This window comes from Apodemus sylvaticus, unplaced genomic scaffold (assembly GCF_947179515.1).
Source record: "Apodemus sylvaticus unplaced genomic scaffold, mApoSyl1.1 scaffold_354, whole genome shotgun sequence".
Taxonomy (NCBI): Eukaryota; Metazoa; Chordata; class Mammalia; order Rodentia; family Muridae; genus Apodemus; species Apodemus sylvaticus.
Window position 1 is genome coordinate 1 of NW_026263065.1, and position 123,084 is coordinate 123,084.

General features: G+C 41.2%; 2 protein-coding genes and 1 pseudogene across 2 annotated transcripts; 2 read left to right on the plus strand and 1 right to left on the minus strand.

The window, feature by feature from the left end:
- Positions 1-16,432: 16,432 nt before the first annotated feature.
- On the plus strand, positions 16,433-72,998 carry LOC127676101 (zinc finger protein 431-like). The gene is made up of 5 exons (XM_052172024.1): positions 16,433-16,529; positions 69,161-69,287; positions 69,547-69,610; positions 70,948-71,165; positions 71,334-72,998. The coding sequence occupies exons 1-5, from the start codon at positions 16,488-16,490 to the stop codon at positions 72,638-72,640; spliced, it is 1,758 nt and encodes a 585-aa protein (XP_052027984.1). The 5' UTR covers positions 16,433-16,487; the 3' UTR covers positions 72,641-72,998.
- Positions 72,999-93,740: 20,742 nt separating this feature from the next.
- Positions 93,741-114,133, plus strand: LOC127676099 (zinc finger protein 431-like). The gene is made up of 4 exons (XM_052172023.1): positions 93,741-93,958; positions 107,638-107,764; positions 108,024-108,087; positions 109,409-114,133. Exons 1-4 carry the CDS (start codon positions 93,779-93,781, stop codon positions 111,015-111,017), a joined length of 1,980 nt encoding a protein of 659 aa, XP_052027983.1. The 5' UTR covers positions 93,741-93,778; the 3' UTR covers positions 111,018-114,133.
- LOC127676100 (dystrophia myotonica WD repeat-containing protein-like) lies at positions 100,230-101,357 on the minus strand (annotated as a pseudogene).
- Positions 114,134-123,084: the final 8,951 nt, after the last annotated feature.

Below are 123,084 nucleotides of genomic sequence, written 5' to 3' on the forward strand. Positions count from 1 at the left end.
CTGAGCCCAACTTTGTTAATCTAGTTGAATCAGTTAAGAAATTTGAATCAGTGGTTATTGGCTATAACTATGTGTTTCAGGCTACAGAATTCAGCAGCTAATATTGCACATAGTGACAAAATCATACATGATCTTATTGATGCCATTTTCCCTACCAGGGAATGTTCTGCTCTTTTTAAAAGTCACAATGGCTATGCATTGTTTCAACTATATCTATCATTCTCACAAGTCAAGGGTGGTAACCTCCCCCACACCTTTTTTTCCCATTTTTTAGTGCATCACTGCTCTGATCACCTGTTTTGTCTATTCTCCAATTACTCTAGAGAGTTAAGAATTTTATTTTTCTTAAGTGGTATTGTTATTTGATTGTCTTTAGAAGAATTTCTTTTGTAACTTAGACTTGCCATTTACTGTATAATTTCTTTGTATACCTAATCCTGCCTCTGGTAGCCATTGCCTGAAGAGAGTCATGCAGACCCTTCTAGCTGAGACAATTGAATGACTGTCCTCAATTGAATGAATGTCCTCCTTTGTCTTAGACTTTCTCAGGGAAAATATATATGCAGAGGAACTTCAGAAAGTATGAGTCCACTTATTAACTTTGAAGCTGGTATAATCAAAGCAAAGAAAAGGAGTGGGATGAAAGAGAGAGGTTTCTTACTTTGATAATAGTTTCTAAGGAAATTAACTTATAAAAACTTATTATCTGTAATTTCATGATTTACTAGCTAGTTTGTATGTCAGGTTGGGCACAAACTGGAGTTATCACACAGAAAGGACCCTCCCTAGTGGAAATGGCTCTGAGATCCAGCTGTAAGTCATTTTCTCCATTAGTGGTCAAGGGTGGGATGGCACATTTTGGGTGGTGCCATCCCTGGGCTGGTAGTCCTGGGTTCTATCAGAACACAAGCTGATCATGGTAAGGGAAGCAATCAAGTAAGCAACATTCCTTCATGGTTCCTGCATTAGCTCCTGCATCCAGGTTGCTACTCTGAGTGAGTTCTAGTCCTGAATTCCTTTGCTGATGAACAGCAATGTTTAAGTGTAAGGTGAAGAAATCCTTTCCTTCCCATCTTGCTTTTTGGTCAGGATGTTTTTTTGAAAGAATACAAACCCTGACAAGACTCCTGAGTTCAACCAACACAGAAGATCTTGACAATTGTTGTGGCGATGCTTAATAGTACTATTCCAATGTTAAGATCCACATCCAGAGATGAAAGGTGTGAGTCATACTTAGCTTGCTTTAGAACATATGTCTGAAACATGGGTATATTTTCAACCATAAAGCCTAGTTAATCTTTTTAAAATAATTTTTGAGATAATAATTAAATCATTTAAACTTTTACTTTCTCCCTATTGTTAAATCTCAAACATTGGCACAAATGGTTGAGGTCTGTATTTAATAAATCAGAGATGGCCACACTGTCAAGTTCTCCCAGAATCCCTTGGCCTCTACCTGTTACAATTGATAATTATGAGATAAAGGTTTTATTTATGAGTTTTGGTCTTATTCCCAACATTGAATCCCTTATCTTGTTAGAAAAGACAGTTGTGCCTCTGGAAGCTGACATAAATTCAAAACCAATTATATGATCAGTTTTAGAGAAGGTACCATGAGGTGCTGAGAAGAAGGTATATTCTTTTGATTTAGGATGAAATGTAATATTGATATCTATTAAATCCATTTGGTCCAAAACTTCTCTTGGTTTTACTGTGTCTCTGTTTAGTTTGTGTTTCCCTGATTTTTCCATTTTTGACAGCAGAGTGTGGAAGTCACTCACAATTATTGTTTGAGGTGCAATGTGTACTTTGAACTTTAGTAAAGTTTCTTTTACAAATGTGGGTGCCTTTGCATTTGGATCATAAATGTTCAGAATTGAGAGTTCCCCTCAGTGTGTTGGTGAGGGAAATCCAGTCCTACAAAGGGAAATCTATTTTTCAGAACTCAGAAATCCATCTGTGTCTGCCTCCCAGAATGCTGGGATTACAGGTACCACCGCATGGCTAATGGGAATTTAGTGTTACCTCTTTAAGTGCATCTACCTGTTGACCCATGTTATCCTGTATTTCTTTAAGGGATTTTTGTGTTTCCTCTTTACGGACTTCTACCTGTTGACCTATGTTCTCTTGTATTTCTTTCAGGGAGTTATTTATGTTCTTCTTGAAGTCCTCTATCAGCATCATGAGATGTGATTTTAAATCCAGATCTTGCTTTTCCAGTGTATTGGGATATCCAGGCTTGCTGTTCTGGGAGGACTTGTTTCAGATGTTGCTTTGATTTCTCTTGTTAATGTTCTTGCATTTGCCTTTTGCTATCTGGTTATCTCTGGTGTTAGCTAGTGGTGCTGTCTTTGATTGTGGCTTTTCTGTCCTGCAAGCCTCTGTACCTGTTCTCCTGGGAGACTGGTACTCTCTGTGTACACAGGTATGTAGGTACTCCTGTGAGAGCAGCTCTCTTGTGATTGCATTTGGGTATGTAGCTCTGTGGTCCAGGATCAGCTCTGGGTGTTCTGCAGTCAGAAATTGGAAGACTCCTTTCCAAGGCTGCTCCTAGGCTCTTGTCAGGGTTTTTGGCTGTTTCCTCTGAGCAGCAGGGATGGACCTACGTGTGCTGTCTGACCTCTCTGTACTCCTTAGTATTTAGCTTCCTCCCTGCACCACTTGGATATATCATGATTTGGTCACAAGCCAGAGACAGATGCTGGAAGGCTCCAGCCTTAGGGTTCCACATGTGATCCTCTGAGCAGCAGGGGAGGTCTTACCTGTGCTGACTCACTTCTCTGCACTCCTGGGTGGTCAGCTTCCTCCCTTTGCTACTTGGATATGGTGTTGTAGCAGAGGAAGGTCCCAAGGCAGAGCCTGAAGCCAGAAGGAAGAATTATAATTTAAAAACTAAAAATTATTTTCAACCCTTAATAAAAAAATATGATACAATTCTTAAATAAATAAAAAAAAGGTTATCTTGGCCATGATGTCTTAGCACAGAAAGAAAAAAAAAAACACAAAACACAACCCGAGATGTGATTAGATCCTGTTCGATGACCAATACAGCACTGAATGTAATGTCTGTTCCAAGTCTGTAATCATTTTGCCTTTAGCATTGCCTTCACTCATTTATAAGTATCTTCCACGTCAACTAACTTGTCCTCAACAAATGATCATTGAGTGTATTTTAGGATTCAAGCCACCATAAGTATAAATGCAACAACATGGTAGCTCACAATCATCCCTCATGAGATCTTATGACCCCTTCTGATATGTCTGAAGATAGGTATGTTGTACTTACATATAATAAGTAAACCTTTGGGCAGGAGCGAGCAGGGCCATAGCAAGTGGACCAGTGCTAGTGGGACCAGAACCAGAGAAACAGCATCTTCAACACTCAGAGAAAACAGCATCTTCAACAAGTGGTGCCAAGGACAAACCTAGAGTCACTTCATGGGTTCTGGAAAGGAGCGTCTGGGAGCTGGAAAGGTTGACCATCTGTGTTCTGCTTGATACAGCGGTTCCTGTATCAAGAGGCAATCCAATTTCCCCATGGTAATCTGGATCTATCACCCCTCCTAACACTGTTATTCCCTTCTTAGTCTGTTGGTTTAAGGGCATTAGAAGCCCAAAATGGCCAGGGGGAAGTCTGAGCTTCCAATTCAGTGGAATGTTTCTTGTGGCTCCTGGTAGGAGCACTCCCCCCTCTGGAACCAAAACTTCTAGGCCAACAGAACCTAAATTTGTGGGGACAGGAAGCAAAAATTTTCCTAGAGGGTCACTAGGAGTGATAGTGAGTGGAACTATTCCCTTTTCCACCCCTTGATTCCTGGACCCATGGATCCTGGCTATGGGAGAAACTGTACCATATATTGAACGCTGATTCAAAGCATATACTGCCTTCTGACGAACTCTGCCCCAGCCCTCCATGCTGCTGCCACCTAATTGGCGCCATAACTGTGTCTTCAAAAGTCCATTCCATCTTTCTATCAGACCAGCTGCTTCAGGATGATGGGGAACATGGTAAGACCAGTGAATTCCATAATCGTGGGCGACTGTCGCACTTCTCTGGCTGTGAAATGAGTTCCTTGGTCAGAAGCAATACTGTGTGGAATACCATGGTGATAGATAAGGCATTCTGTGAGTCCACGGGTGGTGGTTTTGGCAGAAGCATTATGTGCAGGGCAGGCAAATCCATAACCAGAATAAGTATCTACTCCAGTAAGAACAAAACACTGTCCTTTCCATGGGGGAAGTGGTCCAATATAGTCAACCTGCCACCAGGTTGCTGGCTGGTCACCTCGAGGAATGGTGCCATATCTGGGGCTCAGTGTTGGTTTCTGCTGTTGGCAGAAGCAGCTGTAGCCAGGTCAGCCTTGGTGAGTGCAAGTCCGTGTTGCTGAGCCCAAGCATAACCTTCGTCTCGGCCACCATGGCCACTTTGTTCATGTGCCCACTGGGCAGTAACTGGGATGGCTGGGGAAAGAGGCTGACTGTCCACAGAGCAGGTCATCTTATCCACTTGATTACTGAACTCCTCCTCAGCTGAAATCACCTTTTGGTGAGCATTTACATAGGACACAAATATTTTCACATCCTTTGCCCATTTGGAGAGATCTATCCACATACTTCTTCCCCAGATGTCTTGCTCACCAATTTTCCCATTGTGATCTTTCCATGTTCCTGACCATCTAGCCAATCCATTGGCTACAGCCCATGAGTCAGTGAACAGTCGTACATCTGGCCATTTCTTCTTCCAAACAAACTGTAATACCATGTGTACTGCCCGGAAGTTCTGCCCACTGTGAAGATTTTCCTTCACCTGTATCTTTCAGGCTTGTCCCAGAAAGGGGTTGTAATGCTGCAGCTGTCCACTTCTGGGTGGTGCCTGCATAATGTGCAGAGCCATCAGTAAACCAGGTCCTAGTCTTCTCTTCTTCAGTCAGCTGGTCATAGGGAACACCCCATGAGGTTATAGGCGCATGCTTGGCAGCAGATGGCATTGTAACAGGAGTAGAAACCATAGACATCTGAGCAACTTTTTCATGTAACTTGCTTGTGCCTTCAGGACCTGCTCTGGCCTGATCATGTATATACCACTTCCATTTGATAATAGACTGCTGTTGTTCACACCCTACTTTATGACTTGGAGGGTCTGATAACACCCAGCTCATGATGGGCAGTTCAGGTCACATAGTAACTTGGTGTCCTATTGTCAAACGTTCAGTTTCCACTAAGGCCCACGAGCAGGCCAAGAGCTGTTTTTCAAAGGGAGAGTAGTTGTCTGCAGATGTCGGTAGAGCTTTGCTCCAAAATCCCAAAGGTCTCTTCTGTGATTCACCTACAGGGGCCTGCCAGAGACTCCAAATAGCATCTCTATCTGCCACTGACACCTCAAGTATCATTGGGTCTGCTGGATTATATGGTCCAAGTGGTAATGCAGCCTGCACAGCAGCCTGGACCTGTTGAAGAGCCTTCTCCTGCTCTGGGCCCCACACAAAGCTAGCAGCTTTCCGAGTCACTCGGTAAATAGGCCTGAGTAACACACCTAAGTGAGGAATGTGCTGTCTCCAGAATCCAAATAGACCCACTAAACGCTGTGCTTCTTTCTTGGTGGTGGGAGGGGGCAGGTGCAATAACTTATCTTTCACCTTAGAAGGAATATCTCTGCATGGCCCACATCACTGTACTCCTAAGAATTTCACTGAAGTAGATGGACCTTGAATCTTGGTCAGATTTATTTCCCATCCTGATACGCATATGTGTTACCAATGAATCCAAAGTGGTTGCTACTTCCTGCTCACTTGGTTTAATCAGCATAATATCATCAATATAATGCACCAATGTGATATTTTTGTGGAAGAGACAAACGATCAAGGTCCCTTCTAACTGTTATGACACAGGGCAGGAGAGTTAATATATCCTTGAGGCAAAACTGTAAAGGTATACTGCTAGGCTTGCCAACTGAAAGCAAATTGCTTCTGGTGGTCCTTATGTACAGGTACTGAGAAGAAGGCATTTGCCAGGTCAATAGCTGCATCCCAGGTTCCAGGAGATGTGTTAATTTGCTCAAGTAATGAAACTACATCTGGTACAGCAGCTGCAATTGGAGTTACTACCTGATTTAATTTTTGATAGTCAACTGTCATCCTCCATGATCCATCTGTCTTCTGCACTGGCCAGATGGGAGAGTTCAAGGGAGATGTGGTGGGAACCACCACCCCTGCATCTTTCAAGTCCTTGATTGTGGCAGTAATTTCTGCAATTCCTCCAGGAATACGATATTGTTTTTGATTCACTATTTTCTTTGGCAGAGGCAACTCTAAAGGCTTCCATTTTGCCTTTCCAAACATAACAACCCTCACTCCACAGGTCAGAGAACCAATATGAGAATTCTGCCAATTTCTGAGTATATCTATTCCAATTATACATTCTAGAACTGGGGAAATGACCACAAGATGTGTTCCGGGACACACTGGACCTACTGTGAGTCACACATCAGTCAAAACTCCTTTAATCACCTGTCCTCCATAAGCCCCTATTCTAACTAAAGGGCCACAAGGTTTTTTGGGATCTCCTGGAATCAGTGTCAATTCAGAAGCAGTATCCAATAGGCCCCGGAAAGTCTGATTATTTCCTTTCCCCCAGTGTACAGTTACCCTTGTAAAAGGCCGTAGGTCCCTCTGGGGAAGAATTGGAGAAAGACTAACAGCAAAACTTTTAGGTGTCTTATCAAGATCCTTCCTCAGGGGAACCCAGCCACCCCTTCAGTCAAGGGGTTCTGGATCTGTAAACTGGCTCAAGTCTGGAAACTGATTCACTGGCCGAGATTGCCTTTTGTCACGATCCAATGCAGCCTTTCTATCATTTGTTTGAGGATTTTTCTGCTTATACAGATCAAACAGATATGCAGTAGGTTTCCTATGTATTTCATCCCTGGAAACACCATGATCGATTAGCCAGCACCAAAGGTCCAAATGAGTCATACCATTATAAATTCCACCTCTCTGCCCATTACGGGGTATGTTATTATAAACATTGTTTTATCTACGCTGTCCATTATAATAACTACAATCACCTTGTCTCTGGCGATTCAATGCTGCCACCTGGTCCTTATTACCTCCGGGCCCAATTAAACCCACTGAATTTAATTCATCTAATTGAACAGCAGCATCTCCAACCCTAAGGTCTGGCACAATGAAAAGGGCAAGAACAAAACTCTTTAAATATGCTGGTGCCCCTCTCACCAGTTTTCGTCTTATAGGACTGGTGAAGGGCATATCTTCTGGACCTTCCCACTGTGGAGGATTAGGTTTTACACAATGTCTCCACTCTAGCATTGCAATTTCCCTAAGCCGTAAAATCCCTTCATCAACAGTAAGCCAAGGGATATCAGGCATCTCCAACTCCTTTCAGTAGGCCATCTTTTGATAAGTACTTCAGGTCATCCAATCAAACAAAGTTTTGACATCTTTTTGAACTGTGCGAGCTTCCATATTAAACCTAGAATCTCCACTCAGAGGGCCCATGCCAATAAACTCAGCCTGCTCTAGTTTTATGTTCCTTCCACCATTATCCCACACCTTTAAAATCTATTCCCACACATATTCCCCGGCTTCTGCTTGAATGAATTAGCAAACTCATTAAGCTCCTTATTAGTACAGTGTATTTCCTCATGGACTACACTTTCTACCTACCCCTTAGGGGGCCTGCTTTGCCTTGAGTCTGGTTATAGGTCTAGAAGAAACTATTGGTGGGCCCTGAGAAACATCAGTATTGTCAGCAAAAGTCCCTGCTGGATTATCAGGCTTTGAGGGATTAATTTCCTCAGGTGGAGAAGGAATTATTTCAAGGGGTGGGGCTGAGGGTACTACTTCTTCAGGTGGAGCAAATTCTTGAAAATCTGAAGATTCAAAATTCTCAATTTCAGCAGGGTCTTCCCACACATCCCCATCCCAAGTTACAGGATCCCATTCTTTGCCAATTAATGCCCTTACTTTAACAGTTGACACCTTCTGAGGTTGAGACTTAAATTTTTGCTGTAATTCAGCCAACCTTATGAGGGCTTCAGTTTGATTTTCTGCTACTTGAGCTCTATGGCTGCTGGAGAGTAGATTCTCTTCAAGGGCACACTTAGGAACTTTTAGATTGTTTACTTGAGTCTGGAGCTTTTCGATTTTATCACACAACTCTTTCCTTTCCTTCATTTTCCCCCCCCCCCGAGATGCTAAGAGCAACCAGCCAGCAAAATCATTTTCTGATTTTTTCCCCCAACTTGGAGAAAGTATTGTATACCACCGAATCACCTAATTCATCAAGATAATCAAAGGCATTAGCTTCTTTAAGCTTGAGATATAGTTTCATCCAGGGTCTTCAATATTCTCCGAGCTCCCAGGAGGGAGAGAATCTGGAGAAGTTTCAGTAGTTGAAGGTGCTATTGGATCAGCCAACCAACTCCAAAATTTTGAAACATTCATCCTTATACTTCTGCTCCTCTAGAACCACACCTGGTACCAACTTCTGCATTAGTTTGGGTTCTCTAGAGTCCCAGAACGTATGGATAGTCTTTATATAGTTAGGGAATTTGTCAATGACTTACAGTCTATAGTCCAACTCCCCAACAATGATCAGCAGCAGCTGTGGATGGAAGTCCAAGGATCTAGAAGTTTCTCAGTCCCATGAAGCAAGCACAGAAGGAAGAGTGAGAGAGAATCTTCCTTCTTCCAATGTCCTTCTATGTCTCCAGTAGAGGGTGTACCCCAGATTAAAGACTGTAAATCTCCAGCAGAGGGTGTGGCCCAGATTAAAGGTGTGTGCATCCATGCCTTCAATCCCAAATGATCTTGTACTTGGAGATCTCCTTGTCTTAGCCACTATGCTTCAATATCTCCATACCAAGATCCAGGTCAGAAACTTATATCTCTGAGCCTCCAAATTAGGATCATAGGTGAGCCTTCCAATACTAGACTGTACTTCATTCCAGATATAGTCAAGTTGACAACCAGGAATAGCCACTTCATCAATTTTAAGTACATTCTCAGCCCTCCACCCTAGGATAAAAATTCCTGCTGTAACCTACTTCCCTGTTATGCCCTAATGTCAGATTCCTGCCTGAAGCCCTGGTCCTTGGCCAATGTCAAGTTCCTACCATGTTGCAAGATACCCCAATATGGCTCTGTACAGAGTTATTTGGTTATCTGGAGTCTAACTTCTTGAGTTCTTTGTATATATTGAATATTAGCCTTCTATCTATAGGTAAAGATCTTTTTTTCCAATCTCTTGGTTGCCAATTTGTCAAAGAGGTGCATTTCCTGTATGCAGCAAAATGCTGGGTCCTGTTTACATATCTAGGCTGTTAGTCTATGTCTTTTTATTGGGCAATTGAGTCCGTTGATATAAAAAATATTAAGAAATCATGATTGTTGCTGCCTGTTATTTTTGTTGTTAGAGGTGGAATAATGTTTGTGTGCCTATCTTTTGTGTTTTTGGAAAGATTACTTTCTTGGTTTTTCTAGAGTGTAGTTTCCCTCCTTGTGTTGGACTTTTCCATCTATTGGGCTTTGTAGAGCAGGATTTGTGGAAAGATATTGTGTAAGTTTGGTTTTCTCTTGGAATATCTCAATTTCTCCATCTATACTAATTGAGGGCTATTCTGGGTATAGTAGGTTGGGTTGGCATTTGTGTTCTCTTTGGGTCTGTATGACATCTACCCAGGATCTTCTAGCTTTCATAGTCTCTGTTGAGAAGTCTGGTGTAATTCTGATAGGTCTGCATTTATCTGTTACTTGACCTTTTCCCCTTACTGCTTTTAATATTCTTTGTTTTGTGCATTCTGTGTTTTGACTGTTTTGTGATTGTAGGAATTTCCTTTCTGGTCCAGTCTATTTGGAATTCTGTAGACTTCCAATATATCATAGGCATCTCTTTCTTTAAGTTAGGGAAGTTTTCTTGTATAATTATCTTTAGGTTTGGCCTTTTCATTGTGTCCTGCATTTCCTGGATGTTTTGGCCCATGAGTCTCCCCCCCATTCCTTGACTATAGTGCCAATGTTTTTTATGGTATCTTCTGCACCTGAGATTCTCTCTTCTCTATCTTGTATTGTGTTGGTGATACTTGCATCTATAACTCCTGATCTCTTTCCTAGATTTTCTTTTTCTTTTTTTTTTTTTTTTTTTTGGATTTGGTTTTATTGAGATATGGATTCTCTTTCTAGCCCTGGCTGTCCTCGAACTCACTCTGGAGACCAGGCTGGCCTCGAACTCAGAAATCCACCTGCCTCTGCCTCCCTGAGTGCTGGGATTACAGGCGAGTGCCACCACACCCGGCTCCTAGGTTTTCTATTTCCAGGGTTGTCTCTCTTTGTGGTCTTTGTATTGTTTCTGTTTCCATTTTTAGATCCTGGATGGTTTTGTTCAGTTCCTTCACCTGTTTGCATTCAAAATAGACATTTCATTATTTTATTTTATTTTTTTACTTGTGTTGTAAGAACCCAAAAACCAAGGGTACCCCAGCACCCCACACCCCGGAAGGCGACACCCAAATCACTTGGGAGAAACGGTCTCGATGCAATAGCATGAGGATTTCTTTATTCCAGATTTCTGGGTTCCATAGCCGTGCACCACGCAGGGTTAGAGGACTGTGGACCCCGAGTGCCGAATTGCGACAGCTTTTATAAGTTTACAACAGAGCCCGCAAATCACAAACCAAACATTCCTTAGCATGGAGAGCCCGTGAAATGTGAGCTAATTGATTTGTACCATTCCATAGTTTTTAGGCCAATCAGTTTAAATTATTATAGCCCGCGCTCAGTGGACCAATTAGTCTCTTATAATGTCTACAGCTGTGTCAACTCCTGCTTAGGGGTAATGGCGTAAGTTTACAGAAGCAAGATAAGCTTAGCCCATTTCCTTTGGGGCCAGGATCACCTATTTAAGGCCTTTCTGCTAGGTCTAAACAAATGGCAGGCTCTGGAATGTGACCTTTTACCTAGTTTCTAACAAAGGGAGATAGCATTTTAAACTCTTGATTTCTTGGGGTCATTAGAGTTAGGCTGTATTATTTTCTATCCTTTCAGTGTGTCATGCACATTGGTTTGTGGTATGTTTTTTGTTTTTGTTTTTGTTTTGTCCTGTTTTCGTTTTTGTATATTTTATTTATTTATATGGCAAATGTTAAATCCTTTCCTAGTTTCCTCTCAGGAAATCCCCTATCCCATCCTCGCTTCTCCTGCTTTACTCATGGTAGGAGATACAGAGACAAAGTGTGGAGCAAAGACTAAATGACAGGTCATCCAGAGCCTGCCCCACCTGGGAATCCATCCCACATACAGACAACAAGCCCAGACTCTAAGCTTGCTGACAGGAGACTGATAAGCTGTTTCCTGAGAGGCTGTGCCAGAGCCTGGCAAATACAGAGGCGACTGCTCAGCCTACCATAGGACTGAGCTTGGTGTCCCCAGTAGTTAGAGGAGTAGTTAGAGGAGGGAATGAGGTAGCTGACAGAGTTTGCAACTCATAGGAAGACATGAATACTGTTATGGGAACGAAGGAGAAGCTACTCTATACATAGGTCAGACTTATCCACAGCCTTCTAATCTACCTCTACTGAAACTGTGTACTATTTTCCCTGCAGTTTACTCCAAATTAGATCAGACAGTAGTTAAACTTGTCTTTATAATCAGCATCCAGGTCTCTCCTTAAAGAATACCAGTTGACATTATCAAATTGTCACTTAACAAGAACCAACAAAGATAACTTAAAGTAGACCAATGGGGAGAGTGCGCGCGAACACACACACACACACACACACACACACACACACACACACACACAAAACAAAGAAACAAAAAAACCGAGTCTTCTCGCTGTCATTTGTACCAGTTGCTGTACAACTCCACAGCCTTCTGTGCACAGCCCTCCAGGAGAGAGTGATCTCCCAGCAGTGCTTTCACTTCTGAGCACAGAGATGTGATCCATCTTCTCTCTGGAGGGAAAAGCTGGGAGCACACCAGGGGATATGATCAGTGGAGCAGCTGGGACAGAAGTCTTCATGCTGCCACTTATACCAGGGAGCCAGGCAGCTCCACAGATTTCTGTGCACAGACCCTGCCAGAAGAGAATTGCTCTCCCAGGAGTACAGCCAAAGGCTTACAGGCCCACAGGGACAAGCTCCAGCCAGAGACAGCAAGACCAACTAGTACCAGAGATAACCAGTTGGCGAAAGGCAAGCACAAGAACCCTACCAACAGAAACCAAGGCTACTTGGCAGCATCAGAACTCAGTTCTCCCAACACAGCAAGTTCTGGATAGCAACTTCCAAAGCCTGGTTTTGTTGGTTTTTTGTTTGTTTGTTTGTTTTAAATAACATGTCTGTTTACTAATATATTTCCTACAAACATGCGTTGTATGCATATATGGAGGCCAGCAGTCAGTATTGGTATCTCATGTATTGTTCTCTATCTTATCTTTTGAGACAAAGTTTCTTTGAATCAGGACCTTACTGAGTTTGCTATTCTGACTGGTCAACTAGAATTAAGGTTCTGCCTAGTTCTGCCTCACAGCACTGAGATCACTTCTCATCTGATATGGATTGAACTGAAGTCCTCATGCTTGTATAACAAGCACTTTTCTCACTAAACCATCTCTCAGCCCCATTTTTCTTTTTGTGCTAGGGGCTTTAGTAAGAGAGCTGTAGAAGCAGCACATTAGCAGATCATGTAAATTCCACTCTTGGAAGTGCATGCATTCCCTGCAATTACTTAAACAAAATGGCAGGTGATCTTTTTTTTTTAAATATATATTTATTTATTTTCTCTAAGTACACTGTAGCTGTCTTCAGACACCAGAAGAGGGTGTCAGATCTCTTTACCGATGGTTGTGAGCCACCATGTGGTTGTTGGGATTTGAACTCAGGACCTTTGGAAGAGCAGTCAGTGCTCTTACCCACTGAGCCATCTCACCAGCCCCCATGGCAGGTGATCTTAATGTCTATGCAGTGGACTTTGGGTGCTTCACAGTATCCAATCCATAACAGCAGTTACCACAACATATTGTAACAGGACAGGTTAAAGCTGGAGATAGCAACACAAGGGCTCTATTACACCAGAGCACTCCATGTTTTATTTCCACCTGTTTTAAGTTTATCACCGATTTTAGATTTAGCACTGAAGATACAGAGTAGACATACATGTTTTCTTAGCAGAAACTTCCCAGGTATTTAACCCACCATGAAAATACAGTGGAAATCAATCTTGTTTAGGCTTTTTCTTTTTATTGCTAAAGAAAGTGTGAAGAATAAGCCTCCCTCCATTTTAGACTTAAAAGCCATCTATCTTATAGTAAAGACAAACTAGCTTCATTCTTATTTATGATCGGATTATTCTATACCTGAACGACCAATCTTTTGGGTTCATCCTCTGTTGTAGAGAACCTGATCTCAGGTTATATTCAAATTAACTAACAGGCCAGTATCTAGTACCAGTTTCCAGGCTATTTCCCAACATATCTATTCCTCCAGGTTACAATCCTGCTCCAGACCTTACACTTCCTAACAGCCACCAATGAGGAAGAAAAACCATAAGTTTCTGGTTTGGCTCCCAGCACCAACCAATGTTGGTTATGTTAAAGGCCATATTGCCTCCTGCCAATCAAATGTGTACCAGGCTAGATGCTCCCTTCCTGTCTCTATAAACACTTGCCAGAAAGTAAGCTTAGGAACGCCCCTCCTGTTTTGCTGCCTCAGAGACAGTGGTATGGCCCAGGCTCAAGTCTAAATAAAGAGACCCTAATACAATTCCATCTGAACCAATTCCTTGGTGATCTTTTAGGATTCATGAAGGCTTCCTGGCACAACATTTTGGTGCTTTGGTCAGGAATTCCAAGGCCTCCAAAACCTGACCTGGAGGGTCTCAACAGGTGGTGGTGGTGCATGCCTTTAATTCCAGCACTTGGGAGGCAGAGGCAGGTGGATTTCTGAGTTCGAGGCCAGCCTGGTCTACAGAGTGAGTTCCAGGACAGCCAGGGCTATACAGAGAAACCCTGTCGAACCCCTCCTCCCCCCAAAAAAGTGGTAATGTCTGTCTGAGCCTGAGTCTGCCCATGTGAACAGTAATTCCTGTCTGTTGCTATCTATGTGCCTGTGTGGTGCCACAATAATTCTAGTCCAAGTAATTCTGAAATACTGTGCTAGAAAGAGTTCTAAAAAGAATGTTGTTTACAGATGGGCCTGGACGGTCATGCAACCACACAGGGGCCAGAACATCTTCCTGGCCCTATAGCAGGGCTGGCCTGTACTCAGAGAGCCACAGATATCCATCTACCTATTTGGTTATTTTAGTTTCTCTCCTGACAGAGAATAGGTAAATGTCTTTTCTTGTGTGTGATCGCCACCTTCTGGATGTTTCCTGTTCCTGCCTGATAGAGGAGAACTGAAGTTTTCTTGTGTTTTGTGTTTGTTGTTGTCTCTTAAAGGCACCTCTCTGACTTGCATTTAACATGGGACAGGCACCTTCAACCCTACTAGAGTTGCTGCTCAGTCATTTTAAGGATGTTAAAAAAAAAGGGGAGGAAATTTCTCTGTCATTATTTACGAACAAGTTTCTGCATGTCAGAATGGCCTACTTTCAACCCAGGCTGCTGCCCAGAGGGTTCCTGACTGTGGGATTGGTCTAAGGGATTGAGAAAGTCATTTTCTAACTCACATTTGTCCACCCTGTCCAAGTAACTTATGTGGTGGTCGGGCAAGATCTCCTAGAGGACCCACCCTCTTGGCTTAAACTTTTTCTCCCCAGACAACAGGAATTTTTTGCCTTTGATTTTCCTACCCCCACCTTATTCAGTTCCACAGGTGGAGCTGCCAGACAGCCCTCCAACAGGCTGACCCACTATGGGGCAGAGGTGGGTGGGGTGGGGGACCTGCTGCAGGGACACTTGGATTGTAGCCTGAGCCTGAGTCTGGTGTCCTGCTGCTTGGTGATCAAGGAAACCAACCTCATCACAATTGGCCCTTTGCCCCTGTTGACCTTTATGCCTGAAGAACTCAGACCTCACCCTTTTCAGAAATTAATCTGTTAGAATCAGTCCTGTTCACCCACAAATTCACTTGGGATGCCTGCTAGCAGCTTTTTCAGGTTCTGTTCACCACAAAAGAGGGAGAAAATCCAGACAGTGGCCAGGAAGCTATTTCTTGGCTTTGTAGAGGAACCCACCAATGACCAGAAGCTGTTGAGGCTGCTTTCCCTTTCCCACCCAAATGGCTTTCTAACACTGTTGTGCTAATGTGTATGTGATTTCTTTTTCATAATCCTTTTGAGAATTCCGAGTTTTCTCACACAACAAATAGCTTTGGAATGAACTTTTCTGTTATAAGTTGTTAGGGATTTTTGTATCAGTCATATTGAATTTATGTTGCAAATTGAAGAAATCCAACATCTTTAAAAAAAAAAAAGAAAGACACCATTTTAATGGTGTTGCTTGCAGTTGTATAAATGGGTAAAGGGTGTTCTCCATAATCATTCAGTTAGCAAACTATGGAAAGTGTGTAAAACTGAAACTCATGTGAACTACTGTACAGGGCCATAGAAAGGGCACATTTATGTAGACTTTAGTGACACAGTATACATTGTTAGGGTCACATGAACGATAGCATAGCACTAACTATAGTTCATAGCACTAAGTGCCTTCTTAAAGAACTTGGAAAGTTCTCATATTAACAATTAAAAATAATTCCACTTACTGTCTCCATAAACATAAGATCAGATCTGTTCATCTACAGAACCTTCACTAATACTTCTGTGGAGTTTTTTATTTTTTCTGCCTTCCCACTGAGGAAGATGTGCCAGCTAACAGCATTAGTGCTCTATATTGTTTGTCATGTTTGCTGCTTTTCCTCCAGGGTTGTCTCCTGTCTACCAGGTGAGAAGTAGCTGTAATTTACCTGAACCTGGCCATCATGAAGCCACAAAAATAAAACTCCTGTTTCCTAAAATCTCTCTTTAATTGGTAATATTCTGGCACCGTACCTCTTGTGGGTCAGACAGATTACACTGCGAGCTATCTACCCAGATTCCAGGAGGAAAGAGGGGAAGTACCTGGTGAGCGCTGTGATGGGAGCTCAGGAAATCACTGCAATCAGGACCAGGTGAGCACGCGGGCGGGGCTGACAATGGCCAGAACAAGAGTCTGAACACTGAATAGTAGAGTGAATGGGTCCTCTCGGGGCTAGCTGTGAATATGGATGCGTAGGATTCCAGTGGTACTGAAATCCATTTCTCTGAACTTCCAGTAAGGATCTAGCCTGCTACCAGAAGGCTGGGCGGGAACCTCTCTGTTGTGTTCCTAATGGAGTTACTCATGTCACTCAAGGCTCATGGCCATTCAGGAGCTCCAGGCGAACCTGCCAGTCAGAAGAGGAGGCGGGTTCTTCCGGGTTTGGAGAGGTGGTTCCACCTGGCAGCTGAGCAAGTTTCAGTGGTTCACTGTGGTTTTTGGAGTCCTGCTGCTGGATGCTGGGAGACTCGTTCAAGCAAGCCCGAAGTTGCAAGATGGTGAGCACAGGATCACTGCCTACCACGGGAAGGAGGGAAAGGAGCAGGGGGCTGAGCAGTGGGAGTTGTTGTGGTGGGTTTTTCACTGACTGGTGCAAACTAGTGGCCAGATGTTGCCTCTTGTGAAGTCCCCTGTCAGGTAGTTGTTGAAAAACTTTACTCTGGAGGCTGCATCTGTGTAGAGCACTTGGAACAGTGTCTTGTGTGCAGAAACATCTTGGGAAGATGCCTAACTTGGAGAGTCCTAGTTTTCACAAGTTCTCCCGAATTTTTGTCAGCTTCTCTTTCTCTTCTGTTTTCTCTGCAGAGATTTGTATGTAATTCTGCTTGTTTGCTATTTAAGAAATCTCTCTGTCCATGTTCCTCTTTTTTGCTTCTCTCTTTCTCTCTCTCTCTCTGTCTCTCTCTCTTTCTCTCTCTCTCTCTCCCCCTCCCTGTGTGTGCGTGTTTATTCTCCAAGGATTTCTCTTTTTGTTCTAAATATTTATCTAGGAAGTTAATCACCAGCCGAATACTGGTACAATTTTTTTATTTTGCCTATCAATCTAGTGATGTACTCCAGGTTTTCCTTCTGTTTATCTCATGAATCAGCATCGCCTGACTCCAAGCCTTTGGTTCTTGGGAGTCTGGAGGCATGCATTCTTTCTTAACTTGGGAAAATCACTCTAAGATCTATCTGGCTTTCTTAAGCACAGATGATAGGCTAGCTGGACCCTGCCCTGAAGTTACTGTTTCTAAGAGGCCTGGGGGTAACCTTGCTCTTTCCTTGGTTGACCCTGAAGTCAGAAATCTCTCTGTGATCCTCTACCTAAACAGACAAACAAATAGGTGGGTGGTATCCCCTTAGATCTCCACTTCCTAAGTCTCTTTATCTCCTTCTTTAGTAATTTCCTAACAACTTCCTCACAGTGCAGCTGCTTTTATTCCTTCTGGTTTGTGGAGATACTCATATAATTCATATTGAGCCCTGTGGTGGTGGTGGTGGTGGTGGTGCGCGCATTTAATCCCAGCACTTGGGAGGCAGAGTCAGGCAGATTTCTGAGTTTGAGGCCAGCCTGGTCTGCAGAGTGCGTTCCAGGACAACCAGGGCTACATGGAGAAACCCTGTCCGGAAAAAAAACAAAAAACAAAGGAAATAATTCATATTGAATTATTATTTTTGCATAGTTGAGAAATTATGTATTTTTACACTCGTGTATTCAGAGCTATTTCCCTTAAGTGCTGTCCTGATGGTCCCAGTGTTTACCATTTTGCAGAGACAGCCACACCTTTAATTCCTGGACTCCCACTGTGTTTAATTATCTTGGAGTGAAGGACATTCCTTGAAGGAGTGTGAAATATGTAAATTATTATGCAAGCAAGCAGTTTGCCCAGCCCAGCCCTCAATGCTCTAGAAAGCTCAAACCAGGGCTTTGTCCCAGGTGCAGAAACTGTGTCACTCCATGTCATCAGGGCCAAGCCAGGCTTGATGCTCCATTACAGAAGTTACTTCCAGATGTTTGCTTCCTTTTGTTGCAGATTTCCATACTTCTCATGGCCATGCAGCTCTCTGTCCTCTCCCTCTAGACACCTGATCCTGAACCTTTGTGTTGTTCTCCTGTGGTCTGCTCTCCCACCAAGTTCCTTCCCTCCTTCTGCCAGTTATGACTACTTTATTCTGCATAGTAAGTGAGATCTAAGCATCCTGGCTTGTGTATTAAGTCTTCTTTAGCTTCTTTGTGTCTGGTGTATAACATGTATCCTCTATTATGAGACTAAAATTCACTTATAAGTGAATACATATCATGCATATCCTTTTGGGACTGGGTCACCACACTAAGGATGATAATTTCAAGATGCATCCATTTGCCTGCAAAACTAATGATGTCTTTTTCTTTTTTTTGGATTTGTGTTTTTCTTTGTGTAGCCCTGGCTGTCCTTGAACTCACTCTGTAGACCAGGCTGGCCTTGAATTCAGAAATCCACCTGCCTCTGCCTCCCAAAGGGCTGCGACTAAAGGTGTGTACCACCAACACCAGGTGATGTCTTTGTTTTTAATAGCTGAATAGTATTCCATTGGTTAGGTGTACCCCATTTTCAGCATCTACACTTTATTTGAGGAACATCTAGGTTGTTCCAGTTTCTGACTGTTGGGAATAAATCTTCTATGAACATAGCTCAGCTAATGTCTTTGGGGAACCAGACAGGCCTTGTTTCTCTAGTATATTCTACAAGTTCTTCTCTTGGCATTTAGCATTTAGGTTGTGATTCATTAGGGGTTATTTTTATCTAAGGTGTAATAGGTATCTCATGTGTTGGGTGAATGAAAGCAAAATTCTTTCAATATTTCTCCATTTTATTTTTAAAGAAACAAACAAAAAGGTGGATTGGCTTTAGAACAGCTTCATCTTTAACCTTTTAGAAAACTGTTCCTGAGACAAGTGATCTTGTTAGCTGGATCCCAGTCTCATGCTTGCCCTTGCTGAACTTTGTAAATGTATAGATAAATGTTCAATTATCTGAAGAATCACCACTCATTTCCACAGTGGTTGTGCCAGCTTGCAATCCCACCAGCAGTGGAGGAGCGTTCCTCTTTCTCCACAACCTCTTTAGCATTTGCTGTCCCCTGAGTATTTGTTCTTGGAGATGCTGACTGGTATGAGGTGGAATCTCAGGGTTGTTTTGATTTGCATTTCCCTGGTGATTAAGGATGTTGAAGATTTCCTTAGATGTTTCTGAGCTGTCCAGTACTCCTCAGTTGAGAATTCTTTGTTTAGCTCTGTGCTGCATTTTTTAATAGGGTTATTTGGTTCTCTGGAGTCTAACTTTTTGAGTTCTTTGTATATATTGGATATTAGTCCTCTATCAGATGTAGGATTTGTAAAGGTCTTTTCCCAATCTGTTGGTTTTCGTTTTGTCCTATTGATAGTGTCCTTTGCCTTACAAACCCTTTGCAATTTTGTGAGGTCCCACTTGTTAATACTTGATCAATAAGCTATTGGTATTCTATTTAGGAAATTTCCCCTGTACCCCTATGCTCTAGGTTCTTTCCCAGTTTCTCTGCTATTAGATTTAGTGTATCTGTTTTTATATGGAGGTCCTTGATCCACACAGGGAGATAAGAATAGATCAATTTACTTCCTTCTACACGTTGACTGCCAGTTGACCAAGCCCCATTTGTTGAAAAGGCTGTCTTTTTTCCACTGGATGGTTTTAGCACTTTTGTCAAAGATCAAGTATTATTTTGTCAAAGAAATTGATCTAACTCTATGAGGAATTGATTTGGAATTTTGATGGGGATTGCATTGAATCTGTAGATTGCTTTAGGCAAGATGGCCAGTTTTTCGATATTAGCCCTGCCAAAGCATGAGCATTGGAGATCTTTCCTTCTTCTGAGAGCTTCTTCAATTTCTTTCTTCAGAGACTTGAAGTTCTTGTCATACAGATCTTTCACTCGCATGGGTAGAGTCACAGCTAGGTATTTTATATTATTTGTGGCTATTGTGAAGGGCGTCATTTCTTTCTCAGCCTCTTTATCCTTTGAGTTTAGGATGGCTACTGATTTGTTTGAATTAATTTTATGTCTGGCCACTTTGCTGAAGTTGCTTATCAGATTTAGGTGTTCTGTGGTGGAATTTTGGGGGTCACTTAAGTATGCTATCATATCCTCTGTATATAGTGATACTTTGGCTTCTTCCTTTGCAATTTGAATCCCTTTGACCTCCTTTTGTTGTCTAATTGCTCTGGCTAGGACTTAAGTACTCTATTGAACAGGTAGGGAGAGAGTGGACAGTCTTGTCCTAGTACCTAATTTCAGTGGGATTGCTTCAAGTTTCTCTCCATTTTGTTTGATATTAGCTACTGGTTTTCTGTAGATTGCTTTTACTATGTTTATGTATGGGTCTTGATTTCCTGATCTTCCCAAGACTTTTATCATCAAGAGATATTGAACTTTATCAAATGCTTTCTCAGCATCTAATGTAATGATCATGTGTTTTTCTTTTTGTTTGAGTTTGTTTATATAGTGGATTACATTTATGGATTTCCATATATTTAGTCTTCCTTGCGTCCCTGGGATGAAGCCTACTTGATCATGGTGGATGATCTTTTTGATGTGTTTTTGGATTTGGTTGGCAAAAATTTTATTGAGTATTTTTGCCTTGATATTCATAAGGGAAATTGGTCTAAAGTTCTCTTTCTTTGTTGGGTCTTTGTGTGATTTTTCTGTCAGAGTTATTGTGGCTTCATAAAACAAACTGGGTAGCGTTCCATCTGTTTCTATTTTGTGGAATAGTTTGAAGAGTATTGGTATTAAGTCTTCTTTCAAGTTGTGATAGAACTCTGCATTGAGGCGGGGCGGTGGTGGCACACTCCTGTAATCCCAACACTCTTGGAGGCAGAGGCAGGCGGATTTCTGAGTTCGAGGCCAGCCTGGTCTACAGAGTGAGTTCCAGGACAGCCAGGGCTACACAGAGAAACCCTGTCTTGAGAAAAACCAAATCAAAAAAAAAAAAAAAAAAAAAAAAAAAAAAGCTCTGCATTGAACCCATCTGTTCCTGGGTTTCCCAGGAACCCATCTGTTCCTAGTTGGTAGGTTATTAATGAGTGCTTCTGTTTATTTAGGGGCAATGGGATTGTTTGGATCATTTATCTGATCCCGATTTAACTTTGGTACCTGGTATCTGTCTAGAAACGTGTCCATTTCCTCTAGATTTTCTGCTTTTGTTGAATATAGGCTCTTGTAGTAGGATTTGATGATTTTTTTTTGATTTCCTCAGTATCTGTTATGTCTCTTTTCATTTCTGAATTTGCTGATTTGGGTACTGTCTTTGTACCCTCTGATTAGTTTGGCTAAGGGTTTATCTATCTTGTTGGGTTTTTTCAAAGAACCAGCTTCTGGTTTGGTTGATCCTTTGTATAGTTCCTTTTGTTTCTACTTGGTTGATTTCAGCCCTGAGTGTGATTATTTCCTGCCATCTACTCCTCTCAGATGTATTTGCTCCTTTTTGTTCTAGAGCCTTCAGCTGTGCTGTTAAGCTGTTAGTGTATACTCTTTCCAGTTTCTATTTGGATGCACCCAGAGCTATGAGCTTTCCGTTAGCACTGCTCGCATTATGTCCCATAAGTTTCGGTGTGTTTTGCCTTTGTTTTCATTAAATTCTAAAAAGTCTGTAATTGCTTTCTTTCTTCCTTGACCAAGTTATCCTTAAGTAGAGTGTTGTTTACTTTCCATGTGTATGTGGGCTTCCTGTTGTTGTTGCTGCTGCCCCTGTTGTTTTTGTTGTAATTGAAGACCAGCCTCAGGCCTTGGTGATCCTATAGGGGGCAAGGAATTATTTCAGTCTTTGTATATCCACTGAGGTCTGTTTTGTGACTGAGTATATTGTCAGTTTTGGAAAAGGTACTGTGAGTTGCTAAGAAGAAGCTATGTTCTCTTCTTTTATGTTACAATGTTGTATAGATATCTGTTAAATCTATTTGGTTCATACCTTCTGTTAGTTTCACTGTTTCTCTCTTTAGTTTGTGTTTCCCTGCTCTATCCATTGATGAGAGTGGGGTGTTGAAATCTCCCACTATAGCTGGGCAGTGGTGGCACATGCCTTTAATCGTAGCACTTGGGAGGCAGAGGCAGGTGGAATTCTGAGTTCGAGGCCAGACTGGTCTACAGAGTGATTTCCAGGACAGCCAGGACTATGCAGAGAAACCCTGTCTCAAAAAAAAAAAAAAAAAAGAACAACAAAACGAACAAACAACCAAAAAAAGAAATCTCCCACTATTATTGTGTGGGGTGCAATGTGCTCTTTGACCTTTATTAAAGCTTCTTTTATAAATGTTGGTTCGCTTGTATTTGGAGAATATATCTCCAGAATTGAGAGTTTATCTTGGTAAATTTTTTTTTCCTTTGATGAGTATGAAGTGTGCTTTGTCATCTTTTTTGATTACTTTAGGTTGAAAAATCAATTTTATTTGATATTAGAATGGCTATACCAGCTTGTTTCTTGGATCCATTTGCTTGGAAAATTGTTTTCCATCCTTTTACTCTGAGGCATTGCCCTGTCCCTGTCCTTCCATGAAAAATTTTGCTCTGTACCCCCACCTCTTCATGTCTGAGAGGGTGACGTCCCCTCCTTGTGACATCCACCTTCATGGTACATTAAATCTCCACAGGACTAGGTGCATCCTCTCACACCTAGGCCAGGCCAGGCAAGGCAGTCCACTGGTACACATGTGCCAGGGGCCTTGCAGCAGCCTGAGTACACTCTGATTTGTGACTTCTCTGGGAGCTCGCAGGGTTCAAGAGCGGTTGACATTGTTGGTCTGTTTTCTCATGGGGTTGCCATTCTCTTCAGTTCTTTCATGTCTTCTCATAAGTCTCCCATAGGTGTCCCTGACGTTAACCCAATACTTGGCTATACCTTCATCTGTCTCACTCAGCTACTGGTAGAGCCTCTCAGACAACAGCCATGCTAGGCTCCTGTCTGAAAGCACAGCACAGAATTAGTAATAGTGTGAGGGTTAGTGCTCATCCATGGAATAGGGCCCACATTGGTCAGGTCTCTGTTCAGCCATTTCTCATGATATGCTCTATATTTTTCCCTTCATTATTCTTTAGAAAGGATCAATGATGAATGGAAAAATTTGAAGGTATGTTGGTATTCCAATATACCAACTGTCTATGTACTTCAGGTTCCATATTCCCACTATTGCACATTTCACCTAAAGTTACCCACATTGAGTACTGAGAGTATCCCCTATGCCAAGTCTCCAGGACTTTCTAAATATACCTTTGTCCCCCACTGTCTTAGTCAGGGTTTCTATTCCTGCACAAACATGACCAAGAAGCAAGTTGGGGAGGAAAGAATTTTTTGAGCTTACAGTTCTGTATTGCTGTTCATCACAAAAGGAAGTCAGGACTGGAACTCAAGCAGGTCAGGAAGCAGGAACTGATGCAGAAGCCATGGAGGCATGTTTCTTACTGGCTTGCTTCCCCTGGCTTGCTCAGCCTGCTCTCTTATAGAACCCAAGATTACCAGCCCAGGGATGGTATCACCCACAAGGGGCTTTCCCCCCTTGATCACTAATTGAGAAAATGCCCCATAGCCGGATCTCATGGAGGCACTTCCCCAACTGAAGCTCCTTTCTCTGTGATAACTCCAACTTGTGTCAAGTAGACACACAAAACCAGCCAGTACACCCACCCAGTAGCTCCTAATTTCCATTCATACCAGTGGCCCTCTGGGCTTCTCTCCAGTCTCCCATACCTCATTCTGCCCCCTTTTCCCCTTCCACTATGCTGTCCTACACAGGTCCTACCTTCTGATTCCCATGTATATTTTTTACCCCTTCTAAGTGGGATTGAAGCATTCCCTACTTGGACCTTCCTTCTTGTTTAACTTTTTGTGGTCTGTAGGGTGCATCATGGGTTTTCTGCACTTTTTGGATAATATCTCTTATCAGTGAGTATATACCATGTGTAACTTTTGTATCTGGGTTGCCTTATTCAGAATAAAATTTTCTACTTCCATCCATTTGCCTGAAAAACTCATGATGTCTTTGTTTTTAATAGATGAATAGTATTCTGTTGTGTAAACCTGCTCCACATACTGGAGCACATGTCCTTGTGGTATTGTGGATCACCTTTTGTGTATATGCCCAAGAGCAATATAGTTGGGTCTTCAGGCAGAACTAATTCCAATTTTATAACTTCCAGAGTGTTTTAAGCAGTTTGCAAACCCATCAGCTCTGGAGGAGTGTATTCCCTGATCAATATCCTTGTGAGCATGTGCTGTCCCTTGATTTTTTTGATTTTAGCCATTTTGATTGGAGTAAGATGGACTCTCAGGGTTATTTTGATTTGCATTTCTTTGAGTATTATTGATAGTGAGCATTTCTTTAAATGTTTCTCGGCCATTCAAGTTTCCTCTGTTGAGAATTTTCTATTATCTCTGGACGCCTGTTTCTGGGCTACTCAGTTTTTTGAAGTTTAAGATATTGAGTTCTTTATATATCTTGGAGATTAACTCTGTCCCATGTAGGTTTAGTGAAGATCTTTCCCCCTGTTTCCATGTTGTGGTTTTGTCTTGTTGACAGTTTAAGGAGGTTTCATCTGTCACTTGCTAATCCTCGAGCCACAACTAGAGAGTTCTCTACTACAGTGTTTGAGGTAGCTTATGTACTCTCATTTATCTACAACTATATTGGGAAGACTTCTACTTTTCCAATTTGCATTCCCTTGATCTTCTTTAGCTGTGTTATTGCTCTGGCTAGAACTTCATTTAGTACTTTGAATAGAAAGAGGGAGTGGACAGTCTTGTCACTGATTTTAGTGAAATTCCTTTCAGTATCTCTGCATTTAGTTTAATGTTGTCATGTGACTTTGTTGAATATTCACATTTTTGTTTGTAATAGTTCTTGTTTTCCTTTCTTTCTTTCTTTTTTTTTTTTTTTTTTTTTTTTTTTTCCTGAGACAGGGTTTCTCTGTGTAGCCCCGGCTGTCCTGGAACTCACTTTGTAGACAAGGCTGGCCTCGAACTCAAAAATCCACCTGCCTCTGCCTCTAAAATGATGGGATCAAAGGCGTGCGTCACCACAGCCCAGCTGTTTCTAATAGTTCTAATAAGAATCTTCATACACTATTGGCATTTGGGCATTGATGAGTTAATGAGTAATATCACACACATTAAAATTTTAGAACACCAGAAATGTTCTTTGATTTATTGCAATCTTGCAGGTGTAACATAACTATATTCTTCACGTCAATGTTGATATGTAAATATTAAATTTTCATGAGTATTTGATGGGAAATGCAACTTTATCCTCTGGTTTATTCTCATGATCCAGTACAACAAATATGAAATGTATGGTTCAAATATTAAAAGAGCAGTAGAAATGCAGTGAAGGTAAAATCCTTGATAAATAAAACATTCTAGGTCTATTGGGATCCAACTTTAGTTGTTCCTGTGTATTTAGGATCAGTTAGGGATGTGAACCCTGCTAAGAATTAAGAATGAAAATCTGCATATTGACTTTCTCAACCTGGAGCAGACATGGGGACTCTAATTCAAGATAAATCATTACTAGCATATTTAATATACAGTACAATTTGCAGAAAGATTTCCAGGCAACAATCAGTCAAATTAGTGCAATCTAGGTGCATAATATACTTTAAGTTTTGACTATATAGAAAGTGTTTGGCAAAGTACATGTGTCCACAAGTGTGGGTTCTATATATGAACGACCTAGAATTTAAAGTGATCTATTACCAATAACATGGAGGGAAGCCTGCCACAAAGAACATTGAACACTTGCCCTAAGCATGTTTGGTAGGCAAGTGAAGAAAGAGTCTGGGATAATCGATCTGCAGAATTTAGATAAGGTCTCCCTCTATAGCAACAGTAGGTAAGTTCTACCTTCAAACTGCAGAGAGGTCCCCTTGTCACTAACAAAATCCACTGTGAGACTTTTGGATTGCTTGCAGGTATTTTTTTTTTTTCCTTATTCATTGGGAAGAATACCCCGTATGATTAATACTCCTACATTCCATGGTGACCTGTTGGTGCAAGGAACTTTGCCCCCAATATTCTCTTGTGAATTAAAGAGTGAAGATCTCCAGCAACTGTACAAATTAGCCTCAGGAAAAGATGAACTCCTTCTTTTATTATTCAGGGCTAAATGGCCTGTCCTGAAGCCATTTTACATGCATACAGCAGAATGTACTCAGAAAATTTTATTCGTATATTTGTACATACTAAATTTCATATACTTAACAAGGAGCAAACCAGCTGTGAACAGTATTGGAAAGGATTTAGAGAGGATTAAGGAAAAACTGAACTAATATGTTTTAATTAAAATGTATAGTTGTCAATATTATATAAAAATCGACTAACATTTTGACTGGGTCTTAAGAGCAATGGATGTTGTTACAGAAGACACTAGTTTCATCCCCAGAACCCACACAGTATCCAAGTATTTGCTCTAGGTGCATTCCCAAGTATTGCCTTCTGGATTTTGTTGGTAATTCACAGAGACACTTGAATGTGAACATTCATATATATATAAAATTAAGGTAAACTTTAAAAGAAATTGATTTGTATTCAGTGATATCAAAGCCTGAGACATACAGCGTCAATTTTAGTTAAACTATAATGTTTCTTGTCATGAATCAAAGCAGCTGTAGACTTTCTTTGAGGCAGTTTGCTCAGAGACAAATCCCTTATTCTGAAGTTAGAATAGCACAGCAAAGCCTTTTGTCTAAGAAGAAGAGTATGCACTGTGTTGATCAATGACTTTTCCTCATTGTTTTCTGAATTTTGTTCTCTGTCCTTTACATAAGAATTGTGGCAATGATACATCTCTGTGTCATGTCCTACGCATAATTTAGGTACTATTGGCTCCTGAGCAATTTACATTCTTGGTGTCATTTACTTTATTTTTAGGTATCAAATTGTGGTACAATATGCACATTCAGAGTCATGTTTGCCCATCATTTTAATAATTTATGATGTTGTTTGGATGACTTGGATGTGGAAAAGCCCTTAAATATCTGTGCTTTTAAAGTGTGACCATGTTCAGAGTAGGCTTTAAATAAGCATGATTAGGAGGAGGCAAACCCATATGTGAACAAACCCAGAATTCCTAGGTAAAATCTCAATGCTCCTTTTCTTCTTCTTCGTCTTCTTCTTCTTCTTCTTCTTCTTCTTCTTCTTCTTCTTCTTCTTCTTCTTCTTCTTCTTCTTCTTCTTCTTCTTCTTCTTCTTCTTCTTCTTCTTCTTCTCCTTCTCCTTCTCCTTCTCCTTCTCCTTCTCCTCCTCCTCCTCCTCCTCCTCCTCCTCCTCCTCCTCCTCCTCCTCCTCCTCCTCCTCCTCCTCCTCCTCTTCTTCTTTTTTTATGAAATCCTTGATTTGGAAATGCTTCCCAGGCTCTTCTTGCCTGCAAAGGTTAAATAAATGTATAAATAAATAATAAATAAACAAGTAAATAAATCAAAAAATTTTTAAGTAAAATTTACCTACCAAGGACATGCCAAGATGATAGATATATAGACTATTAGAAGATAGGCAAAAGTGCTATTGAAATACTGTACGATCCCCAAAACCCGAGGGCGCCACAGCATCCAGTGCCTCGGAAGGCGACATCCATATCACTCACGAGAAACGGTCTTGATGCTATAGCAAGAGGATTTTTATTCCAGAGGCTCTGGGCTCCACAGTTGTACACCACGCAGGGGGACAGGACTGTGGACCATGAACAACTCAAGTCAGGAGTATTTAAAGGGAAAAATCACAAGGCAAGGGGTGGAAGACAATCATGCACGGGATTGGAAGCACAGAATGAACAAGTCAGGCCATAGTTTATGCTTTAAGGAAGGTTAATGATTATTTGGAGCAAACATCCTTAGGGCATTGTAGAGTTAAACATTGGGCCAATCATCAGCTGAGCTAGCTCCTGGGACAGGGTGAGCTATCTCTTGAGGCCAAAGGTCTCAAGCTGAGGGCAGAAAGGCAATATACTCAGTGACTCAGTGCTAAGCTTATTGCTGGGGTCTAAAAATATTGAGTTGGGGGGTAATGGCATTAGCAGTTTACAGAAGCAAGATAAACAGATAATTAGCTCATTTCTAATTACCTTACAGGGCCAGGATCACTTATTCAAGGCCCTTTTGCCTAGCTCTTAACAAAGGGCAGGTTCTGGAATGTAAAGTGTTTGGGACTCCTTAGAAAGCTGGCCTTACTCTGAAGCTAATAGAAAAGAAACTGGGAAGACCCTTGAGGACATCGGTACAGGGGGAAAGTTTCTGAACAGATCATCAATAGCATATGTTCTAAGATCAAGAATTTACATATGGGACCTCATAAAATTACAAAGTTTCTGTAAGGCAAAGGACACCAACAAAAGGACAAATCGGAAACCAACAAATTGGGAAAAGATCTTCACCAACCCTACATCAGATAGAGGGCTAATATACAATATATACAAAGAAGTCAAGAAGTTAGACCCCAGAAAACTAAATAACCCTGTTAAAAAATGGGTTACAGAGTTAAACAAAGGATTTTCACCTGAAGAACTTCAGATGGCAGAGAAGCATCTTAAAAAATGCTCAACTTCATTAGTCATTAGGGAAATGCAAATCAAAACAACCCTGAGATTTCACCTAACACCAATCAGAATAGGTAAGATTAAAAATTTAGGAGACAGCAGGTGTTGGCAAGGATGTGGAGAAAGAGGAACACTCCTCCACTGCTGGTGGGGTTGCAAATTGGTACAACCACTCTAGAAATCAGTCAGGCAGTTCCTCAGAAAACTGGGCACCTCACTTCCAGAAGATCCTGCTATACCACTCCTGGGCATATACCCGGAGGATTCCCCAGCGTGTAATAAGGATACATGCTCCACTATGTTCATAGCAGCCCTTTTTTTAATAGCCAGAAGCTGGAACGAACCCAGATATCCCTCAACAGAAGAATGGATGCAAAAAATGTGGTATATATACACAATGGAGTACTATTCAGCCATTTAGAAACAATGAATTCTTGAAATTCTTAGGCAAATGGATGGAGCTGGAGACCATCATACTAAGTGAGGTAACCCAGTCTCAAAAGATCAATTATGGTATGCACTCACTAATAAGTGGATATTAACCTAGAAAACTGGAATACCCAAAACATAATCCACACATCAAATGAGGTACAAGAAGAATGGAGGAGTGGCCCCTTGTTCTGGAAAGACTCAGTGTAGCAGTATATGGCAAAACCAGAACAGGGAAGTGGGAAGGGGTGGGTGGGCAAACAGGGGGAAGGAAGGGAGCTTATATGGACTTTCGGGGAGTGGGGGGCCAGAAAGGGGGAAATCATTTGAAATATAAATAAAAAATATATTTCGAATAAAAAAAAAAAAGAAGGCTGGCATCAGAGTTTTTTTGGAGCAAGATAGCATTTTAAACTTTTGATTTCTTGGGGGTCATTAGAGACTTAGGCTGTATTTTCTATCCTTTCAATACAAATCTCTTAAGATGTGGAAAAGGTCTGGCCCTAGTCTGGAAACCTTACCCAAGAACTAGTACACTGTGTTGCTTTAACACACTAGTTGCTTTAAGACACTCCAACCCTGAGGGAGGAACTCATGTCATTAAAGAGTCACTTGCCAATCTGTGCCTCCAGGCAAACCTGCTGATCAGAATTGGAGGGTTCTTCCAGCTGCCCTTGTAGCTGAGCAGTCTTAAATACTTCATTTGTTGTGTGCTGTATGCTACTGCTGGGTTGTGTCAGAGGAGCTCAAGCAAGCTCTGAAACTGCAAAATAGTGAGCATATGTTTAGTGTCCTCAATGAGGAGGAGTGGGGTTGGGGGAGGGAGCAAAAATTGTCCTCCATTTCAAGGAGTGGGTGCAAACCATCCTCTAGTTACAGCCAACTCTGATGTCCCTTGTGGTAATAGTCATTCCCAGGACACACTGTGGCATGTGAGTATCTTATCTGTAGGAATGCAACTGCACAAAGCATTTGTAGCAGAAGCTTCTGTACTGAAACATGCCTGTCAAGATGGCAAATCATAGAGGCCAGATTTCTTTGCTGTCTTCAACAGGGATGCTTTAGCATTTAGGTGTGTGACATCCATCTGAAGTTAATTTTTTTGCAGTTTTTAAATTTCATGTCCTGTGGGTAGAAATATGATAATAAGCTGTTATGTAAAAGACTAAAATTGATGATGTAAAGGGTTTACCAGTTCTTATTAGATGGTAAGCCACACCAAGTAGACTTCAGACGACTGAAGACTGACTCTATAACATTCACAAATCAGCAGTAGTCCAACCAGCCTTGTTAGCAGTTAGAATCCTAGGATACTCGACTTTGTTCTCGGCCTATAGTAATTGAGAGTTGTGCCTGGTATAGTAGTAGCTCGGGCTGGCATTTGTGCTTCCATCCGCCCAGTATCTTCTGGCTTTTATAGTCTCTGCTGAGAAGTCTGGTGTAATTCTGATAGGTCTGCCTTTATGTGTTACTTGATCTTTTTCCTTACTGCTTTTAATATTCTTTCTTTTGTGCATTTTGTTTTGATCATTATATGATCATTATATATCATTATATAATGATTTGATCATTATATTCTTTTCTGATCCAATCTATTTGGAGTTCTGTTGGCTTCTTGTATGTTCATGGCAAAATGGCTAAGAACCAAAACTCAGGTGATAGCAGATACTTGAGGACTCAGCTATACCACTCATGGCCATATAGCAAATGATTCTCCAACATGTAACTAGGACACATGCTCCACCATGTTTATAGCAGTTCTATTTATAAATCTGTAACTGCCAGTGGCTACTTTTGAACTGTTTACTGGGCCACCTGGAAGAAAGATGGGGATGGGAACAGGATGAAGGGAGAAAAACATGGAGTCAAGACAAGATTTCCAGCTTAAGACTAAGTTTAATGGTGGTCTCCATATTATATAGGCGGGGCAAGTCCCTTCCCCAAAACCAGGGAAAGGGTGTGTTCCCAGGAACTTGTCAGGCTGTTCTCTGGGTGTTGGCTCCACTGCTCAGGTGCTGGGCGGGTCACCTGCTTAATTCAGGAATTTGTACACCTGGAGAAACAATGGACTTCACCTTAGTCAAAGTCAAGTTGTGCCAGGTGGCTTAGCACAGCAATACTGCTCTGTATACCTGTACCACTATAGGTATACCACTCCTGGCATAGAGCCAAAAGATTCTCCAACATGTAACAAGGACACATGCTCCACTATGATCATAGCAGCTTTATTTATAATAGTGAGAAGCTGGAAAAAACGGAGATGTCCTTCATCAGAGGTATGGATATAAAAAATGGGTTTCATTTACATAGTGGAGTAATGCGCAGGCTGTTGATTCCCTAAAATCTTTCCAGTCGATTATTCCTTTTTACATAAGAGGTATATAGGGGGTTCCTGATTTTGTTTCAATTGCTTTAGGATTCAGCCACTATCCTGGAAGTGCCTAAGAGCTATAAGAGTTTTCTTGTGGTAGTTTATGTATTTTACAGTTCACTTACATACACTATGACATCAGTAGCCCATTTGTATACTTTGAAATCTTCCATTTTGTGAAATAGTAAAATAGCTACACCAACTTCCATTTTAGGTCTACTTCATTGGAATATTTTTCCCATGTCTTTAGCTTGAGGTAAAATCCAGTGATGTTTCAAAAATCCTGAACGCTGGCCCTCTCTGGGAAGTTATTGGTATCACAGGTGTTTGCTCTCCTGGCCAGTGTGAGTCAGAAGCCTAAGCCCCTTTTCAAAGGAATAAAGCCTCATAATTAGCTATAATAGTGTTTCCCATTCTGGGACACTTGCCTGCTTTGAAGAGTCAGCTTTTAGTTACTCAGAAGGAGATTTTTGAATAAACTGCCCCTCCAATTCCTTTCTCTTTCTCTCTGCTTTCTCCAACTGTTTGTTGACCTGGAAGATGTCCGTCTTGGAAGATGAATATACAACTGGGATGAATGTGTAATTAATTTTAAGAACCGAAGTAATATTCTGATTGGTTTCCTTCCTTGTGGTTTGATTTTTGCAAGGCATACTGGGTCATACTATACAACTCTGGATGTCCTCCAACTCACTGCATACACCAGGCTGGTATCAAACACAATGAGATATATTTTGCATTAACCAGTCCAACCATCTTGCTCATTGCTTTTGTAGTAAATAATTATTCATACAGTGTCTCTCATGTGTGCTTGCTATGCTTGATCTGTTTGCTTGTCTCTTTATGTCTTTAGTCTTCCAAGGGTGTATCCAATCATAAGAGTGAAGAAAGGACAGATGAGAACCTCATTATTCAGTTTCCTTGAGAAATGACTTGGCAGTCATGGTTACATTATAACTTCTGTGTCAGGAAACAAGTCAGCGCAGGACCAAAATTGCTTCAAAATATTTTCAATGAAATATACCTGTCTAATAGTTCATTATCATGCTTTCCTTTGTCCATATATATGGGATATTTTAGAATGCAGTGACATATGATGATGTACTGGTGAAGTTTACATGGGAAGAATGGGCTTTGTTGGATGCTTCGCAGAAGAGTCTCTACAAAGATGTGATGCTGGACACCTATAGGAACCTCACTGCAATAGGTAAGACTGTGAATGTAGTTTTTAAAATGAGGGGCAACTGTTTTTTTGTCATTGTGCTTGTTCATGTTTGTTTGTTTTTGTGGTTTTTATTGTTTTTGTTGTTTTTATTGATGTACTTCTATAATTTCATTTGAGAAGGAGGACAAATAAGGTGAATAAATCAGGCCTGTTTCTAAGGATCACTAAAGAATTTAAAGTTTTTTAAATTTTGCCTAAACCCCAGTACTATATCATACATTTTCTTGTCCTATATTCTAGGTTATAACTGGGAAGATCACAATGATATTGAAGAATATTGTGAAGATTCTGTAAGACAGAGAAGGTAATTTTCTTGTGCATGCTGATACATACCTCTGAATATGCCTCTGATGAAATCTTAATGTGTTCTTGAAACTTTCGTTAAAAATCAAGCACGTAAATGAGCACATCTTTAAGGATACTGATTATTAAATTCATACAAATGTGATACCTCAGTGTCAGGTATTGGATTTGTGTTTGCAAGCCATTCTTTAAGAAAGAAAACATGTAAACAATGCCTTAACAGATAGTACCATTTCAATTTCAGGCCCATTCAAACTACACTGCAGAACTGCCAGTCTGTTTGTTCTCATACCATTCAGATAGGGAAAGTGTACACAGTGCATGTGTAATCAGTTTATATGCAAAACTTTCTGATATGCACGTCTGTAGTATACTGATATTACTTATATACTTGTAGGAATGTTGCTAAGATTATTGAGAATGGAAGTTTATGAATGTTTAAAATGTTGTTGGAGTGAAAACTTAATCCAAATACCACATGTCTATGAGGAACAAAAATTAAAAATGTGTGAATACAATGTATATATCCTTTCTTTGTTATTGTTCCGTTCGTAGGTGTTATATAGGACATGTATATCTCTGTCTGTCTGTCTATCTATCTGTCTGTCTGTCTGTCTGTCTGTCTGTCTATCTATCTATCTATCTATCTATCTATCTATCTATGTTTCTATGTCTCTATCTTTTGAACATAAAGTATATAATTTTCTACACCTAAGTGATATTGACCTAACCTCTGTTGCTCTCTCATAGGATAATTATAAGATCTGTAAAGTTTTCCACTTATAGTAAATTTGTTGAAAGTTTAACATTTTCAATTAATTGATTTCACACTTTCCTTGCAAATACATCAACAAACTTAGATTGCACAATATCCCTATGAGTATTAGTAATGTAGAAAATTTATGATTGTCCTGTTTAATTTCACCAGTGTTGTATGGCTCACATTATTCAAAATTTATGTATGCAATTATTGAGGTAATGCTGTGAATGCCTGTACATTTTCTCACATATGTGAAAAACCTCATACAGGAAAAGGATGGTATAATTTTGAGGTATGTAGTAAATGCTCTTACTGTCAGTGGTATCTTTATAGTTATATAAATAATACTAACAATGAAGCAAACTACCACGGATTTAAACATAATGATAGAACACAATTATATGTGCTTCCTCTTTAGAATGAAAAAAAGTTGGTCAATAAATTCATACAGATAAATGATTCATTAGTAGTATGAATTCGGTAAACCTTTCATATATGCCAGTAACATACACAGGCTTGAAAGTAGTCATACTATAGAGAAACACTCTCACTATATCCAATGCATTGTATCCTATTTGTATTACAGGCATCTTCAAAGGGATAAACCAATTCATACTAGAGAGAAACTTTATGAATGTATGCAATATGACGGAGCCTTTGCAAGAAACAATTACCTTCCATTACATAAAAGGATATATACTGTATCCATTGTGTATTATACTAGTTTTCAAACACATAGAAGAACACACACTGCAGAAAAACTCTGTGATTGTAACCAAAGAGGTAAAGCCCATTATTGTCAAAGTCATCTTCAAAGGGATAAATGGAAAGATACTGGAGAGAAACCCTATGAATGTAACCATTGTGGCAAAGCATTTGCACAACACAGTCATCTTCAAATACATAAAAGAACACATTCTGGAGAGAAACCCTTTGAATGTAACCAGTGTGTCAAACCCTTTGCACACAAAGGCGATCTTCAAAGGCATAAAAGAACATATACTGGAGAGAAACCCTATGAATGTACCCAGTGTGGCAAAGCCTTTGCACGTCCCAGCCATCTTAAAATTCATAAAAGAACACATTCTGGAGAGAAACCCTATGAATGTAACCAATGTAGCAAAGCCTTTGCACGACAAGGCGATCTTCAGAAGCATAAAAGAACACATTCTGGAGAGAAACCATTTGAGTGTAAGCAATGTGGCAAAGCCTTTGCACAAAACAGCCATCTTCGAAGTCATGAGAGAATACATACCGGAGTGAAACCCTATGAATGTAACCAGTGTGGCAAATCCTTTGCAGAACACTACCTTCTTCACAGACATACAAGAGCACGTACCGTAGAGCGGTGCTATAAATGTAACCACTGTAGGAAAGCATTTTCATCACAATGCAGTCTTCAAGTGCATAGAAGAACACATATGCAAGAGAGACCCTTTAAATGTACCCAGTGTGGCAAAGTCTTTGCACGTCACAGCCATCTTAAAATTCATAAAAGAACACATTCTGGAGAGAAACCCTATGAATGTAACCAATGTCCCAAAGCCTTTGCACAAAAAGGTGATCTTCAAAAGCATAAAACAACACATACTGGAGAGAAACCCTTTGAATGTAACCAATGTGGCAAAGCCTTTGCACGACACACCAATCTTCAAAGGCATAAAAGAACACATATGGGAGAGAAAGCCTGTGAATGTAACCAATGTGGCAAAGCATTTTCAGAACGAGGCCGTCTTCAAGTGCATATAAGAAGACATACTGGAGAGAAACCCTACAAATGTAACCAATGTAGCAAAGCATTTTCACAACGAGGCGGTCTTCACATGCATATGAGAAGACATACTGGAGAGAAACCCTATGAATGTAACCAAGGTAGTAAAGGATTTTTATCACAATGCAGTCTTCAAGTGCATAAAAGAACACATACTGGAGAGAAACCCTTTGAATGTAACCAATGTGGCAAAGCCTTTGCACAACACAGCTATCTTCAAAGGCATAAAATAACACATACTGGAGAGAAACCCTTTGAATGTAACCAATGTGGCAAAGCCTTTGCACAACACACCCATCTTCAAAGGCATAAAATAACACATACTGGAGAGAAACCCTATGAATGTAACCAATGTGGCAAAGCATTTTCAGAACGACGCAATCTTCAAGTGCATATAAGAAGACATACTGGAGAGAAACCCTACGAATATAACCAGTGTAGCAAAGCATTTCCATCACAAGGCAATCTTCAACTGCATAAAATAAGACATATGGGAGAGAGTCCCTAAAAATGTTACCAATGTGGCAAAGCCTTAGCATTCTATGGCAGTCTTCAAATTCATAAAAGAACACCTACTGGAGAGAAACCCTATGGATGCAACCAATGTGGCAAAGCCTTTGCACACTATGGCAGTGTTCAAATGCATGAATGAACACATACTGGAGAGAAAGCCTGTTAATGTATCCAGTGTGGCAAATCTATTGCAGAACATGGCCTACTTCAGAGGCATAAAAGATCACAATCTGGAGAGAAACCCTATGACTGTAAACAATGGGGCAAAGCATTTTCAGGACAAGGCAAACTTCACGTGCAAAATCTGTACTAGGCTGGCTCTTCTTTTAAGTTTAACAAGTGTATCTGGCCATTGCTCCTTTGTGTTTTGTTTGTTTGTTTTTTGTTGTTGTTTTTTTTCTTTTTCCATCCTTTATCCTCATCTCCTACCCGTAGATTCATTGCCTACAACAAGATAGGATAGAAACCACGATAGAGGAGAAGGACATCCTGAAACCCAATTTCTTGCTTTGACCACAGCTACTAACAAACCACAAAGAATGTTCGTCCATACAGGACCATCAAGTCCCAACCTGACCTCTCAGAGCCTATGTATATAAGTACCATCTGAAAAGTTCTCCAAATTCAAAACATCACAGAATTGCAGTAATTATCAGTGGCTAGCAAAACCGTGCTTCTGGTAGAGTACGTGGCAAATCATGGTGAGCCACTGAGGACACTCAAAAAGCAGACCTGCATCCCCACAACTGGTATAAAATGAAAGCACATCCTTACCATATTCCGCTGACTTTTAAAGATGCCAAAAATTTATATTAATTTTAGAAAAGTTGCATCATCAGTCTTTTTGAAAAATGTTTTTGAAACAAGGAATTTTGTCACCTTGATCCCAGTCTCTTGCATCCTAAGGCAATAACCTTGCTTCCCATGTCATTGCACTTCCTACATCTGGAGTTGAAAGGCTGTATCACAAGGAAGTTTCAAAATTATTCATTTCAGTCATGTAATGATCTGCCTGTTGTTGAAATCAGAAACAAATATACTTGTTGTTCATGGCTTCTGCCTTCAGGCTAGAACAGGAAGAAGAGTTTCCTGTGTGCACTGGAAGTTGAAAGAATGCAGACCATAGGTACCTCACAGATTAAGTTTAAGGGAGTCACCAGCAGAGGTCTCCATCCTGAAGAAGGTCACAATGTGTCAAAAAGAGTGATTTTATGATCGCCAGCATTTATTTACTCATGCATTGATAGGTATACACCTTGGGGAGAATATGCTGAGCCCAACTTTGTTAATCTAGTTGAATCAGTTAAGAAATTTGAATCAGTGGTTATTGGCTATAACTATGTGTTTCAGGCTACAGAATTCAGCAGCTAATATTGCACATAGTGACAAAATCATACATGATCTTATTGATGCCATTTTCCCTACCAGGGAATGTTCTGCTCTTTTTAAAAGTCACAATGGCTATGCATTGTTTCAACTATATCTATCATTCTCACAAGTCAAGGGTGGTAACCTCCCCCACACCTTTTTTTCCCATTTTTTAGTGCATCACTGCTCTGATCACCTGTTTTGTCTATTCTCCAATTACTCTAGAGAGTTAAGAATTTTATTTTTCTTAAGTGGTATTGTTATTTGATTGTCTTTAGAAGAATTTCTTTTGTAACTTAGACTTGCCATTTACTGTATAATTTCTTTGTATACCTAATCCTGCCTCTGGTAGCCATTGCCTGAAGAGAGTCATGCAGACCCTTCTAGCTGAGACAATTGAATGACTGTCCTCAATTGAATGAATGTCCTCCTTTGTCTTAGACTTTCTCAGGGAAAATATATATGCAGAGGAACTTCAGAAAGTATGAGTCCACTTATTAACTTTGAAGCTGGTATAATCAAAGCAAAGAAAAGGAGTGGGATGAAAGAGAGAGGTTTCTTACTTTGATAATAGTTTCTAAGGAAATTAACTTATAAAAACTTATTATCTGTAATTTCATGATTTACTAGCTAGTTTGTATGTCAGGTTGGGCACAAACTGGAGTTATCACACAGAAAGGACCCTCCCTAGTGGAAATGGCTCTGAGATCCAGCTGTAAGTCATTTTCTCCATTAGTGGTCAAGGGTGGGATGGCACATTTTGGGTGGTGCCATCCCTGGGCTGGTAGTCCTGGGTTCTATCAGAACACAAGCTGATCAAGGTAAGGGAAGCAATCAAGTAAGCAACATTCCTTCATGGTTCCTGCATTAGCTCCTGCATCCAGGTTGCTACTCTGAGTGAGTTCTAGTCCTGAATTCCTTTGCTGATGAACAGCAATGTTTAAGTGTAAGGTGAAGAAATCCTTTCCTTCCCATCTTGCTTTTTGGTCAGGATGTTTTTTTGAAAGAATACAAACCCTGACAAGACTCCTGAGTTCAACCAACACAGAAGATCTTGACAATTGTTGTGGCGATGCTTAATAGTAATATTCCAATGTTAAGATCCACATCCAGAGATGAAAGGTGTGAGTCATACTTAGCTTGCTTTAGAACATATGTCTGAAACATGGGTATATTTTCAACCATAAAGCCTAGTTAATCTTTTTAAAATAATTTTTGAGATAATAATTAAATCATTTAAACTTTTACTTTCTCCCTATTGTTAAATCTCAAACATTGGCACAAATGGTTGAGGTCTGTATTTAATAAATCAGAGATGGCCACACTGTCAAGTTCTCCCAGAATCCCTTGGCCTCTACCTGTTACAATTGATAATTATGAGATAAAGGTTTTATTTATGAGTTTTGGTCTTATTCCCAACATTGAATCCCTTATCTTGTTAGAAAAGACAGTTGTGCCTCTGGAAGCTGACATAAATTCAAAACCAATTATATGATCAGTTTTAGAGAAGGTACCATGAGGTGCTGAGAAGAAGGTATATTCTTTTGATTTAGGATGAAATGTAATATTGATATCTATTAAATCCATTTGGTCCAAAACTTCTCTTGGTTTTACTGTGTCTCTGTTTAGTTTGTGTTTCCCTGATTTTTCCATTTTTGACAGCAGAGTGTGGAAGTCACTCACAATTATTGTTTGAGGTGCAATGTGTACTTTGAACTTTAGTAAAGTTTCTTTTACAAATGTGGGTGCCTTTGCATTTGGATCATAAATGTTCAGAATTGAGAGTTCCCCTCAGTGTGTTGGCGAGGGAAATCCAGCCCTACAAAGGGAAATCTATTTTTCAGAACTCAGAAATCCATCTGTGTCTGCCTCCCAGAATGCTGGGATTACAGGTACCACCGCATGGCTAATGGGAATTTAGTGTTACCTCTTTAAGTGCATCTACCTGTTGACCCATGTTATCCTGTATTTCTTTAAGGGATTTTTGTGTTTCCTCTTTACGGACTTCTACCTGTTGACCTATGTTCTCTTGTATTTCTTTAAGGGAGTTATTTATGTTCTTCTTGAAGTCCTCTATCAGCATCATGAGATGTGATTTTAAATCCAGATCTTGCTTTTCCAGTGTATTGGGATATCCAGGCTTGCTGTTCTGGGAGGACTTGTTTCAGATGTTGCTTTGATTTCTCTTGTTAATGTTCTTGCATTTGCCTTTTGCTATCTGGTTATCTCTGGTGTTAGCTAGTGGTGCTGTCTTTGATTGTGGCTTTTCTGTCCTGCAAGCCTCTGTACCTGTTCTCCTGGGAGACTGGTACTCTCTGTGTACACAGGTATGTAGGTACTCCTGTGAGAGCAGCTCTCTTGTGATTGCATTTGGGTATGTAGCTCTGTGGTCCAGGATCAGCTCTGGGTGTTCTGCAGTCAGAAATTGGAAGACTCCTTTCCAAGGCTGCTCCTAGGCTCTTGTCAGGGTTTTTGACTGTTTCCTCTGAGCAGCAGGGATGGACCTACGTGTGCTGTCTGACCTCTCTGTACTCCTGAGTATTTAGCTTCCTCCCTGCACCACTTGGATATATCATGATTTGGTCGCAAGCCAGAGACAGATGCTGGAAGGCTCCAGCCTTAGGGTTCCACATGTGATCCTCTGAGCAGCAGGGGAGGTCTTACCTGTGCTGACTCACTTCTCTGCACTCCTGGGTGGTCAGCTTCCTCCCTTTGCTACTTGGATATGGTGTTGTAGCAGAGGAAGGTCCCAAGGCAGAGCCTGAAGCCAGAAGGAAGAATTATAATTTAAAAACTAAAAATTATTTTCAACCCTTAATAAAAAAATATGATACAATTCTTAAATAAATAAAAAAAAGGTTATCTTGGCCATGATGTCTTAGCACAGAAAGAAAAAAAAAAAAAACACAAAACACAACCCGAGATGTGATTAGATCCTGTTCGATGACCAATACAGCACTGAATGTAATGTCTGTTCCAAGTCTGTAATCATTTTGCCTTTAGCATTGCCTTCACTCATTTATAAGTATCTTCCACGTCAACTAACTTGTCCTCAACAAATGATCATTGAGTGTATTTTAGGATTCAAGCCACCATAAGTATAAATGCAACAACATGGTAGCTCACAATCATCCTTCATGAGATCTTATGACCCCTTCTGATATGTCTGAAGATAGGTATGTTGTACTTACATATAATAAGTAAACCTTTGGGCAGGAGCGAGCAGGGCCATAGCAAGTGGACCAGTGCTAGTGGGACCAGAACCAGAGAAACAGCATCTTCAACACTCAGAGAAAACAGCATCTTCAACAAGTGGTGCCATGGACAAACCTAGAGTCACTTCATGGGTTCTGGAAAGGAGCATCTGGGAGCTGGAAAGGTTGACCATCTGTGTTCTGCTTGATACAGCGGTTCCTGTATCAAGAGGCAATCCAATTTCCCCATGGTAATCTGGATCTATCACCCCTCCTAACACTGTTATTCCTTTCTTAGTCTGTTGGTTTAAGGGCATTAGAAGCCCAAAATGGCCAGGGGGAAGTCTGAGCTTCCAATTCAGTGGAATGTTTCTTGTGGCTCCTGGTAGGAGCACTCCCCCCTCTGGAACCAAAACTTCTAGGCCAACAGAACCTAAATTTGTGGGGACAGGAAGCAAAAATTTTCCTAGAGGGTCACTAGGAGTGATAGTGAGTGGAACTATTCCCTTTTCCACCCCTTGATTCCTGGACCCATGGATCCTGGCTATGGGAGAAACTGTACCATATATTGAACGCTGATTCAAAGCATATACTGCCTTCTGACGAACTCTGCCCCAGCCCTCCATGCTGCTGCCACCTAATTGGCGCCATAACTGTGTCTTCAAAAGTCCATTCCATCTTTCTATCAGACCAGCTGCTTCAGGATGATGGGGAACATGGTAAGACCAGTGAATTCCATAATCGTGGGCGACTGTCGCACTTCTCTGGCTGTGAAATGAGTTCCTTGGTCAGAAGCAATACTGTGTGGAATACCATGATGATAGATAAGGCATTCTGTGAGTCCACGGGTGGTGGTTTTGGCAGAAGCATTATGTGCAGGGCAGGCAAATCCATAACCAGAATAAGTATCTACTCCAGTAAGAACAAAACACTGTCCTTTCCATGGGGGAAGTGGTCCAATATAGTCAACCTGCCACCAGATTGCTGGCTGGTCACCTCGAGGAACAGTGGCATATCTGGGGCTCAGTGTTGGTTTCTGCTGTTGGCAGAAGCAGCTGTAGCCAGGTCAGCCTTGGTGAGTGGAAGTCTGTGTTGCTGAGCCCAAGCATAACCTTCGTCTCGGCCACCATGGCCACTTTGTTCATGTGCCCACTGGGCAGTAACTGGGATGGCTGGGGAAAGAGGCTGACTGTCCACAGAGCAGGTCATCTTATCCACTTGATTACTGAACTCCTCCTCAGCTGAAATCACCTTTTGGTGAGCATTTACATAGGACACAAATATTTTCACATCCTTTGCCCATTTGGAGAGATCTAGCCACATACTTCTTCCCCAGATGTCTTGCTCACCAATTTTCCAATTGTGATCTTTCCATGTTCCTGACCATCTAGCCAATCCATTGGCTACAGCCCATGAGTCAGTGAACAGTCGTACATCTGGCCATTTCTTCTTCCAAACAAACTGTAATACCATGTGTACTGCCCGGAAGTTCTGCCCACTGTGAAGATTTTCCTTCACCTGTATCTTTCAGGCTTGTCCCAGAAAGGGGTTGTAATGCTGCAGCTGTCCACTTCTGGGTGGTGCCTGCATAATGTGCAGAGCCATCAGTAAACCAGGTCCTAGTCTTCTCTTCTTCAGTCAGCTGGTCATAGGGAACACCCCATGAGGTTATAGGCGCATGCTTGGCAGCAGATGGCATTGTAACAGGAGTAGAAACCATAGACATCTGAGCAACTTTTTCATGTAACTTGCTTGTGCCTTCAGGACCTGCTCTGGCCTGATCATGTATATACCACTTCCATTTGATAATAGACTGCTGTTGTTCACACCCTACTTTATGACTTGGAGGGTCTGATAACACCCAGCTCATGATGGGCAGTTCAGGTCACATAGTAACTTGGTGTCCTATTGTCAAACGTTCAGTTTCCACTAAGGCCCAAGAGTAGGCCAAGAGCTGTTTTTCAAAGGGAGAGTAGTTGTCTGCAGATGTCGGTAGAGCTTTGCTCCAAAATCCCAAAGGTCTCTTCTGTGATTCACCTACAGGGGCCTGCCAGAGACTCCAAACAGCATCTCTATCTGCCACTGACACCTCAAGTACCATTGGGTCTGCTGGATTATATGGTCCAAGTGGTAGTGCAGCCTGCACAGCAGCCTGGACCTATTGAAGAGCCTTCTCTTGCTCTGGGCCCCACACAAAGCTAGCAGCTTTCCGAGTCACTTGGTAAATAGGCCTGAGTAACACACCTAAGTGAGGAATGTGCTGTCTCCAGAATCCAAATAGACCCACTAAAGGGTGTGCTTCTTTCTTGGTGGTGGGAGGGGGCAGGTGCAATAACTTATCTTTCACCTTAGAAGGACTATCTCTGCATGCCCCACATCACTGTACTCCTAAGAATTTCACTGAAGTAGATGGACCTTGAATCTTGGTCATATTTATTTCCCATCCTGATACGCATATGTGTTACCAATGAATCCAAAGTGGTTGCTACTTCCTGCTCACTTGGTCCAATCAGCATAATATCATCAATATAATGCACCAATGTGATATTTTTGTGGAAGAGACAGATGATCAAGGTCCCTTCTAACTATGTTATGACACAGGTCAGGAGAGTTAATATATCCTTGAGGCAAAACTGTAAAGGTATACTGCTGGGTTTGCCAACTGAAAGCAAATTGCTTCTGGTGGTCCTTATGTACAGGTACTGAGAAGAAGGCATTTGCCAGGTCAATAGCTGCATCCCAGGTTCCAGGAGATGTGTTAATTTGCTCAAGTAACGAAACTACATCTGGTACAGCAGCTGCAATTGGAGTTACTACCTGATTTAATTTTCGATAGTCAACTGTCATCCTCCATGATCCATCTGTCTTCTGCACTGGCCAGATGGGAGAGTTAAAGGGAGATGTGGTGGGAACCACCACCCCTGCATCTTTCAAGTCCTTGACTGTGGCAGTAATTTCTGCAATTCCTCCAGGAATACGATATTGTTTTTGATTCACTATTTTCTTTGGCAGAGGCAACTCTAAAGGCTTCCATTTTGCCTTTCCAAACATAATAACCCTCACTCCACAGGTCAGAGAACCAATATGAGAATTCTGCCAATTTCTGAGTATATCTATTCCAATTATACATTCTGGAACTGGGGAAATGACCACAAGATGTGTTCCGGGACCCACTGGACCTACTGTGAGTCACACATCAGTCAGCCACAAGGTTTTTTGGGATCTCCTGGAATCAGTGTCAATTCAGAACCAGTATCCAATAGTCCCCGGAAAGTCTGATTAGTTCCTTTCCCCCAGTGTACAGTTACCCTTGTAAAAGGCTGTAGGTCCCTCTGGGGGAAGAATTGGAGAAAGACTAACAGCAAAACTTTTAGGTGTCTTATCAAGATCCTTCCTCAGGGGAACCTGGCCACCCCTTCATTCAAGGGGTTCTGGATCTGTAAACTGGCTCAAGTCGGAAATGGATTCACTGGACAAGATTGCCTTTTGCCACGATCCAATGCAGCCTTCCTATAATTTGTTTGAGGATTTTTCTGCTTATACAGATCAAACAGATATGCAGTAGGTTTCCTATGTATTTCATCCCTGGAAACACCATGATCAATTAGCCAGCACCAAAAGTCCAAATGAGTCATACCATTATAAATTCCACCTCTCTGCCCATTACGGGGTATGTTATTATAAACATTGTTTTATCTACGCTGTCCATTATAATAAGTACAATCACCTTGTCTCTGGCGATTCAATGCTGCCACCTGGTCCTTATTACCTCCGGGCCCAATTAAACCCACTGAATTTAATTCATCTAATTGAGCAGCAGCATCTCCAACCCTAAGGTCTGGCACAATGAAAAGGGCAAGAACAAAACTCTTTAAATATGCTGGTGCCCCTCTCACCAGTTTTCGTCTTATAGGACTGGTGAAGGGCATATCTTCTGGACCTTCCCACTGTGGAGGATTAGGTTTTACACAATGTCTCCACTCTAGCATTGCAATTTCCCTAAGCTGTAAAATCCCTTCATCAACAGTAAGCCAAGGGATATCAGGCATCTCCAACTCCTTTCAGTAGGCCATCTTTTGATAAGTACTTCAGGTCATCCAATCAAACAAACTTTTGACATCTTTTTGAACTGTGCGAGCTTCCATATTAAACCTAGAATCTCCACTCAGAGGGCCCATGCCAATAAACTCAGCCTGCTCTAGTTTTATGTTCCTTCCACCATTATCCCACACCTTTAAAATCTATTCCCACACATATTCCCCGGCTTCTGCTTGAATGAATTAGCAAACTCATTAAGCTCCTTATTAGTACAGTGTATTTCCTCATGGACTACACTTTCTACCTACCCCTTAGGGGGCCCGCTGCCTTGAGTCTGGTTATAGGTCTAGAAGAAACTATTGGTGGGCCCTGAGAAACATCAGTATTGTCAGCAAAAGTCCCTGCTGGATTATCAGGCTTTGAGGGATTAATTTCCTCAGGTGGAGAAGGAATTATTTCAAGGGGTGGGGCTGAGGGTACTACTTCTTCAGGTGGAGCAAATTCTTGAAAATCTGAAGATTCAAAATTCTCAATTTCAGCAGGGTCTTCCCACACATCCCCATCCCAAGTTACAGGATCCCATTCTTTGCCAATTAATGCCCTTACTTTAACAGTTGACACCTTCTGAGGTTGAGACTTAAATTTTTGCTGTAATTCAGCCAACCTTATGAGGGCTTCAGTTTGATTTTCTGCTACTTGAGCTCTATGGCTGCTGGAGAGTAGATTCTCTTCAAGGGCACACTTAGCAACTTTTAGATTGTTTACTTGAGTCTGGAGCTTTTCGATTTTATCACACAACTCTTTCCTTTCCTTCATTTTTCCCCCCCGAGATGCTAAGAGCAACCAGCCAGCAAAATCATTTTCTGATTTTTTTCCCCAACTTGGAGAAAGTATTGTATACCACCGAATCACCTAATTCATCAAGATAATCAAAGGCATTAGCTTCTTTAAGCTTGAGATATAGTTTCATCCAGGGTCTTCAATATTCTCCGAGCTCCCAGGAGGGAGAGAATCTGGAGAAGTTTCAGTAGTTGAAGGTGCTATTGGATCAGCCAACCAACTCCAAAATTTTGAAACATTCATCCTTATACTTCTGCTCCTCTAGAACCACACCTGGTACCAACTTCTGCATTAGTTTGGGTTCTCTAGAGTCCCAGAACGTATGGATAGTCTTTATATAGTTAGGGAATTTGTCAATGACTTACAGTCTATAGTCCAACTCCCCAACAATGATCAGCAGCAGCTGTGGATGGAAGTCCAAGGATCTAGAAGTTTCTCAGTCCCATGAAGCAAGCACAGAAGGAAGAGTGAGAGAGAATCTTCCTTCTTCCAATGTCCTTCTATATCTCCAGTAGAGGGTGTACCCCAGATTAAAGACTGTAAACCTCCAGCAGAGGGTGTGGCCCAGATTAAAGGTGTGTGCATCCATGCCTTCAATCCCAAATGATCTTGAACTTGGAGATCTCCTTGTCTTAGCCACTATGCTTCAATATCTCCATACCAAGATCCAGGTCAGAAACTTATATCTCTGAGCCTCCAAATTAGGATCATAGGTGAGCCTTCCAATACTAGACTGTACTTCATTCCAGATATAGTCAAGTTGACAACCAGGAATAGCCACTTCACCAATTTTAAGTACATTCTCAGCCCTCCACCCTAGGATAAAAATTCCTGCTGTAACCTACTTCCCTGTTATGCCCTAATGTCAGATTCCTGCCTGAAGCCCTGGTCCTTGGCCAATGTCAAGTTCCTACCATGTGGCAAGATACCCCAATATGGCTCTGTACAGAGTTATTTGGTTATCTGGAGTCTAACTTCTTGAGTTCTTTGTATATATTGAATATTAGCCTTCTATCTATAGGTAAAGATCTTTTTTTCCAATCTCTTGGTTGCCAATTTGTCAAAGAGGTGCATTTCCTGTATGCAGCAAAATGCTGGGTCCTGTTTACATATCTAGGCTGTTAGTCTATGTCTTTTTATTGGGGAATTGAGTCCGTTGATATAAAAAATATTAAGAAATCATGATTGTTGCTGCCTGTTATTTTTGTTGTTAGAGGTGGAATAATGTTTGTGTGCCTATCTTTTGTGTTTTTGGAAAGATTACTTTCTTGGTTTTTTCTAGAGTGTAGTTTCCCTCCTTGTGTTGGACTTTTCCATCTATTGGGCTTTGTAGAGCAGGATTTGTGGAAAGATATTGTGTAAGTTTGGTTTTCTCTTGGAATATCTCAATTTCTCCATCTATACTAATTGAGGGCTATTCTGGGTATAGTAGGTTGTGTTGGCATTTGTGTTCTCTTTGGGTCTGTATGACATCTACCCAGGATCTTCTAGCTTTCATAGTCTCTGTTGAGAAGTCTGGTGTAATTCTGATAGGTCTGCATTTATATGTTACTTGACCTTTTCCCCTTACTGCTTTTAATATTCTTTGTTTTGTGCATTCTGTGTTTTGACTGTTTTGTGATTGTAGGAATTTCCTTTCTGGTCCAGTCTATTTGGAATTCTGTAGACTTCCAATATATCATAGGCATCTCTTTCTTTAAGTTAGGGAAGTTTTCTTGTATAATTATCTTTAGGTTTGGCCTTTTCATTGTGTCCTGCATTTCCTGGATGTTTTGGCCCATGAGTCTCCCCCCAACCCCATTCCTTGACTATAGTGCCAATGTTTTTTATGGTATCTTCTGCACCTGAGATTCTCTCTTCTCTATCTTGTATTGTGTTGGTGATACTTGCATCTATAACTCCTGATCTCTTTCCTAGATTTTCTTTTTCTTTTTTTTTTTTTTTTTTTTGGATTTGGTTTTATTGAGATATGGATTCTCTTTCTAGCCCTGGCTGTCCTCGAACTCACTCTGGAGACCAGGCTGGCCTCGAACTCAGAAATCCACCTGCCTCTGCCTCCCTGAGTGCTGGGATTACAGGCGAGTGCCACCACACCCGGCTCCTAGGTTTTCTATTTCCAGGGTTGTCTCTCTTTGTGGTCTTTGTATTGTTTCTGTTTCCATTTTTAGATCCTGGATGGTTTTGTTCAGTTCCTTCACCTGTTTGCATTCAAAATAGACATTTCATTATTTTATTTTATTTTTTTACTTGTGTTGTAAGAACCCAAAAACCAAGGGTACCCCAGCACCCCACACCCCGGAAGGCGACACCCAAATCACTTGGGAGAAACGGTCTCGATGCAATAGCATGAGGATTTCTTTATTCCAGATTTCTGGGTTCCATAGCCGTGCACCACGCAGGGTTAGAGGACTGTGGACCCCGAGTGCCGAATTGCGACAGCTTTTATAAGTTTACAACAGAGCCCGCAAATCACAAACCAAACATTTCTTAGCATGGAGAGCCCGTGAAATGTGAGCTAATTGATTTGTACCATGCCATAGTTTTTAGGCCAATCAGTTTAAATTATTATAGCCCGTGCTCAGTGGACCAATTAGTCTCTTATAATGTCTACAGCTGTGTCAACTCCTGCTTAGGGGTAATGGCGTAAGTTTACAGAAGCAAGATAAGCTTAGCCCATTTCCTATGGGGCCAGGATCACCTATTTAAGGCCTTTCTGCTAGGTCTAAACAAATGGCAGGCTCTGGAATGTGACCTTTTACCTAGCTTCTAACAAAGCGAGATAGCATTTTAAACTCTTGATTTCTTGGGGTCATTAGAGTTAGGCTGTATTATTTTCTATCCTTTCAGTGTGTCATGCACATTGGTTTGTGGTATGTTTTTTGTTTTTGTTTTGTCCTGTTTTCGTTTTTGTATATTTTATTTATTTATATGGCAAATGTTAAATCCTTTCTTAGTTTCCTCTCAGGAAATCCCCTATCCCATCCTCGCTTCTCCTGCTTTACTCATGGTAGGAGATACAGAGACAAAGTGTGGAGCAAAGACTAAATGACAGGTCATCCAGAGCCTGCCCCACCTGGGAATCCATCCCACATACAGACAACAAGCCCAGACTCTAAGCTTGCTGACAGGAGACTGATAAGCTGTTTCCTGAGAGGCTGTGCCAGAGCCTGGCAAATACAGAGGCGACTGCTCAGCCTACCATAGGACTGAGCTTGGTGTCCCCAGTAGTTAGAGGAGTAGTTAGAGGAGGGAATGAGGTAACTGACAGAGTTTGCAACTCATAGGAAGACATGAATACTGTTATGGGAACGAAGGAGAAGCTACTCTATACATAGGTCAGACTTATCCACAGCCTTCTAATCTACCTCTACTGAAATTGTGTACTATTTTCCCTGCACTTTACTCCAAATTAGATCAGACAGTAGTTAAACTTGTCTTTATAATCAGCATCCAGGTCTCTCCTTAAAGAATACCAGTTGACATTATCAAATTGTCACTTAACAAGAACCAACAAAGATAACTTAAAGTAGACCAATGGGGAGAGTGCGCGCGAACACACACACACACACACACACACACACACACACAAAACAAACAAAAAAAAAACCCGAGTCTTCTCGCTGTCATTTGTACCAGTTGCTGTACAACTCCACAGCCTTCTGTGCACAGCCCTCCAGGAGAGAGTGATCTCCCAGCAGTGCTTTCACTTCTGAGCACAGAGATGTGATCCATCTTCTCTCTGGAGGGAAAAGCTGGGAGCACACCAGAGGATATGATCAGTGGAGCAGCTGGGACAGAAGTCTTCATGCTGCCACTTATACCAGGGAGCCAGGCAGCTCCACAGATTTCTGTGCACAGACCCTGCCAGAAGAGAATTGCTCTCCCAGGAGTACAGCCAAAGGCTTACCGGCCCACAGGGACAAGCTTCAGCCAGAGACAGCAAGACCAACTAGTACCAGAGATAACCAGTTGGCGAAAGGCAAGCACAAGAACCCTACCAACAGAAACCAAGGCTACTTGGCAGCATCAGAACTCAGTTCTCCCAACACAGCAAGTTCTGGATAGCAACTTCCAAAGCCTGGTTTTGTTGTTTTTTGTTTGTTTTAAATAACATGTCAGTTTACTAATATAATGTTTCCTACACACATGCACTGTATGCATATATGGAGGCCAGAGGTCAGTATTGGTATCTCATGTATTGTTCTCTATCTTATCTTTTGAGACAAAGTGTCTTTGAATCAGGACCTTACTGAGTTTGCTATTCTGACTGGTCAACTAGAATTAAGGTTCTGCCTAGTTCTGCCTCACAGCACTGAGATCACTTCTCATCTGATATGGATTGAACTGAAGTCCTCATGCTTGTATAACAAGCACTTTTCTCACTAAACCATCTCTCAGCCCCATTTTTCTTTTTGTGCTAGGGGCTTTAGTAAGAGAGCTGTAGAAGCAGCACATTAGCAGATCATGTAAATTCCACTCTTGGAAGTGCATGCATTCCCTGCAATTACTTAAACAAAATGGCAGGTGATCTTTTTTTTTTTTTTAAATATATATTTATTTATTTTCTCTAGGTACACTGTAGCTGTCTTCAGACACCAGAAGAGGGTGTCAGATCTCTTTACCGATGGTTGTGAGCCACCATGTGGTTGTTGGGATTTGAACTCAGGACCTTTGGACGAGCAGTCAGTGCTCTTACCCACTGAGCCATCTCACCAGCCCCCATGGCAGGTGATCTTAATGTCTATGCAGTGGACTGTGGGTGCTTCACAGTATCCAATCCATAACAGCAGTTACCACAACATATTGTAACAGGACGGGTTAAAGCTGGAGATAGCAACACAAGGGCTCCATTACACCAGAGCACTCCATGTTTTATTTCCACCTGTTTTAAGTTTATCACCGATTTTAGATTTAGATTTATAGATTTCAGCACTGAATATACAGAGTAGACATACACGTTTTCTTAGCAGAAACTTCCAAGGTATTTAACCCACCATGAAAATACAGTGGAAATCAATCTTGTTTAGGCTTTTTCTTTTTATTGCTAAAGAAAGTGTGAAGAATAAGCCTCCCTCCATTTTAGACTTAAAAGCCATCTATCTTATAGTAAAGACAAACTAGCTTCATTCTTATTTATGATCAGATTATTCTATACCTGAACGACCAATCTTTTGGGTTCATCCTCTGTTGTAGAGAACCTGATCTCAGGTTATATTCAAATTAACTAACAGGCCAGTATCTAGTACCAGTTTCCAGGCTATTTCCCAACATATCTATCCCTCTAGGTTACAAGCCTGCTCCAGACCTTACACTTCCTAACAGCCACCAATGAGGAAGAAGAACCACAAGTTTCTGGTTTGGCTCCCAGCACCAACCAATGTTGGTTATGCTAAAGGCCATATTGCCTCCTGCCAATCGAATGTGTAGCAGGCTAGATGCTCCCTTCCTGTCTCTATAAACACTTGTCAGTAACTCAGCTTAGGAACGCCCCTCCTGTTTTGCTGCCTCAGAGACAGTGGTGTGGCCCAGGCTCAAGTCTAAATAAAGAGACCCTAATACAATTCCATCTGAACCAATTCCTTGGTGATCTTTTAGGATTCATGAAGGCTTCCTGGCACAACATTTTGATGCTTTGGTCAGGAACTCCAAGGCCTCCAAAACCTGACCTGGAGGGTCTCAACAGGTGGTGGTTTTGCATGCCTTTAATTCCAGCACTTGGGAGGCAGAGGCAGTTGGATTTCTGAGTTCGAGGCCAGCCTGGTCTACAGAGTGAGTTCCAGGACAGCCAGGGCTATACAGAGAAACCCTGTCGAACCCCTCCTCCCCCCCCAAAAGTAGTAATGTCTGTCTGAGCCTGAGTCTGCCCATGTGTTTATGAACAGTAATTCCGGTCTGTTGCTATCTATGTGCCTGTGTGGTGCCACAATAATTCTAGTCCAAGTAATTCTGTAATACCGTGCTAGAAAGAGTTCTAAAAAGAATGTTGTTTACAGATGGGCCTGGACGGTCATGCAACCACACAGGGGCCAGAACATCTTCCTGGCCCTATAGCAGGGCTGGCCTGTACTCAGAGAGCCACAGATATCCATCTACCTATTTGGTTATTTTAGTTTCCTGACAGAGAAGAATAGGTAAATGTCTTTTCTTGTGTGTGATCGCCACCTTCTGGATGTTTCCTGTTCCTGCCTGATAGAGAAGAACTGAAGTTTTCTTGTGTTTTGTGTTTGTTGTTGTCTCTTAAGGGCACCTTTCTGACTTGCATTTAACATGGGACAGGCATCTTCAACCCTACTAGAGTTGCTGCTCAGTCATTTTAAGGATGTTAAAAAAAAAAAGGGGAGGAAATTTCTCTGTCATTATTTACGAACAAGTTTCTGCATGTCAGAATGGCCTGCTTTCAACCCAGGCTGCTGCCCAGAGGGATCCTGACTGTGGGATTGGTCTAAGGGATTGAGAAAGTCATTTTCTAACTCACATTTGTCCACTCTGTCCAATTAACTTATGTGGCGGTCGGGCAAGATCTCCTTGAGGACCCACCCTCTAGGCTTAAACTTTTTCTCCCCAGACAACAGGAATTTTTTGCCTTAGATTTTCCCACCCCCACCTTATTCAGTTCCACAGGTGGAGCTGCCAGACAGCCCTCCAACAGGCTGACCCACTGTGGGGCAGAGGTGGGTGGGGGTGGGGGACCTGCTGGAGGGACACTTGGATTGTAGCCTGAGCCTGAGTCTGGTGTCCTGCTGGTTGGTGATCAAGGAAACCAACCTCATCACAATTGGCCCTTTGCTCCTGCTGACCTTTATGCCTGAAGAACTCAGACCTCACCCTTTTCAGAAATTAATCTGTTAGAATCAGTCCTGTTCACCCACAAGCTCACTTGGGATGCCTGCTAGCAGCTTTTTCAGGTTCTGTTCACCACAAAAGAGGGAGGAAATCCAGACAGTGGCCAGGAAGCTATTTCTTGGCTTTGTAGAGGAACCCACCAATGACCAGAAGCTGTTGAGGCTGCTTTCCCTTTCCCACCCAAATGACTCTCTAACACTGTTGTGCTAATGTGTATGTGATTTTTTTTCATAATCCTTTTGAGGATTCCGAGTTTTCTCACACGACAAATAGCTTTGGAATGAACTTTTCTGTTATAAGTTGTTAGGGATTTTTGTATCAGTCATATTGAATTTATGTTGCAAATTGAAGAAATCCAACATCATTAAAAAAAAAAGAAAGACATTATTTTAATGGTGTTGCTTGCTGTTGTATAAATGGGTAAAGGGTGTTCTCCATAATCATTCAGTTAGCAAACTATGGAAAGTGTGTAAAACTGAAACTCATGTAAACTATTGTACAGGGCCATAGAAAGGGCAAATTCATGTAGACTTTAGTGACACAGTATACATTGTTAGGGTCACATGAACGATAGCATAGCAATAACTATAGTTCATAGCACTAAGTGTCTTCATAAAGAACTTGGAAAGTTCTCATATTAACGATTAAAAATAATTCCACTTACTGTCTCCATAAACATAAGATCAGATCTGTACATCTAGAGAACCTTCACTAATAGTTCTGTGGAGTTTTTTATTTTTTCTGCCTTCCCAACGAGGAAGATGTGCCAGCCAACAGCATTAGTGTTCTACATTGTTTGTCCTGTTTGCTGCTTTTCTTCCAGGGTTGTCTCGTGTCTACCAGGTGAAAAGTAGCTGTAATTTACCTGAACCTGGCCAGCATTGAAGCCACAAAAATAAAACTCCTGTTTCCTAAAATCTCTCTTTAATTGGTAATATTCTGGCACCCTTCCTCTTGTGGGACAGACAGATTACACTGCAAGCTATCTACCCAGATTCCAGGTGGAAAGAGGGGAAGTACCTGGTGAGGGCTGTGATGGAGCTCAGGAAATCACTGCAATCAGGACCAGGTGAGCACGCGGGCGGGGCTGACAATGGCCAGAACAAGAGTCTGAACACTGAATAGTAGAGTGAATGGGTCCTCATGGGGCTAGTTGTGAATATGGATGCGTAGGATTCCAGTGGTACTGAAATCCATTTCTCTGAACTTCCAGTAAGGATCTAGCCAGCTACCTGAAGGCTGAGCGGGAACCTCTCTGTTGTGTTGCTAATGGAGTTACTCATGTCACTCAAGGCTCATGGCCATTCATGATCTCCAGGCGAACCTGCCAGTCAGAAGAGGAGGCGGGTTCTTCCGGGTTTGGAGAGGTGGTTCCACCTGGCAGCTGAGCAAGTTTCAGTGGTTCACTGTGTGGTGTTTGGAGTCCTGCTGCTGGATGCTGTGAGACTGGTTCAAGCAAGCCCGAAATTGCAAGATGGTGAGCACAGGATCACTGCCTACCACGGGAAGGAGCAGGGGGCTGGGCAGTGGGAGTTGGTGTGGTGGGTTTTTCACTGGCTGGTGCGAACCAGAGGCCAGATGTTGCCTCTTGTGAAGTCCCCTGTCAGGTAGCTGTTGAAAAACTTTATTCTGGAGGCTGCATCTGTGTAGAGCACTTGGAACAGTGTCTTGTGTGCAGAAACATCTTGGGAAGATGCCTAACGGGGAGAGTCCTACTTTTCACAAGTTCTGCCGGTTTTTTGTCAGCTTCTCTTTCTCTTCTGTTTTCTCTGCAGAGATTTGTCTGTAATCTGCTTGTTTGCTATTTAAGAAATCTCTCTGTCCATGTTCTTCTTTTTTGCTTCTCTCTCTCTCTCTCTCTCTCTCTCTCTCTCTCTCTCGCTCTCTCTCTCTCCCTGTGTGTGTGTTTATTCTCCAAGGATTTCTCTTTTTGTTCTAAATATTTATCTAGGAAGTTCATCACCAGCAGAATACTGGTACAGTTTTTTACCAGGATAACCAGGGCTACATGGAGAAACCCTGTACGGAAAAAAACAAAAAACAAAGGAAATAATTCATATTGAATTGTTATTTTTGCATAGTTGAGAAATTATGTATTTTTACAATCGTGTATTCAGAGTTATTTCCCTTAAGTGCTGTCCTGATGGTCCCAGTGTTTACCATTTTGCAGAGACAGCCACACCTTTAATTCCTGGACTCCCGCTGTGTTTAATTAACTTGGAGTGAAGGACATTCCTTGAAGGAGTGTGAAATATGTAAATTATTATGCAAGCAAGAGTTTTTCCTGGCCCAGCCCTCAACACTCTGGAAAGCTCAAGCCAGGGCTTTGTCCCAGGTGCAGAAACTGTGTCACTCCATGTCATCAGGGCCAAGCCAGGCTTGATGCTCCATTACAGAAGTTACTTCCAGATGTTTGCTTCCTTTTGTTGCAGATTTTCATACTTCTCATGGCCATGTGGCTCTCTGTCCTCTCCCTCTAGACACCTGATCCTGAACCTTTCTGTTGTTCTCCTGTTGTCTGCTCTCCCACCTAGTTCCTTCCCTCCATCTGCCAATTATGACTACTTTATTCTGCATAGTGAGATCTAAGCATCCGGGCTTGTGTATTAAGTCTTCTTTAGCTTCTTTGTGTCTGGCGTATAACATGTATCCTCTATTATGTGACTAAAATTCACTTATAAATGAATACATATCATGCATATCCTTTTGGGACTGGGTCACCACACTAAGGATGATAATTTCAAGATGCATCCATTTGCCGCAAAATTAATGATGTCTTTTTCTTTTTTTTGGACTTGGGTTTTTCCGAGACACGTTTCTTTGTGTAGCCCTGGCTGTCCTTGAACTCACTCTGTACACCAGGCTGGCGTTGAACTCAGAAATCCGCCTGCCTCTGCCTCCCAAAGGGCTGCGACTAAAGGTGTGTACCACCAACACCAGGCGATGTCTTTGTTTTTAATAGCTGAATAGTATTCCATTGGTTAGTTGTACCCCATTTTCAGCATCTACACTTTATTTGAGGAACATCTAGGTTGTTCCGGTTTCTGACTGTTGGGAATAAATCTTCTATGAACATAGCTCAGCTAATGTCTTTGGGGAACCAGACAGGCCTTGTTTCTCTAATATATTCTACAAGTTCTTCTCTTGGCATTTAGCATTTAGGTTGTGATTCATTTGGGGTTATTTTTATCTAAGGTGTAATAGGTATCTCATGTGTTGGGTGAATGAAAGCAAAATTCTTTCAATATTTCTCCATTTTATTTTTAAAAAACAAACAAAAAGGTGGATTGGCTTTAGAACAGCTTCATCTTTAACCTTTTAGAAAACTGTTCCTGAGACAAGTGATCTTGTCAGCTGGATCCCAGTCTCATGCTTGCCCTTGCTGAACTTTGTAAATGTATAGATAAATGTTCAATTATCTGAAGAATCACCACTCATTTCTACAGTGGTTGTGCCAGCTTGCAATCCCACCAGGAGTGGAGGAGTGTTCCTCTTTCTCCACAATCTCTTTAGCATTTGCTGTCCCCTGAGTTTTTGATCTTGGAGATGCTGACTGGTATGAGGTAGAATCTCAGGGTTGTTTAGATTTGCATTTTTTTTAATTTGGTGATTAAGGATGTTGAACATTTCCTTAGGTGTTTCTGAGCTGTCCAGTACTCCTCAGTTGAGAATTCTTTGTTTAGCTCTGTACCGTATTTTTTAATAGGGTTATTTGGTTCTCTGGAGTCTAACTTTTTGAGTTCTTTGTATATATTGGATATTAGTCCTCTATCAGATGTAGGATTTGTAAAGGTCTTTTCCCAATCTGTTGGTTTTCGTTTTGTCCTATTGATAGTGTCCTTTGCCTTACAAACCCTTTGCAATTTTGTGAGGTCCCACTTGTTAATACTTGATCAATAAGCTATTGGTGTTGTATTTAGGAAATTTCCCCTGTACCCCTATGCTCTAGGTTCTTTCCCAGTTTCTCTGCTATTAGATTCAGTGTACCTGTTTTTATATGGAGGTCCTTGATCCACACAGGGAGATAAGAATAGATCAATTTACTTCCTTCTACATGCTGACTGCCAGTTGACCAAGCCCCATTTGTTGAAAAGGCTGTCTTTTTTCCACTGGATGGTTTTAGCACTTTTGTCAAAGATCAAGTATTATTTTGTCAAAGAAATTGATCTAACTCTATGAGGAATTGATTTGGAATTTTGATGGGGATTGCATTGAATCTGTAGATTGCTTTAGGCAAGATGGCCAATTTTACTATATTAGCCCTGCCAAAGCATGAACATTGGAGATCTTTCCTTCTTCTGAGAGCTTCTTCAATTTCTTTCTTCAGAGACTTGAAGTTCTTGTCATACAGATCTTTCACTCGCATGGGTAGAGTCACAGCTAGGTATTTTATATTATTTGTGGCTATTGTGAAGGGCGTCATTTCTTTCTCAGCCTCTTTATCCTTTGAGTTTAGGATGGCTACTGATTTGTTTGAATTAATTTTATGTCTGGCCACTTTGCTGAAGTTGCTTATCAGATTTAGGTGTTCTGTGGTGGAATTTTGGGGGTCACTTAAGTATGCTATCATATCGTCTGTATATAGTGATACTTTGGCTTCTTCCTTTTCAATTTGAATCCCTTTGACCTCCTTTTGTTGTCTAATTGCTCTGGCTAGGACTTAAGTACTCTATTGAACAGGTAGGGAGAGAGTGGACAGTCTTGTCCTAGTACCTAATTTCAGTGGGATTGCTTCAAGTTTCTCTCCATTTTGTTTGATATTAGCTACTGGTTTTCTGTAGATTGCTTTTACTATGTTTATGTATGGGTCTTGATTTCCTGATCTTCCCAAGACTTTTATCATCAAGAGATATTGAACTTTATCAAATGCTTTCTCAGCATCTAATGTAATGATCATGTGTTTTTCTTTTTGTTTGAGTTTGTTTATATCGTGGATTACATTGATGGATTTCCATATATTTAGTCTTCCTTGTGTCCCTGGGATGAAGCCTACTTGATCATGGTGGATGATCTTTTTGATGTGTTTTTGGATTTGGTTGGCAAAAATTTTATTGAGTATTTTTGCCTTGATATTCATAAGGGAAATTGGTCTAAAGTTCTCTTTCTTTGTTGGGTCTTTGTGTGGTTTTTCTATCAGAGTTATTGTGGCTTCATAAAACAAACTGGGTAGCGTTCCATCTGTTTCTATTTTGTGGAATAGTTTGAAGAGTATTGGTATTAAGTCTTCTTTCAAGTTGTGATAGAACTCTGCATTGAGGCGGGGCGGTGGTGGCACACTCCTGTAATCCCAGCACTCTTGGAGGCAGAGGCAGGCGGATTTCTGAGTTCGAGGCCAGCCTGGTCTACAGAGTGAGTTCCAGGACAGCCAGGGCTACACAGAGAAACCCTGTCTTGAGAAAAACCAAATCAAAAAAAAAAAAAAAAAAGCTCTGCATTGAACCCATCTGTTCCTGGGTTTCCTAGGAACCCCTCTGTTCCTAGTTGGTAGGTTATTAATGAGTGCTTCTGTTTATTTAGGGGCAATGGGATTGTTTGGATCATTTATCTGATCCCGATTTAACTTTGGTACCTGGTATCTGTCTAGAAACGTGTCCATTTCCTCTAGATTTTCTGCTTTTGTTGAGTATAGGCTCTTGTAGTAGGATCTAATGATTTTTTTTGGATTTCCTCAGTATCTGTTATGTCTTCTTTTCATTTCTGAATTTGCTGATTTGGGTACTGTCTTTGTACCCTCTGATTAGTTTGGCTAAGGGTTTATCTATCTTGTTGGGTTTTTTCAAAGAACCAGCTTCTGGTTTGGTTGATCCTTTGTATAGTTCCTTTTGTTTCTACTTGGTTGATTTCAGCCCTGAGTGTGATTATTTCCTGCCATCTACTCCTCTCGGATGTATTTGCTCCTTTTTGTTCTAGAGCCTTCAGCTGTGCTGTTAAGCTGTTAGTGTATACTCTTTCCAGTTTCTATTTGGATGCACCCAGAGCTATGAGCTTTCCGTTAGCACTGCTCGCATTATGTCCCATAAGTTTCGGTGTGTTTTGCCTTTGTTTTCATTAAATTCTAAAAAGTCTGTAATTGCTTTCTTTCTTCCTTGACCAAGTTATCCTTAAGTAGAGTGTTGTTTACTTTCCATGTGTATGTGGGCTTCCTGTTGTTGTTGCTGCTGCCCCTGTTGTTGTTTTTGTTGTAATTGAAGACCAGCCTCAGGCCTTGGTGATCCTATAGGGGGCAAGGAATTATTTCAGTCTTTGCATATCCACTGAGGTCTGTTTTGTGACTGAGTATATTGTCAGTTTTGGAAAAGGTACTGTGAGTTGCTAAGAAGAAGCTATGTTCTCTTCTTTTATGTTACAATGTTGTATAGATATCTGTTAAATCTATTTGGTTCATACCTTCTGTTAGTTTCACTGTTTCTCTCTTTAGTTTGTGTTTCCTTGCTCTATCCATTGATGAGAGTGGGGTGTTGAAATCTCCCACTATAGCTGGGCAGTGGTGGCACATGCCTTTAATCGTAGCACTTGGGAGGCAGAGGCAGGTGGAATTCTGAGTTCGAGGCCAGACTGGTCTACAGAGTGAGTTCCAGGACAGCCAGGACTATGCAGAGAAACCCTGTCTCAAAAAAAAAAAAAAAAGAACAACAAAACGAACAAACAACCAAAAAAAGAAATCTCCCACTATTATTGTGTGGGGTGCAATGTGCTCTTTGACCTTTATTAAAGCTTCTTTTATAAATGTTGGTTCGCTTGTATTTGGAGAATATATCTCCAGAATTGAGAGTTTATCTTGGTAAATTTTTTTTTCCTTTGATGAGTATGAAGTGTCCTTTGTCATCTTTTTTGATTACTTTAGGTTGAAAAATCAATTTTATTTGATATTAGAATGGCTATACCAGCTTGTTTCTTGGATCCATTTGCTTGGAAAATTGTTTTCCATCCTTTTACTCTGAGGCATTGCCCTGTCCCTGTCCTTCCATGAAAAATTTTGCTCTGTACCCCCACCTCTTCATGTCTGAGAGGGTGACGTCCCCTCCTTGTGACATCCACCTTCATGGTACATTAAATCTCCACAGGACTAGGTGCATCCTCTCACACCTAGGCCAGGCCAGGCAAGGCAATCCACTGGTACACATGTGCCAGGGGCCTTGCAGCAGCCTGAGTACACTCTGATTTGTGACTTCTCTGGGAGCTCGCAGGGTTCAAGAGCGGTTGACATTGTTGGTCTGTTTTCTCATGGGGTTGCCATTCTCTTCAGTTCTTTCATGTCTTCTCATAAGTCTCCCATAGGTGTCCCTGACGTTAACCCAATACTTGGCTATACCTTCATCTGTCTCACTCAGCTACTGGTAGAGCCTCTCAGACAACAGTCATGCTAGGCTCCTGTCTGAAAGCACAGCACAGAATTAGTAATAGTGTGAGGGTTAGTGCTCATCCATGGAATAGGGCCTACATTGGTCAGGTCTCTGTTCAGCCATTTCTCATGATCTGCTCTATATTTTTCCCTTCATTATTTTTTAGAAAGGATCAATGATGAATGGAAAATTTTGAAGGTATGTTGGTATTCCAATATACCAACTGTCTATGTACTTCAGGTTCCATATTCCCACTATTGCACATTTCACCTAAAGTTACCCACATTGAGTACTGAGAGTATCCCCTATGCCAAGTCTCCAGGACTTTCTAAATATACCTTTGTCCCCCACTGTCTTAGTCAGGGTTTCTATTCCTGCACAAACATGACCAAGAAGCAAGTTGGGGAGGAAAGAATTTTTTGAGCTTACAGTTCTGTATTGCTGTTCATCACAAAAGGAAGTCAGGACTGGAACTCAAGCAGGTCAGGAAGCAGGAACTGATGCAGAAGCCATGGAGGCATGTTTCTTACTGGCTTGCTTCCCCTGGCTTGCTCAGCCTGCTCTCTTATAGAACCCAAGATTACCAGCCCAGGGATGGTATCACCCACAAGGGGCTTTCCCCCCTTGATCACTAATTGAGAAAATGCCCCATAGCCGGATCTCATGGAGGCACTTCCCCAACTGAAGCTCCTTTCTCTGTGATAACTCCAACTTGTGTCAAGTTGACACACAAAACCAGCCAGTACACCCACCCAGCAGCTCCTAATTTCCATTCATACCAGTGGCCCTCTGGGCTTCTCTCCAGTCTCCCATACCTCATTCTGCCCCCTTTTCCCTTTCCACTATGCTGTCCTACACAGGTCCTACCTTCTGATTCCCATGTATATTTTTTACCCCTTCTAAGTGGGATTGAAGCATTCCCTACTTGGACCTTCCTTCTTGTTTAACTTTTTGTGGTCTGTAGGGTGCATCATGGGTTTTCTGCACTTTTTGGATAATATCCCTTATCAGTGAGTATATACCATGTGTAACTTTTGTATCTGGGTTGCCTTATTCAGAATAAAATTTTCTACTTCCATCCATTTGCCTGAAAAACTCATGATGTCTTTGTTTTTAATAGATGAATAGTATTCTGTTGTGTAAACCTGCTCCACATACTGGAGCACATGTCCTTGTGGTATTGTGGATCACCTTTTGTGTATATGCCCAAGAGCAATATAGTTGGGTCTTCAGGCAGAACTAATTCCAATTTTATAACTTCCAGAGTGTTTTAAGCAGTTTGCAAACCCATCAGCTCTGGAGGAGTGTATTCCCTGATCAATATCCTTGTGAACATGTGCTGTCCCTTGATTTTTTTGATTTTAGCCATTTTGATTGGAGTAAGATGGACTCTCAGGGTTATTTTGATTTGCATTTCTTTGAGTATTATTGATAGTGAGCATTTCTTTAAATGTTTCTCGGCCATTCAAGTTTCCTCTGTTGAGAATTTTCTATTATCTCTGGACGCCTGTTTCTGGGCTACTCAGTTTTTTGAAGTTTAAGATATTGAGTTCTTTATATATCTTGGAGATTAACTCTGTCCCATGTAGGTTTAGTGAAGATCTTTCCCCCTGTTTCCATGTTGTGGTTTTGTCTTGTTGACAGTTTAATGAGGTTTCATCTGTCACTTCCTAATCCTCGAGCCACAACTAGAGAGTTCTCTACTACAGTGTTTGAGGTAGCTTATGTACTCTCATTTATCTACAACTATATTGGGAAGACTTCTACTTTTCCAATTTGCATTCCCTTGATCTTCTTTAGCTGTGTTATTGCTCTGGCTAGAACTTCATTTAGTACTTTGAATAGAAAGAGGGAGTGGACAGTCTTGTCACTGATTTTAGTGAAATTCCTTTCAGTATCTCTGCATTTAGTTTAATGTTGTCATGTGACTTTGTTGCATATTCACATTTTTGTTTGTAATAGTTCTTGTTTTTCTTTCTTTCTTTCTTTCTTTTTTTTTTTCCTGAGACAGGGTTTCTCTGTGTAGCCCCGGCTGTCCTGGAACTCACTTTGTAGACAAGGCTGGCCTCGAACTCAAAAATCCACCTGCCTCTGCCTCTAAAATGATGGGATCAAAGGCGTATGTCACCACAGCCCACCTGTTTCTAATAGTTCTAATAAGTATCTTCATACACTATTGGCATTTGGGCATTGATGAGTTAATGAGTAATATCACACACATTAAAATTTTAGAACACCAGAAATGTTCTTTGATTTATTGCAATCTTGCAGGTGTTACATAACTATATTCTTCACGTTAATGTTGATATGTAAATATTAAATTTTCATGAGTATTTGATGGGAAATGCAACTTTATCCTCTGGTTTATTCTCATGATCCAGTACAGCAAATATGAAATGTATGGTTCAAATATTAAAAGAGCAGTCGAAATGCAGTGGAGGTAAAATCCTTGATAAATAAAACATTCTAGGTCCATTGGGATCCAACTTTAGTTGTTCCTGTGTATTTAGGATCAGTTAGGGATGTGAACCCTGCTAAGAATTAAGAATGAAAATCTGCATATTGACTTTCTCAACCTGGAGCAGACATGGGGACTCTAATTCAAGATAAATCATTACTAGCATATTTAATATACAGTACAATTTGCAGAAAGATTTCCAGGCAACAATCAGTCAAATTAGTGCAATCTAGGTGCATGATATACTTTAAGTTTTGACTATATAGAAAGTGTTTGGCAAAGTACATGTGTCCACAAGTGTGGGTTCTATATATGAACGACCTAGAATTTAAAGTGATCTATTACCAATAACATGGAGGGAAGCCTGCCACAAAGAACATTGAACACTTGCCCTAAGCATGTTTGGTAGGCAAGTGAAGAAAGAGTCTGGGATAATCGATCTGCAGAATTTAGATAAGGTCTGCCTCTATAGCTAGCAGTAGGTAAGTTCTACCTTCAAACTGCAGAGAGGTCCCCTTGTCACTAACAAAATCCACTGTGAGACTTTTGGATTGCTTGCAGGTATTTTTTTTTTTCCTTATTCATTGGGAAGAATACCCCGTATGATTAATACTCCTATATTCCATGGTGACCTGTTGGTGCAAGGAACTTTGCCCCCAATATTCTCTTGTGAATTAAAGAGTGAAGATCTCCAGCAACTGTACAAATTAGCCTCAGGAAAAGATGAACTCCTTCTTTTATTATTCAGGGCTAAATGGCCTGTCCTGAAGCCATTTTACATGCATACAGCAGAATGTACTCAGAAAATTTTATTCATATATTTGTACATACTAAATTTCATATACTTAACAAGGAGCAAACCAGCTGTGAACAGTATTGGAAAGGATTTAGAGAGGATTAAGGAAAAACTGAACTAATATGTTTTAATTAAAATGTATAGTTGTCAATATTATATAAAAATCGACTAACATTTTGACTGGGTCTTAAGAGCAATGGATGTTGTTACAGAAGACACTAGTTTCATCCCCCAGAACCCACACAGTATCCAAGTATTTGCTCTAGGTGCATTCCCAAGCATTGCCTTCTGGATTTTGTTGGTAATTCACAGAGACACTTGAATGTGAACATTCATATATATATATATATATATATATATATATATATATATATATATATATATATATATATATAATTAAGGTAAACTTTAAAAGAAATTGATTTGTATTCAGTGATATCAAAGCCTGAGACATACAGCGTCAATTTTAGTTAAACTATAATGTTTCTTGTCATGAATCAAAGCAGCTGTAGACTTTCTTTGAGGCAGTTTGCTCAGAGACAAATCCCTTATTCTGAAGTTAGAATAGCACAGCAAAGCCTTTTGTCTAAGAAGAGTATACACTGTGTTGATCAATGACTTTCCCTCAGTGTTTTCTGAACTTTGTTCTCTGTCCTTTACATAAGAATCGTGGCAATGATACATCTCTGTGTCATGTCCTACATCATAATTTAGGTACTATTGGCTCCTGAGCAATTTACATTCTTGGTGTCATTTACTTTATTTTTAGGTATCAAATTGTGGTACAATATGCACATTCAGAGTCATGTTTGCCCATCATTTTAATAATTTATGATGTTGTTTGGATGACTTGGATGTGGAAAAGCCCTTAAATATCTGTGCTTTTAAAGTGTGACCATGTTCAGAGTAGGCTTTAAATAAGCATGATTAGGAGGAGGCAAACCCATATGTGAACAAACCCAGAATTCCTAGGTAAAATCTCAATGCTCCTTTTCTTCTTCATAGTCGTCTTCTTCTTCTTCTTCTTCTTCTTCTTCTTCTTCTTCTTCTTCTTCTTCTTCTTCTTCTTCTTCTTCTTCTTCTCCTTCTCTCCTCCTCCTCCTCCTCCTCCTCCTCCTCCTCCTCCTCCTCCTCCTCCTCCTCCTCCTTCTCCTCCTCCTCTTCTTCTTTTTTTATGAAATCCTTGATTTGGAAATGCTTTCCAGGCTCTTCTTGCCTGCAAAGTTAAATAAATGTATAAATAAATAATAAATAAACAAGTAAATAAATCAAAATTTTTTTGAGTAAAATTTACCTACCAAGGACATGCCAAGATGATAGATATATAGACTATTAGAAGATAGGCAAAAGTGCTATTGAAATACTGTACGATCCCCAAAACCCGAGGGCGCCACAGCATCCAGTGCCTCGGAAGGCGACATCCATATCACTCACGAGAAACGGTCTTGATGCTATAGCAAGAGGATTTTTATTCCAGAGGCTCTGGGCTCCACAGCCGTACACCACGCAGGGGGACAGGACTGTGGACCCTGAGCAACTCAAGTCAGGAGTATTTAAAGGGAAAAATCACAAGGCAAGGGTTGGAAGACAATCATGCACGGGATTGGAAGCACAGAATGAACAAGTCAGGCAATAGTTTATGCTTTAAGGAAGGTTAATGATTATTTGGAGCAAACATCCTTAGGGCATTGTAGAGTTAAACATTGGGCCAATCATCAGATGAGCTAGCTCCTGGGACAGGGTGAGCTATCTCTTGAGGCCAAAGGTCTCAAGCTGAGGGCAGAAAGGCAATATCCTCAGTGACTCAGTGCTAAGCTTATTGCTGGGGTCTAAAAATATTGAGTTGGGGGGTAATGGCATTAGCAGTTTACAGAAGCAAGATAAACAGATAATTAGCTCATTTCTAGTTACCTTACAGGGCCAGGATCACTTATTCAAGGCCCTTTTGCCTAGCTCTTAACAAAGGGCAGGTTCTGGAATGTAAAGTGTTTGGGACTCCTTAGAAAGCTGGCCTTACTCTGAAGCTAATAGAAAAGAAACTGGGAAGACCCTTGAGGACATCGGTACAGGGGGAAAGTTTCTGAACAGATCATCAATAGCATATGTTCTAAGATCAAGAATTTACATATGGGACCTCATAAAATTACAAAGTTTCTGTAAGGCAAAGGACACCAACAAAAGGACAAATCGGAAACCAACAAATTGGGAAAAGATCTTCACCAACCCTACATCAGATAGAGGGCTAATATACAATATATACAAAGAAGTCAAGAAGTTAGACCCCAGAAAACCAAATAACCCTGTTAAAAAATGGGTTACAGAGTTAAACAAAGGATTTTCACCTGAAGAACTTCAGATGGCAGAGAAGCATCTTAAAAAGTGCTCAACTTGATTAGTCATTAGGGAAATGCAAATCAAAACAACCCTGAGATTTCACCTAACACCAATCAGAATGGGTAAGATTAAAAATTCAGGAGACAGCAGGTGTTGGCAAGGATGTGGAGAAAGAGGAACACTCCTCCACTGCTGGTGGGGTTGCAAATTGGTACAACCACTCTAGAAATCAGTCTGGCAGTTCCTCAGAAAACTGGGCACCTCACTTCCAGAAGATCCTGCTATATCACTCCTGGGCATATACCCGGAGGATTCCCCAGCGTGTAATAAGGATACATGCTCCACTATGTCCATAGCAGCCCTATTTATAATAGCCAGAAGCTGGAAAGAACCCAGGTATCCCTCAACAGAAGAATGGATGCAAAAAAAAATGTGGTATATATACACAATGGAGTACTATTCAACCATTTAGAAACAATGAATTCTTGAAATTCTTAGGCAAATGGATGGAGCTGGAGACCATCATACTAAGTGAGGTAATGCAGTCTCAAAAGATCAATTATGGTATGCACTCACTAATAAGTGGATATTAACCTAGAAAACTGGAATACCCAAAACATAATCCACACATCAAATGAGGTACAAGAAGAATGGAGGAGCGGCTCCTTGTTCTGGAAAGACTTAGTGTAGCAGTATATGGCAAAACCAGAACAGGGAAGTGGGAAGGGGTGGGTGGGCGAACAGGGGGAAGGAAGTGAGCTTATATGGACTTTCGGGGAGTGGGGGGCCAGAAAAGGGGAAATCATTTGAAATGTAAATAAAAAATATAATTCGAATAAAAAAAAAAAAGAAGGCTGGCATCAGAGCTTTTTTGGAGCAAGATAGCATTTTAAACTTTTGATTTCTTGGGGGTCATTAGAGACTTAGGCTGTATTTTCTATCCTTTCAATACAAATCTCTTAAGATGTGGAAAAGGTCTGGCCCTAGTCTGGAAACCTTACCCAAGAACTAGTACACTGTGTTGCTTTAACACACTAGTTGCTTTAACACACTCTAACCCTGAGGGAGGAATTCATGTCATTAAAGAGTCACTTGCCAATCTGTGCCTCCAGGCAAACCTGCTGATCAGAATTGGAGGGTTCTTCCAGCTGCCTTGCCCTTGGTTCCCTGTAGCTGAGCAGTCTTAAATACTTCATTTGTTGTGTGCTGTATGCTACTGCTGGGTTGTGTCAGAGGAGCTCAAGCAAGCTCTGAAACTGCAAAATAGTGAGCATATGTTTAGTGTCCTCAATGAGGAGGAGAGGGGTTGGGGGAGGGAGCAAAAATTGTCCTCCATTTCAAGGAGTGGGTGCAAACCATCCTCTAGTTACAGCCAACTCTGATGTCCCTTGTGGTAATAGTCATTCCCAGGACACACTGTGGCATGTGAGTATCTTATCTGTAGGAATGCAACTGCACAAAGCATTTGTAGCAGAAGCTTCTGTACTGAAACATGCCTGTCAAGATGGCAAATCATATAGGCCAGATTTCTTTGCTGTTGTCAACAGGGATGCTTTAGCATTTAGGTGTGTGACATCCATCTGAAGTTAATTTTTTTGCAGTTTTTATTTTTCATGTCGTGTGGGTAGAAATATGATAGATAATAAGCTGTTATGTAAAAGACTAAAATTGATGATGTAAAGGGTTTACCAGTTCTTATTAGATGGTAAGCCACACCAAGTAGACTTCAGACGACTGAAGACTGACTCTATAACATTCACAAATCAGCAGTAGTCCAACCAGCCTTGTTAGCAGTTAGAATCCTAGGATACTCGACTTTGTTCTCGGCCTATAGTAATTGAGAGTTGTGCTTGGTATAGTAGTAGCCCGGGCTGGCATTTGTGCTTCCATCTGCCCAGTATCTTCTGGCTTTTATAGTCTCTGCTGAGAAGTCTGGTGTAATTTTGATAGGTCTGCCTTTATGTGTTACTTGATCTCTTTCCTTACTGCTTTTAATATTCTTTCTTTTGTGCATTTTGTTTTTATCATTATATGATCATTATATATCATTATATAATGATTTGATCATTATATTCTTTTCTGATCCAATCTATTTGGAGTTCTGTTGGCTTCTTGTATGTTCATGGCAAAATGGCTAAGAACCAAAACTCAGGTGATAGCAGATACTTGAGGACTCAGCTATACCACTCATGGCCATATAGCCAAATGATTCTCCAACATGTAACTAGGACACATGCTCCACCATGTTTATAGCAGTTTTATTTATAAATTTGTAACTGCCAGTGGCTACTTTTGAACTGTTTACTTGGCCACCTGGAAGAAAGATGGGGATAGGAACAGGATGAAGGGAGAAAAACATGGAGTCAAGACAAGATTTCCAGCTCAAGAAGAAGATTAATGGTGGTCTCCATATTATATAGGCGGGGCAAGTCCCTTCCCCAAAACCAGGGAAAGGGTGTGTTCCCAGGAACTTGTCAGGCTGTTCTCTGGGTGTTGGCTCCACTGCTCAGGCTGCTGGGCGGGTCACCTGCTTAATTCAGGAATTTGTACACTTGCAGAAACAATGAACTTCACCTTAGTCAAAGTCAAGTTGTGCCAGGTGGCTTAGCACAGCAATACAGCTCTGTATACCTGTACCACTATAGGTATACCACTCCTGGCATATAGCCAAAAGATTCTCCAACATGTAACAAGGACACATGCTCCACTATGATCATAGCAGCTGTATTTATAATAGTGAGAAGCTGGAAAGAACGGAGATGTCCTTCATCAGAGGTATGGATACAAAAAATGGGTTTCATTTACATAGTGGAGTAATGTGCAGGCTGTTGATTCCCTAAAATCTTTCCAGTTGATCATTCCTTTTTACATAAGAGGTATATAGGGGGTTCCTGATTTTGTTTCAATTGCTTTAGGATTCAGCCACTATCCTGGAAGTGCCTAAGAGCTATAAGAGTTTTCTTGTGGTAGTTTATGTATTTTACAGTTCACTTACATACACTATGATATTAGTAGCCCATTTGTATACTTTGATTGCGTCCATTTTGTGAAATAGTAAAATAGCTACACCAGCTTCCATTTTAGGTCCACTTCATTGGAATATTTTTCCCATCTCTTTAGCTTGAGTTAAAATCCAGTGATGCTTCAAAAATCCTGAACTCTGGCCCTCTCTGGGAAGTTATTGGTATCACAGGTGTTTGCTCTCCTGGCCAGTGTGAGTCAGAAGCCTAAGCACCTTTTCAAAGGAATAAAGCCTCATAATTAGCTATAATAGTGTTTCCCATTCTGGGACACTTGCCTGCTTTGAAGAGCCAGCTTTTAGTTACTCAGAAGGAGATTTTTGAATAAAGTATCCCTCCAATTCCTTTCTTTCTCTCTGCTTTCTCCAACTGTTTGTTGACCTGGAAGATGTCTGTCTTGGAAGATGAATATACAACTGGGATGAATGTGTAATTAATTTTAAGAACCGAAGTAATATTCTGATTGGTTTCCTTCCTTGTGGTTTGAGTTTTGCAAGGGATACTGGGTCATACTATACAACTCTGGATGTCCTCCAACTCACTGCATAGACCAGGCTGGTATCAAACACAATGAGATATTTTTGCCTCCGTCCTCAGTGATTAAATGCATTAACCAGTCCAACCATCTTGCTCATTGCTTTTGTAGTAAATAATTATTCATACAGTGTCTCTCATGTGTGCTTGCTATGCTTGATCTGTTTGCTTGTCTCTTTATGTCTTTAGTCTTCCAAGGGTGTATCCAATCATAAGAGTGAAGAAAGGACAGATGAGAACCTCATTATTCAGTTTCCTTGAGAAATGACTTGGTAGTCATGGTTACATTATAACTTGTGTGTCAGGAAACAAGTCAGCGCAGGACCAAAATTGCTTGAAACTATTTTCAATGAAATATACCTGTCTAATAGTTCATTATCATGCTTTCCTTTGTCCATATATATGGGATATTTTAGAATGCAGTGACATATGATGATGTACTGGTGAAGTTTACACGGGAAGAATGGGCTTTGTTGGATGCTTCGCAGAAGAGTCTCTACAAGGATGTGATGCTGGAGACCTATAGGAACCTCACTGCAATAGGTAAGACTGTGAATGTAGTTTTTAAAATGAGGGGCAACTGTTTTTTTGTCATTGTGCTTGTTCATGTTTGTTTGTTTTTGTGGTTTTTATTGTTTTTGTTGTTTTTATTGATGTACTTCTATAATTTCATTTGAGAAGGAGGACAAATAAGGTGAAATAAATCAGGCCTGTTTCTAAGGATCACTAAAGAATTTAAAGTTTTTTAAATTTTGCCTAAATCCCAGTACTATATCATACATTTTCTTGTCCTATATTCTAGGTTATAACTGGGAAGATCACAATGATATTGAAGAATATTGTGAAGATTCTGTAAGACAGAAAAGGTAATTTTCTTGTGCATGCTGATGCATACCCCTGAATATGCCTCTGATGAAATCTTAATGTGTTCTTGAAACTTTCGTTAAAAATCAAGCACGTAAATGAGCACATCTTTAAGGATACTGATTATTAAATTTATACAAATGTGATACCTCAGTGTCAGGTATTGGATTTGTGATTGCAAGCCATTCTTTAAGAAAGAAAACATGTAAACAATGCCTTAACAGATAGTACCATTTCAATTTCAGCCCCATTCAAACTACACTGCAGAACTGCCAGTCTGTTTGTTCTCATACCATTCAGATAGGGAAAGTGTACACAGTGCATGTGTAATCAGTTTATATCCAAAACTTTCTGATATGTACGTCTGTAGTATACTGATGTTACTTATATACTTGTAGGAATGTTGCTAAGATTATTGAGAATGGAAGTTCATGAATGTTTAAAATGTTGTTGGAGTGAAAACTTAATCCAAATACCACATGTCTATGAGGAACAAAAATTAAAAATGTGTGAATACAATGTATATATCCTTTCTTTGTTATTGTTCCATTCATAGGTGTTATATAGGACATGTATATCTCTGTCTGTCTATCTATCTATCTATCTATCTATCTCTCTATCTATCTGTCTGTCTATCTATCTATCTATCTATCTATGTTTCTATGTCTCTATCTTTTGAACATAAAGTATATGATTTTCTACACCTAAGTGATATTGACCTAACCTCTGTTGCTCTCTCATAGGATAATTATAAGATCTGTAAAGTTTTCCACTTACAGTAAATTTGTTGAAAGTTTAACATTTTCAATTAATTGATTTCACACTTTCCTTGCAAATACATCAACAAACTTAGATTGCACAATATCCCTATGAGTATTAGTAATGTAGAAAATTTATGATTGTCCTGTTTAATTTCACCAGTGTTGTATGGCTCACATTATTCAAAATTTATGTATGCAATTATTGAGGTAATGCTGTGAATGCCTGTACATTTTCTCACATATGTGAAAAACCTCATACAGGAAAAGGATGGTATAATTTTGAGGTATGTAGTAAATGCTCTTACTGTCTGTGGTATCTTTATAATTATGTAAATAATACTAACAATGAAGCAAACTACCACGGATTTAAACATAATGATAGAACACAATTATATGTGCTTCCTCTTTAGAATGAAAAAAAGTTGTTCAATAAATTCATACAGATAAATGATTCATTAGTAGTATGAATTCGGTAAACCTTTCATATATGCCAGTAACATACACAGGCTTGAAAGTAGTCATACTATAGAGAAACACTCTCACTATATCCAATGCATTGTATTCTATTTGAATTACAGGCATCTTCAAAGGGATAAACCAATTCATACTAGAGAGAAACTTTATGAATGTATGCAATATGACGGAGCCTTTGCAAGAAACAATTACCTTCCATTACATAAAAGGATATATACTGTATCCATTGTGTATTATACTAGTCTTCAAACACATAGAAGAACACACACTGCAGAAAAACTCTGTGATTGTAACCAAAGAGGTAAAGCCTATTATTGTCAAAGTCATCTTCAAAGGGATAACTGGAAAGATACTGGAGAGAAACCCTATGAATGTACCCAGTGTGGCAAAGCCTTTGCACGTCCCAGCCATCTTAAAATTCATAAAAGAACACATTCTGGAGAGAAACCCTATGAATGTAACCAATGTGGCAAAGCCTTTGCACAACAAGGCGATCTTCAGAAGCATAAAAGAACACATTCTGGAGAGAAACCATTTGAGTGTAAGCAATGTGGCAAAGCCTTTGCACAAAACAGCCATCTTCAAAGTCATGAGAGAATACATACCGGAGAGAAACCCTATGAATGTAACCAGTGTGGCAAGTCCTTTGCAGAACACTACCTTCTTCACAGACATACAAGAGCACATACCGGAGAGAGGCGCTATGAATGTAACCGATGTAGCAAAGCATTTTCATCAAAAAGCAGTCTTCAAGTGCATAAAAGAACACATATGCAAGAGAGACCCTATGAATGTACCCAGTGTGGCAAAGCCTTTGCACGAAAGAGCCATCTCCAAAGCCATATAAGAACACATTCTGGAGAGAAACCCTATGAATGTACCCAGTGTGGCAAAGTCTTTGCACGTCACAGCCATCTTAAAATTCATAATAGAACACATTCTGGAGAGAAACCCTATGAATGCAACCAATGTTCCAAAGCCTTTGCACAAAAAGGTGATCTTCAAAAGCATAAAACAACACATACTGGAGAGAAACCCTTTGAATGTAACCAATGTGGCAAAGCCTTTGCACGACACACCAATCTTCAAAGGCATAAAAGAACATATATGGGAGAGAAAGCCTATGAATGTAACCAATGTGGCAAAGCATTTTCAGAACGAGGCAGTCTTCAAGTGCATATAAGAAGACATACTGGAGAGAAACCCTACAAATGTAACCAATGTAGCAAAGCATTTTCACAACGAGGCGGTCTTCACATGCATATGAGAAGACATACTGGAGAGAAACCCTATGAATGTAACCAATGTAGTAAAGGATTTTTATCACAATGCAGTCTTCAAGTGCATAAAAGAACACATACTGGAGAGAAACCCTTTGAATGTAACCAATGTGGCAAAGCCTTTGCACAAAAGAGCCATCTTAAAATTCATAAAACAACACATACTGGAGAGAAACCCTTTGAATGTAACCAATGTGGCAAAGCCTTTGCACAACACAGCTATCTTCAAAGGCATAAAATAACACATACTGGAGAGAAACCCTTTGAATGTAACCAATGTGGCAAAGCCTTTGCACAACACACCCATCTTCAAAGGCATAAAATAACACATACTGGAGAGAAACCCTATGAATGTAACCAATGTGGCAAAGCATTTTCAGAACGACGCAATCTTCAAGTGCATATAAGAAGACATACTGGAGAGAAACCCTACGAATATAACCAGTGTAGCAAAGCATTTCCATCACAAGGCAATCTTCAACTGCATAAAATAAGACATATGGGAGAGAGTCCCTAAAAATGTTACCAATGTGGCAAAGCCTTAGCATTCTATGGCAGTCTTCAAATTCATAAAAGAACACCTACTGGAGAGAAACCCTATGGATGCAACCAATGTGGCAAAGCCTTTGCACACTATGGCAGTGTTCAAATGCATAAATGAACACATACTGGAGAGAAAGCCTGTTAATGTATCCAGTGTGGCAAATCTATTGCAGAACATGGCCTACTTCAGAGGCATAAAAGATCACAATCTGGAGAGAAACCCTATGACTGTAAACAATGGGGCAAAGGATTTTCAGGACAAGGCAAACTTCACGTGCAAAATCTGTACTAGGCTGGCTCTTCTTTTAAGTTTAACAAGTGTATCTGGCCATTGCTCCTTTGTGGTTTGTTTGTTTGTTTTTTTTTGTTGTTTTTTTTCTTTTTCCATCCTTTATCCTCATCTCCTACCCGTAGATTCATTGCCTACAACAAGATAGGATAGAAACCACGATAGAGGAGAAGGACATCCTGAAACCCAATTTCTTGCTTTGACCACAGCTACTAACAAACCACAAAGAATGTTCGTCCATACAGGACCATCAAGTCCCAACCTGACCTCTCAGAGCCTGTGTATATAAGTACCATCTGAAAAGTTCTCCAAATTCAAAACATCACAGAATTGCAGTAATTATCAGTGGCTAGCAAAACCATGCTTCTGGTAGAGTATGTGGCAAATCATGGTGAGCCACTGAGGACACTCAAAAAGCAGACCTGCATCCCCACAACTGGTATAAAATGAAAGCACATCCTTACCATATTCCGCTGACTTTTAAAGATGCCAAAAATTTATATTAATTTTAGAAAAGTTGCATCATCAGTCTTTTTGAAAAATGTTTTTGAAACAAGGAATTTTGTCACCTTGATCCCAGTCTCTTGCATCCTAAGGCAATAACCTTGCTTCCCATGTCATTGCACTTCCTACATCTGGAGTTGAAAGGCTGTATCACAAGCAAGTTTCAAAATTATTCATTTCAGTCATGTAATGATCTGCCTGTTGTTGAAATCAGAAACAAATATACTTGTTGTTCATGGCTTCTGCCTTCAGGCTAGAACAGGAAGAAGAGTTTCCTGTGTGCACTGGAAGTTGAAAGAATGCAGACCATAGGTACCTCACAGATTAAGGGAGTCACCAGCAGAGGTCTCCATCCTGAAGAAGGTCACAATGTGTCAAAAAGAGTGATTTTATGATCGCCAGCATTTATTTACTCATGCATTGATAGGTATACACCTTGGGGAGAATATGTTGAGCCCAACTTTGTTAATCTAGTTGAATCAGTTAAGAAATTTGAATCAGTGGTTATTGGCTATAACTATGTGTTTCAGGCTACAGAATTCAGCAGCTAATATTGCACATAGTGACAAAATCATACATGATCTTATTGATGCCATTTTCCCTACCAGGGAATGTTCTGCTCTTTTTAAAAGTCACAATGGCTATGCATTGTTTCAACTATATCTATCATTCTCACAAGTCAAGGGTGGTAACCTCCCCCACACCTTTTTTTCCCATTTTTTTAGTGCATCACTGCTCTGATCACCTGTTTTGTCTATTCTCCAATTACTCTAGAGAGTTAAGAATTTTATTTTTCTTAAGTGGTATTGTTATTTGATTGTCTTTAGAAGAATTTCTTTTGTAACTTAGACTTGCCATTTACTGTATAATTTCTTTGTATACCTAATCCTGCCTCTGGTAGCCATTGCCTGAAGAGAGTCATGCAGACCCTTCTAGCTGAGACAATTGAATGACTGTCCTCAATTGAATGAATGTCCTCCTTTGTCTTAGACTTTCTCAGGGAAAATATATATGCAGAGGAACTTCAGAAAGTATGAGTCCACCTATTAACTTTGAAGCTGGTATAATCAAAGCAAAGAAAAGGAGTGGGATGAAAGAGAGAGGTTTCTTACTTTGATAATAGTTTCTAAGGAAATTAACTTATAAAAACTTATTATCTGTAATTTCATGATTTACTAGCTAGTTTGTATGTCAGGTTGGGCACAAACTGGAGTTATCACACAGAAAGGACCCTCCCTAGTGGAAATGGCTCTATGAGATCCAGCTGTAAGTCATTTTCTCCATTAGTGGTCAAGGGTGGGATGGCACATTTTGTGTGGTGCCATCCCTGCGCTGGTAGTCCCGGGTTCTATCAGAACACAAGCTGATCAAGGTAAGGGAAGCAATCAAGTAAGCAACATTCCTTCATGGTTCCTGCATTAGCTCCTGCATCCAGGTTGCTACTCTGAGTGAGTTCTAGTCCTGAATTTCTTTGCTGATGAACAGCAATGTTTAAGTGTAAGGTGAAGAAATCCTTTCCTTCCCATCTTGCTTTTTGGTCAGGATGTTTTTTTGAAAGAATACAAACCCTGACAAGACTCCTGAGTTCAACCAACACAGAAGATCTTGACAATTGTTGTGGCGATGCTTAATAGTACTATTCCAATGTTAAGATCCACATCCAGAGATGAAAGGTGTGAGTCATACTTAGCTTGCTTTAGAACATATATCTGAAACATGGGTATATTTTCAACCATAAAGCCTAGTTAATCTTTTTAAAATAATTTTTGAGATAATAATTAAATCATTTAAACTTTTACTTTCTCCCTATTGTTAAATCTCAAACATTGGCACAAATGGTTGAGGTCTGTATTTAATAAATCAGAGATGGCCACACTGTCAAGTTCTCCCAGAATCCCTTGGCCTCTACCTGTTACAATTGATAATTATGAGATAAAGGTTTTATTTATGAGTTTTGGTCTTATTCCCAACATTGAATCCCTTATCTTGTTAGAAAAGACAGTTGTGCCCCTGGAAGCTGACATAAATTCAAAACCAATTATATGATCAGTTTTAGAGAAGGTACCATGAGGTGCTGAGAAGAAGGTATATTCTTTTGATTTAGGATGAAATGTAATATTGATATCTATTAAATCCATTTGGTCCAAAACTTCTCTTGGTTTTACTGTGTCTCTGTTTAGTTTGTGTTTCCCTGATTTTTCCATTTTTGACAGCAGAGTGTGGAAGTCACTCACAATTATTGTTTGAGGTGCAATGTGTACTTTGAACTTTAGTAAAGTTTCTTTTACAAATGTGGGTGCCTTTGCATTTGGATCATAAATGTTCAGAATTGAGAGTTCCCCTCAGTGTGTTGGCGAGGGAAATCCAGCCCTACAAAGGGAAATCTATTTTTCAGAACTCAGAAATCCATCTGTGTCTGCCTCCCAGAATGCTGGGATTACAGGTACCACCGCATGGCTAATGGGAATTTAGTGTTACCTCTTTAAGTGCATCTACCTGTTGACCCATGTTATCCTGTATTTCTTTAAGGGATTTTTGTGTTTCCTCTTTACGGACTTCTACCTGTTGACCTATGTTCTCTTGTATTTCTTTCAGGGAGTTATTTATGTTCTTCTTGAAGTCCTCTATCAGCATCATGAGATGTGATTTTAAATCCAGATCTTGCTTTTCCAGTGTATTGGGATATCCAGGCTTGCTGTTCTGGGAGGACTTGTTTCAGATGTTGCTTTGATTTCTCTTGTTAATGTTCTTGCATTTGCCTTTTGCTATCTGGTTATCTCTGGTGTTAGCTAGTGGTGCTGTCTTTGATTGTGGCTTTTCTGTCCTGCAAGCCTCTGTACCTGTTCTCCTGGGAGACTGGTACTCTCTGTGTACACAGGTATGTAGGTACTCCTGTGAGAGCAGCTCTCTTGTGATTGCATTTGGGTATGTAGCTCTGTAGTCCAGGATCAGCTCTGGGTGTTCTGCAGTCAGAAATTGGAAGACTCCTTTCCAAGGCTGCTCCTAGGCTCTTGTCAGGGTTTTTGGCTGTTTCCTCTGAGCAGCAGGGATGGACCTACGTGTGCTGTCTGACCTCTCTGTACTCCTGAGTATTTAGCTTCCTCCCTGCACCACTTGGATATATCATGATTTGGTCGCAAGCCAGAGACAGATGCTGGAAGGCTCCAGCCTTAGGGTTCCACATGTGATCCTCTGAGCAGCAGGGGAGGTCTTACCTGTGCTGACTCACTTCTCTGCACTCCTGGGTGGTCAGCTTCCTCCCTTTGCTACTTGGATATGGTGTTGTAGCAGAGGAAGGTCCCAAGGCAGAGCCTGAAGCCAGAAGGAAGAATTATAATTTAAAAACTAAAAATTATTTTCAACCCTTAATAAAAAAATATGATACAATTCTTAAATAAATAAAAAAAAGGTTATCTTGGCCATGATGTCTTAGCACAGAAAGAAAAAAAAAAACACAAAACACAACCCGAGATGTGATTAGATCCTGTTTGATGACCAATACAGCACTGAATGTAATGTCTGTTCCAAGTCTGTAATCATTTTGCCTTTAGCATTGCCTTCACTCATTTATAAGTATCTTCCACGTCAACTAACTTGTCCTCAACAAATGATCATTGAGTGTATTTTAGGATTCAAGCCACCATAAGTATAAATGCAACAACATGGTAGCTCACAATCATCCCTCATGAGATCTTATGACCCCCTCTGATATGTCTGAAGATAGGTATGTTGTACTTACATATAATAAGTAAACCTTTGGGCAGGAGCGAGCAGGGCCATAGCAAGTGGACCAGTGCTAGTGGGACCAGAACCAGTAATGCAACAGTGATCAGAGGGCCTGAATGTAATTCCTAGCAACCACATGATGGCTTACAACTATCTGTACAGCTACAGTGTACTCATATCCATAAGAGCACAAAACAACAATGTCTTTCCATTTCAAATGGTGTCACCTTTTACATGTCATTGAACTAGGCTTTTATTGAGAAGAAAATTCAAGTATTATTGAACACCCAATATTAATGTTGATTGTGTCATTGTAATGACCTGTTCAGCAGCTGTTTAGAGGCCTACTCTCTGATGTAGGAAGGTTACAATGGCTGGTTATAAACCAGAGTTGTCTCTTTTTTGTGGTTTAGAGCCGTATTTCTAACAAATTCCTGGAAAATTAACTTGTGTATCCTAGGATTCTAATTAGCAGTAAGTCTGGTTGGAATACTCTTTATTTGGGAATGGTATAGCTGATGCATTTATAAAAAGATAAAAAGGAGGATATGTTCTGTGGATGTATGTTAAGGTATGGGAGAAGGGATGTCTCAGTGGGCCCATGCAGAGGCATTCCTTGCCCCTGAGTGACCAGTCACATGATGGTATAGTATAGAACAGAGTTTACAGGCAATGAGGAGGGGAGTTAAGAGGGTAGTAGAGACAGAGAAATGCAGATAGACAAAGTAGAGAAGCAGAGGTGGGCCATGACCAAGTAGAGAGAAGGGGAAGTGAATGAGGAAGGGAGGAGGAAGTGACATGCTCAGGAGGGCAAGAGAGAAGCAGGATAAAACAACAAGAGAGGGGGGAGGGGCAAGCAGCCCCATGGACCAGGTCAGGCCCAGCTGGCAGTTGCCAGGTAACTGTACAGAGGAGCATAACTTGCTGATGCCAGGAAACTGGAGATGGAGTTTAGACAGAATCCTAACACTAGCGCCAGCCTTCAGTTATCCAAAGTCTACTTGATATGACTTACTAATACCTAAGAACTGTTAAACCCTTTACATTATCAAGTTTGGTTCTTTACATCACAGTATAATGCTGTATTGCTCCCCACAAATGAAATGCCATTTAAAAGCTTCAGAAATTTTAGCTTCAAATGTATCTCACACCAAAGTGCAGATCAAGTTGAAGATGCTAATGAAACTTGTCCTCTCTGATTTGCCTTTCTGACAGGCATGTTTCAAGGTACAAGCTTCTGCTACAATTGTTTTGTGCAGATGCATACCCACACTTTAGATATTCAGATGCCAACACTGCATCCTGACAATGGCTAATACCACAAGGGATCTCATAGTTGGCTGCACCTTGCTCCTGGTTCCCACCTAGGCCTTGAAAGGACCCACCATTCTAGTTCCCTCCTGTCCCTTCTCCTTCAGGTGACTGAACAATGACTCATCATGTTTCAACATCACAGCTTGCCTGAGGTCCCTTGATATAACCCAGCAGTAGCACAGGGCACAGGAAACACTGAAGCATTCAAGTCTGTTCAGATCCAGGGAAAATGGAGCCTGGCAACCTGAAGAAACCTCCACCTCTTCTTACTAGCAGGTTTCCCTAGAAGCCCTGATTGGCCAGTGAGCCTTCAATGGCATAAGAGGAGCACCTCCTTCATGGTTAGAGTGTGTTAAAGCAACACAGCATAGTATTCCATGCTCTTTGAGTAATATCCTCTTATCAGTGAGTCCATACCATGTGTGTTGTTTTGTGACTAAATTACCTCACTGTGGATATTTTTTAGATCCATCCATTTTTGTGCGAATTTCAAGAATTCATTGTTTTTAATAGCTGAGTAGTATTCCATTGTGTAAATATACCACATTTTCTGTATCGATTCCTCTGTTGAAGGTTTATCTTGGTGGTTTCCTGCTTCTGGGTATTGTAAATATGGCTGCTATGAACATAATGGAACTTGTGTCTTTATTACATGGCAGAGCATCTTCTGGATATATGCCCAGGAGTGGTACAGCTGGGTCCTCACATAGTACTACGTCCAGTTATTTGAGGAACTGTCAGACTGATTTCCAGAGCTTGCAATCCCACCAGCAATGGAGGAGCATTCCTCTTTTGCCACATCCTCACCAGCTTCTGGCGTCACTATGTTTTTGATCTTAAGCCTTCTGACTGCTGTGAGGTGGAATCTCAGGTGCATTTCCCTCATGACTAAGGATCTTGAACATTTCTTGTGGTGCTTCAATTTTCCTCAGTTGAGATTTCTGTTTAGCTCTGTTCCCCATTTATTAATAGAGTTATGTTGTATTCTGTAGCTGCCTGCAGCTACTGCAAACTGTTCTGGAAGAGAAACTTAGGAATGGATGGGGAAACGGTGAAAAGAACAAGGCTAGGACTATAGTTTACCTATGGAGGCCCCAACTTTAATGGTGGTCAGACCATTTAAGTTTGGGCAAGCCCCTCCCCCTAGACTCCAGGTTGTCTGGAGGTCCTTGGCTCCACTGCTCAGGCAGCTGGGTGGGTCAGCTGCTTTATTCAGAATTCGTAGACCTGGAGGAACAATGAACTTCACCTTCACTCTGAGCACTCTACCCTAGGTGGAGCAGGATCCTGACCAGCATGGGAATCCATGCTCAACAAAGGCTGGGAGAAGTTCACCTTGACCAATTGTATTAGTTTGGGTTCTCTAGAGTCACAGAACGTATGGATAGTCTTTATATAGTTAGGGAATTTGTCAATGACCTATAGTCTATAGTCCAACTCCCCAACAATGATCAGCAACAGCTGTGGATGGAAGTTCAAGGATCTAGCAGTTTCTCAGTCCCAGGAAGCAAGCAGGGAAGGAAGAGTAAGAGAGAATCTTCTTCCTTCTTCCAATGTACTTCTATATCTCCAGTAGAGGGTGTAGCCCAGATTAAAGGCTTTAAGTCTCCAACAGAGGGTGTGGCCAGATTATTGGCTTGTGGGTCTCCAGCAGAGGGTGTGGCCCAGATTAAAGGTGTGTGCATCCATGCCTTTAATCCCAAATGATCTTGAACTCGGAGATCTCCTTGTCTTAGCCACTATGCTTCAATATCTCCATACCAAGATCCAGGTCAGAAACTTATATCTCTGAGCCTCCAAATTAGGATCATAGGTGAGCCTTCCAATTCTAGACTGTACTTCATTTCAGATATAGTCAAGTTGACAGCCAGGAATAGCCACTTCAATCCACCCCTTGTCAACTTGACACAAATAATATCTCATGTCGACATGAAACAATAACAAGATTGTGAATACGCCTGACATGGTATAACTATTCCTCGTACAATCGCAAAGGCATTTGTAAATTTACAATGGGGAAATGTCCCTTGGGAACATTCTTTTAGTGTTTCAATACCAATTGATGTTAAAGGGATTGGAAGAAAGACAAATGTATCTTTACCAAAATAAGATAGAAGCATTCATATTACTTATAATCCTCATTTCTGCAATTGCTTACGTGCTCTTAGCTGGTATCTATAACTACCTTCCTCTGCTACCCATTCTGTATTTCCTTCTCCTTCGGCAAGCACCTCAGCAGGTCTTGGCTCTTTTCCTGGAGGATTGACCCATACCTTCATTCCTGATGGGTCTGTGTCCTTTGTCATCCTGCTTGGATTAGGCTGATGTAGTTTCCCATTGACTTTAATCACAGGACATGGTAGTACTAAGAGATGACCTAGGGAATCTCCTGCACTCCAGACATAATCTTGCTTACCTCCATTGTGGAGAGGCAATCCAATTTCCCCATGGTAATCTGGATCTATCACCCCTCCTAACACTGTTATTCCTTTCTTAGTCTGTTGGTTTAAGGGCATTATAAGCCCAAAATGGCCAGGGGGAAGTCTGAGCTTCCAATTCAATGGAATGTTTCTTGTGGCTCCTGGTAGGAGCACTCCCCCCTCTGGAACCAAAACTTCTAGGCCAACAGAACCTAAATTTGTGGGGACAGGAAGCAAAAATTTTCCTAGAGGGTCACTAGGAGTGATAGTGAGTGGAACTATTCCATTTTCCACCCCTTGATTCCTGGACCCATGGATCCTGGCTATGGGAGAAACTGTACCATATATTGAACGCTGATTCAAAGCATATACTGCCTTCTGACGAACTCTGCCCCAGCCCTCCATGCTGCTGCCACCTAATTGGCGCCATAACTGTGTCTTCAAAAGTCCATTCCATCTTTCTATCAGACCAGCTGCTTCAGGATGATGGGGAACATGGTAAGACCAGTGAATTCCATAATCGTGGGCGACTGTCGCACTTCTCTGGCTGTGAAATGAGTTCCTTGGTCAGAAGCAATACTGTGTGGAATACCATGATGATAGATAAGGCATTCTGTGAGTCCACGGGTGGTGGTTTTGGCAGAAGCATTATGTGCAGGGCAGGCAAATCCATAACCAGAATAAGTATCTACTCCAGTAAGAACAAAACACTGTCCTTTCCATGGGGGAAGTGGTCCAATATAGTCAACCTGCCACCAGGTTGCTGGCTGGTCACCTCGAGGAACGGTGCCATATCTGGGGCTCAGTGTTGGTTTCTGCTGTTGGCAGAAGCAGCTGTAGCCAGGTCAGCCTTGGTGAGTGGAAGTCCGTGTTGCTGAGCCCAAGCATAACCTTCGTCTCGGCCACCATGGCCACTTTGTTCATGTGCCCACTGGGCAGTAACTGGGATGGCTGGGGAAAGAGGCTGACTGTCCACAGAGCAGGTCATCTTATCCACTTGATTACTGAACTCCTCCTCAGCTGAAATCACCTTTTGGTGAGCATTTACATAGGACACAAATATTTTCACATCCTTTGCCCATTTGGAGAGATCTATCCACATACTTCTTCCCCAGATGTCTTGCTCACCAATTTTCCAATTGTGATCTTTCCATGTTCCTGACCATCTAGCCAATCCATTGGCTACAGCCCATGAGTCAGTGAACAGTCGTACATCTGGCCATTTCTTCTTCCAAACAAACTGTAATACCATGTGTACTGCCCGGAAGTTCTGCCCACTGTGAAGATTTTCCTTCACCTGTATCTTTCAGGCTTGTCCCAGAAAGGGGTTGTAATGCTGCAGCTGTCCACTTCTGGGTGGTGCCTGCATAATGTGCAGAGCCATCAGTAAACCAGGTCCTAGTCTTCTCTTCTTCAGTCAGCTGGTCATAGGGAACACCCCATGAGGTTATAGGCGCATGCTTGGCAGCAGATGGCATTGTAACAGGAGTAGAAACCATAGGCATCTGAGCAACTTCTTCATGTAACTTGCTTGTGCCTTCAGGACCTGCTCTGGCCTGATCATGTATATACCACTTCCATTTGATAATAGACTGCTGTTGTTCACACCCTACTTTATGAATTGGAGGGTCTGATAACACCCAGCTCATGATGGGCAGTTCAGGTCACATAGTAACTTGGTGTCCTATTGTCAAACGTTCAGTTTCCACTAAGGCCCAATAGCAGGCCAAGAGCTGTTTTTCAAAGGGAGAGTAGTTGTCTGCAGATGATGGTAGAGCTTTGCTCCAAAATCCCAAAGATCTCTTCTGTGATTCACCTACAGGAGCCTGCCAGAGACTCCAAACAGCATCTCTATCTGCCACTGACACCTCAAGTACCATTGGGTCTGCTGGATTATATGGTCCAAGTGGTAGTGCAGCCTGCACAGCAGCCTGGACCTATTGAAGAGCCTTCTCTTGCTCTGGGCCCCACACAAAGCTAGCAGCTTTCCGAGTCACTTGGTAAATAGGCCTGAGTAACACACCTAAGTGAGGAATGTGCTGTCTCCAGAATCCAAATAGACCCACTAAACGGTGTGCTTCTTTCTTGGTGGTGGGAGGGGGCAGGTGCAATAACTTATCTTTCACCTTAGAAGGACTATGCATGCCCCACATCACTGTACTCCTAAGAATTTCACTGAAGTAGATGGACCTTGAATCTTAGTCAGATTTATTTCCCATCCTGATACGCATATGTGTTACCAATGAATCCAAAGTGGTTGCTACTTCCTGCTCACTTGGTCCAATCAGCATAATATCATCAATATAATGCACCAATGTGATATTTTTGTGGAAGAGACAAATGATCAAGGTCCCTTCTAACTATGTTATGACACAGGGCAGGAGAGTTAATATATCCTTGAGGCAAAACTGTAAAGGTATACTGCTGGGTTTGCCAACTGAAAGCAAATTGCTTCTGGTGGTCCTTATGTACAGGTACTGAGAAGAAGGCATTTGCCAGGTCAATAGCTGCATCCCAGGTTCCAGGAGATGTGTTAATTTGCTCAAGTAACGAAACTACATCTGGTACAGCAGCTGCAATTGGAGTTACTACCTGATTTAATTTTCGATAGTCAACTGTCATCCTCCATGATCCATCTGTCTTCTGCACTGGCCAGATGGGAGAGTTAAAGGGAGATGTGGTGGGAACCACCGCCCCTACATCTTTCAAGTCCTTGACTGTGGCAGTAATTTCTGCAATTCCTCCAGGAATACGATATTGTTTTTGATTCACTATTTTCTTTGGCAGAGGCAACTCTAAAGGCTTCCATTTTGCCTTTCCAAACATAATAACCCTCACTCCACAGGTCAGAGAACCAATATGAGAATTCTGCCAATTTCTGAGTATATCTATTCCAATTATACATTCTGGAACTGGGGAAATGACCACAAGATGTGTTCCGGGACACACTGGACCTACTGTGAGTCACACATCAGTCAAAACTCCTTTAATCACCTGTCCTCCATGAGCCCCTATTCTAACTAGAGGGCCACAAGGTTTTTTGGGATCTCCTGGAATCAGTGTCAATTCAGAACCAGTATCCAATAGCCCCCGGAAAGTCTGATTATTTCCTTTCCCCCAGTGTACAGTTACCCTTGTAAAAGGCTGTAGGTCCCTCTGGGGAAGAATTGGAGAAAGACTAACAGCAAAACTTTTAGGTGTCTTATCAAGATCCTTCCTCAGGGGAACCTGGCCACCCCTTCATTCAAGGGGTTCTGGATATGTAAACTGTCTCAAGTCTGGAAATTGATTCACTGGACAAGATTGCCTTTAGCCATGATCCAATGCAGCCTTCCTATCATTTGTTTGAGGATTTTTCTGCTTATACAGATAAACAGATATGCAGTAGGTTTCCTATGTATTTCATCCCTGGAAACACCATGATCAATTAGCCAGCACCAAAGGTCCAAATGAGCCATACCATTATAAATTCCACCTCTCTGCCCATTATGGGGTATGTCATTATAAACACTGTTTTATCTACGATGTGCATTATAATAACTACAATCACCTTGTCTCTGGCGATTCAATGCTGCCACCTGGTCCTTATTACCTCCGGGCCCAATTCAACCCACTGAATTTAATTCATCTAATTGAGCAGCAGCATCTCCAACCCTAAGGTCTGGCACAATGAAAAGGGCAAGAACAAAACTCTTTAAATATGCTGGTGCCCCTCTCACCAGTTTTCGTCTTATAGGACTGGTGAAGGGCATATCTTCTGGACCTTCCCACTGTGGAGGATTAGGTTTTACACAATATCTCCACTCTAGCATTGCAATTTCCCTAAGCCGTAAAATCCCTTCATCAACAGTAAGCCAAGGGATATCAGGCATCTCCAACTCCTTTCAGTAGGCCATCTTTTGATAAGTACTTCAGGTCATCCAATCAAACAAACTTTTGACATCTTTTTGAACTGTGCGAGCTTCCATATTAAACCTAGAATCTCCACTCAGAGGGCCCATGCCAATAAACTCAGCCTGCTCTAGTTTTATGTTCCTTCCACCATTATCCCACACCTTTAAAATCTATTCCCACACATGTTCCCCGGCTTCTGCTTGAATGAATTAGCAAACTCATTAAGCTCCTTATTAGTACAGTGTATTTCCTCATGGACTACACTTTCTACCTACCCCTTAGGGGGCCTGCTTTGCCTTGAGTCTGGTTATAGGTCTAGAAGAAACTATTGGTGGGCCCTGAGAAACATCAGTATTGTCAGTAAAAGTCCCTGCTGGATTATCAGGCTTTGAGGGATTAATTTCCTCAGGTGGAGAAGGAATTATTTCAAGGGGTGGGGCTGAGGGTACTACTTCTTCAGGTGGAGCAAATTCTTGAAAATCTGAAGATTCAAAATTCTCAATTTCAGCAGGGTCTTCCCACACATCCCCATCCCAAGTTACAGGATCCCATTCTTTGCCAATTAATGCCCTTACTTTAACAGTTGACACCTTCTGAGGTTGAGACTTAAATTTTTGCTGTAATTCAGCCAACCTTATGAGGGCTTCAGTTTGATTTTCTGCTACTTGAGCTCTATGGCTGCTGGAGAGTAGATTCTCTTCAAGGGCACACTTAGCAACTTTTAGATTGTTTACTTGAGTCTGGAGATTTTCGATTTTATCACACAACTCTTTCCTTTCCTTCATTTTTTCCCCCCGAGATGCTAAGAGCAACCAGCCAGCAAAATCATTTTCTGATTTTTTTCCCCAACTTGGAGAAAGTATTGTATACCACCGAATCACCTAATTCATCAAGATAATCAAAGGCATTAGCTTCTTTAAGCTTGAGATATAGTTTCATCCAGGGTCTTCAATATTCTCCGAGCTCCCAGGAGGGAGAGAATCTGGAGAAGTTTCAGTAGTTGAAGGTGCTATTGGATCAGCCAACCAACTCCAAAATTTTGAAACATTCATCCTTATACTTCTGCTCCTCTAGAACCACACCTGGTACCAACTTCTGCATTAGTTTGGGTTCTCTAGAGTCCCAGAACGTATGGATAGTCTTTATATAGTTAGGGAATTTGTCAATGACTTACAGTCTATAGTCCAACTCCCCAACAATGATCAGCAGCAGCTGTGGATGGAAGTCCAAGGATCTAGAAGTTTCTCAGTCCCATGAAGCAAGCACAGAAGGAAGAGTGAGAGAGAATCTTCCTTCTTCCAATGTCCTATATCTCCAGTAGAGGGTGTACCCCAGATTAAAGACTGTAAATCTCCAGCAGAGGGTGTGGCCCAGATTAAAGGTGTGTGCATCCATGCCTTCAATCCCAAATGATCTTGAACTTGGAGATCTCCTTGTCTTAGCCACTATGCTTCAATATCTCCATACCAAGATCCAGGTCAGAAACTTATATCTCTGAGCCTCCAAATTAGGATCATAGGTGAGCCTTCCAATACTAGACTGTACTTCATTCCAGATATAGTCAAGTTGACAACCAGGAATAGCCACTTCACCAATTTTAAGTACATTCTCAGCCCTCCACCCTAGGATAAAAATTCCTGCTGTAACCTACTTCCCTGTTATGCCCTAATGTCAGATTCCTGCCTGAAGCCCTGGTCCTTGGCCAATGTCAAGTTCCTACCATGTGGCAAGATACCCCAATATGGCTCTGTACAGAGTTATTTGGTTATCTGGAGTCTAACTTCTTGAGTTCTTTGTATATATTGAATATTAGCCTTCTATCTATAGGTAAAGATCTTTTTTTCCAATCTCTTGGTTGCCAATTTGTCAAAGAGGTGCATTTCCTGTATGCAGCAAAATGCTGGGTCCTGTTTACATATCTAGGCTGTTAGTCTATGTCTTTTTATTGGGGAATTGAGTCCGTTGATATAAAAAATATTAAGAAATCATGATTGTTGCTGCCTGTTATTTTTGTTGTTAGAGGTGGAATAATGTTTGTGTGCCTATCTTTTGTGTTTTAGGAAAGATTACTTTCTTGGTTTTTTTCTAGAGTGTAGTTTCCCTCCTTGTGTTGGACTTTTCCATCTATTGGGCTTTGTAGAGCAGGATTTGTGGAAAGATATTGTGTAAGTTTGGTTTTCTCTTGGAATATCTCAATTTCTCCATCTATACTAATTGAGGGCTATTCTGGGTATAGTAGGTTGGGTTGGCATTTGTGTTCTCTTTGGGTCTGTATGACATCTACCCAGGATCTTCTAGCTTTCATAGTCTCTGTTGAGAAGTCTGGTGTAATTCTGATAGGTCTGCATTTATATGTTACTTGACCTTTTCCCCTTACTGCTTTTAATATTCTTTGTTTTGTGCATTCTGTGTTTTGACTGTTTTGTGATTGTAGGAATTTCCTTTCTGGTCCAGTCTATTTGGAATTCTGTAGACTTCCAATATATCATAGGCATCTCTTTCTTTAAGTTAGGGAAGTTTTCTTGTATAATTATCTTTAGGTTTGGCCTTTTCATTGTGTCCTGCATTTCCTGGATGTTTTGGCCCATGAGTCTCCCCCCCCCCCCATTCCTTGACTATAGTGCCAATGTTTTTTATGGTATCTTCTGCACCTGAGATTCTCTCTTCTCTATCTTGTATTGTGTTGGTGATACTTGCATCTTTCCCAAATTTTCTTTTTCTTTTTCTTTCTTTCTTTTTTTTTTTTTTTTTTTGATTTGGTTTTATTGAGATATGGATTCTCTTTCTAGCCCTGGCTGTCCTCGAACTCACTCTGGAGACCAGGCTGGCCTCGAACTCAGAAATCCACCTGCCTCTGCCTCCCAGAGTGCTGGGATTACAGGCGAGTGCCACCACGCCTGGCTCCTAGGTTTTCTATTTCCAGGGTTGTCTCTCTTTGTGGTCTTTGTATTGTTTCTGTTTCCATTTTTAGATCCTGGATGGTTTTGTTCAGTTCCTTCACCTGTTTGCATTCAAAATAGACATTTCATTATTTTATTTTATTTTTCTACTTGTGTTGTAAGAACCCAAAAACCAAGGGTACCCCAGCACCCCACAACCCGGAAGGCGACACCCAAATCACTTGCGAGAAACGGTCTCGATGCAATAGCATGAGGATTTCTTTATTCCAGATTTCTGGGTTCCATAGCCGTGCACCACGCAGGGTTAGAGGACTGTGGACCCCGAGTGCCGAATTGCGACAGCTTTTATAAGTTTACAACAGAGCCCGCAAATCACAAACCAAACATTTCTTAGCATGGAGAGCCCGTGAAATGTGAGCTAATTGATTTGTACCATGCCATAGTTTTTAGGCCAATCAGTTTAAATTATTATAGCCCGCGCTCAGTGGACCAATTAGTCTCTTATAATGTCTACAGCTGTGTCAACTCCTGCTTAGGGGTAATGGCATAAGTTTACAGAAGCAAGATAAGCTTAGCCCATTTCCTATGGTGCCAGGATCACCTATTTAAGGCCTTACTGCTAGGTCTAAACAAATGGCAGGCTCTGGAATGTGACCTTTTACCTAGTTTCTAACAAAGGGAGATAGCATTTTAAACTCTTGATTTCTTGGGGTCATTAGAGTTAGGCTGTATTATTTTCTATCCTTTCAGTGTGTCATGCACATTGGTTTGTGGTATGTTTTTTGTTTTTGTTTTTGTTTTGTCCTGTTTTCGTTTTTGTATATTTTATTTATTTATATGGCAAATGTTAAATCCTTTCCTAGTTTCCTCTCAGGAAATCCCCTATCCCATCCTCGCTTCTCCTGCTTTACTCATGGTAGGAGATACAGAGACAAAGTGTGGAGCAAAGACTAAATGACAGGCCATCCAGAGCCTGCCCCACCTGGGAATCCATCCCACATACAGACAACAAGCCCAGACTCTAAGCTTGCTGACAGGAGACTGATAAGCTGTTTCCTGAGAGGCTGTGCCAGAGCCTGGGAAATACAGAGGCGACTGCTCAGCCAACCATAGGACTGAGCTTGGTGTCCCCAGTAGTTAGAGAAGTAGTTAGAGGAGGGAATGAGGTAGCTGACAGAGTTTGCAACTCATAGGAAGACATGAATACTGTTATGGGAACGAAGGAGAAGCTACTCTATACATAGGTCAGACTTATCCACAGCCTTCTAATCTACCTCTACTGAAACTGTGTACTATTTTCCCTGCAGTTTACTCCAAATTAGATCAGACAGTAGTTAAACTTGTCTTTATAATCAGCATCCAGGTCTCTCCTTAAAGAATACCAGTTGACATTATCAAATTGTCACTTAACAAGAACCAACAAAGATAACTTAAAGTAGACCAATGGGGAGAGTGCGCGCGAACACACACACACACACACACACACACACACACACACACAAAACAAAGAAACAAAAAAACCGAGTCTTCTCGCTGTCATTTGTACCAGTTGCTGTACAACTCCACAGCCTTCTGTGCACAGCCCTCCAGGAGAGAGTGATCTCCCAGCAGTGCTTTCACTTCTGAGCACAGAGATGTGATCCATCTTCTCTCTGGAGGGAAAAGCTGGGAGCACACCAGGGGATATGATCAGTGGAGCAGCTGGGACAGAAGTCTTCATGCTGCCACTTATACCAGGGAGCCAGGCAGCTCCACAGATTTCTGTGCACAGACCCTGCCAGAAGAGAATTGCTCTCCCAGGAGTACAGCCAAAGGCTTACAGGCCCACAGGGACAAGCTTCAGCCAGAGACAGCAAGACCAACTAGTACCAGAGATAACCAGTTGGCGAAAGGCAAGCACAAGAACCCTACCAACAGAAACCAAGGCTACTTGGCAGCATCAGAACTCAGTTCTCCCAACACAGCAAGTTCTGGATAGCAACTTCCAAAGCCTGGTTTTGTTGTTTTTTGTTTGTTTGTTTGTTTTAAATAACATGTCAGTTTACTAATATAATGTTTCCTACACACATGCACTGTATGCATATATGGAGGCCAGAGGTCAGTATTGGTATCTCATGTATTGTTCTCTATCTTATCTTTTGAGACAAAGTGTCTTTGAATCAGGACCTTACTGAGTTTGCTATTCTGACTGGTCAACTAGAATTAAGGTTCTGCCTAGTTCTGCCTCACAGCACTGAGATCACTTCTCATCTGATATGGATTGAACTGAAGTCCTCATGCTTGTATAACAAGCACTTTTCTCACTAAACCATCTCTCAGCCCCATTTTTCTTTTTGTGCTAGGGGCTTTAGTAAGAGAGCTGTAGAAGCAGCACATTAGCAGATCATGTAAATTCCACTCTTGGAAGTGCATGCATTCCCTGCAATTACTTAAACAAAATGGCAGGTGATCTTTTTTTTTTTTTTAAATATATATTTATTTATTTTCTCTAAGTACACTGTAGCTGTCTTCAGACACCAGAAGAGGGTGTCAGATCTCTTTACCGATGGTTGTGAGCCACCATGTGGTTGTTGGGATTTGAACTCAGGACCTTTGGAAGAGCAGTCAGTGCTCTTACCCACTGAGCCATCTCACCAGCCCCCATGGCAGGTGATCTTAATGTCTATGCAGTGGACTGTGGGTGCTTCACAGTATCCAATCCATAACAGCAGTTACCACAACATATTGTAACAGGACGGGTTAAAGCTGGAGATAGCAACACAAGGGCTCCATTACACCAGAGCACTCCATGTTTTATTTCCACCTGTTTTAAGTTTATCACCGATTTTAGATTTAGATTTATAGATTTCAGCACTGAATATACAGAGTAGACATACACGTTTTCTTAGCAGAAACTTCCAAGGTATTTAACCCACCATGAAAATACAGTGGAAATCAATCTTGTTTAGGCTTTTTCTTTTTATTGCTAAAGAAAGTGTGAAGAATAAGCCTCCCTCCATTTTAGACTTAAAAGCCATCTATCTTATAGTAAAGACAAACTAGCTTCATTCTTATTTATGATCAGATTATTCTATACCTGAACGACCAATCTTTTGGGTTCATCCTCTGTTGTAGAGAACCTGATCTCAGGTTATATTCAAATTAACTAACAGGCCAGTATCTAGTACCAGTTTCCAGGCTATTTCCCAACATATCTATCCCTCTAGGTTACAAGCCTGCTCCAGACCTTACACTTCCTAACAGCCACCAATGAGGAAGAAGAACCATAAGTTTCTGGTTTGGCTCCCAGCACCAACCAATGTTGGTTATGCTAAAGGCCATATTGCCTCCTGCCAATCAAATGTGTACCAGGCTAGATGCTCCCTTCCTGTTTATAAACACTTGTCAGTAACTAAGCTTAGGAAAGCCCCTCCTGTTTTGCTGCCTCAGAGACAGTGGTATGGCCCAGGCTCAAGTCTAAATAAAGAGACCCTAATACAATTCCATCTGAACCAATTCCTTGGTGATCTTTTAGGATTCATGAAGGCTTCCTGGCACAACATTTTGGTGCTTTGGTCAGGAACTCCAAGGACTCCAAAACCTGACCTGGAGGGTCTCAACAGGTGGCGGTGGTGCATGCCTTTAATTCCAGCACTTGGGAGGCAGAGGCAGTTGGATTTCTGAGTTCGAGGCCAGCCTGGTCTACAGAGTGAGTTCCAGGACAGCCAGGGCTATACAGAGAAACCCTGTCGAACCCCTCCTCCCCCCAAAAAAGTGGTAATGTCTGTCTGAGCCTGAGTCTGCCCATGTGTTTATGAACAGTAATTCCTGTCTGTTGCTATCTATGTGCCTGTGTGGTGCCACAATAATTCTAGTCCAAGTAATTCTGTAATACCGTGCTAGAAAGAGTTCTAAAAAGAATGTTGTTTACAGATGGGCCTGGACGGTCATGCAACCACACTGGGGCCAGAACATCTTCCTGGCCCTATAGCAGGGCTGGCCTGTACTCAGAGAGCCACAGATATCCATCTACATATATGGTTATTTTAGTTTCCTGACAGAGAAGAATAGGTAAATGTCTTTTCTTGTGTGTGATCGCCACCTTCTGGATGTTTCCTGTTCCTGCCTGATAGAGAAGAACTGAAGTTTTCTTGTGTTTTGTGTTTGTTGTTGTCTCTTAAGGGCACCTTTCTGACTTGCATTTAACATGGGACAGGCATCTTCAACCCTACTTGAGTTGCTGCTCAGTCATTTTAAGGATGTTAAAAAAAAAAAGGGAAGGAAATTTCTCTGTCATTATTTACGAACAACTTTCTGCATGTCAGAATGGCCTGCTTTCAACCCAGGCTGCTGCCCAGAGGGATCCTGACTGTGGGATTGGTCTAAGGGATTGAGAAAGTCATTTTCTAACTCACATTTGTCCACTCTGTCCAATTAACTTATGTGGCGGTCTGGCAAGATCTCCTAGAGGACCCACCCTCTAGGCTTAAACTTTTTCTCCCCAGACAACAGGAATTTTTTTGCCTTAGATTTTCCCACCCCTACCTTATTCAGTTCCACAGGTGGAGCTGCCAGACAGCCCTCCAACAGGCTGACCCACTGTGGGGCAGAGGTGGGTGGGGGTGGGGGACCTGCTGCAGGGACACTTGGATTGTAGCCTGAGCCTGAGTCTGGTGTCCTGCTGGTTGGTGATCAAGGAAACCAACCTCATCACAATTGACCCTTTGCCCCTGCTGACCTTTATACCTGAAGAACTCAGACCTCACCCTTTTCAGAAATTAATCTGTTAGAATCAGTCCTGTTCACCCACAAGCTCACTTGGGATGCCTGCTAGCAGCTTTTTCAGGTTCTGTTCACCACAAAAGAGGGAGAAAATCCAGACAGTGGCCAGGAAGCTCTTTCTTGGCTTTGTAGGGGAACCCACCAATGACCAGAAGCTGTTGAGGCTGCTTTCCCTTTCCCACCCAAATGGCTTTCTAACACTGTTGTGCTAATGTGTATGTGATTTTTTTTTTCATATTCCTTTTGAGAATTCCGAGTTTTCTCACACAGCAAATAGCTTTGGAATGAACTTTTCTGTTATAAGTTGTTAGGGATTTTTGTATCAGTCATATTGAATTTATGTTGCAAATTGAAGAAATCCAACATCTTAAAAAAAAAAAAAAGAAAGACACCATTTTAATGGTGTTGCTTGCAGTTGTATAAATGGGTAAAGGGTGTTCTCCATAATCATTCAGTTAGCAAACTATGGAAAGTGTGTAAAACTGAAACTCATGTGAACTACTGTACAGGGCCATAGAAAGGGCACATTTTTGTAGACTTTAGTGACACAGTATACATTGTTAGGGTCACATGAACGATAGCATAGCACTAACTATAGTTCATAGTACTAAGTGCCTTCATAAAGAACTTGGAAAGTTCTCATACTAACAATTAAAAATAATTCCACTTACTGTCTCCATAAACATAAGATCAGATCTGTTCATCTACAGAACCTTCACTAATACTTCTGTGGAGTTTTTTATTTTTTCTGCCTTCCCACCGAGGAAGATGTGCCAGCCAACCACATTAGTGCTCTACATTGTTTGTCATGTTTGCTGCTTTTCTTCCAGGGTTGTCTCCTGTCTACCAGGTGAGAAGTAGCTGTAATTTACCTGAACCTGGCCAGCATGAAGCCACAAAAATAAAACTCCTGTTTCTTAAAATCTCTCTTTAATTGGTAATATTCTGGCACCCTTCCTCTTGTGGGGCAGACAGATTACACTGCAAGCTATCTACCCAGATTCCAGGAGGAAAGAGGGGAAGTACCTGGTGAGCGCTGTGATGGGAGCTCAGGAAATCACTGAAATCAGGACCAGGTGAGCACGCGGGCGGGGCTGACAATGGACAGAACAAGAGTCTGAACACTGAATAGTAGAGTGAATGGGTCCTCATGGGGCTAGTTGTGAATACTCTTGCGTAGGATTCCAGTGGTACTGAAATCCATTTCTCTGAACTTCCAGTAAGGATCTAGCCAGCTACCTGAAGGCTGGGCGGGAACCTCTCTGTTGTGTTCCTAATGGAGTTACTCATGTCACTCAAGGCTCATGGCCATTCAGGAGCTCCAGGCGAACCTGCCAGTCAGAAGAGGAGGCGGGTTCTTCCGGGTTTGGAGAGGTGGTTCCACCTGGCAGCTGAGCAAGTTTCAGTGGTTCACTGTGTGGTTTTCGGAGTGCTGCTGCTGGATGCTGTCAGACTCGTTCAAGCAAGCCCGAAGTTGCAAGATGGTGAGCACAGGATCACTGCCTTCCACGGGAAGGAGCAGGGGACTGGCCAGTGGGAGTTGGTGTGGTGGGTTTTTCACTGGCTGGTATGAACCAGCGGCCAGATGTTACCTCTTGTGAAGTCCCCTGTCAGGTAGCTGTTGAAAAACTTTACTCTGGAGGCTGCATCTGTGTAGAGCACTTGGAACAGTGTCTTGTGTGCAGAAACATCTTGGGAAGATGCCTAACAGGGAGAGTCCTAGTTTTTACAAGTTCTGCCGGATTTTTGTCAGCTTCTCCTTCTCTTCTGTTTTCTCTGCAGAGATTTGTCTGTAATTCTGCTTGTTTGCTATTTTAAGAGACCTCTCTTCCCATGTTCCTCTTTTTTGCTTCTCTCTCTCTCTCTCTCCTCTCTGTCTTTCTCTGTCTCTGTCTCTCTCTCTCTCTCTCCCTCCTCCGCCCCCCCCCCGCCCCCCCCCCCCGTGTGTGTGTTTATTCTCCAAGGATTTCTCTTTTTGTTCTAAATATTTATCTAGGAAGTTCATCACCAGCAGAATACTGGTACAGTTTTTTATTTTGCCTATCAGTCTAGTGATGTACGCCAGGTTTTCCTTCTGTTTATCTCATGAATCAGCATCGCCTGACTCCAAGCCTTTGGTTCTTGGGAGACTGGAGGCACATTCTTTCTTAACTTGGGAAAATCACTCTAAGATCTATCTGGCTTTCTTAAGCACAGATGATAGGCTAGCTGGACCCTGCCCTGAAGTTACTGTTTCCACGAGGCCTGGGGGTAACCTTGCTCTGTCCTTGGTTGACTGTGAAGTCAGAAATCTCTCTGTGATCCTCCACCTAAACAGACAAACAAACAAATAGCTGGGTGGTATCCCCTTAGATCACCACTTCCTGCCTCTCTTTATCTCCTTCATTAGTAATTTCCTAACAACTTCCTCACAGTGCAGTTCCTTTAGTCCTTCAGGTTTGTCCAGACACTCATATAATTCCTATTGAACCCGGTGGCGGCGGTGGTGCACGCCTTTAATCCCAGCACTTGGGAGGCAGAGGCAGGCAGATTTCTCAGACCAGTCTGCTTTGTAGAGTGCATTCCAGGACAACCAGGGCTACACAGAGAAACCCTGTCCAGAAAAAACCAAAAACAAAAGAAATAATTCATATTGAATCATTATTTTTGCATAGTTTAGAAATTATGTATTTTTACACTCGTGTATTCAGAGCTATTTCCCTTAAGTGCTGTCCTGATGGTCCCAGTGTTTACCATTTTGCAGAGACAGCCACACCTTTAATTCCTGGACTCCTGCTGCATTTAATTATCTTGGAGTGAAGGACATTCCTTGAAGGAATGAGAAATATGTAAATTATTATGCAAGCAAGCAGTTTGCCTCGCCCAGCCCAGCCCTCAACGCTCTGGAAAGCTCAAACCAGGGCTTTGTCCCAGGTGCAGAAACTGTGTCACTCCATGTCATCAGGGCCAAGCCAGGCTTGATGCTCCATTACAGAAGTTACTTCCAGATGTTTGCTTCCTTTTGTTGCAGATTTTCATACTTCTCATGGCCATGTGGCTCTCTGTCCTCTCCCTCTAGACACCTGATCCTGAACCTTTCTGTTGTTCTCCTGTTGTCTGCTCTCCCACCTACTTCCTTCCCTCCATTTGCCAGTTATGACTACTTTATTCTGCATAGTAAGTGAGATTTAAGCATCCTCACTTGTGTATTAAGTCTTCTTTAGCTTCTTTGTGTCTGGCGTATAACATGTATCCTCTATTATGAGACTAAAAGTCACTTATCAGTGAATACATATCATGCATATCCTTTTGGGACTGGGTCACCACACTCAGGATGATAATTTCAAGATGCATCCATTTGCCTGCAAAATTAATGATGTCTTTTTCTTTTTTTTTTGGATTTGGGTTTTTCCGAGACCTGGCTGTCCTTGAACTCACTCTGTAGACCAGGCTGGCCTTGAACTCAGAAATCTGCCTGCCTCTGCCTCCCAAAGTGCTGGGATTAAAGGCGTGTGCCACCAATGCCAGGCGACGTCTTTGTTTTTAATAGCTGAATTGTATTCCATTGGTTAGGTGTACCCCATTTTCAGCATCTACACTTTATTTGGGGAACATCTAGGTTGTTCCAGTTTCTGACTATTGGGAATAAATCTGCTATGAGCATAGCGCAGCTAATGTCTTTGGGGAATGTTGGAGCATCTTTTGAGTGTATGCTTGGTGGTTGGGCTATAGCTGGGTCCTGAATGATGTGTTTATAAAAGATAAAGAGGTAAGGGATAAGATCTATGGGGGCGTGGTGAGGTATGGGAGAAGAGGACGTGCCAGCTGTCCCGTGCTGAGGCATCCCTTCCCCCTCAGGGACCAGTGACATGAAGGTATAGTATAGACTAGAGTTAATTCAGGGCAGGGGCAGGGGAGGTAAGAGGGTAGTAAGGCAGAGAGAGGGAGAGAGTAGAGAAGCAGAGGCCTGCCATGGTCATGAGCACCTGGAGAGATGGGGATGGGTAGGGAATGGGGAGGGGAGAGCAAGAGCAGGAGAGAAGCAAGGGAGAGAGGGGGGAGGGGCAGTCAAACCCTTTTATAGTGGGCCAGGCCTATGGCTGTTGCCAGGTAACTGATGGGAGGAGCATAACTGGCTGTTGCCAGGTAACTGATGGGAGGAGCATAACTGGCTGTTGCCAGGTAACGGATGGGAGGAGCATAACTGGCTGTTGCCAGGTAACTGATGGGAGGAGCATAACTGGCTGTTGCCAGGTAACGGATGGGAGGAGCATAACTGGCTGTTGCCAGGTAACTGATGGGAGGAGCATAACTGGCTGTTGCCAGGTTAGACAATGCTAACAATGAAGTAGAACTATTCTGTTTTCTGAAAAAGTGCCCAATTGATTTCCAAGGTGCTTCTACAAGTTTCAACTCCCACCAACAATGGAGGTGCTAAGTATGAATCCATTTTTATTTTTCTCCGTGTAGAAATCCAGTTAGACCAGTACCATTGTTGAAGATGTTCTCATTTTTCCACTGCTTGATTTTCTTTCTTTATCAAAAATCAAGTGTATATAGATATGCGGGTTGACTTCTGTGTATTTGAGTCAATTCCATTGGTCCACATATTTGTTTCTGTACCACTATTAGGCATTTTTGATCACTATTGCTTTACAGTATAGCTTGAGTTCACAGATGGTGATTCCTATTGATGTTCTTTATTTTTGTTCGTTTGTTTTGTTTTTTTTCCGTTTTGTTTTGTTTTGTTTTGTTTTTTGAGACAGGGTTTCTCTGTGTAGCCCTGGCTGTCCTGGAACTCACTCTGATGACCAGGCTGGCCTCGAACTCAGAAATCCACCTGCCTCTGCTTCCCAAATGCTGGGATTAAAGGAGGTGTGCACCACCCCTGCCTGACTCTATTGACATTCTTTTGTTGATTATGATTGCTTTGAGTATCCTGGGTTTTTATCCCTATATAATGGAGAATTTCTCTTTCAAGGTGTATAAAAAATGTGTTTGACTTTTGATGGTGTTAAAATGAACCTGTAGATCGCTTTTGGTAACATGTCCAGTTTTACTATGTCAATCCTACCTATCCAGTGCTTGACTGTGAGTATCTAAGCCTGTCTCACTCAGCTCCTGGTGAGCCTCTCAGAGAACACTCATGCTAAGCTGCTGTCTGCAGGCATAACATAGCAGCACTAATATTGTCAGGGCCTGGTGACCACCCAGGGCATGGATCCCAAGTTGTGCTGGTCCCTCATCAGGTTTTTGTTCATATTCTGCTCCAATTTTGTCACCTCATTAGTTTTAGAGAGGAACAATTTTGAGTGGAAAATGTTGAATGTGAGGACCTCCACTGGCGCCCTTTCTATGTACTGGAAGTTGTCTCTTCAGGTTCCATATTCCCTCTCTTAAACATTTGGCTAATGTTACCCACATTGGATCCTGAGAGTCTCCCTCATGCTGGGTCTCTGGGATTTTCTATATGTTCCCCATCCCCCACCCAGCAGCTGCTTATTTCCAATCATACTGTTTGCACTCTGGGCTTCTCTCCTGTCTCTCCCATACCTGATCTTTTCCCTTTTTCCTTTTCCTCTATCCTGTCCCACAGAACTCAGTCCTTGTGCATTCCATGTCTGTTTTGTTCCTCCTTCTAGGTGGTATTGAATCTTAGAACATCCTTCTTGTTTAACTTCTTGTGTTCTGTGGGGTGTATCATGGGTGTTGTGTACTTTTTGGCTAATATCTACTTATCAGTGAGTGCATACCATATATGTCTTTTGGGTCTCTGTTACCTTACTCAGAATAATATTTTCTAAGTCCATTCTTTTGCCTGCAAAGTTCATGATGTCTTTGTTTTCAACAGCTGAATAGTATTCTGCTGTGTGAATCTGTTCTTACGTTAAAGGACAATTTGTTTGCTTCCAATTTTTGGTTATTACTAATAAGGCTGCTATGAACATAGTGGAGCAGGTGTCCTCGTGAAAATGTGGAGCATATACGGGATAGATGCCCAGGAACAGTATAGTTGGGTCTACAGATAGAACTAATTCCAATTTTCTAGACCATCCTCCTGATTGATTTTCAGATGTTTATAACAGTTTGCAACACCACCAGGTATGGAGAAGTGTACCCTTCACTTCCCATCCTTGTCAGCGTGTGCTGTCCACTGATTTTTTGACTTTAGCCATTCTGATTGGAGTAAAACATGGACTCTCAGGGATGTTTTCATTTACATTTCCCTAATCAGTGGTGACGGAATACATTTCTTTAAGTTCTTCTTGGGCATTCCAGATGCCTCTGTTGAGAATTCTCTATTATCTCTGGACCCCAGCTTTTAAGTCAGTTTTTTGTAGTCTAAGTTCTTGATTTCTCCATATGATTTGGGGATTAGCCCTCTATCCCATGTCAGGCCAGTGGACATCTTGTTCCCAATCTGTATGTTGCCGTTTTGTTCTGTTCACAGTTTAATGAGGTCTCATCTATCACATACTCATCTTGCAGCCTGAGCTACAAGAGTTCTCTGCTAGAATTTTTGAGGGAGCTTATGTGTACTACCTTGTATCCACAAATACAGATACTTTGACTTCTTTTCCAATTTGCATCCCCTTGATCTTTAGTTGTCTTACTGCTGTGGCTAGAACTTCATTCACTGTACCAATAGATTGGCAGTGAGTAGAGGGTGGGCAACCTTGTCTTGTTTCTGAAATTGGTGGAATTGCTTTCAATATCTCTCCATTTTGTTAGATGTTGGCAATTGAATTGGTGTATATTTGCTCTAATACTTTTAATATGAAGGGGTTTTGTATATTGTCAAAGGCTTTTTAAAATTCTAGGGAGACGATCCTATGATTTGTCTTTAAAAATTATTTATATGGTATATTAAATTGATAGTTTTTCTTATATTAAACCATCCCTGTATTCCTGAGATGATTCCTAGTTGATCATGATGCATGGTGATTTAGATGTGTTCCAGGAATCAGTTTGTGAGTATTTTATTATTTTGATTCCATGTGCATAACAAATAGATCTGATGTGCTCTTTCTTTGTTGAGTTTTTCTTTGATTTATGTTTCAAGGTATAGAATGAGGTATGTTGGTATTGACTCTCAATTCAAAATCTGGTGTAATGCTGCACTGAAATCATCTGACTTCCTTTTTTTTGGTGGGCAGAAAGGTGAAAGGAAAATGGGTATGTCCCTGGAATGGCAGGTTGCTCAGTGCAGTTTGGCTTGGCCCACAGGGCTCAGAGAGCACAACAGATGAAGTAATATGTCCACTTGCTGTGTACACTCAGCCATTTTATCACTTCTGTTTTTCTTTCTTCTTTTTTCTATTTTTGGAAACAAGGTCTTTAAATAAGATGGATGTCCAGTGGGACAAAGAGGGCCCCGGAGGCTTCCATAATTTAACACTTTGAAAAGCACAGAGCAGCATGGGGTGGGGTTTGGGCTGGTGGGGATGTCCCCGCCCTGCCCTCTCATCTAGGGTACTGTGACCCTGGGCTGTTGTGGGCCAAGTCTGAACAGTCACATGCTGGCGCAGGGATGTGTTTAACACTGATGTTTCAGAGAACAGGTCATTGTACTTCGCATTTGGTGGAGGACAGGGCCAAGGCCACACAGGCCAGGACATCCCTGAGGATGGACCAGCCTAGGGGACCCCCCACTATTGTGCAGGGTGGAAGCTTGGAGAAATTCTTCTATCATGATTAGTCTTGTTAATACAATGATCCTTGAGGTCAGCAGGGAGGGTTATGGCTAGGATATTGGGGACATGGGACATCCATATTTCACATCACAGTGCAATTAGGTGAGCTGCCTGTTTTTGAGGAGATGCCTTCTACCACTTGACTTGTTGGGTGACCTGGACCAACTTGCTTCCCCTGCCTGGGCCTCAGTCTCCTCATTTGTCACTGCCTTGCCTGGTCATGCCAAGGTGTAGATGAGGCCCTCTTGTCAGGCAGTGGTGATACAATCCTACAGGAACAGTAACATGGTCTTGTGTTCCTGAGAGAGCATCTTACACAGGAGAGGCTCCAGCAGTGAGACTTCATAGATTTGAGGGCACAGTGCTTACCAGCACCTTGACTTGGTCTAATTGGCTGCAGTAGGCAGGCCCCATTAGCTTGTCTTTACTGCTATTGCCCCCACTGCCACCGAGGCTGATGTCCCCAAGGCTGTGGTAGTGCTTGTCTTCCTTCTCAGTCACCTGGTCCAACTGCCTCCACAGGGTCAGTGTGACAAAGTGGCCAATGCTGAATGGTATGCTAGGCTCCATTGCTACACTAGGCCCACCAGCCTTGCCCCCAGCAGCTGGTGTAGAGGCTGTTGGAACGTGAACAGAGAGTAGTGCCATGAGCCTGTATCTGTCTCTCCAGCCAGAGAACTACGAGAAGTTGGTGGGGTGGCAGAGGTGTGCCTGGAAGGGTGGGGGTATGGGCCAGAGACAGATGAGGGAAGGACACATCTTCTGTGAGGTCCACACTCAGAACTGTGTGTTATGGCCAGCTGAGCCAAAAGCAGTGTATGATGGAGCCAGCCTTGGGCAGTGGGGACACTGGGGTTCCTATGTCTGACCTAGTGATCTCAGGCTCCTCCTCTTTACCACTAGGATCTCCATCACCCCTGACTGATGCTGCCTCCTCTGAGCAGGTGGTGCAGGGATGAAAGGTTACCGAGTTGAATCATGACTTGTGTCCATGGTCTGGAACTACCACATGACCCTCCGTGAAGGACCACACAGTGACCAAGTCATCTTCCCCTCCAGTCACCACATAGCAGCCATCAGGGCTCCAGCCCAGGCACAGCAGGCCCCCAAATTAGCTCTTGATGAGCCCACACAGAAGCATGCTGTCAAAGTAGTAGACATGCAGGCAGCCATCCTGGCTGAGGCAGGCTAGGTGTCAGCCATCAGGTGAGAATGAAAGGTGAGCATGTGTTTAGTGTCCTCAATGACAAGGAGCAGGAGGGAGCTGAAATGGGAGTCATTTCAAGGGCTGGGTGCAAACCAACATCTGGGTGCATCTGACTGAAGTCCTTGTGGTGCTAGCCATTCCCAGGAGGCAGTGTTGGCATCTGAATATCTTAACTGTGGATATTCCTCTGCACAAAACCTTTGTGAAAGAAGCCTTTGACAAAATCCAGCATCCCTTTATTTTTAAAGAGTATTGGAGAGATCAGGGATACAGGGCATATTCCTAAACAAAACCAAAGCATTATACAGCAAGCTCATAGACATCATCAAGGTAAATGGAGAAAAACAATTTGATTCTGAAATACTTAAGGTTTCTGTGAATTATCGTGCTTACAGTTAATTAATTCTGCAATTGTTTGTGAGGAAATCCTACTTCCATAAGTTTTATGCATATTTTCATGAAGATTGTATTAGAATAATACATTACATTACGAGCTTCAAACAAAGAATTATTAAAAGATTTTTTATCCCTTTACAAAGAAAAAAAAAACAAAAAAAGCAGTAATTAAAAGTGTGGCACACATATGTAGCCACAATATGAATTATAATGAAATTTATTAAATCTCAAGATGTAAAGTTGTCTCTAATTTTTTGCTCAATCTTCTCTGTGATTCTATATGTCTAAACATATTTGAACAAGTCATTTCTACAAATTTTATCAACTTGGAATAACTGCTGGGTATATCATCAATTCACAGTATAACCATTCGATTTCTTGAATTTTATTGCAATCTAGTTCTTGATAATTTATGATCATTTCATAATATAACATTTACAATTTCAGACATTTTTTCTGTATTCATTAATTTGGGAAGTCTGTTGGTATTAATGTGTGCCTCTTATCCCCCATATCACAAGAACCACAATATTAGACTCCTGATACTTTGGACAATAGTAAACACAAACTTGACCAAGTTCCTATGTGCCCCATCTATAATACTGGCTAACAGGAAACTTCCTATTGGTAAATGTGAAATTATAAACATGTTGATAAGCATGGACTGCAAAAACCTTGCATGGGCTGTAAAATCATTGCTATGGTAACTTGTACCTTCAATTCTGTTCCATTATAATTCGGTGATAGTTTGATGGTTCAAATTGAAATATTACTGCATTCATAAATTATTTTCAAGTAATTCTATTAAAATGTATCATTATTATTATTGCTTATTTATTTTATATATGTGACTACACTGTAGCTGTCTTCAGACACACCAGAAGAGTGTATCAGATCCCCTTACAGATGGTTGTGAGTCACCGTTTGGTTACTGGGAATTGAACTCAGGACGTCTGGAAGAGCAGTCAGTACTCTTAACTGCTGAGCCATCTCTCAAGCCCGTAGTAATTTTTTTCTTTTTTTTTTATTTTTATTATTTGAGGTAATTTTTTATTTACATTTCAAATGATTTCCCCTTTTCTAGCCCCCCACTCCCCGAAAGTCCCGTAAGCCCCCTTCTCTCCCCCTGTCCTCCCACCCACCCCTTCCCACTTCCCCGTTCTGGTTTTGCTGAATACTGCTTCACTGAGTCTTTCCAGAACAAGGGGCCACTCCTCCTTTCTTCTTGTACCTCATTTGATGTGTGGATTATGTTTTGGGTATTCCAGTTTTCTAGGTTAATATCCACTTATTAGTGAGTGCATACCATGATTCACCTTTTAAGTCTGGGTTACTTCACTTAGTATGATGTTCTCTAGCTCCATCCATTTGCCTAAGAATTTCATGAATTCATTGTTTCTAATGGCTGAATAGTACTCCATTGTGTAGATATACCACATTTTTTGCATCCACTCTTCTGTTGAGGGATACCTGGGTTCTTTCCAGCATCTGGCAATTATAAAATAAATAGGGCTGCTATGAAGATAGTAGAGCATGTATCCTTATTACATGGTGGGGAATCCTCTGGGTATATGCCCAGGAGTGGTATAGAGGATATAGTTTCTCTTCCATTAGATTTAGTGCATCTGGTTTTATATGGAGGTCCTTGATCCACACAGGGAGATAAGAATAGATCAATTTACTTCCTTCTACATGTTGACTGCCAGTTGACCAAGCCCCATTTGTTGAAAAGGCTGTTTTTCCCCCCACTGGATGGTTTTAGCACTTTTGTCAAAGATCAAGTATTATTTTGTCAAAGAAATTGATCTTTCTAACTCTATTGGGAAAAGATCTTCACCAACCTACATCAGATAGAGGGCTAATATACAGTATATACAAAGAATTCAAGAAGTTAGACCCCAGAAAACCAAATAACCCTATTAAAAATGGGGTACAGGGTTAAAGAAAGAATTTTCACCTGAAGAACTTCAGATGGCGGAGAAGCATCTTAAAAAATGCTCAACTTCATTAGTCATTAGGGAAATGCAAATCAAAACAACCCTGAGATTTCACCTTACACCAGTCAGAATGGCTAAGATTAAAAATTCAGGACGCAGCAGGTGTTGGCGAGGATGTGGAGAAAGAGGAACACTCCTCCACTGCTGGTGGGGTTGCAAATTGGTACAACCACTCTGGAAATCAGTCTGGCAGTTCCTCAGAAAACTGGGCACCTCACTTCCAGAAGATCCTGCTATACCACTCCTGGGCATATACCCAGAGGATTCCCCAGCGTGTAATAAGGATACATGCTCCACTATATTCCTAGCAGCCCTTTTTGTAATTGCCAGAAGGTGGAAAGAACCCAGGTATCCCTCAACAGAAGAATGGATGCAAAAAATGTGGTATATATACACAATGGAGTACTATTCAGCCATTTAGAAACAATGAATTCATGAAATTCTTAGGCAAATGGATGGAGCTGGAGACCATCATACTAAGTGAGGTAACCCAGTATCAAAAGATCAATTATGGTATGCACTCACTAATAAGTGGATATTTACCTAGAAAACTGGAATACCCAAAATATAATCCACACATCAAATGAGGTACAAGAAGAATGAGGAGCGGCTCCTTGTTCTGGAAAGACTCAGTGTAGCAGTATAGGGCAAAACCAGAACAGGGAAGTGGGAAGGAGTGGGTGGGCTAACGGGAAGGGAAGGGAGCTTGTGTGGACTTTCAGGGAGTGGGGGGCCAGAAAGGGGGAAATCATTTGAAATGTAAATAAAAAATATATTTTGAAAAAAAAAAAGAAGACTGGCATTAGAGCTTCTTTGGAGCAAGATAGCATTTTAAACTTTTGATTTCTTCGGGTCATTAGAGACTTAGGCTGTATTTTCTATCCTTTCAATACAAATCTCTTAAGATGTGGAAAAGGGTTGGCCCTAGTCTGGAAACTTTGCCCAAGAACTAGTATGCTTTGTTGCTTTAACACACTCTAACCCTGAGGGAGGAATTCATGTCATTAAAGAGTCACTTGCTAATCTGTGCCTCCAGGCAAACTTGCTGATCAAAATAGGAGGGTTCTTCCAGCTGCCATGCTCTCGGTTCCTGGTAGCTGAGCAGTCTTAAATACTTCATTTGTTGTGTGCTGTATGCTACTGCTGGGTTGTGTCAGAGGAGCTCAAGCAAGCTCTGAAACTGCAAAATAGTGAGCATATGTTTAGTGTCCTCAATGAGGAGGAGAGGGGTTGGGGGAGGGAGCAAAAATTGTCCTCCATTTCAAGGAGTGGGTGCAAACCATCCTCTAGTTACAGCCAACTCTGATGTCCCTTGTGGTAATAGTCATTCCCAGGACACACTGTGGCATGTGAGTATCTTATCTGTAGGAATAGAACTGCACAAAGCATTTGTAGCAGAAGCTTCTGTACTGAAACATGCCTGTCAAGATGGCAAATCATAGAGGCCAGATTTCTTTGCTGTTGTCAACAGGGATGCTTTAGCATTTAGGTGTGTGACATCCATCTGAAGTTAATTTTTTTGCAGTTTTTAAATTTCATGTCGTGTGGGTAGAAATATGATAATAAGCTGTTATGTAAAAGACTAAAATTGATGATGTAAAGGGTTTATCAGTTCTTATTAGATGGTAATCCACACCAAGTAGACTTCAGACGACTGAAGACTGACTCTATAACATTCACAAATCAGCAGTAGTCCAACCAGCCTTGTTAGCAGTTAGAATCCTAGGATACTCGACTTTGTTCTCGGCCTATAGTAATTGAGAGTTGTGCCTGGTATAGTAGTAGCCCGGGCTGGCATTTGTGCTTCCATCTGCCCAGTATCTTCTGGCTTTTATAGTCTCTGCTGAGAAGTCTGGCGTAATTCTGATAGGTCTGCCTTTATGCTACTTGATCTTTTTCCTTACTGCTTTTAATATTCTTTCTTTTGTGCATTTTGTTTTTATCATTATATGATCATTATATATCATTATATAATGATTTGATCATTACATTCTTTTCTGATCCAATCTATTTGGAGTTCTGTTGGCTTCTTGTATGTTCATGGCAAAATGGCTAAGAACCAAAACTCAGGTGATAGCAGATACTTGAGGACTCAGCTATACCACTCATGGCCATATAGCCAAATGATTCTCCAACATGTAACTAGGACACATGCTCCACCATGTTTATAGCAGTTTTATTTATAAATCTGTAACTGCCACTGGCTAATTTTGAACTGTTTACTTGGCCACCTGGAAGAAAGATGGGGATAGGAACAGGATGAAGGGAGAAAAACTTGGAGTGAAGATAAGATTTCCAGTTCAAGACTAAGATTAAGGGTGGTCTCCATATTATATAGGCGGGGCAAGTCCCTTCCCCAAAACCAGGGAAAGGGTGTGTTCCCAGGAACATGTCAGGCTGTTCTCTGGGTGTTGGCTCCACTGCTCAGGCAGCTGGGCGGGTCACCTGCTTAATTCAGGAATTTGTACACCTGCAGAAACAATGAACTTCACCTTAGTCAAAGTCAAGTTATGCCAGGTGGCTTAGCACAGCAATACAGCTCTGTATACCTGTACCACTATAGGTATACCACTCCTGGCATAGAGCCAAAAGATTCTCCAACATGTAACAAGGACACATGCTCCACTATGATCATAGCAGCTGTATTTATAATAGTGAGAAGCTGGAAAGAACGGAGATGTCCTTCATCAGAGGTATGGATATAAAAAATGGGTTTCATTTACACAGTGGAGCAATGTGCAGGCTGTTGAGTCCCTAAAATCTTTCCAGTTGATCATTCCTTTTTACATAAGAGGTATATAGGGGGTTCCTGATTTTGTTTCAATTGCTTTAGGATTCAGCCACTATCCTGGAAGTGCCTAGGAGCTATAAGAGTTTTCTTGTGGTAGTTTATGTATTTTACAGTTCACTTACATACACTATGATATCAGTAGCCCATTTGTATACTTTGATTGCGTCCATTTTGTGAAATAGTAAAATAGCTACACCAGCTTCCATTTTAGGTCTACTTCATTGGAATATTTTTCCCATCTCTTTAGCTTGAGTTAAAATCCAGTGATGCTTCAAAAATCCTGAACTCTGGCCCTCTCTGGGAAGTTATTGGTATCACAGGTGTTTGCTCTCCTGGCCAGTGTGAGTCAGAAGCCTAAGCACCTTTTCAAAGGAATAAAGCCTCATAATTAGCTATAATAGTGTTTCCCATTCTGGGACACTTGCCTGCTTTGAAGAGTCAGCTTTTAGTTACTCAGAAGGAGATTTTTGAATAAACTGCCCCTCCAATTCCTTTCTCTTTCTCTCTGCTTTCTCCAACTGTTTGTTGACCTGGAAGATGTCTGTCCTGGAAGATGAATATACAACTGGGATGAATGTGTAATTAATTTTAAGAACCGAAGTAATATTCTGATTGGTTTCCTTCCTTGTGGTTTGAGTTTTGCAAGGGATACTGGGTCATACTATACAACTCTGGATGTCCTCCAACTCAGTGCATAGACCAGGCTGGTATCAAACACAATGTGATATTTTTGCCTCCGTCCTCAGTGATTAAATGCATTAACCAGTCCAACCATCTTGCTCATTGCTTTTGTAGTAAATAATTATTCATACAGTGTCTCTCATGTGTGCTTGCTATGCTTGATCTGTTTGCTTGTCTCTTTATGTCTTTAGTCTTCCAAGGGTGTATCCAATCATAAGAGTGAAGAAAGGACAGATGAGAACCTCATTATTCAGTTTCCTTGAGAAATGACTTGGCAGTCATGGTTACATTATAACTTCTGTGTCAGGAAACAAGTCAGCGCAGGACCAAAATTGTTTGAAAATATTTTCAATGAAATATACCTGTCTAATAGTTCATTATCATGCTTTCCTTTGTCCATATATATGGGATATTTTAGAATGCAGTGACATATGATGATGTACTGGTGAAGTTTACACGGGAAGAATGGGCTTTGTTGGATGCTTCGCAGAAGAGTCTCTACAAAGATGTGATGCTGGACACCTATAGGAACCTCACTGCAATAGGTAAGACTGTGAATGTAGTTTTTAAAATGAGGGGCAACTGTTTTTTTGTCATTGTGCTTGTTCATGTTTGTTTGTTTTTGTGGTTTTTATTGTTTTCGTTGTTTTTATTGATGTACTTCTATAATTTCATTTGAGAAGGAGGACAAATAAGGTGAAATAAATCAGGCCTGTTTCTAAGGATCACTAAAGAATTTAAAGTTTTTTAAATTTTGCCTAAATTCCAGTACTATATCATACATTTTCTTGTCCTATATTCTAGGTTATAACTGGGAAGATCACAATGATATTGAAGAATATTGTGAAGATTCTGTAAGACAGAAAAGGTAATTTTCTTGTGCATGCTGATACATACCTCTGAATATGCCTCTGATGAAATCTTAATGTGTTCTTGAAACTTTCGTTAAAAATCAAGCACGTAAATGAGCACATCTTTAAGGATGCTGATTATTAAATTCATACAAATGTGATACCTCAGTCTCAGGTATTGGATTTGTGTTTGCAAGCCATTCTTTAAGAAAGAAAACATGTAAACAATGCCTTAACAGATAGTACCATTTCAATTTCAGGCCCATTCAAACTACACTGCAGAACTGCCAGTCTGTTTGTTCTCATACCATTCAGATAGGGAAAGTGTACACAGTGCATGTGTAATCAGTTTATATGCAAAACTTTCTGATATGCACGTCTGTAGTATACTGATATTACTTATATACTTGTAGGAATGTTGCTAAGATTATTGAGAATGGAAGTTTATGAATGTTTAAAATGTTGTTGGAGTGAAAACTTAATCCAAATACCACATGTCTATGAGGAACAAAAATTAAAAATGTGTGAATACAATGTATATATCCTTTCTTTGTTATTGATCCGTTCATAGGTGTTATATAGGACATGTATATCTTTGTCTATCTATCTATCTCTCTATCTATCTGTCTATCTATCTATCTATCTATCTATCTATGTTTCTATGTCTCTATCTTTTGAACATAAAGTATATGATTTTCTACACCTAAGTGATATTGACCTAACCTCTGTTGCTCTCGTAGGATAATTATAAGATCTGTAAAGTTTTCCACTTACAGTAAATTTGTTGAAAGTTATGAACATTTTCAATTCATTGATTTCACACTTTCCTTGCAAATACATCAACAAACTTAGATTGCACAATATCCCTATGAGTATTAGTAATGTAGAAAATTTATGATTGTCCTGTTTAATTTCACCAGTGTTGTATGGCTCACATTATTCGAAATTTATGTATGCAGTTATTGAGGTAATGCTGTGAATGCCTGTACATTTTCTCACATATGTGAAAAACCTCATACAGGAAAAGGATGGTATAATTTTTAGGTATGTAGTAAATGCTCTTACTGTCAGTGGTATCTTTATAGTTATATAAATAATACTAACAATGAAGCAAACTACCACGGATTTAAACATAATGATAGAACCCTATTATATGTGATTCCTCTTTAGAATGAAAAAAAGTTGTTCAATAAGTTCATACAGATAAATGATTCATTAGTAGTATGAATTCAGTAAACCTTTCATATATGCCAGTAACATACACAGGCTTGAAAGTAGTCATACTATAGAGAAACACTCTCACTATATCCAGTGCATTGTATCCTATTTGTATTACAGGCATCTTCAAAGGGATAAACCAATTCATACTAGAGAGAAACTTTATGAATGTATGCAATATGACGGAGCCTTTGCAAGAAACAATTACCTTCCATTACATAAAAGGATATATACTGTATCCATTGTGTATTATACTAGCCTTCAAATATATAGAAGAACACACACTGCAGAAAAACTCTGTGATTGTAACCAAAGAGGTAAAGTCTATTATTGTCAAAGTCATCTTCAAAGGGATAAATGGAAAGATACTGGAGAGAAACCCTATGAATGTAACCATTGTGGCAAAGCATTTGCACAACACAGTCATCTTCAAATACATAAAAGAACACATTCTGGAGAGAAACCCTATGAATGTAACCAGTGTGTCAAACCCTTTGCACACAAAAGCGATCTTCAAAGGCATAAAAGAACACATACTGGAGAGAAACCCTATGAATGTACCCAGTGTGGCAAAGCCTTTGCACGTCATAGCCATCTTAAAATTCATAAAAGAACACATTCTGGAGAGAAACCCTATGAATGTAACCAATGTGGCAAAGCCTTTGCACAACAAGGCGATCTTCAGAAGCATAAAAGAACACATTCTGGAGAGAAACCATTTGAGTGTAAGCAATGTGGCAAAGCCTTTGCACAAAACAGCCATCTTCGAAGTCATGAGAGAATACATACCGGAGAGAAACCCTATGAATGTAACCAGTGTGGCAAATCCTTTGCAGAACACTACCTTCTTCACAGACATACAAGAGCACATACCGGAGAGAGGCGCTATGAATGTAACCAATGTAGCAAAGCATTTTTATCACAACGCAGTCTTCAAGTGCATAAAAGAACACATATACAAGAGAGACCCTATGAATGTACCCAGTGTGGCAAAGCCTTTGCACAAAAGAGCTATCTCCAAAGGCATATAAGAACACATTCTAGAGAGAAACCCTATGAATGTAACCAATGCACCAAAGCCTTTGCACAACAAGGCGATCTTCAAAAGCATAAAAGGATACATACTGGAGAGAAACCATATGGTTGTACCCTGTGTGGCAAAGCCTTTGCACGCTATGGCAGTCTTCACATGCATAAAAGGACACATTCTGGAGAGAAACCTTATGAATGTAATCAATGTGGCAAAGCCTTTGCACTACACAGCTATCTTCAAAGGCATAAAACAACACATACTGGAGAGAAACCCTTTGAATGTAACCAATGTGGCAAAGCCTTTGCACGACACACCCAGCTTCAAAGTCATAAAAGAACACATACTGGAGAGAAACCCTATGAATGTAACCAATGTGGCAAAGCATTTGCACGACACACCCAGCTTCAAAGTCATAAAAGAACACATACCGGAGAGAAACCCTATGAATGTAACCAATGTGGCAAAGCATTTGCACAACACACCCATCTTCAAAGGCATAAAATAACACATACTGGAGAGAAACCCTATGAATGTAACCAATGTGGCAAAGCATTTTCACAACGAGGCAATCTTCAAGTGCATATAAGAAGACATACTGGAGAGAAACCCTATGAATGTAACCAATGTAGCAAAGCATTTCCATCACAAGGCAATCTTCAACTGCATAAAATAAGACATATGGGAGAGAGACCCTAAAAGTGTTACCAATGTGGCAAAGCCTTAGCATTCTATGGCAGTCTTCAAATTCATAAAAGAACACCTACTGGAGAGAAACCCTATGGATGCAACCAATGTGGCAAAGCCTTTGCACACTATGGCAGTGTTCAAATGCATAAATGAACACATACTGGAGAGAAAGCCTGTTAATGTATCCAGTGTGGCAAATCTATTGCAGAACATGGCCTACTTCAGAGGCATAAAAGATCACAATCTGGAGAGAAACCCTATGACTGTAAACAATGGGGCAAAGGATTTTCAGGACAAGGCAAACTTCACGTGCAAAATCTGTACTAGGCTGGCTCTTCTTTTAATTTTAACAAGTGTATCTGGCCATTGCTCCTTTGTGTTTTGTTTGTTTGTTTTTTGTTCTTGTTTTTTTTCTTTTTCCATCCTTTATCCTCATCTCCTACCCGTAGATTCATTGCCTACAACAAGATAGGATAGAAACCACGATAGAGGAGAAGGACATCCTGAAAGCCAATTTCTTGCTTTGACCACAGCTACTAACAAACCACAAAGAAAGTTCGTCCATACAGGACCATCAAGTCCCAACCTGACCTCTCAGAGCCTGTGTATATAAGTACCATCTGAAAAGTTCTCCAAATTCAAAACATCACAGAATTGCAGTAATTATCAGTGGCTAGCAAAACCATGCTTCTGGTAGAGTACGTGGCAAATCATGGTGAGCCACTGAGGACACTCAAAAAGCAGACCTGCATCCCCACAACTGGTATAAAATGAAAGCACATCCTTACCATATTCCGCTGACTTTTAAAGATGCCAAAAATTTATATTAATTTTAGAAAAGTTGCATCATCAGTCTTTTTGAAAAATGTTTTTGAAAGAAGGAATTTTGTCACCTTGATCCCAGTCTCTTGCATCCTAAGGCAATAACCTTGCTTCCCATGTCATTGCACTTCCTACATCTGGAGTTGAAAGGCTGTATCACAAGGAAGTTTCAAAATTATTCATTTCAGCCATGTAATGATCTGCCTGTTGTTGAAATCAGAAACAAATATACTTGTTGTTCATGGCTTCTGCCTTCAGGCTAGAACAGGAAGAAGAGTTTCCTGTGTGCACTGGAAGTTGAAAGAATGCAGACCATAGGTACCTCACAGATTAAGTTTAAGGGAGTCACCAGCAGAGGTCTCCATCCTGAAGAAGGTCACAATGTGTCAAAAAGAGTGATTTTATGATCGCCAGCATTTATTTACTCATGCATTGATAGGTATACACCTTGGGGAGAATATGCTGAGCCCAACTTTGTTAATCTAGTTGAATCAGTTAAGAAATTTGAATCAGTGGTTATTGGCTATAACTATGTGTTTCAGGCTACAGAATTCAGCAGCTAATATTGCACATAGTGACAAAATCATACATGATCTTATTGATGCCATTTTCCCTACCAGGGAATGTTCTGCTCTTTTTAAAAGTCACAATGGCTATGCATTGTTTCAACTATATCTATCATTCTCACAAGTCAAGGGTGGTAACCTCCCCCACACCTTTTTTTCCCATTTTTTAGTGCATCACTGCTCTGATCACCTGTTTTGTCTATTCTCCAATTACTCTAGAGAGTTAAGAATTTTATTTTTCTTAAGTGGTATTGTTATTTGATTGTCTTTAGAAGAATTTCTTTTGTAACTTAGACTTGCCATTTACTGTATAATTTCTTTGTATACCTAATCCTGCCTCTGGTAGCCATTGCCTGAAGAGAGTCATGCAGACCCTTCTAGCTGAGACAATTGAATGACTGTCCTCAATTGAATGAATGTCCTCCTTTGTCTTAGACTTTCTCAGGGAAAATATATATGCAGAGGAACTTCAGAAAGTATGAGTCCACTTATTAACTTTGAAGCTGGTATAATCAAAGCAAAGAAAAGGAGTGGGATGAAAGAGAGAGGTTTCTTACTTTGATAATAGTTTCTAAGGAAATTAACTTATAAAAACTTATTATCTGTAATTTCATGATTTACTAGCTAGTTTGTATGTCAGGTTGGGCACAAACTGGAGTTATCACACAGAAAGGACCCTCCCTAGTGGAAATGGCTCTGAGATCCAGCTGTAAGTCATTTTCTCCATTAGTGGTCAAGGGTGGGATGGCACATTTTGGGTGGTGCCATCCCTGGGCTGGTAGTCCTGGGTTCTATCAGAACACAAGCTGATCATGGTAAGGGAAGCAATCAAGTAAGCAACATTCCTTCATGGTTCCTGCATTAGCTCCTGCATCCAGGTTGCTACTCTGAGTGAGTTCTAGTCCTGAATTCCTTTGCTGATGAACAGCAATGTTTAAGTGTAAGGTGAAGAAATCCTTTCCTTCCCATCTTGCTTTTTGGTCAGGATGTTTTTTTGAAAGAATACAAACCCTGACAAGACTCCTGAGTTCAACCAACACAGAAGATCTTGACAATTGTTGTGGCGATGCTTAATAGTACTATTCCAATGTTAAGATCCACATCCAGAGATGAAAGGTGTGAGTCATACTTAGCTTGCTTTAGAACATATGTCTGAAACATGGGTATATTTTCAACCATAAAGCCTAGTTAATCTTTTTAAAATAATTTTTGAGATAATAATTAAATCATTTAAACTTTTACTTTCTCCCTATTGTTAAATCTCAAACATTGGCACAAATGGTTGAGGTCTGTATTTAATAAATCAGAGATGGCCACACTGTCAAGTTCTCCCAGAATCCCTTGGCCTCTACCTGTTACAATTGATAATTATGAGATAAAGGTTTTATTTATGAGTTTTGGTCTTATTCCCAACATTGAATCCCTTATCTTGTTAGAAAAGACAGTTGTGCCTCTGGAAGCTGACATAAATTCAAAACCAATTATATGATCAGTTTTAGAGAAGGTACCATGAGGTGCTGAGAAGAAGGTATATTCTTTTGATTTAGGATGAAATGTAATATTGATATCTATTAAATCCATTTGGTCCAAAACTTCTCTTGGTTTTACTGTGTCTCTGTTTAGTTTGTGTTTCCCTGATTTTTCCATTTTTGACAGCAGAGTGTGGAAGTCACTCACAATTATTGTTTGAGGTGCAATGTGTACTTTGAACTTTAGTAAAGTTTCTTTTACAAATGTGGGTGCCTTTGCATTTGGATCATAAATGTTCAGAATTGAGAGTTCCCCTCAGTGTGTTGGTGAGGGAAATCCAGTCCTACAAAGGGAAATCTATTTTTCAGAACTCAGAAATCCATCTGTGTCTGCCTCCCAGAATGCTGGGATTACAGGTACCACCGCATGGCTAATGGGAATTTAGTGTTACCTCTTTAAGTGCATCTACCTGTTGACCCATGTTATCCTGTATTTCTTTAAGGGATTTTTGTGTTTCCTCTTTACGGACTTCTACCTGTTGACCTATGTTCTCTTGTATTTCTTTCAGGGAGTTATTTATGTTCTTCTTGAAGTCCTCTATCAGCATCATGAGATGTGATTTTAAATCCAGATCTTGCTTTTCCAGTGTATTGGGATATCCAGGCTTGCTGTTCTGGGAGGACTTGTTTCAGATGTTGCTTTGATTTCTCTTGTTAATGTTCTTGCATTTGCCTTTTGCTATCTGGTTATCTCTGGTGTTAGCTAGTGGTGCTGTCTTTGATTGTGGCTTTTCTGTCCTGCAAGCCTCTGTACCTGTTCTCCTGGGAGACTGGTACTCTCTGTGTACACAGGTATGTAGGTACTCCTGTGAGAGCAGCTCTCTTGTGATTGCATTTGGGTATGTAGCTCTGTGGTCCAGGATCAGCTCTGGGTGTTCTGCAGTCAGAAATTGGAAGACTCCTTTCCAAGGCTGCTCCTAGGCTCTTGTCAGGGTTTTTGGCTGTTTCCTCTGAGCAGCAGGGATGGACCTACGTGTGCTGTCTGACCTCTCTGTACTCCTTAGTATTTAGCTTCCTCCCTGCACCACTTGGATATATCATGATTTGGTCACAAGCCAGAGACAGATGCTGGAAGGCTCCAGCCTTAGGGTTCCACATGTGATCCTCTGAGCAGCAGGGGAGGTCTTACCTGTGCTGACTCACTTCTCTGCACTCCTGGGTGGTCAGCTTCCTCCCTTTGCTACTTGGATATGGTGTTGTAGCAGAGGAAGGTCCCAAGGCAGAGCCTGAAGCCAGAAGGAAGAATTATAATTTAAAAACTAAAAATTATTTTCAACCCTTAATAAAAAAATATGATACAATTCTTAAATAAATAAAAAAAAGGTTATCTTGGCCATGATGTCTTAGCACAGAAAGAAAAAAAAAAACACAAAACACAACCCGAGATGTGATTAGATCCTGTTCGATGACCAATACAGCACTGAATGTAATGTCTGTTCCAAGTCTGTAATCATTTTGCCTTTAGCATTGCCTTCACTCATTTATAAGTATCTTCCACGTCAACTAACTTGTCCTCAACAAATGATCATTGAGTGTATTTTAGGATTCAAGCCACCATAAGTATAAATGCAACAACATGGTAGCTCACAATCATCCCTCATGAGATCTTATGACCCCTTCTGATATGTCTGAAGATAGGTATGTTGTACTTACATATAATAAGTAAACCTTTGGGCAGGAGCGAGCAGGGCCATAGCAAGTGGACCAGTGCTAGTGGGACCAGAACCAGAGAAACAGCATCTTCAACACTCAGAGAAAACAGCATCTTCAACAAGTGGTGCCAAGGACAAACCTAGAGTCACTTCATGGGTTCTGGAAAGGAGCGTCTGGGAGCTGGAAAGGTTGACCATCTGTGTTCTGCTTGATACAGCGGTTCCTGTATCAAGAGGCAATCCAATTTCCCCATGGTAATCTGGATCTATCACCCCTCCTAACACTGTTATTCCCTTCTTAGTCTGTTGGTTTAAGGGCATTAGAAGCCCAAAATGGCCAGGGGGAAGTCTGAGCTTCCAATTCAGTGGAATGTTTCTTGTGGCTCCTGGTAGGAGCACTCCCCCCTCTGGAACCAAAACTTCTAGGCCAACAGAACCTAAATTTGTGGGGACAGGAAGCAAAAATTTTCCTAGAGGGTCACTAGGAGTGATAGTGAGTGGAACTATTCCCTTTTCCACCCCTTGATTCCTGGACCCATGGATCCTGGCTATGGGAGAAACTGTACCATATATTGAACGCTGATTCAAAGCATATACTGCCTTCTGACGAACTCTGCCCCAGCCCTCCATGCTGCTGCCACCTAATTGGCGCCATAACTGTGTCTTCAAAAGTCCATTCCATCTTTCTATCAGACCAGCTGCTTCAGGATGATGGGGAACATGGTAAGACCAGTGAATTCCATAATCGTGGGCGACTGTCGCACTTCTCTGGCTGTGAAATGAGTTCCTTGGTCAGAAGCAATACTGTGTGGAATACCATGGTGATAGATAAGGCATTCTGTGAGTCCACGGGTGGTGGTTTTGGCAGAAGCATTATGTGCAGGGCAGGCAAATCCATAACCAGAATAAGTATCTACTCCAGTAAGAACAAAACACTGTCCTTTCCATGGGGGAAGTGGTCCAATATAGTCAACCTGCCACCAGGTTGCTGGCTGGTCACCTCGAGGAATGGTGCCATATCTGGGGCTCAGTGTTGGTTTCTGCTGTTGGCAGAAGCAGCTGTAGCCAGGTCAGCCTTGGTGAGTGCAAGTCCGTGTTGCTGAGCCCAAGCATAACCTTCGTCTCGGCCACCATGGCCACTTTGTTCATGTGCCCACTGGGCAGTAACTGGGATGGCTGGGGAAAGAGGCTGACTGTCCACAGAGCAGGTCATCTTATCCACTTGATTACTGAACTCCTCCTCAGCTGAAATCACCTTTTGGTGAGCATTTACATAGGACACAAATATTTTCACATCCTTTGCCCATTTGGAGAGATCTATCCACATACTTCTTCCCCAGATGTCTTGCTCACCAATTTTCCCATTGTGATCTTTCCATGTTCCTGACCATCTAGCCAATCCATTGGCTACAGCCCATGAGTCAGTGAACAGTCGTACATCTGGCCATTTCTTCTTCCAAACAAACTGTAATACCATGTGTACTGCCCGGAAGTTCTGCCCACTGTGAAGATTTTCCTTCACCTGTATCTTTCAGGCTTGTCCCAGAAAGGGGTTGTAATGCTGCAGCTGTCCACTTCTGGGTGGTGCCTGCATAATGTGCAGAGCCATCAGTAAACCAGGTCCTAGTCTTCTCTTCTTCAGTCAGCTGGTCATAGGGAACACCCCATGAGGTTATAGGCGCATGCTTGGCAGCAGATGGCATTGTAACAGGAGTAGAAACCATAGACATCTGAGCAACTTTTTCATGTAACTTGCTTGTGCCTTCAGGACCTGCTCTGGCCTGATCATGTATATACCACTTCCATTTGATAATAGACTGCTGTTGTTCACACCCTACTTTATGACTTGGAGGGTCTGATAACACCCAGCTCATGATGGGCAGTTCAGGTCACATAGTAACTTGGTGTCCTATTGTCAAACGTTCAGTTTCCACTAAGGCCCACGAGCAGGCCAAGAGCTGTTTTTCAAAGGGAGAGTAGTTGTCTGCAGATGTCGGTAGAGCTTTGCTCCAAAATCCCAAAGGTCTCTTCTGTGATTCACCTACAGGGGCCTGCCAGAGACTCCAAATAGCATCTCTATCTGCCACTGACACCTCAAGTATCATTGGGTCTGCTGGATTATATGGTCCAAGTGGTAATGCAGCCTGCACAGCAGCCTGGACCTGTTGAAGAGCCTTCTCCTGCTCTGGGCCCCACACAAAGCTAGCAGCTTTCCGAGTCACTCGGTAAATAGGCCTGAGTAACACACCTAAGTGAGGAATGTGCTGTCTCCAGAATCCAAATAGACCCACTAAACGCTGTGCTTCTTTCTTGGTGGTGGGAGGGGGCAGGTGCAATAACTTATCTTTCACCTTAGAAGGAATATCTCTGCATGGCCCACATCACTGTACTCCTAAGAATTTCACTGAAGTAGATGGACCTTGAATCTTGGTCAGATTTATTTCCCATCCTGATACGCATATGTGTTACCAATGAATCCAAAGTGGTTGCTACTTCCTGCTCACTTGGTTTAATCAGCATAATATCATCAATATAATGCACCAATGTGATATTTTTGTGGAAGAGACAAACGATCAAGGTCCCTTCTAACTGTTATGACACAGGGCAGGAGAGTTAATATATCCTTGAGGCAAAACTGTAAAGGTATACTGCTAGGCTTGCCAACTGAAAGCAAATTGCTTCTGGTGGTCCTTATGTACAGGTACTGAGAAGAAGGCATTTGCCAGGTCAATAGCTGCATCCCAGGTTCCAGGAGATGTGTTAATTTGCTCAAGTAATGAAACTACATCTGGTACAGCAGCTGCAATTGGAGTTACTACCTGATTTAATTTTTGATAGTCAACTGTCATCCTCCATGATCCATCTGTCTTCTGCACTGGCCAGATGGGAGAGTTCAAGGGAGATGTGGTGGGAACCACCACCCCTGCATCTTTCAAGTCCTTGATTGTGGCAGTAATTTCTGCAATTCCTCCAGGAATACGATATTGTTTTTGATTCACTATTTTCTTTGGCAGAGGCAACTCTAAAGGCTTCCATTTTGCCTTTCCAAACATAACAACCCTCACTCCACAGGTCAGAGAACCAATATGAGAATTCTGCCAATTTCTGAGTATATCTATTCCAATTATACATTCTAGAACTGGGGAAATGACCACAAGATGTGTTCCGGGACACACTGGACCTACTGTGAGTCACACATCAGTCAAAACTCCTTTAATCACCTGTCCTCCATAAGCCCCTATTCTAACTAAAGGGCCACAAGGTTTTTTGGGATCTCCTGGAATCAGTGTCAATTCAGAAGCAGTATCCAATAGGCCCCGGAAAGTCTGATTATTTCCTTTCCCCCAGTGTACAGTTACCCTTGTAAAAGGCCGTAGGTCCCTCTGGGGAAGAATTGGAGAAAGACTAACAGCAAAACTTTTAGGTGTCTTATCAAGATCCTTCCTCAGGGGAACCCAGCCACCCCTTCAGTCAAGGGGTTCTGGATCTGTAAACTGGCTCAAGTCTGGAAACTGATTCACTGGCCGAGATTGCCTTTTGTCACGATCCAATGCAGCCTTTCTATCATTTGTTTGAGGATTTTTCTGCTTATACAGATCAAACAGATATGCAGTAGGTTTCCTATGTATTTCATCCCTGGAAACACCATGATCGATTAGCCAGCACCAAAGGTCCAAATGAGTCATACCATTATAAATTCCACCTCTCTGCCCATTACGGGGTATGTTATTATAAACATTGTTTTATCTACGCTGTCCATTATAATAACTACAATCACCTTGTCTCTGGCGATTCAATGCTGCCACCTGGTCCTTATTACCTCCGGGCCCAATTAAACCCACTGAATTTAATTCATCTAATTGAACAGCAGCATCTCCAACCCTAAGGTCTGGCACAATGAAAAGGGCAAGAACAAAACTCTTTAAATATGCTGGTGCCCCTCTCACCAGTTTTCGTCTTATAGGACTGGTGAAGGGCATATCTTCTGGACCTTCCCACTGTGGAGGATTAGGTTTTACACAATGTCTCCACTCTAGCATTGCAATTTCCCTAAGCCGTAAAATCCCTTCATCAACAGTAAGCCAAGGGATATCAGGCATCTCCAACTCCTTTCAGTAGGCCATCTTTTGATAAGTACTTCAGGTCATCCAATCAAACAAAGTTTTGACATCTTTTTGAACTGTGCGAGCTTCCATATTAAACCTAGAATCTCCACTCAGAGGGCCCATGCCAATAAACTCAGCCTGCTCTAGTTTTATGTTCCTTCCACCATTATCCCACACCTTTAAAATCTATTCCCACACATATTCCCCGGCTTCTGCTTGAATGAATTAGCAAACTCATTAAGCTCCTTATTAGTACAGTGTATTTCCTCATGGACTACACTTTCTACCTACCCCTTAGGGGGCCTGCTTTGCCTTGAGTCTGGTTATAGGTCTAGAAGAAACTATTGGTGGGCCCTGAGAAACATCAGTATTGTCAGCAAAAGTCCCTGCTGGATTATCAGGCTTTGAGGGATTAATTTCCTCAGGTGGAGAAGGAATTATTTCAAGGGGTGGGGCTGAGGGTACTACTTCTTCAGGTGGAGCAAATTCTTGAAAATCTGAAGATTCAAAATTCTCAATTTCAGCAGGGTCTTCCCACACATCCCCATCCCAAGTTACAGGATCCCATTCTTTGCCAATTAATGCCCTTACTTTAACAGTTGACACCTTCTGAGGTTGAGACTTAAATTTTTGCTGTAATTCAGCCAACCTTATGAGGGCTTCAGTTTGATTTTCTGCTACTTGAGCTCTATGGCTGCTGGAGAGTAGATTCTCTTCAAGGGCACACTTAGGAACTTTTAGATTGTTTACTTGAGTCTGGAGCTTTTCGATTTTATCACACAACTCTTTCCTTTCCTTCATTTTCCCCCCCCCCCGAGATGCTAAGAGCAACCAGCCAGCAAAATCATTTTCTGATTTTTTCCCCCAACTTGGAGAAAGTATTGTATACCACCGAATCACCTAATTCATCAAGATAATCAAAGGCATTAGCTTCTTTAAGCTTGAGATATAGTTTCATCCAGGGTCTTCAATATTCTCCGAGCTCCCAGGAGGGAGAGAATCTGGAGAAGTTTCAGTAGTTGAAGGTGCTATTGGATCAGCCAACCAACTCCAAAATTTTGAAACATTCATCCTTATACTTCTGCTCCTCTAGAACCACACCTGGTACCAACTTCTGCATTAGTTTGGGTTCTCTAGAGTCCCAGAACGTATGGATAGTCTTTATATAGTTAGGGAATTTGTCAATGACTTACAGTCTATAGTCCAACTCCCCAACAATGATCAGCAGCAGCTGTGGATGGAAGTCCAAGGATCTAGAAGTTTCTCAGTCCCATGAAGCAAGCACAGAAGGAAGAGTGAGAGAGAATCTTCCTTCTTCCAATGTCCTTCTATGTCTCCAGTAGAGGGTGTACCCCAGATTAAAGACTGTAAATCTCCAGCAGAGGGTGTGGCCCAGATTAAAGGTGTGTGCATCCATGCCTTCAATCCCAAATGATCTTGTACTTGGAGATCTCCTTGTCTTAGCCACTATGCTTCAATATCTCCATACCAAGATCCAGGTCAGAAACTTATATCTCTGAGCCTCCAAATTAGGATCATAGGTGAGCCTTCCAATACTAGACTGTACTTCATTCCAGATATAGTCAAGTTGACAACCAGGAATAGCCACTTCATCAATTTTAAGTACATTCTCAGCCCTCCACCCTAGGATAAAAATTCCTGCTGTAACCTACTTCCCTGTTATGCCCTAATGTCAGATTCCTGCCTGAAGCCCTGGTCCTTGGCCAATGTCAAGTTCCTACCATGTTGCAAGATACCCCAATATGGCTCTGTACAGAGTTATTTGGTTATCTGGAGTCTAACTTCTTGAGTTCTTTGTATATATTGAATATTAGCCTTCTATCTATAGGTAAAGATCTTTTTTTCCAATCTCTTGGTTGCCAATTTGTCAAAGAGGTGCATTTCCTGTATGCAGCAAAATGCTGGGTCCTGTTTACATATCTAGGCTGTTAGTCTATGTCTTTTTATTGGGCAATTGAGTCCGTTGATATAAAAAATATTAAGAAATCATGATTGTTGCTGCCTGTTATTTTTGTTGTTAGAGGTGGAATAATGTTTGTGTGCCTATCTTTTGTGTTTTTGGAAAGATTACTTTCTTGGTTTTTCTAGAGTGTAGTTTCCCTCCTTGTGTTGGACTTTTCCATCTATTGGGCTTTGTAGAGCAGGATTTGTGGAAAGATATTGTGTAAGTTTGGTTTTCTCTTGGAATATCTCAATTTCTCCATCTATACTAATTGAGGGCTATTCTGGGTATAGTAGGTTGGGTTGGCATTTGTGTTCTCTTTGGGTCTGTATGACATCTACCCAGGATCTTCTAGCTTTCATAGTCTCTGTTGAGAAGTCTGGTGTAATTCTGATAGGTCTGCATTTATCTGTTACTTGACCTTTTCCCCTTACTGCTTTTAATATTCTTTGTTTTGTGCATTCTGTGTTTTGACTGTTTTGTGATTGTAGGAATTTCCTTTCTGGTCCAGTCTATTTGGAATTCTGTAGACTTCCAATATATCATAGGCATCTCTTTCTTTAAGTTAGGGAAGTTTTCTTGTATAATTATCTTTAGGTTTGGCCTTTTCATTGTGTCCTGCATTTCCTGGATGTTTTGGCCCATGAGTCTCCCCCCCATTCCTTGACTATAGTGCCAATGTTTTTTATGGTATCTTCTGCACCTGAGATTCTCTCTTCTCTATCTTGTATTGTGTTGGTGATACTTGCATCTATAACTCCTGATCTCTTTCCTAGATTTTCTTTTTCTTTTTTTTTTTTTTTTTTTTGGATTTGGTTTTATTGAGATATGGATTCTCTTTCTAGCCCTGGCTGTCCTCGAACTCACTCTGGAGACCAGGCTGGCCTCGAACTCAGAAATCCACCTGCCTCTGCCTCCCTGAGTGCTGGGATTACAGGCGAGTGCCACCACACCCGGCTCCTAGGTTTTCTATTTCCAGGGTTGTCTCTCTTTGTGGTCTTTGTATTGTTTCTGTTTCCATTTTTAGATCCTGGATGGTTTTGTTCAGTTCCTTCACCTGTTTGCATTCAAAATAGACATTTCATTATTTTATTTTATTTTTTTACTTGTGTTGTAAGAACCCAAAAACCAAGGGTACCCCAGCACCCCACACCCCGGAAGGCGACACCCAAATCACTTGGGAGAAACGGTCTCGATGCAATAGCATGAGGATTTCTTTATTCCAGATTTCTGGGTTCCATAGCCGTGCACCACGCAGGGTTAGAGGACTGTGGACCCCGAGTGCCGAATTGCGACAGCTTTTATAAGTTTACAACAGAGCCCGCAAATCACAAACCAAACATTCCTTAGCATGGAGAGCCCGTGAAATGTGAGCTAATTGATTTGTACCATTCCATAGTTTTTAGGCCAATCAGTTTAAATTATTATAGCCCGCGCT

Excerpts from the sequence above, each read along its gene's own strand:
- LOC127676101 (XM_052172024.1), top strand. The coding sequence starts at position 16,488 with ATGCTGGGAGACTCGTTCAAGCAAGCCCGAAGTTGCAAGATG. Across the intron at positions 69,611-70,947 it reads GATTCTGTAAGACAGAAAAG|GCATCTTCAAAGGGATAAAC; the intron begins GTAATTTTCTTG and ends TTTGAATTACAG. Across the intron at positions 71,166-71,333 it reads TAAAGCCTATTATTGTCAAA|GCGATCTTCAGAAGCATAAA; the intron begins GTCATCTTCAAA and ends TTGCACAACAAG.
- LOC127676099 (XM_052172023.1), top strand. The coding sequence starts at position 93,779 with ATGGCCATTCAGGAGCTCCAGGCGAACCTGCCAGTCAGAAGAGGAGGC. Across the intron at positions 93,959-107,637 it reads AAGCCCGAAGTTGCAAGATG|AATGCAGTGACATATGATGA; the intron begins GTGAGCACAGGA and ends GGGATATTTTAG. Across the intron at positions 107,765-108,023 it reads TAGGAACCTCACTGCAATAG|GTTATAACTGGGAAGATCAC; the intron begins GTAAGACTGTGA and ends CCTATATTCTAG.